Source organism: Ostrinia furnacalis, unplaced genomic scaffold, assembly GCF_004193835.3.
Source record: "Ostrinia furnacalis isolate ACB-3 unplaced genomic scaffold, ASM419383v2 OfSCF7055, whole genome shotgun sequence".
Lineage (NCBI taxonomy): Eukaryota > Metazoa > Arthropoda > Insecta > Lepidoptera > Crambidae > Ostrinia > Ostrinia furnacalis.
This window is the reverse complement of record NW_021137294.1, coordinates 1-116,625: the sequence shown is the minus strand read 5'-3', so window position 1 is coordinate 116,625 and position 116,625 is coordinate 1. Positions and strand designations below refer to the sequence as shown.

The following is a 116,625-nucleotide window of genomic DNA, read 5'->3' as shown; positions in this document are numbered from 1 at the left end:
TGCTGAACACAGGCCTCCCCCAATGATTTCCACATCGCCCGGTTGGTAGCGGCCTGCATCCAGCGCCTTCCTGCTACCTTTATGAGGTCTTTCTGAGATGCTAAGGGACAATAAATATGCGAACATCAGGCCTCCCCAACCCGTCTGGCCAGCGTGGGGAGTGTAGGACAAATCCTACATTTGTGTAAAAGAGGGTCGTGCTCCTGCAGTGGAGACTAAATAACCAGACGATGATAAATTTAGTATAGTAATTATGTTTTTTTTTCTTGTATCTCACCTGATGGAAAGCAATGATCAGGTCAAAGATTGAGTTTCACCCGGAATCCTCAACCACAGAGGAATTGGCTGTCTTACCTCCAACTGCCGGAACACAACAATGCTGTTAACATTCTTGTTATGGCTAAAGACTTAGGTAAGATGGTGGTAGCTAGCCAGGGAACTTAGAATAAACCCTAACCCCAAACAAACCGAGCAGAAACTTTGCCCCCACTGGGAATCGAACCTGGGTCCTCTGGGTCTGAAGGCTCTGAAGCAAGGGCGGTTATAACCATAAAGTTATATGCCTTTCCGAAGGAATATTAACTTTATGGGTAAAAGTAAATACACACTATGCTAGTGATAATCACCTGTCATCCGCTTTGCACTGGAGGGAAGTCGAACCTTAACTTCGAAGTCCTCCTATGTTCTTCTGATTAATTTCGTTGCAGGTCCAATGACAGTTTAACTTTCCCCCGGGACAAACTTGACCTTCACTGGTCGGGTTATTGGCGGTCAAGCTGTAGATCCTGGCTACACAGGAGTTGCAGCGGTGGGAATAGTCCCGTTAAGCTAGTGATCATCTCATTCGTATCTTTCATAATATCCGAATCTGCAACCGTAGTTGTATTGATATTCGACCCAACATGCTCAGGTCATCTTTCATCAGACCATAGCAATTACAAAAACAACTGTCCAAGTCAGAACAAGGTAAATTTTGATGAATTACACAATCCATTGCACATTACACATATTTGACTTTGGGTAATCGCCAAATTAAAGTGTCATTATTTACATTAAGGAAAGTTCCAAAATGATTGGTATTTTAATGATATGGCTCCGGTTAAATTCATCAAGATGTGTCATTATCATTACATAATTAATACCGTCACAATTCACACAATCAACCGATGGAATCATTATTCTTCTAATTGTATCACCAAACTAGCGGCCGCCCCCGACTTCGTACGCGTGGATCCCGTTTTACCGAGGTAAGATAGCCAGTTCCTCCGTGGTTGAGGATTCCGGGTGAAGCTCGCTTCCACCTTCGGCCTGATCGTCACTTACCATCAGATGAGATACAGGCCAAGAGCTTCCTCGTTGTGGTAAAAAAAAACTAAACTTTACCCTCGGTACTATCACTTATTCTGTGACTTTACCAACCAAAGGCATTATTGCCTTGATAATTCTAAGAAAACCGCAATTACGAAATAAGTAAACTCCGATCAGATGTGCATCAAACGGTGGGTTTTTTAACCAGTCATCATTGCGTAGGATCATGTCACCGTTTAGGGTTCTTCACAGAATAATAAAACGGTATGCACATGACTTAAAACTAACTTAACTAACTCCAAAGATCACATGCGTAGAATATGAATAAATTAGAACTTTAATTATTGCTTTTTCTGTATACGGTTTGCAGGTGGTGATAACACCTGTCTAATATAATATAATATAATAATGTCTTTAAAGACATACAATTCGTTACAACAGATTGAGCATGCGATACTAATTTTTAAGGGAGAGTGAATGAAGAAGTCCTATGTAGCCTCAAGACTATTTCTTTAATTGCACAGGTTTTTTTTTTCATAGATGACAGACCGAATCTAGAACGAAAAATTATTAAACCACAAAAAATAACGTTTTTTTTTTTTGTTTAGTAAAAGTAAAGGTGGTGTTCAATGAGGGTTTTCGCGATTGAAAAATCCGCCAGATGGCAATACGTAGACGCGAGGTCCAAATGCTGCATGATTGGTTATTTTTGACATGACATTGACAGATAGGGTAATTGCGCCGGTTTTCCGTCCAGCTCCTGTTTTCGTCCATTTGACCGACTTGCCACAAACAAATACGGAAAATTAGAATACAAACCTAACTTTCCGTGCAAGTTTGGACTTGTTACAATCTATAATATCTAAGTAACAGTTCTGCCTGCATGAAAATGTAATTTGACAAGTAATAACTCCAAAAAAATCTACGGAAGTTGCTGCTGCACACAGGTGAATGGAAAACGTCGTCAAGTTAGAAAAAAAACGTGCCGGTAGGGAACTTTCATGGTATGTTTAATTACTGTTTTAGCTACTTTACGTANATGTACCTTCGTAGAAGTAGGGAAGTTGATGACGTAGTGGCGGTCGTCTCGTTGTTCGTATGCTGGTTGATTTAGTGTGACAGTGATTGGGCTGAAGTTTGGCTTTGGAGACTTCGTGTTTCTTCACATAAGAACCATTTGTTGGTCTTCGGGCATTCAGCCTCTATGTGCTTGAAATCTTTCTCATGGATAGCTAGGAATGGGGATGATGGAACAAGGATTTCGTGATTTCCATTAGGGACAATAGATAATTTGTACCTATATTAGGTCGTATGTATAAGGAGTAAAGATTGGGAACTTGTACACTATTACTATTTCATTATCGACGTAATATGAACTTAACTTAATCAAGTTTAATATAATTAGGATTAGGAAGGTGAGGACTTGAAAGATTCAAGGACTTACAGCATTGCTTTCTTCTGGACGAATCGATGGCTTGATTCACCTCTGGACTGCAGCTCCCGTAGGTTCGGATATTCGAAGCGCGACTTGATAGCCACTCGGAGGGCTCGGTGAACAAAAATCTTCGTACGCGACCCGGGCCTAACCGTGAATATCCTACCGACTGCGCCAATTTCGTTAGCTGCAACCGGAGGTTCCAAGAAAAAGCAAACTTTATTTAATTAAATTTAATTAAAAAAAAAGAAATTACAATTAAACTAAAATTAGCCTAGCCTAGTGATACCGTCTCGAAGTATGAAACGAATATGATTATAAAATAATTAGTAAAATTAATGAAACGTCGCCGCTGTCGTCATGAGAGGCGCATTTTGCTGATGCTGCTCCTCGCGGTCCATAGTGCAGTTGCAATGTTGATTTGGGTAAACTGGGTCAGCGTCGATGCAGCGATCTTCATAGATTAGGCGTACGTAACACCTTTAGAAACAATAGTTTGTTAACAAGAAGAGTTGTCTAACAGCAAACCCATTTGAAATCTTCAACTGGAATTTTGGTCTTCAAATGTAGGTACTGTTCGCAAGTTAGCGCCTTCAAATGCACAACATTTTGAGCGACAGTCACAAGTTCGTTTGATGTTTGTTAAGGGCGTTTTACTACAAATCATAATCATTAATACGCCCATATTCACAAACATTACTTGAGGTCTCACAGTGCGCGTGGACGCACAGGGTGACACACGAACCAATCACAGAGCTCTATTCAACGCTGTGCATTCGATTTGCTGCTTCACGTAAGCAAGAAGGAGCAAGTTCGTGAATAGGGCGAGACATTCATTGACTCGTAGGCACATTATTGCTGTATTTTTTTAACCGACTTTTAAAACAGAACGTCATGCATGGTGCAAACAAAAATGAATGACGAATGTTATAAAAGTAAAAGCTTTTTGTTTAAATAAAATAAACATACTGAAATAATAGTAACCAACGTTATCAGGGGTATCGATATTTACTCAATCTTGATCAAATATTTGATGGATTTGAAAGGTTTTTTCAACGATTTCTAGTTAGGTTAAACTACCTAACTAGAAATTTGATTTTGTTTCCCATAATGTGAATTATGCTTTTTTTAATATTGTATTTAATGTGATAACACCAGGCAGCGATTTTCTTGGATTTTGTAATCTAAATTAATTGCCTGAATAACAGACTTTCAGAATGAAAAATTCTACCACTGGATCGACTCTGCCTAGTTTTTTTAGAGGCAGAATTGATGACGAAGTTTTTTGATTTCATTCCGAAATTACGGAAATAGAACTGACAATATTATCCTCTACAATATTCATAAATTTTAGAGCTGGATCGTTTTAATTCTGCTTCAGCCAGCCCCAAAATAGCCGCCACTCTGGCACGTAGCTAGGGCACTCCAGCTAATGCCCTAGATCGGATGACGAGGCCGAATGCCATTTAGTTCCTTTGATAAACCTATTTTAATATTCTAAGATCGTTCTGCATTTGGAACGGCTCTTTTCATCAAATAATTATTGTCACTTCTTTAGTCGTGTGAGTTTAAGAATAAGAATAAGAATTATTCAGCATAGAAAAATAAAAATACAGTACATATAATATTAAACTGCAAGCTATGCTGAAGAGGCGTCCGCTCAGCTATATTCGCGACATACCAAGTTTCGTCCGCCACTGTTTTTCAGCATCAGCCGGTATGTTGGTTGTCCCGAAGTGGTAGTAGAGAAAACTATATTAGGACATGTGTAAGTGCCTGAAAAGGGCTTACAACTACTAATAAAGAATTTGAATTGTCCATCTGATATGGCTCAATTGACTGACGGCTTATTGCCCAACATAAAATTGACACTAACCAGCCAGTTGAACTCAGAACTGCACTGTACAAACTTCTTAGCATTTCGTATTGGGATTAATTCAGTAATGAAATACATGCTTAGAACTGTACAACATTGCCTTGTATTCTCCATAACCTACTAATGCTTCTCTTACCAACTTGTAAGATTTGTAAGACAAAACTTGACTCTACATGGCAAACTTACCTGCAGAACTCTAAGTTGAAATAATTTCAGGTTACTATAGAAAAGGCTCTTTTCGAGGAACGAAAGGCAGACAAAATAATAGCATCAATTTTAGAATAATGACTATTTAAGACCCTCAGGCTATGTGAACTGACTACCTCTATGTTGTTGTCAAAAACTAAGGCTGGATTGCACCATCTTACTTTAACTTTAACAACCATCTGAAGCCTGTCAAACTCCATACAAAACACACTGGTTATCGTTATAGTTACAATTAAAGTTAGGTGGTGCAACTCAGCCTAAATGTGACAGGTCAAAAACAGGGCAAAATTATGCATAAGGCTGATGATGATAATAAAATGAGGTGTAAAATACTTGTATTTTCAGTTGAAATCTAACCACCATAATTATTTTATGGATGGTTTATCAAGATACTTCTTACTTTACTGCGACTAGAAAACAAGGTAATGCCATATCAAATGGCCTATATACGAAAATTAAATCATGTTTTTAAACATAAGTAATACATTAACAAGTTACCACGAAACTTAGTATTAGTCACTCAACAATGAAAGGTGCTTGTTCAAGATTTGGGCTAGATATGAATCAATAAATCATTTAGTCACCTCATAAATAATAATAGGGTTGGGTGTCGTGATAAAAAAAACCATTAAGTGTAAGGCCAGTGACCCAAAACATTAGTCGGGGTCAAAGGTTTTGGAACTGACGGGGAAATATTGGGTTTGTAGGACAAAAACCATAAAGCAGTTAAACAGTTGCAGCAACAATGCAGCTTGACTTTCAAATCAAATTCAAAAAGTTTCAACACACATAATTAAACATTTTTGAATCTTATTTCTAATAGTCATGACCTCAATTATAATAGATAGACTTAAGGTCGTCAGTCCCCCGAGTAAGGGTCCGAGTAATAGTTGACATTTGCCAAGACAATTTTCGTCGGTCTCTACAGATTTTTACATTTATTTATTTATACTTCAATGCCAACATTTTAACATTAGGCGAACTTAATGCCATAAAGCATTCTCATCCAGCTTACCTTCGTCATCACATTGTGTCCATTTGTTATAGTACACTCAACGCCACAAAAAAACAAACGCATAATATAAACATACTTATGTATTACAGTCTGAAAATAAATTACCAAGGCTTACTAAAGCATCGCTGCATCGTTGCGTACAAGGTACCCAATGAAAACCAGTGTCTTGACACTTGACAGTAACATGTCACTAGTGGGTGACCTCTTTGACAACATTTTTTCTTTTTTGTTTCTCTCTTTTCTCTCCATTGTTTTGATGTGTATTCGTTGTCAAATAAATATTTTTTCTTTGTTTCTTCTTTCATCATTACTTTTATTTTATTTGACCATCCATTAGTAGATTTCGAGTGATATTCTACATTAGTATGACTGTAATAGAAGAATTTGTGCGAAAATATCAGTGTTACATTTTTGTGACGCTAAGTGCATTTTGCTGTATTATATTCTCTGTGCAAATAATATACACTTCTGGACACAGAAAGGGCACAAAATATATAAAACGTTTTATCGGTTCAAAATGTTAGACGTTGCAATTTCATTTTACGTTTTTAGTCTGGTCTGGTTATGTGAGGATAAACCAATAACATAAAACACATATTATATTAGTATTATTGAAGGTTTGCAGACGGCCACTAGACGAGAGGTCATTGGACAATAATATGTTTTGTCTTTCGACAAATAGAGTTTTCTTGAAGTAATTTTTGCTTTTCTAAGTTGCTCTTCATGTTGGCTTGTTAGAAATAAAATATTGAGAAAAATATCTCTATAATTTGGAAAGTAAATCTCTAAACTTTCTACAGACATTATACTTTTATTAGTATGATTTTATTGACATAAACGCGAAAATCCAAGCATAAGTAATTGGCTTATCTTAAAGAAAAAATAAATTTTCACATTTTTATCTTGAAGCTAGAAAATAGTTTTCAAAAACTATTTGTTAAAGTCATGCTCTTTTGTTCAGGTACAGCTTGACAAGAACGGCTAACTCAAAAATAATTACCGGGCCAAACAAAAGTTAAGGGCCAAATTGGGTGTTTCGTTGTGATACTTGTGATGATGCCTTATTTAAACTCCTGCTCTTTTTTCTAGCCTTAGTAATTTGGGTAAACGTATTATCTAAGTCTCAATGAGATAGCGTAGGTTCTCTTTTATTCAATTTCACATGAACTTAATTTTCCAAAATCTTTTTTCTCATGGCGCGTTTAATAAGCGTACCGATATTCAATATCGCGTGTGTTACCTGGTCTGTTCTCCCTGACCTACTGCATAGGTGGTAATAACAATCAACATTGTACTAAACTGAGAATAGTCTTTATTTCATTCGAATTTGATCTCATATGCCAAATTGACAAAATCTATCTAAAGCCCGGTCCGTGAGCACGTAGAATTTTGTCCAATGACCCCTAGCACCCATCCTTATCGCTCGCGCGTAATTATATTGTTGTCGCGACTGTGCGACTGGCACCCGCAGTGAGTGTGCGAGCGCGGTAGCAACACAATTACGCGCGAGCGATAAGGATGGGTAGCTAGGGGTCATTGGACAAAATTCTACGTGCTCACGGACCAGACTATAGGACGGGTAGGAAAAGCAAGCGATATTCAATATTGCGTATATAGTCTGTCTGTTCTCCCTGACCTACAGCACCGGCAATAACAATCGACATTGTACCGGCCTAGGTATTGAGGGCCGACGTCACGGCATCGTGCGTGACTCCACCTTTTTTATTTTTGAAAACAAAATTTTTTCTTTGCCTCTCACAAAGGCTCTATTACAACAGCGACAAGAGCCATTATCGAATGAAAGTTTCTCACATAAGAACCGCAATGCGGTACCTATTACTTCTCGGTATGAGGTAAGACTTTAATGCTTAAGAAAGTATACGAAAAAATTAAAGAAAATCCGTACACTTCGTGGCAATGGAACTGGGAATTCCTACAGTAAATATAACAGCGGTTTCGTTGTTTGAATAGCAAGGACTAATCCAATAATTGTTCATGCATGGCTTGCTAATGCAAACACATTAACACGTAGACATAAAACTGTAGGATTGTAAATGTTGTGTGTACGTCATGTTCTCTGTAACTTTAATCTTTTGAAGTTTGTTAATTTTTTCACGCAAAAACTTCTGAACGAATTTTATAAAACACAGTATTTGTCATTATAACATACATAATATTATAGACTATAATTTGAGTTATATTGAGTTAATTTCCGAATAAAAAAAAAGTTTTTTTGGAGTCGCTCTATCTCACTAGAATTTCACGCGGGCAAAGCCGCAGGCAAAAGCTACTAGATTACATAAATTCTGTACTAAATAGTACAGTCATATTTGTATGCTCATTAGAGGTCAATATAGTGCAAAGAAACTTCTGTATAACTGTTTCGATTCTAAAGTTCATTTAACCCTGTCTAGACGTTTAAATAACCATTAGTCTAGTTAACCCGAAAATATTATACAACTTCATTCTGACTCAAATTGGGCGAACAAACCCACGACTAAATCAATCGGAATATCAAATCGGCCATTGGATAGTGATGTCCATAAGATTATCAATAGTGGAGCTTGAAAAAACGGAAACTGTGAATTATTTTATCAAACTGTCTGAAAATACAAAACGAAATAGCTGACTGCTTCTCAATTACCAGCTTTTACACAAATCAAAACATCTAAAATATGCTTATTTTGACGAAGGGCTTTCCCCATCTTACCAAAGCNTATTAGCATAATAAACACTATTTTAAGGGTTTATTAAAGTTTTTGTACAGAAATCTTAGATAATTAAGTGGACTAATACTAGCATAACAATTTTGCAAGATTTTGGTTTTCGTCCACGTGGACGGAAACCCTGACACCTAGTTAATATTTTTAATAATCATTTTACTTCAATGGACCTACAAAATACAATGTTTTTTCTTCCAATATGATCTTTATTGCTATTACATTAAACATTTTAGTTTACGTCCACTTTTTAACAGTGATAAACCCATAAAAACCGTTAAAAAGATGTGGACGAAAACAAAAAACAGCTTTAAACGTTGTTGTGTTTTCGTCCATGACGTCATGAGCAAGCACTGGGGTGGACGAAAACCAAAATTTGCGATTCCCGTAGGTTAGTTTTCGTCCATTTGTCCTTCGACCTATTGCAATATTTTCCCAAATTTAGGTAAGAAACTTATTTAAATCTTTTTGATATCATTTGAAAGCTAACAAAATTACCTTTCAAATGATATACCACAATCCATAGTTACTGTATTGTAGAATTGGTTTTAATAATTCAACTGCACCCTTTTTTCTACACAGTGGTCGAAAACTAGCGTACACTAGGACGAAAACTGATTTTTTTGGACGAAAACTAGTGAAATCGCCTCTTTTGCATAAAATATTTTTTATAAAAATACCCGTGGTATTTACTTATTGTCACATAATATTAACGTAAAGTAGACTATATAAGGAATAAAACGACATATGATACATAAGAGTAAGGGTATTTTAAGATATTCATTTCGCATCACAAAGTTGGCAACTCCGATAATTGGACGAAAACTAGCGCACTTACCCTATGTCAAAATCCACCAATCGTGCAGCATTTGGACCTCGCGTCTACCTATTGCCATCTGGCGGATTTTTCAATCGCGAAAACCCTCATTATGTGCGATGGTACAGACAGAACCCTTCTGTTGTCCGGCTCACTCTTTGCCGGTTTTTTGTTTACGTCTTTCCGACTTTCAATTTTAAATGTACCTATTTTCACCGCCTATTTTCCATCATAAATAAATGAAGACGTCTTCACAGTAATAATTATAGTTGTTGCAATTCACGAAGGCGAGTGAGCTTTACATGTGTGGTGGCTCGCTACTGTTCGTTGTTCAAAAGTTTTGATAGACATTAGGTACCTACACTATCGTTACGTGCATGTACACGTACACACACAAGTAAAGCTCACTCGCCTTCGAGAGTGAAAATACAGAACCCATCTAACGAGATATCAGCTCAAAATGTCAGTTCAAACTTCAATGTCAGAAGAATATTGCGAAAGCTTGCAAAAATGTTCTGTAGAAAGTACAATATCTTCATGGCCGGATTCTTTGGACATTTGGACAATGTAATGTTTGTAACGTTAGACAAACTTTAAACATTAATATTGACATCGGAATCCACTCCAAGATAGGTGATACTTAGTTGGACAACACTAAAGTGTCTCAGATATGACATTGAAAGAAGGGCGCAACGCTAACTGGGTTCATCAATGGTTCATCATCATCATTATCATCATCATCATCTCAGCCATAGGACGTCCACTGCTGAACATAGGCCTCCCCCAATGCTTTCCATGCTGCCCGGTTGGTAGCTGCCTGCGTCCAGAGTCCAGCGCCTTCCTGCTACCTTTATGATGTCGTCGGTCCACCTTGTGGGTGGGTAACGCTATTTTTTTATTTTGTCACCTGTCTTCCGCTTTGCACTGAAGAGCAATGTAACCTTAACTCCGAACTCCTCTGTTCTTCTAATTAACATCATTGCGGGTCCAATGACAATAACTTTCCCCAGACAAACTGGACCTTCACTGGTTGGGTTTTTGGCGGTGGGAATAGTCCCGTAATACACGCACTGCCTTCTTTACTGCAGTGGGTTGTAGTGTAGAACTACAACCATTATCAACATTGCGAAATAAAAGCAACGAGAGATCGCGTAGACCATTTGCTTGAGCACTATCATTAATTTGATGATAATACCCATACCATGTACTGTCTCAGTTATGTGTTGAAACTCAAACCTTTGCTGACCTAGTAGGGTAAAACTTACTCTAGAAACAAAGAACATTTAATTTTGAAAAAGAATAATCCTCCTTTTGCATAGTCGGGTAAAAAAATACGATTTAAGATTTAGCAATATAATGTGTATAGTGACATCTAGCGTCTAATAGCTGAAGCTTATAATGACAATGAAAAAATAACATAATATTTTTGTCTCAATTAATTTATTATTCATCAAATTGTAAGGTCTGCAATGAAAAAAAATAAACGACGTACTTAATTTATTAAAAACAATTTTAAAACTATAATAATAAATGAAATTTATTTTGCAGCGCCATCTAGCTGGGAGTAGAAGTACTTTTAACAACTGCGTAATTTATATCTTTTATCAACTACCACAGAGGGCGCTATGCTCCCTTTTCAGCAACGCTTTTGCTGAAAAAATAATTATTATTACAAGTTTCGGAAGCTATTTCAATACAAACAAACAATCAATTCTTTCCTCTTTATAATACCTATTTGTGTAGACAAAATTCTTACGGTCTTATTCATAATAAAATGCTAATATAGGTTTAAAACCTACATTAGCTAAAACGTTTGATAGGCTTAAAACACTCTTTTAAACCTCTGATAAAAAACGTTATTCATAATCGTTTATAAACCTTTGATAGCTAAAACAGAGTTTAATATTTTCTTTCCACAGACTATACAAAAAGAATGAACGAAAACAGCTTTTTTGGTGATTTAACTTGATGGACCATGTAAAATCATAGACAAATCGCAGAAAAAAAAAACAAAAAATTGGCAGCTGTGACGTTTTACTTACTGACATTGACATTTGGCACGAAAATTTAATAAAGTTTTCGGTTTTTTCGATCAACTCCCAAGTTTTATCAAACTTTTATAAAACTTGGGATTGTATGTTCTGGATTCTGTACCTCTTACCCTGTACTCTGCAATAAGCTCTTACGACGACCCGGCTAGTTACATCGGATACTAATTATGTCCATGACGAAGGAGAACAGACCGCCTAAAAGGCAACGATCAGAAAACTGGTTGGAGGAAGATAAGGTAGTACTTATTTTTAGCCTGATAAAGTGCCTACTAATTTTTGTAGCATGGTTTTATTTATGTTTGACGCCTAGTGTTTGCTTTTCAGTATTTGCTGAAAGAGTTGGTGAAAGAAAGAGTAAATGCAATCGAAAATAAAAATACAGACACTAACACGAATAAACGGAAGGTTGCGGCTTGGGCTGATTTACAAACAACGTTGGTACATCTTTTGATTTCTGCCTTCAATATAAAATTTTGCCTTTACCTGTAATTCAAAATCCTGTCATTTCTTTTTCAGGTTTAATTCAATGTGCGCTGGTATGAACCGCTCCATTACCCAGTTAAAATCGCAATGGAGCCTCATAAAAATCAGTGCGAAGAAAGACAAGACCATTGCTAGGCAGGCTCAAATTAAAACTGGCGGTGGTCCACCATTATCAGTGCCTGACGATAGGGCTGATGATATAGCATCTTGGTTGCCCAATGAATTTGTAGTCGATGTTAACAGATTTGACTCGGACTCAAATAAAAGTGAATTAATTAACATTCAAGAGGAGGAATCAACTCAAAATACGCAAGATCAGGAATTGATAAATAATGAAGAAATCCAATATGAATTGGTGGTACTTGATGAAGAAATAGAAGATACACATGCTTGTACTACTAGAGGCATATTGGAAGATAAAGAAAATAAAAAAGTAGAGGCAAAAGAAAATAAAGCAAAACCTAATTTTAAAGCACCAGCAATCAAAAAAAAAAGGAAACTGTTAAACAAAGAAGGCTTAATTGATTTAAGCAAAGTTAGGATTTCCGAAATTGCAGAAACAGAATCAAAATGCCGGATTGAACTGCATGAAGTTCAAATGGAAAACGAACGGAAGAAAGGGAGAAACTTGGATCTTGAGCATCAATTATTACAGGAAAAACTTAAATATTACACTCACATTAATAAAGAATAATAAGTCTTTTGATGTTAAAGTTTTTCAAGTACTAACAGATTCTAAATAATAAGTTAGTTCCTCCCTTACTTCTGTTTGTTTTTAATTTGTATTTTATGCAGTTCCAATCCGCATTTTGATTGTGTTTCTGCAATATATTTAGACGGCTATGAATATGTTTACTAGTCATAACTTAATAAGAGTTTGAGATTACTATTAACTAGCTGTTGCCCACGACTCCGCCTGCGTAGACTACTATTTCTGTAACCTACAGGATCTGTGCATTTTTCCAGGATAAAAAGAAGCCTATATGTTATTCGAGACTATATAATCTATCTGTTTTAGCAATTTATTTGTTTATAAGAATTGAACTGTGATTTTTAGTAAGTAAGTTTAATAATTGTACTTAAATTAGTGATATAAAGTAAATACACATATGCCTAGTCACAAACATTCGCCTTTATAATAATAGTGTAAATTATGGTTATTTTGTTTTAAATGTAGAAGGTTGATAACCTCCGAATAGAAACGTTTATACTTAAGCAATTTCTTTGTTTTAAAGAATTGAACTGTGATTTTTAATAAGTAAGTTTGTTGAAACTAATTGTACTTAAATTAGTGATATAAAGTAATTTGTTTTGAATTTTTGCAGAATAATTGCTTTTTTAAAGAGAACTACAGGTTTTGTTTTTGTGATAGTAACAAATTGGACTGAAAATTGAAATACAGGTATTTTTCAATCAAATATTCTTTTTATTTTCATTAAGATGCCAGGAACAGTATCTGAAAAATTAAAATACAACATTTTCATGAACTCAAATGACATTACATAAAAGTAAATCGTTGGAATTTATCAAAATGTATTTTAGTACCATTCAAAAATGTTGATTTATAAAATTTTGTAGTATCAACTGCGACCTACGCCTCAACAATGAAGGTCGGTTGTCGTGAACACTGTTCTCCGTCGAAAGTTGCGGAGTTACAGGGACCTGCTCCATATGTTGTTCTGAAAAATATTATGAATTTGTCAACATTTTGTCATAAAGATTTGTATTCCTTATGTACAGTCAAATTGATAACATTTACCTAACAATGTGTCATTCATATCAATGGCTATATTATGTAATACAGCCAATGCTATGATCACAGCTTTTCCATTTTGGAGGCTTACTGGTAAGCCATGGAGTAGGCATTGGAACCGCTGCTTCCACACCCCAAAACACCTTTCAACAGTGTTCCTAGTTGAGATGTGAGCATTATTGTATGCTTCTTCTTCTGGACGACTAGGCCTTAAAATAGGTGTAAATAGATATGGCAGAAGAGGGTAGCCCGAATCGCCAATAAGGCGTCCTCTAAACTGCCTATCCTCAAATCGTTGTTTTATATTGCTCTCCATAAAAATTCGACTGTCATGTGTACTGCCTCGCCATCTAGCCACTATATCCATTATTTTGAGGTCAGCATCACAGACAACCTAAAATAAAAAAAACAGTATCCTGTAGGTAATCCATCCAATAATATAGTGTTGAATGTTGCTAAAATTTAGATCATACAAAGTAAAAATTATAGACATTATTAAAACAAATCTTTCTCTGTTGTAAACTGTATAAAATCAAAATATATTTTACCTGAACATTCAGGGAATAATAGCCTTTTCTATTAATATAGTACTGGGCCATGTCACCTCCGGTTTTTTTAATTTTAATGTGGGTGCAATCTATGGCTCCTATCACCCCAGGAAAATTTTTAATTGCTCTAAATTTGGCACTAATTCTTTCCTGCTCTCCTATAGTGATAGGCATTTTGATGAAGGAATTTGCCTTATTCGCGATTGCATGCGCGACTCTGGCGCATATCCGGCTCACTGTCGGCTGACTTAGGCCATGGAGGTCACCAGCATCATCTTGTACCTGAAAATGTATGAAAATAATTATAGCAGCCACGACAAAGGGATAAAATAAAACACTTTTTTGTGCTTACCTCACGACGTCCCCAACATCTTATGGCCACTAAAACTTGCAGTTCAGGACACGTGCCACCACCTCTAGCGCTCTGAACCAGATCATCTTCCACCAAATCTATGATGGTGCGCACTGTGTCCTTATTGAACCTATATTTTATTTTAAAATTTAGGTCCCGCAAATCGAATGGGTTGCTTCGTTGGCGGTAGAGCTTTCTACGTCGCGCTGGGTCGGCATTATTGGCTAAATGCACAATTGCATTTATAGCATTCATTTTCACAAGCAAGGATCACAGCAAGGATATTTTGAATAAATAAACCAACGAAGTGACATTCATATGAAATGACATTTATAAAAGTTAGGTTAAAATAGGTTTATTAGAGCTTTAAACAAGGCCCGAGCTCTCGATAACTTATCACACAGTTATAAGAGGATTTTAGCGCTAAATGACGATTATGAATAACAATTTTTATCAAACGTTTTATAAACCTCTAATAAGCATTTGATAAAATGTGAAAAATGATTATGAATAAGACCGTTAATAAATAACTTGAAGTACCATCGTTCAGGCACAGAATAATATCGTGTTTTTCAAATACTAAAGTTATCATGCATAACACAATTTACAAATCGCACAATAGTTATGTTCCTGGTCATAAAATAATATGATTTTTATAGGTATGTTCACGGTGATTTGCTTCAGCAATAATTTTTACTGCATTTCTGAACACATTGTCATGTTTATGTCATTTTGTTCGTTCGTTCGTTTCAGCCAAATGACATCCACTGCTAGACAAAGGCCTCCCCCAAGGATTTTCATAACGACCGGTCCTACGCTGCCCGCATCCACGTTCTTACCGCAACCATCACCACATCGTCGGTCCACCTAGTGGGGGGCCTGCCCACACTACGTCTTCCGGCCCGTGGTCACCACTCAATATTTTTCTGACCCAATGGCCATGTTCCCCGCCCGCTGTCACTTTATTTTAGCAATTCTGCGGGATATGTCGGTCACTTTGGTTTCCTGCGTATCTCTTCATTTCTGATTCGATCACGCAGTTCATTTGATAAGCGATAATAGGGATGTTTCCTGGGTCAAAAAGCAAGAGTTTTAATTAGCCCGTCAGTTAACTTATCAAAAAATACTCTACTCGTATTTTTCACTTTTTCAAACTGATGAAAATTTAAAGAGATAAAGCGCGCCAAAGTTCATAAGAAGAGGCCCGTGACGTCAATGCTTGCATAAAAGTGCCGCACGTTGTGACGTCGTGCGGAACTTCAACGCACCATAACTATGTAATTATTTGTTAGATTGACAATAAAAATATATGTGTCCAATATTTTTTGATATTAAACATGACGGACTAAAAAATTTTTTTTAGGAAACTAGCCTATTGGTTGAGGATTCCGAGTGAACCTCGCTTCCACCTTCGGCCTGATCATCACTTACCATCAGGTGAGATACAGGGCAAGAGCTTCCTCGTTGTGGATAAAAAAAAAATCTGTTTACGCAGTTGATTTTTTTTCTAGTAAAACCTAAGATTTGCTGGTGTATGAGATTTTACAGTAACAATACCTACATAGAAAGGTAAACAGCGACCAAATAAACACGGTGGGAACAAACATTTGTGCTCGAACTAATTGTAGCATTGATTATACTCGTTGTCTGTAATTAAGACAATATTAACCGTTCACGTATAATTAAAATTGAGCCGCTTAAATGAGGGTAAACGTCTTTAATGACAAGTGACCTACACTTATTATCATCAACCTATACTTAAATGATACTATTCCCACCTCTCTCAGGGTCTACAGTAGCACCAGAAAACGCAGCGTCAAGTTGGACCGACGACCTCATAAAGGTAGCAGGAAGGCGCTGGATGCAGGCCGCTACCAACCGGTCATTATGGAAATCATTGGGGGAGGCCTAGAGCCTAATTCAGCAGTGGACGTCCTATGGCTGAAATTTTAATGATGATGATGATGACAGTTCTCCAATGAGACTCAACCAGTGAAGGTTGAGTAGTCCCGGGGGACAGCTTTATCATCATCATCATCATTTCAGCCATAGGACGTCCACTGCTGAACATAGGCCTCCCGCAATGATTTCCACAATGGCCGGTTGGCTTACGCTACGAGTGATAGCATAATATCTGGGAAATCGCGACCAATTTAATCATCGGTATAGCAGTCTGTGATTTGAACAAATAATAACACTAAGCGAACCGAACAGAAAAATCTTTCCCACTGGGAATCGAACCCGCTACCTCTGGATCTAAAGCAAATGGTCTTACCAGTAGACCACAGAGGCAGAGAGAACTATAATTGACTATTATACTAGATCCGTATCCCACATCGACTTGACCTAAGGGCGGCAGGTTATGTTTGCCCAAGTAATGGTCCCGCTAAGGGCGCTAAGCTAACCCATCGTGCTAAGTTATATAATGTTTGTGTTACGACGAGTGGGTCAACACAATAGTCCAAAGGCGGCGACGTTCGAACCTGCGTTCCTCGGATCTCAAATCTGCCAGTCCGATACCTTCACTTTTGGGCTATCCTCAAAATTCATCATCATCATCATTTTCAGCCATGGGACGTCCACTGCTGAACATAGGCCTCTCCCAATGATTTCCACATCGCTCGGTTGGTAGCGGTCTGCATCCAGCGCCTTTCTTATAAGGTCGTCGGTCCACCTTGTCAAAATTACATCGTTATACTAGATCCGCGTCCCACATCCACTTGACCCAAGGGCCACGTAACGTTTGCCCAAGCGCACGGAACAACTGTGCCGTGAACTTTCCTAATCTGCCCGCCGATTGCGCTTGCGTCACACTTAGCGTAACCGAGAACCGGTCGCGGGTAGTGATGTGCTGGTGGGTTGTCGATAAAATACCTATTAAAAGGATACTCAGTTTAAAAATTTTAAAAACCATTTTATTCATTAGTAAAGTACACCGTGAGTGATCCGGGAGAACCGGTTGCTTGTAGTGATGTAGGTATTAGTGAGCTATCGATTAAAGTACTAGATAATGACTTCAAGGTGGAGCGTCATTTTTGACAATTTATTAATATTTTCTGAAATTCGAGTCAGAAAATTCATTTAATATTTACTGGACTAATAAATGGTAAATGTTTAATAGACTATTTTCTTGAAGAACTGCCAAATCATAAATTTAAATTTAAATCCGTATGATAAGAGAGCATGGACTTTATCTGCCTAATTCGCATTGAGAATGCATGGTATTTCCAGTAATAAATTAGAGTCTGACTGAATGTGATGGTAGGGCAAGCTATATTTGGGACGTCTAGTGCCGTTAAAGGGACAATAGGGTCTTCATACTACATCTACATAGTGATAGCTACACTGCCTAGTAGAGTTAGCNAAAAAAAAAAAAAAAAAAAAAAAAAAGGCGCAGACCACCGACTTTTAGTTGGCTGATAGTTGGGCCAATTTTAATTTGTATGAAGAATCGGCTAACACTAAATCGGTGTAATGTGCGCACTTCCATACATGTTCATACTGATTAACAAACAGCCCAATCCAACTATCGGCCAACTAAAAGTAGGTGGTCTGCGCCTAGGCTTAGTGATCTTTATATTTTATCGATATCGACCCATTTCCCATGGCGCGCACATCACTAAAGTAATGAAGCACGACCACTTTCACTGTTCTTCGTGTGTACGCGCTTCCTACATCGCTGCATCGTTATTATTTTCATACGCAATTCGGTTGCGTCAAAAACGTCATAAGTGTGTAGGGTATGCCACAATTTACCTAATTTTACAATGGCCCATTGGTATCGGTAACGGAATGGAAATGAGGATATCCGTAAACGAACTAAAGTAAAAAGAAAGAAATAAACATTTATATACGGAAAAAAACCCGCCAAGTGTCGTGCCACGCGCAGTGTAGGGTTCCGTAGTTGTCCGTCGTTACCATAATATATTTCAGAAGCAAGTAGTTACTTCATCTAGAGTCACTTTTAATATTTTCTTCTAATGAATTGACACCCGACTTGAATGAATTGACAGCCCGACGGATTAGCAAGCTGAAGTGGCAACGGGCAGGGCACATAGTACGCAGGACTGACGGCCGATTGGGCAGCAAGGTTCTGGAGTGGAGGCCGCGTACCGGAAAATGCAGTGGCACATAATAAAGGTAGCAGAATGGTGCTTGACGCAGATCGCTACCAACCGGGCAACATGGAAAGCATTGGCGGAGGCCTATGTTCAGCAGTGGACGTCCTGTGGCTGAAATGATAATAATGATGATAATGATATTGATGATCGGTAACGGACTGCCGATTCCTTGCCAATCGGTATTCCATACCCTCGACTATTAGCTTAAAATAAAATTTAGTATTAGACCCATTTCAGGGCAATTATACACGTCCACTCCAAATATAAGTGTGCGTTGCAGTATGGAGTTTCATAAATAATACTGACTGCTTCGAGTTGGTAAGTGTGCTACGTCCTTAAGTGTCCATAGCACGGCATTAATTTCGTTAGTTCGTTCGTTTCAGCCGAAAGACGTCCACTGCTGGACAAAGGCCTCCCCCAAGGATTTCCACAAAGACCGGTCCTGCGCCGCTTGCATCCAGGTACTTCCCGCGACCTTCACCAGATCGTCGGTCCACCTAGTGGGAGGCCTGCCCACGCTACGTCTTCCAGCTCGTGGTCGCCACTCAAGAACTTTCCTGCCCCAGCGGCCATCAGCTCTTCGAGCTATGTGCCCCGCCCACTGCCACTTGATTTTAGCGATTCTGCGGGCTATGTCAGTCACTCTGGTTCTCCTACGGATCTCCTCATTTCTGATTCGATCACGCAGGGAAACTCCGAGGATAGCACGCTCCATCGCTCTTTGGGTGACCTTGAGCCTTCTTAAGAGGCATTAATTAACCAGAGGCAAATGGAGGATTTGGCCTACACTCCCCACGCTGGCCAGACGGGTTAGGGAGGCCTGATGTTCGCATATGTATTGTCCCTTAGTCGCTTACGACATCCACGGGAAGAGTGGGGTCCTCATACACACACACTCTGCCGGAACCACACGGCTACCATAACCAGTCATTATTAATGATGTAATTATGCGCACGCATATTACTTAAAGTAGGATAACTTGCAATGGTCTGGTCATAGTCTGAATATCTTTAACGCAATGTATGATCGCTATTTTGACTGATATGTTGGCAAATAGGGGGAAAATAATGTAAATGATTTTTTTAAAGGATTTGCCACACTGCATTCGTTCTGCAGTCTGCGGTCAGATCAAAGTAAACGTAGCCCGCACCAAATTCAAATAGTTTATCTATCAGGTGACTGACTGACTGACATAGTTATCTATTAACGCACAGCCCAAACCACTGAACGGATCGGGCTGAAATTTGGCATGGAGGTAGATGTTATGACGTAGTCATCCGCTAAGAAAGGATTTTACGAAGTCGCGGGCGGCCGCACATAGGCCCTTTCCAGGGCACTTATACACGTCCCAAATATAGCTTGCCTTACCACAACTTCGGGACAACATATGGGCTGGTGCTGAGAAGAAGTGGCGGAATAAAACTCAGTCACCTTTGTCAGCCACTTTTTCAATAAAATACAGTAATTTACAGCTTACATGACACGCAATAAGTGCGAGCTAGGCTTCATATATGAACAACTAGCCACCGCCTCCGACTTCGTACGCGTGGACCGCGTTTTACACCCTTAGGGGTGGAGTTTCGTAAAATCCGTTCTTAGCGGATTTCTACATCCTATAAGGAATATATCTCTGCCTTTCAAGTTTGTAAGTTTCTGAGATTTGCGCCCGTATTCACAAACATTATTCTCTCCCAGTGCGCGTGGACGCACGAACCAATCACAGAGCTCTATTCAACGCTGTGCGTTCGATTTGCTGCTTCACTTAAAGCAAGCATCGTTTGTGACGGGCGTTAGACAATCGTTGCATCTGGGTTGCAGTCTAGCTCGGTCAATGTTACACAATTCGGCCTTGGAGCTTTACTTTCTTATGTATTCGGACTTTGCGCGATGAAGCTTTGAAAGCATCTAGGTTTAGCGCCTAAATTAGTTAGTGTCTGTGTTATGGAAGCGGCACGGGAGGGTGATTTTATGAAGTCAAACGTCAGCGAGCCTTCATATTTAAAGTTGATGATTTATATAAAAGATAAAATGTTTGGAATGTTTAACTACCTAGCTCGCATCAATACTTATGACTATAATTTTTATATTTTAAAGACCGTAAACCCTTGAAAAGGAGGCTGACAATAGTGACTGAGTTTCTTGCGCTGCTTCTTCTCAGCACTGGCCCATTTATGGCCCCGAAGCAGTGGTAGGGTTAATACTGGGACGTGTAAAAGTGCTTTTTAAAAGCCTATTTGCAAAAACAAATGAGTTTTATCAAGTTTTATGAGATTTTATCCCTCCCATGCCGCTTGTGTGTCCATTATATTTATTAAGTAAAAGTTTTATTTTCATAAAAACCTTGGTGTTTCTTTTCTTATACCTTCCATTTACTTTTAATTTAATTTAAAGACTTTATTGCACACACAACAATGTTCTGTACAAAAATCAATTTAATAAAAAAAATAAAAATAAAAATAATTAATCATCATCATCATCATCATTTCAGCCATAGGACGTCCTCTGCTGAACATAGGCCTCCCCCAGTGCTTTCCATGTTGATCGATTGGTAGCGGCCTGCGTCCAGCGCTTCCCTGCTACCTTTACGATGTCGTCGCTGCATCCCACGCTGCGTTTTCCGATACGCGGCCTCCATTCCAGAACCTTGCTGCCCCATCGTCCGTCAGTTCTGCGTACTATGTGCCCTGCCCATTGCCTCTTCAGCTTGCTAATCCGTCGGGCTATGTCAGCGACTTTAGTTCGTTTACCCTTATAAAAACCTAATTGTTATAATTATCACATTAGAATACGATGGTTTTATGACTTAAAAAATATAACATTTAGAAATTTTTTTCGAAATTGATAAATAAAATACCTAAATAAATAAAAAGATTTTATTTCCTCAAATTCGAAATAGATATCACAATAATAATATGTATTAAATTAATTTGACTCTCTAATACATATAAAATTCTCGTGTCTACTAGGTGGACCGACGATCTGGTAAAGGTCGCGGGAAGAGCCTGGATGCGGGCAGCGCAGGACCGTTCATTGTGGAAAACCTTGGGGGAGGCCTTTGTCCAGCACAGTGTTTATAACAAAACAATATTACGTGCCTATTATTTATAGGTCCCTCGATTTCCCTAGGATCCCATCATCAGATCCTGTATGGTGGCAATGAGACCACCTCAGAAATTTACTCCATCGAACAAAAAAATAAATTTGAAAATCTGTCCACATACCTACATACAAAAAAGATGGCCTATTCGCAAAAGAAAAGCACTATTTTTTTCACACAAGGTGGACCGACGATCACATAAAAGTATCAGGAAGGCGCTGGATGCAGGCCGCTACCAACCGCCCGATGTGGAAATCATTGGGGGAGGCCTATGTTCAGCAGTGGACGTCCTGTGGCTGAAATGATGAACACCGTCTGCCTGTGTGCATTTACCCGACTGCACCAGAAGGAGGGTTATGTTTTTAACTGCATATATTCCCTCTAGTGAAACTGCGGGCAGAATCTAGTCAATACACTAGTTTTGTATTAGTAGTATTATTATACAGGGTGTCCCAGAACGGGTGAATCAAACTGCTAGGGGAGGTAGCTCTACTAATGTACTATCCCTAAAAATATGAAAAAAAAATAAAGCGCTTATGCGCTAAAAAATAAGGACACAATTTTTTTTTTTAAGTGAAAATAAATCAGCTTTGCCTAAGTATCTGGCTATAATTGCTGCGTTTGGAGTTTATTTGTACTTTTTTCTTACTAATATTAATTAATTAATTTATTTATTTATAGGTACAATTGTAGGTACATGATCGCTTCGTTTTATCTGTAAACAAACTTTTGAAAATAATGACGAGTTTAGAGCACTTTATTTTAAAAAAAATCCGATTTCAATTTTTTTTTTTCATAAGTTTTAGGGATAGTACATATAGTAGAGCTATCTCCCCTAGCAGTTTGATTTGGACACCCTGTATATTCCCTCGAGCGGAACTGCGGGCAGAATCTAGACAATACACTAGTTTTGTATATTATTAGTACTAAAATATTTATTTATTATCAAAAAAATACATGCTAATGGTTACAGCATGTTAATTATGTAGGTATTGCATTCATTTCTAAATATTATGTAAAACGGGACAGGTTATTGACATGTAAAGATAGAATGAGTTTGTGAAAATAAAAATTTATAAATACATTATTTTAAATGTTTTGTTATAAAATCAAAATCAAAAATATTTTATTCAATTTAGACCACTAGTAGCACTTATGAACGTCAAAAAACAGTAAATAAAAAAAAGTTAGTCCTTATGGGGCCACAAGCTGACCGACGACCTCATAAAGGTAGCGGGAAGGTGCTGGATGCAGGCCGCTACCAACCGGCCTTGTGGAAATCATTGGGGGAGGTCTATATTCAGCAGTGGACGTCCTAAGGCGTCCATCATTTCAGATGATGATGGAAGTTGGCTCTCAAGCATTTGGGTTAATAAGGTCTGGTGCTGAGAAGAATATTGGCAGAAGATTTGAATTTAAATTTGAAATTGAAGCCACTTATTATATTTGTCTGCTTTCCCAACACAGCCTAGCCACCCTTACCCCGTTTTCGCAACCTGCTACATCGATTACTCTTTATACTTCTACAAAACGTACGCAATTCTCACCCGTGTGTCATCAAATTAAAATTTCAACCTTCAATACTCAGCATAATATGGATTTGCAATACCCTTACAGGGTCATAAGTTGAGACTAAGTTTAAGATCACCACCTATGTACACTTATGAAGCAATAAATGATTATGATTATTGTGATTATGTTTTAAGACCTCAGAATGCATTTAAAAATTTCAGATTTTTACGCTGAGTTGCACCCTTTTGTACCCTTTGCACCACCGGCCTGCACCTACCTACCTGCTGAACTTGACGCTTCAATTTCCCGCCAAGAATTCCCCTCGAAGTTTCAATGCGTTTATTGCACTGCAATAAATAAATTAAAACTTTCAGTCGATGGTAGCACAGCACTATTTGTTAGTGGTGCAAGAGGGATTTAAAAATACCCTTTGCACCACCAGTGGTGCAGGACGGTGGTGCAAAGGGTACAAAAGGAGTTGCACCGTCTTGCTTTAACTTTAAGAAACGTCAAAAATCTGTCAAACTCCATACAAAAACACCGGTTATTGTTATAGTCACGATTAAAATAAGGTATAATTAAGGCAGCACTTAGATTAAGTTAAATACGTTGTAAATATTGATTGTCTTCCAGTGTATGTCTTGTTGGTTGTCCTATTAAATAAAATAAATAAAGGTGGTGCAACTCAGCCTTAGTTTAAGACCATCCCATGCGCGTACTATCCGTTCGCTTTAAGTTTGCCGCTGGCGATATGACGTCACTCGAAGGGAAGCGTCTATAACTATAACAAAACTATATTTAAAATATTTTTTATTTATTATTATTGATAAAAATTGTTTAATTTAATAGTTAAAACTTTAATCACTAACTAATTGCGTTTAATCGCGGTTGTAGGAGGGGACGCGCATTCCAGTATGGGCACGGGGCACTGGTCATTAGATGATGTACGAGTACCTCGGAAAAAGAAGGTTATTTATTTTTAGTAAGTATGGGTAAGATTAATAAAGGTACCTAATTAATTTCAAAGTTTATTTTTCGTTTGTGGTGTCGAATTGAGAACCTCCTCCTTTTTTGAAGTCGGTTGAAAACACCGACAACTTTTTGCACTGCCTTAGACTGTGCCAAAAGTTGTCGGTGGTTATGGTTGAGTTATGTAACTCTATAAACTTTCTTACGTCAACTCAGTAACTCCCTGCGGCTTATAAAATTAACTCAAAATTGCGTCATGGCAAGGATAGATGACGCCACTCGTCAATTGACATACTTTTTTTGAACTATCAAACGCGATTTTCCCATCCCATGTTCTTCTGATTAATTTCGTTGCGGGTCCAATGACAGTTTACCTTTCCCCGGGACAAACTTGACCATCACTGGTTGGGTTATTGGCGGTCGAGCTGTAGATAGAGATGGGTTTCCACCCGGGTAAAAACCCAAATGAGGGTAAAAACCCAATAAAAACCCGTTTTATTCCACCCGAGGGTGTTTACACCGGGTGAAAACAAATAATTTTATAATTGTTTCAATTGGTATCTTTTCTTTATTTTTATTGAATTTTTCTCATTTAAGTTTATTGATTAATAAGTAATACGTCAAATTTAACACTAATATGCATTTATATCGTGGCCAAATCGTAAAATTGATCACGTTATGATGATGTGACCAATTATTTTATAAAATGGTGTTATTTCAAGAATCATTGAACCGATTTAGAAGAAATTTAGTAGGAACACAATAATTTGTGATCATGGCAAGGACATGGAGGGGGGGATGCCAATGATGCCAAACTCTCTCTTTGATGACATTACGGTATAAAGTTACAAATAACAACACCTTCTACAAAGTACTTCTGCTTAAAAACTTGAAATCGAACCGCCCTTCCGTCACTGTAACGCATTGTAACGTTTTTCAAGTCCTCCTCTCCCCCAGATTGCATTACGTAACACTAGAACGCCCCCTTAGCAACAAATACCACTTCTCACTTTAAAAAAACGCTATTTTTGTTTTCACCCACCAGAATGGGTGATAATGGGTAAAAACCGGGTTTTACCCAAATCACCCAGTTTTAACCCAATCGGGTGAAATGGGTTTTTACCCACTACCCATCTCTAGCTGTAGATCCTGGCTACACCGGAGTTGCGGTGGGAACGAGAGGTTGTTAGTCAAATATCCAATATACTAAGGGCTGATTTTTCAATCGTCAGTTTACCTTTAACTGAAGAATAAACTTATCACTTTGACATAATTATTTCCCATACTGAAACTGTCAATGAATGATCAATCATCATCATTTCAGCCAAAGGACGTCCACTGCTGAACATAGGCCTCCCCCAATGACTTCCACAATGGCCGGTTGGCGCCGCCTGCATCCAGCGCCTTCCCGCTACCTTTATGAGGTCGTCGGTCCACCTTGTGGGTGGACGTCCTACACTGCGCTTTCCGGTACGTGGCTAACTGTAAATGTGCCAAACTTATTCTTCGTTAAAGTTACGTCCAGTCAAAATGACAAGTTTATTCTTTATCTAAAAGAATATGACGATTGAAAAATTAGCCCTAAGTTTAGTATATCACTAACCGCGGCGGGCACGCGTGCAATATCTCCCCGTATATTCCATCGCAGAACGCACCGCAATCCTCGCGCTCTACCAGTTAGAGTCGGCCGCTGGCGCGCACCACACGAAAATGATATAGTGTATATCGCCTTCGAACGTTTCCCTATATTCGAGGTGAGTCCCGTGTGTATTTAAGTGTGTGATTTTGTGCATGTTTTTTTGGGAATTTGCCGTGTTTTTTTATTGATTTTTTGAGGTAAAGTGATGTTGAAGGTAAGTAGATTGTTTAAATTAATGAAATTTTGATTTCGTTTTTAATAGAAACAAAAGAAATTGAGTGAAAAAAGGTTGTAATAAAATTAAACATTTTAAAATAGTAGTTTTTAAAAGTTAGTTTTTTAAAATTGAAAAAAGTGCTAATATGAATTCGAAACATTTTATTCACGTTATTCTAACTTCTAACACTGACAACGTTTTTTAATTAGTTAACTAGGGGGTTACTTTTTTATAAAATTAAGGCACGTTATTCCTAATAAATACCTGTATTTATTTTAAAATATGCACTTAAATATTCACTAGAGGAGTTCCGAACCTGCAACCACAGTCACAGTACTTTCGTACTCAACCACTAACTCTACATTCCTGAACTACAGTTAAAACTACTAAAAAGTATTTTTACGGGAATATTCCCACCTCTCATTCCCACCTCTGGAACTCCTATGTAGCCAGCCAAGCTGTAGAGCTTGACCGATTAAATGTGAAGATTTCTAATTTAAACTCCATATTACAAAACTACACTGTCTCTATAATTTACGAATGTGCATAGTGACTGAGTTTCTTGCGCTGCTTCTTCTTAGCACTGGCCAATTTATTGTCCCGAAGCAGCGGTAGGGTTAATACTGGGACGTGTAAAAGTGATTTTTCAATCAAAAATCAAAATATTTATTACTACTAACTAACTAACGGCCACCCGTGACTTCGTATACGCGTGGATCCCGTTTAACCCCCTAAGGGGTGAAGTTTTGGAATATCTTAGCGGATGCCTTCGTCATAACATCTACCTGCATGCCAAATTTCAGCCCGATCCGTCCAGTGGTTTGGGCTGTGCGTTGATAGATCACTATGTCAGTCAGTCAGTCAGTCAGTCACCTTTGAGTTATTATATTTAGTTAGATGGAGGATAAAGCCTACACAATCTAGACAATATTTTAATCTAAGAATAGAATCACGGAGTTATAACTACTAATAAATAATGATACAATCAATAAAGCCACTTCGAGCTTTCCTACAAGGAAAGGTTTGATAAGTTGCGACAACCGTAGTTACGGCGTGAGTTATGTAAGCTTAAAGCTTTTGTAAGCTCTTTGTAAAGCTATTGACACCATTATCCAATAATTACGAACAAAATTTCATTAAATAATTTCATTTTTAGTTAGTAACCAGACCCGGCTTCGGCTGTTTTATAAAAAACTGACAGACCGACTTACTCACACGTCACGAAATCTCAGAAACTACAAGTGCTAGGAGTCTCAAATTTTGCATGGGGGTTCCTTTTAGAACGTAGGTGCTCACTAAGACGGGGTTTTACAAAATTCAACTCCTAAGGGGGTAAATCGGGATCCACGCGTACGAAGTCGCGGGCGGCTGCTATTAGTACATAATATAAACTTCCTCATGATCACTCTATCTAGTATTGAAAACCATTTTAGAATCCGTTGTGTAGTTCAAAAAGAGCTAACGCCCGTATTTATAAACCATGCTTGCTTAAGTGAAGCAGCAAATCGAATGCACAGCATTGAATAGAGCTCTGTGATTGGTTATTGTGTGTCCACGTGCACTGTGAGACCTCTTAGTAAAGTTTGAGAATACGGACGTAAGCCACCACTTTGTTTAAACTCGTACGTAAAGACTTGAAAAGCTCAGTTTTCAATCAAATATAAAATAAGATGAATTTCCCATAGAGTCGAGACCACTTTTCCCGTGGATGTCTTAAGCGACTGAACATCAGGCCTTTTTTATCGCTGAGGAAATTCTTTGCGCATCGTCACCACTGCCGGGGGATAGGGTGGTTTGTAGGACTCCCGGCGCCCTGAAAAGAGCGCTGCTCCGTCCTGAAAAGAGCGCTGCTCCGTCCTGAAAAGAGCGCTGCTCCGTCCTGAAAAGGACGGGGTATACCCACTAAAACCTCCGCTGCGTTCCGTCATCGCCCGAGTGTCCGGCCTTAGCTTTAGACTTCCGCGACAGCGAACATAAGGCCTCCCTAACCCGTCTGGCCAGCGTGGGGAGTGTAGGCCAGATCCTCCATTTGCTGGTAAATAGAGGGTTGTGTTGTGCTCCTACAGTGGAGACTTAATGACCTGATGACGATGAAGATGAAATTCAGATAAATTACTTTGAGTTGGCTAACAAAAGACGCCATTTATTTAAACTCTTGCTCTACAAAATCTATGGTATAGTTCCAAAATACTGAACTGTCCTATCCATGACATTGACAGTGGGGCGCCACCGTCAATACCGGATCGCTGGTTCAGATTTTTGCCATGTTGGAAACCATATAGTTGAACGATGGTAGCGCCCCCCTGTCATTGAGTTTGGTGGGACAGTTCAGCGTGGGTCATCTATAGAGTTTTGACTGCTCATAAAAGTAATGTCAATGTCACGTCTACCTATTTTTATTTTTTTACTAAAAATACATGTACAAATTACCAATGGTTCTATTAGCCCTCGTGGTAAGCAAAAATGCTTGTGTTATTATTTTTTTTGACATTCTGTCAATTTCATTCAATCTGAATGACATCTGATTGGTTGTTCAAAACATTTCTCCGCTCCGCTCCGCTTTGGCGGAAACCGAGCTTAAGACTCATCATCATCATCATCAACAGCCGTTTACAGTCCACTGCTGGACTATGAGCCTCCTCCACTATAGTGGAGGGTTTTGCCATAATCCCCACGCTTGGCAGGCGGGTTGGAGATCGCAGTTTAAAAGATTGATGTTTTTCAGAGAACGCTGACTGCCCGTTCTCTGTTTGATATGTAGTGCGCTTCCTTTGGCATTTATCATACAGCTGTAACATGACTAAAAAGCTCCCAAGCTACTCCGACAGGTTAAAGCATTTTAAGCTTCAGTCTTTGGAAGATCGAAGAAATCTGATGGATCACTTGTTTCTCCATAAGCTGGTTAATGGTGTCCTTGATGCGCCTAACCTTCTGTCGCAGATCAATATTCGTGCTCCCTCGCGTGGTATTCGTCTAGCTTCTTACATGCCCTTCGTTCAGAGAAATTCATCTTCGCGTCAGGGACTCCAGGCACCACTTAATAGGCTAGTGACTAATTATAATAAAGTACACAAACATGTCACAAACAACATGGGTTCGCTCAGTGACTCATCAAGCGAACTGATTAATGTGGATATATTTTCAAGCAATATATCAAAATTCCGTAAAGGACTAATTTTGCTGCCTTGATTGTCTTTTCTAATTTAGGTATATATTTAACGCACTATAGTATGATCATAATTTAATTTCATAAAAGTATTTTTTTGCAAAATTATTGTAAAATTACTAATTTATTGTTATTTAACTTATTTCAATTTAAAATTTACTAATGTTCTGTGCTACGTTAATTCAATTTCTTTTGTGTAACGCCTATAATTAAGATAGCACTTAACCTATTATATAAGCATGTATAATATTGTCTAAAATGGTGTATGTCTTGTTGGTGTTAATAAATAAATAAATAAATAAATAAATAGTGCTTAAGACTCAACTACCCTGTTTTCGACAAAGATTATAAAATGGCTTCCTTCATATTGGATTAAGCTAAGAAGCTCTATAGAATAGAGCTTCTATGATTGACACTTTGACACTTTAGGCAGCGACGTAAAAAAAGGACTGGCAGAGAAGGCTTTATGGCATTAAGTTCGCCGTATTGTACACATATAGTATTAACTAGCGGCCGCCCGCGACTTTGTACGCGTGGATCCCGTTTTACCCCCTTAGGGGTGGAGTTTCGTAAAATCCTTTCTTAGCGGATGCCTACGTCATAACATCTACCTGCATGCCAAATTTCAGCCCTATCCGTCCAGTGGTATGGGCTGTGCGTTGATAGATCACTATGTCAGTCAGTCAGTCAGTCACCTTTGAGTTAGATTAATGTAGTATTGAAGATTAAATAATAACAAAGCAATACAAATTGTGTGGTTGCATATTATGATTCCGCGTTCAGAATAGATTTATGAGAATGCGTAACGGTTCGTTGGGAAATTACCACAAACATTGTGTACCTGTTTATTCATATCTACATTTAACCGCCTTTGTGGTCTAGTGGTTAGACCACCTGCTTCAGACGCAGAGGTCCCGGGTTCGATTCCCAGTGGAGGCAGAATTTTCTGTTCGGTTTGGTTGGTGGTAGGGCTTGTTCCAGCTAGCTAGCTACCACCATCTTACCTAAATCTGTCGCCATAACAACAAGCAATGTTAACAGCATTGTTGTGTTTCGGCAGTTAGAGGTAAGATAGCCAGTTCCTCTGTGGTTGAGGATTCCGGGTGAAACTCGCTTCCACCTTCGGCCTGATCGCCTGATCATCACTTACCATCAGGTGAGATACTGGCCAAGAGCTTCCTCGGATAAAAAAAACATAATATACTATGACGTATGTATCATTTCTACAACTCGTATTATACTCGTACAGTAGAAAATCATATACATACAACTATAGCTGTGCCCGCGACTTCGTACGCGTGAAAATCTATACTAATATTATAAAGCTGAAGAGTTCGTTTCTTTACTTTAAACGCTCTAATATCAGGAACTACTGATCCGATTTGAAAAATTGTTATTTTGTTGGATAGCTCATTTATTCAGGAAGATTTTAGGCTATATAACATCACCCTATAGCCAATAGGGGCGGAGCAGTAACGAAAAATGGTGCAAAAACGGGAAATATTATTCAAACTATGTATTTTCATGCGTACGAATTCGCGGGCAGAGCTAGTTCAAATACAATGTATCATATCTACTATTAAACAGTAGAAAAACATAATACAATATCACAATAAACGTATTTTGAATTTGAATTTGAATAATGATTGGAATGTTTGAACATAGGATCAATATCTACTTACAAAGGCATAGAATTAAATTGTCGAACTGCCGATGGTCGATAGTTCAATATGTCTTATGTTGGATTATTATGGTGAACCCAGTGTACACACACAGTTTAACTTGAAGAATAAATAAATTAACTTGTATTGTACAATTTTTAATATAACTGGAAGAAACCGAACTGCCTAAGGTGGGAATCGAACCCACGACCTTTCGCTTACCGGGCGACTGCTCTTTCATCTGAGCTACTTAGACACTGGATGAACCAGATATTTTATAAAGATAATTATCAAGTTATTTTAAAAATTTAGATCGAGAGGCGACTCTTGACGCCAGAATAGTTAAATAATTTGGTAGGTATTGGACAAATTCTTCTTTTTCTTTTCCCTAGCCCTTTTCCTTTTATTGGGATCGGCTCTCCTTGTACAAATTACTAATTAGATAATATTTATTTAAAACAATGCGAATTCTTGAAAACGACTCTGAAAATGGTGACAAAGTTTCTTGTGCTGCTTCTTCTTAGCACTGACCCATATTATTATTTCAAACTAGTGATACTAGTTTTACTGCATATTATCATATAGCTAAACGGGACTATTCCCACCTCTCGTTGCCGCCGCTGCAACTCCTGTGTAGCCAGGATCTACAGCTTGACCGCCAATAACCCAACCAGTGAAGGTCAAGTTTGTCCCGGGGGAAAGTTAAACTGTCATTGGATCCGCAACGAAATTAATCAGAAGAACATAGGAGGAGTTCGAAGTTAAGGTTCGACTTCTTCTTCTCCACTGCAAAGCGGAGACAAAACAAAAATTAGGTAACCTATAACAAAAGATATTATACTAGGGTAGACCGGGTACAATAGTACCACGGGTCAATTGTACCATCGGCGATATTTCTTCATACAAGCGACGTTAGGTTGTGTGCATAGCGTCAGAATATGCGCTTTTTGTGTTTCCATCCGCTCACCAGTCGGCGGCGCTTGCGCTGAGTAACGAAGATGTACAGGAAGGATTTTTGTTTTTTGCCCAGCCGCAGTAAGTTTTTACGTCAAATATATGAGCCCATAAGTTGCCTAATATGATATTTGTTACAAGGTATTGTTGTCAATAGTTTATCCAGGCTCTAAACTTTGTATCGACAGCGAATAATTGGCATTCACTTTGAAAATGACTGAATTTTAGGTGAAGTTCTCTTGACTACCTACTTGGAATAATTGTACCAGTCTCCATGGGGTCAATTGTAGCGGTACAATCAACCCCGTGGTACAATTAACCCCCGGAACCTTATTTTATACTTAATACATAATATTTTAAATTGGTTATAATAAAATAAGTTATTATAAAACATTCACGTGCTTATTATTTTTACAATTTTAGGCATACCTACCAGGCATTAAACCCTTCTGAATATGTACATTTTAGCTTAATTCAGTAAGTAACTAAGTATTTGAACGTTTTGTTTTAGATGCCTCGGCGTAGAGTCTAAAGTACGGATCGCGGATCAACGGATCTATTCCTTCATGAACAGGCTTATGAAAAAATCTTGAAAGTTCGAAGCAGTAGTAGATATAAATAATCAGGGTCAATTGTACCAGGGGTCAATTGTAGCCTTATACAAAAATAGATTTTTCAGTTTTGATATTTCTATCATTGTTATTATGCTTATTGTTGTTTCAGAAGCAATTTAGAAAAGAAAAAGAAAGCGAGCCAAATAGATGGCATATTATGTAGAAACAGTTAGTTTTTTCGTTTTTATGGAAGAAAAGTTATTGTTTTGTTTTTAAACTTAAGTGTTGATTTTTCAAACTTGTTCCTAAATATTTTCGATCTCAATTAATAAATACTGATGATTGTAGGAGATTAAGAGTACAGAGTACCAATAAAGGTGATGATTAGATAAACATAACTACTTTTATTGCCTCATATATTATTGGTACAATTGACCCGTTGTAGGGGTCAATTGTAACATATGAGACATCGTTCAGTTCAAATTGGTTTTTCATTAAGTATTCGAAAGAATAGTTCAACTCTGCATGCTTAAATTTGTAGCTTAAGAGTCTAGTTTTTAAAGCATCCTAACAGAATAAGTTATATTTCATTAGATTTCTCAATATTGAACAATTTCCAAAAAATGGTACTATTGTCCCCGGTCTACCCTACATCATATAGTTAAATCTCATCAAACTTTAGACTTAACATCTTTAAACGATTTATTCTAGCACTAAACACCCGTATTCACAAACGATGCTTGCTTAAGTGAAGCGGCAAATCGAACGCACAGCGTTGAATAGAGCTCTGTGATTGGTTCGTGTGTCTATTCTATTCTACATAATTAGGGATGATGNGCCGCTAGTCCGAAATAAAAAAATATCCGTAACCGTAACCAAAACCGGTATAATATTATTTATATATCCGTAACCGTATCCATAACCGAAACTACATATCTATAACTGACTAGAGCATTTACTTGTAACAGAACAATGAGCCGCTCTATGAAATGTCTAGTGTTTCAAGTTTCAACCTGTCACGAACCAAACGTCGTACATTTTACCTGTATTGTACCATTCGCAAGAACGTTGCATTACATCGAAATGCTCTAGTCAATACTCACCTTAAGGCACTGACTGAGTTAAACGCTAGACCTCTATCAGACCGAAATGGAAAGCAAAACGCGTGCCAAACCATTATCATTTTCAACTTTCCCGCGGGACAAACTTGACCTCCACTAAAGCCTGGTCCGTGAGCACGTAGAATCCCGTCCAATGACCTCAAGCTACCCATCCTTATCGCTCGCGCGTAATTATATTGCTGTCGCGACTGTGCGACGGGCGCCCGCAGTGAGTGTGCGAGCGCGACAGCAACATAATTATGTGCGAGCGACAAGGATGGGCAGCTTGGGGTCATTGGACGGGATTCTACGTGCTCACGGACCAGGCTTTAGTTGGGTTATTGGCGGTCAAGCTGTAGATACTGACTACACAGGAGTTGCAGCGGTGGGAACGAGAAGTGGGTAAGAGATGTTAAGGATATGAAGTTTCGGTTATGGATACGGTTACGGATATTAGAATAATTATACCGGTTTCGGTTACGGTTACGGATATGAAATCATTTCGGACTATCCGAAAGTTTCGGATAATTTCGGTGACTGATATTAGAATTTTAAAAATGTAAAATTCAAATAGCAAGATGCTGCGCGACCCACATAGCCACTTTATGAACTATAACGACACCTATGATAATGATGCCAGGGAATGCCGGACAAGTAACAAATCATCATCATCATCATCATCTCAGCCATAGGACGTCCACTGCTGAACATAGGCCTCCCCCAATGCTTTCCATGTTACCCGGTTAGTAGCGGCTTGCGTCCGTAAATATGAAAAAATATAAGATTTAGACTCCACCTTTATCCGAAACTGTGCCGAAACTATCCGAAACTTTTTAATCGGTTTCGGTTACGGTTACGGATATCCATAACATCCCTGGTGGGAATAGTCCCGTAATTGCATATCATCATCTTGTCAACGCATTTTGCTTCAAACATCTAAATATATAAAACTCAAAGGTGACTGACTGACTGACATAGTGATTTATGAACGCACAGCCCAAACCACTGGACGGATCAGGCTGAAATTTGGCATACAGGCAGATGTTATGACGTAGGTATCCGCTAAGAAAGGATTTTACGAAACTCCACCCCTAAGGGGGTAAAACGGGATCCACGCGTACGAAGTCGCGGGCGGCCGCTAGTTAAATAATAAAGTCGGTAAACCCACAAATTGTGAATTGGTGTTATGTAAGAAGTTGCATGCGAGTTGCCCAACAAGTAGGTAGGTATCGGGGTTTGTATGCCGTGCTATCGTGCACGGTAGTGGTGTGAGCCAAGTTGGGTAAAGGAATGGGTGGTAAGATGTGACCAAAAAATTTGAGGCATTCAAAAAATTATAGGATGTGATAATCGGTCGCATGAGACCGCGGTCTAAACTGCATCTCACTTAACACCAGGTGCGATTGCGGTCAAATGATGAAAGGTCCTGCCTTATCATGCATAAAAAAAAAGCTTGTCAACTGTTTTTAAAACAATTTTTTTATGGGTCCACTTTCAAAATCCTCAAAAAACCCTAAAAATTGTTATAAAATTTACCTAAAAACTGCCTATACAATTTTTATTAACTACAGTGGGTAATATTTTTGACTGGGACGTTTTTACGTGTCCCAGTATAATTTTAAGCCTACCACTGCTTCGGGACATTAACGTGGGAAGAAGAAAAGAAGAAGCAGCGCAAGAAACTCAGTATTTTTTGTGAGCAATTTAATCATTATGACATTGGCAAATAAACTCTTTGTGTATGAAATTATGAGTCAAATTCTATTAAATCTACACATTGGCTAACATAATAAATGTAGTTAGTTAATGTTGTAAGACTAAAATAATTTCTTGTATAATCGGTTGGTAAATAATGAGACAGGTTTAGTAACATAATAATAAAAATAAAAAGTTATATACAAAATGAGAAGTAAATCTATCAGTTTGTTTTTAAGACTTTCTCTGCTGAACCAATTTTTATAAATTTTGGTATAGTGATTAGTGAGACGTTCACAAGGTGGACCGACGACCTCAAAAAGGTAGCAGGAAGGCGGCTGAATTCAGGCCGCTTCCAACCGGTCTATAAGGAAATCACTGGGAGAGGCCTATGTTCAGCAGTGGACGTCATATGGTTGAAATGATGATGATGATTGATGAGACCTATAAAAAACATTTTTTTTGGCAAAAAAATTAGTCATTCAAAAATGACACAAAAAAGTTTGCGATAACAAATCTTGTAGAATTATACTAAGACGGCCACTAGCGCCCGCGACTTCGTACGCGTGAATCCCGTTTTACTCCCTTAGGGGTTGAATTTGGCAAAATCCCGTCTTAGTGAGCACCTACGTTATAAAAGGAACCCCCATGCAAAGTTTGAGACTCCTAGCACTTGTAGTTTCTGAGATTTCGTGATGAGTGAGTGAGTCAGTCAGTCAGTCAATCAATGACCTTTCGCTTTTAGATATGGACGATGAGACCTATAAAAAGAACATATTCTAGATTTTATCTAAAAAAAAAAAAGAATGAGTCAGAAAAAAATCGCGATAAAAAATTTAAAATGCAAAACGTTTCCGAAAGGGTACGCATAGAAAATATTAAGAACACGACCTTGTACATTATAAAAAAAGTAAGGCCGGTGACCCAGCGGGTCATAAAGTTACATTAGATAATAACAAACTAACTTAGAATACAAATCAGTTCTTAGTATTCTGTTCAAATTATACTTGAATAGGTAGGTAAAATACCATGTCAAAGACACCGCGAATTAGTTTTCTGTTTTGGAACTTGTGGTGTCTGGACTATTCCCACCTCTCGTTCCCACCGCTGCAACTCCTGTGTAGCCAGGGTCTACAGCTTGACCGCCCATAACCCCAGTGAAGGTCAAGTTTGTCCCGGGGGAAAGTTAAACTGTCATTGGACCCGCAATGAACTGATTTTTTTTTAAATAATTGTTCCGAAACAGTAGCAGGGTTATGTATAGTATAATTGCTATATAAATCTCAATTTGTTTTGACTTACTAAATTCCGCTCTTAACCTTTTAATACTTGCCTCATTTATTTTGCTCTACCATCGCTTCGAGACCAACTTTTAGCAAGTGCTGAGAAGAAGCGCCGTAACAAACTCAGTCCCCACCATCTGCCTTATTCTCAGGAAATAGATAATTCTATTGCGATAGATGCTTACATAAGGAAGCAGCGTCTGTCCTTCGCGAAGTCACAAATTTCGCAAAAATAAAAGTTCACACGGATGTGCTAAAGAAAGCACTTACGAGTAGGCCGGACGTTGTGTAACTCACGGTCAGCTATCTGGGGCAGTGTTTGTAGAACACAAAAACCTGTATTTTGAAGATGATTTGAATATGCCAAAGGCATTATAACATCTTAGATGAATGATATTAGATAATCTATCTAAATATTTAACTCAAAGGTGACTGACATAGTGATCTATCAACGCACAGCCCAAACCACTGGACGGACCGGGCTGAAATTTGGCATGCAGGTAGATGTTATGACGTAGGCATCCGCTAAGAAAGGATTTTACGAAACTCCATCCCTAAGGGGGTAAAACGGGATCCACGCGTACGAAGTCGCGGGCGGCCGCTAGTTAGATAATATGACATAATAATGCTAGCGGACCTGTGCGTCTAGACAAAGTGCACAGTATAATCGCAAACCAGTCGAAAAGTGGTAGAAAGGCCTTTTGTTAAGTTAAAGTTTTGACGGATTCGATTTTCGATTCGAGATTTCGTGATGAGTGAGTGAGTCAGTTAGTGACCTTTTGCTTTTATATAAACCAATTCTTTTGTTCCAGAATTAATATTGTGGAAGCGTACCTCAAATTAAAGACAAAGGTCCTATAGACCTCACCAAAATGGCAGAAAAAGCAGAATTTTACTACCAGTAAGTAAACTAGGTGCCTGAGGTATGGACGAGGCACGAGAGGGTGTTTTTGAAACTTCAAACGTCAGCGAGACTTCAGATCTCCTTCAAATTATTTGCTCTATCACGTCATAATTATGTCAATCTCCCGTGCCGCACCCATGCCTCAAACACTGGCTGAGTTAAGCGCTAAACTTATAACTATAATCTCAAACAACACAAGGCAGGGTTCGAACTCTCAGCTAACCCTCTCTTAGCTCTCCAAAAAGAATTAAGATTATGATATCTACGGTACTTCTCGGCACAGCAGTCCGTTTTGAACAACTACACCAAACGGCCGACAAATTGTATGGAGTTTTAATTTTGGTACATTTAGTTAAAATAAGATCAAGTTAGATGATACTTCTGATTGATCTTTGATTATAATAAAAATCTTCGATCAGACAGTCGAAACTAGTAGTTTTTCCTGGTCTTCAATAAACATTTTCTTCCAGAAACATGGAAAACCTGAATGGAAACGATCCGACCATGCCCAACCTGAACCAAGAAATCCCCCACGAAAGCGTCGAGTCCATAGCAGACTTCTTCAATGGATCCATCGTCCTAGTGACCGGAGGAACCGGCTTCGTAGGCAAGGCTCTCTTGGAGAAACTCCTGAGGAGTTGCCCAGGGATTGACACGTTGTATGTGCTCATGAGACCAAAGAGAGGGCTGACCGTGGAACAGAGGTACAAGGATCTCCTCAAAAATCAGGTATGTTGATGGATGGTTGAGAAACAGGTTTGTATAATTTTATATAAGCCAATGTTTGCTGTGTGGTTCTGGACCATTCTGGAGTGTAATATGACCAACCCACATTTTAAGTGCCCTCCAAAGGACAAGATGATGATTTAAGCCTGCAAATAACTACTTAAATGATTTAACACTATGTTTTGTCCCACCTAAGAATCAAATCAGAATCTTCTAGTCCATAGAGTCTCACTCTCTTAGCCCTGACCGCTATCATAATAACAATTTGTGAATACCCATTACTATTCATTAGCTTAAATCAATATGCTACGAGTATATTCACATGATTTGCTAATATCCTTTTCCTAACTAGAACTTCTAAGATAGTTTAGTACCGTAGGAACTAGGGAGTATGGGCACAGAATAGTTGCTACAACAGATCCTTCATTTGCTTCTGGAAAATTGGAAAGGGTCAAGCTTGGATGATAATGATTAACATCCCGAACTAAGATCACTAGGTTTCATTTATTTATTCTGTAATCCGATCTCAATTACAAGGAACATAAGGAGAACTTAATGCCATAGAAATTATCTCCAGGTTTTCGACCGAATCCGCGCGCGCTGGCCGGACCGACTCAGCAAGCTTACACCCATCACCGGTGACGTCAGCTCCCCACAGTTGGGAGTCAGCCCTGAACAGCGTCTGCTGTTGGCCAACGTGACTGTGCTGTTCCACTCAGCTGCCACAGTGAGGTTCACTGAACCGCTGCACATGGCTACCACACTGAACGTTCAAGGGACAGCGTCGATGCTGAAACTGGCTGAGGATATGCCTAATCTGAAGGTATTTTATTCATTTTAAGCAATTCTCGATTAAGACGCAGAGTACAGAATTTTATATAGTTAGGCCCTTGTAATTTGTATGAAGAATCGGCCAATACCTAATCGGTGTAATGGGCGTACTTTCATAGTAGGAAACTAGGATGATAAATAAATAATATCTTCTCTGTAAGTGCTTATTAACTCCCGCCCGGATTATAGTGTTCGTGTGGTTTTGTTCACCACTCAAAGCATATGATGTCGTGCCCTGCGTGCTTAAATAACTGCACGCAGGAAGACTTAATTAAGGCTACTGACAACACTGTGTAGGTTCGTTGTCGACACGACAAGAAGAAGATAGTGTTCGGGAAAAACAGCAGCAGGCAGCGAATTTCCAGTCCCAAGCCCTAGTCCCAGTCGCATTATAAAAGAGTTATCGAATCGCTTAATGCGAGCTGGTGGAATGTCGACAATGTAGGGATGGTACGCTCTGCGTCTGGTTCCCCGATGAAGGAAGGGGGCTGTTAGGTCGTGTAATTCCTTCGCACATTCTCCGAAGTGTAGCCTGTAGAAAACCGTTAGAGAAACTCAAGAGGATACTATAAAGTAAACAATTATTTTTAAACTAGCGGCCGCCCGCGACTTCGTACGCGTGGATCCCGTTTTACCCCCTTCATCTATCTTACGCGGTTTAGATTTATTCATACAAATATTTTTTCCCGCTAACTCCCGTTCCCACGGGAATTTTGCAATATCCTGTTGTAACTAAGCTTTAAGTTTACTAAGATACCTGCATGCCAAATTTCAAGCGTCTAACTTAAGCGGTTTAGATTTTTCATACAAATATTTTTTCCCGCTAACTCCCGTCCCCGTGGGAATTTTGCAATATCCTGTTGTAACTAAGCTTTATGTTTACTAAGGTACCTGCATGACAAATTTCAAGCGTCTAACTCAAGCGGTTTAGATTTTTCATATAAAAGGATTTACCCGCTAATTCCCGTTCCCGTGGGAATTCCTAAGTATCCTATAACCTGCCCAGGAGTATGAAGAATAATTGTACCAAGTTTCGTTAAAATCCGTCGAGTAGTTTTTGTTTCTATAAGGAACATACAGACAGACAGACAGACAGACAGACAGACAGACAGACAAAAATTTTACTGATTGCATTTTTGGCATCAGTATCGATCACTAATCACCCCCTGATAGTTATTTTGAAAATATATTTCATGTACAGAATTGACCTCTCTACAGATTTATTATAAGTATAGATATAGATAGATGACAAGACTGCGTGGATTTTACCTGCCTAGCTCGCACTTATTGCGTGTCATGTAAGCTATAAATTACTGTATTGGATTGGAAAAGAGGCAGACAAAGGTTTCTTCCGCCACTTCTCAGCACCAGCCTATATGTTGTCCCGAAGTGGTGGTAGGGCAAGCTATAATTGGGACGTGTATAAGTGCCCTGGAAAGGGCCTATGTACTGAATAAACTATTTGAATTTCAATGATCTGATGATGATATTCCTTCCAGGCCTTGGTCCACGTGTCCACGGCGTACAGCAACGCCCCGCGGTCCCATATCGAGGAGATGGTGTACCCCCCGCCTTATGACCCGGATAGCATCATGAGATGCACCAAGATGCTGCCAGCTGAAACCATTGACGTCATTGCACCGAGTTTACAGGTAAATCACAGTTAAAGTCTTACGCCCGTATTCACAAACATTACTATGAGGTCTCACAGTGCGCGTGGACGCACAGGGTCACGAACCAATCACAGTACCTCTAGCATGAACAACTTTCGTCTTCGTATCGTTTGCGTATTCGATAAAATTCGATGCTCCCTTCGAATTCAACGATAACGTGACAATTTTTAATGTCAAAATTAGTTTCGTGCTACCATTTCAAATAATGAGTTCACTTTACGTCACTTTCAGAGGGGCTCTGTTTAAGTTTTCATACTAAATATTTTGATGGCGATTCGAATACGCAAACGATTCAAACTCGAAAGTTTTTCGTGCTAGAAACACTGAGCTCTATTCAAAGCTGTGCGATCAATTTGCTGAAGCATCGTTTGTGAATACGGGCGAAAGTCATATGTCTTTATTTGTGTCACTATAACTGAAGAATGTCTTGACCCATTACCTTGAATCATTATTTTTGGTTGGTTCCATAATTAACCGTCAAGACAAGGAAGGAAAATCTGGAAAAAATACCTGAAAATTTTCAAATTCAAAAGTCCTTTTCGTGTGGAGTTGGAATTAGCTGAGCGTGACTAGGGTTGGAACTTAGATCGTTTCAGCCAAATGATGTCCACTGCTGGACAATGGCCCCAATTCCCCCAAGAATCTCTACACCGACCGGTCCTGCGCTGCCTGCATCCTGGTGCTTCTAGCGATCTTTATGAGATCAACGGTCCACCTAGTGGGAGGCCTATTTATACAGTGTGAGTCACGTTAAAGTGTACATATGAAAATAGATGAAACTAGACCTATTTTTATCGACAAAAAAGAGGTCAATTTTTTTTTTAGATTTTTTTTAAAATTTTTATAGAATTTTTTTTCTTCCAATGACTTATTGTAAAGAAAACGTAATAACTTTTAAACTAAGCGGTATATCCTGATAAAATAAAAACAGTAATAATGCTAAATAACAGGCGATACTAAAAAAATACATAAAATACACAAAAAAGGCCACAAATAATAAAAAAACATACTTTTTGAAAAAAAATTGCTTTTAAATTCGTGTTTTTTTGGTTATTTGATAAATTTCTCCAAAAAATGCCCCAATAATAGGTGGTTTTTATTACTTTTTATTATTCTCTATCGTATTACCTTCGTAAAACCAAAAATCGCATGTCTCTATCCCTATCACAACGTTTGCAATGATCGTTTGAACTAAGCCTCTCCGGGCGCGCCATTCAACGCTTCGTTTACAACGACACTGAAAATGGCTCTAGATTTGTAATTTTGATAAAGTCAAGTTAGATTTCAAATAAAAACAAAAGATTACGAAGTAAAATAAGCATTTTAGTTAAAATTAAAATTGTCTCTACCTGTAGCGGAGAATAATGTTGTGGCAGGCCTTTGTTCAAACGATCATAGCAAATGTTGTGATAGGAATAGAGACATGCGATTTTTGGTTTTACAAAGATAATACGATAGAGAATAATACAAAGTAATAAAAACCATCTGTTATAGGGGCATTTTTTGGAGACATTTATCAAATAACCAAAAAAACACGAATTTGAAAGCAGATTTTTTTCAAAAAGTATAATTTGTTATTATTTGTTGGCCTTTTTTGTGTATTTTATGTATTTTTTTAGTATTGCCTGTTATTTAGCATTATTACTGTTTTTATTTTATCAGGATATACTGCTTAGTTTAAAAGTTATTACGTTTTCTTTACAATAAGTCATTGGAAGAAAAAAAATTCTATAAAAAATTAAAAAAAAATCTCAAAAAAATTTTGACCTCTTTTTTGTCGATAAAAATAGGTCTAGTTTCATCTATTTTCATATGTACACTTTAACGTGACTCACACTGTATATACTACGTATTCATGGTCGCTACTCAAAAAATTTTCAACTTTTAAGAAAAACATGAGAATAATGAAAAAGAAAACACATTTAATTGTGTCGAACAGCTAAAGGTGGACCGAAGTCCTTAAAAGATAGAAGGAAGGCGCTGGATACAGACCGCTACCAACCGGGCGATGTGGAAATCATTGGGTGAGGCCTATGTTCAGCAGTGGATGTCCTTTGGCTGAAACCTTTCTGTTGTTTTCGTCAAAAAAAACTAATTTGGAAAAAGTGCGCCTATTTTATGGGCGAAAAAGATTAATAGAACCTTTTTTTCCAGGGCGAGCATCCTAATCCGTACACTTTGACGAAGGCCCTGGCGGAGTCTATAGTGTACAGCCACACCAACTTGCCTGTCTGCATCGTGCGCCCTTCTATTGGTAAGTCACAATATTTTTAGCAAGACCCCTTCCCGTAGATATCGTAGCGAATATGTCCCATATGGCTACGGAACTATTCCCACCTCTTGTTCCCACCGCTGCAACTCCTGTGTAGCCAGGATCTACAGCTTGACCGCCAATAACCCAACCAGTGAAGGTCAAGTTTGTCCCGGGGGAAAGTTAAACTGTCATTGGACCCGCAACGAAATTAATTAGAAGAACATAGGAGGAGTTCGAAGTTAAGGTTCGACTTGAGTCCCGCAGAATAGAAGGACCGCGGAATCGGTGTAATGTGCGCACTTTCATACATATCCATACTGATTAACAGCCCGATCCATCTTTTGATGGTCTCTTCTTTTATAATAGGCTAGATGACAAAATTTCAGTTATTAGTCCGTCAGACAGATAATTAGAAAATATTAGACTCATATTTTTTATTTTCTTTCATAATTAAATAATAACAGTGCTACATCGAGTTGAAATGGCGCGATACGCCACACTTGAGTAGAATTTTTACTCAAAAGTGACGTCACGCGACATTTCAACTCAATATAATACTGTTATTATTAGATTATGGAAAAAAATAAAAAATATGAGTCTAATATTTTCTAATTATCTGTCTTACGGACTAATAACTGAAATTTTGTCATCTAGCCTATTAACAAAATCGTTAGTTTTGACATATTTCCCATACTGAAACTGTCAATGTGCCAGTTAAGTAGGTATACCAGGAGTTATTCTCGGATTAAAGTTTGGTCGAATCGGGCCTTAGATGAAAAAAATCCACACGATCGTAGTCATGCGCAAAAAATAGTTAGTTATGTACTAGATACTTCATGCAAGTAAACAATGGGAAAAACGTAATTATCTAACATTGAAAGTCGCTGTTAGAACTCCAGTTTATAGTGACTTTCTATGGACATTTCGATGCTATCGTCGGAATCAAAATAAATAAAGGACTGAAACAAATACACTGGAACTGCTATTACTATGGAAATATGTAGAAGAAGGAAAATTGAATTTGTGTCAACAACAGTAATTTCATATTTATCTATATAAAAAGATTCTATCTGTCACAAAAATTGGGGATCTCCAAATATAGGTACATTTAAAACGTCAGTTTAAAATGGTAACTGAGTTTCTTGCGCTGCTTCTTCTCATCACTGGCCCATTTATTGTTCTGAAACAGTGGTAGGGTTGTAGAATACTGGGACGTGTAAAAAGTTTTTAAAAGCCTATTTATTTACAGCAAATAAATTAATCAAAATGAAAAATATTTTATTCAATTTTGACCAATATTTCTGCGTGCTATGTGCCCTGCCCATTACCACTTCAGCTTGCTAAGCCGTCAGGCTATGTAAGCGACTTCAGTTCGTTTATGTTTCTATGTTTAGCAGTGGACGTCCTATGGCTGAAATGATGATGATGACCAATATTTTGGCACTATTATTCTTTAGTACAGACATTTCAAGGGTCTTTCTTTAATCAATACCCCTTAGCTCCTTTACCCCAAACTTGCGTACACACACAAAAGCTGTCCCATACATTCTCATACAAAATGTATGACACGCGTCTGCCGCCATTCCCACGACATTCATCAAATAATCATCGGCTGTATCGATTTCATACACGTGTTCTATTCACAAGCGCTAGTGTTGGGACACAAGTTTCGGCTGCAGCTGTGATTCGTCGCAAAAGGGACGGTAAAAGAAAGGTTTATCCAGAACCTAAATTGCAAAATAACCGGGCTTTCTGTGATCAATTCAAGACATGTATAAAAATGCGTAACAGCGAAGATAATTCCTGCTTTTTTAAGAATCTTTCGGCTGTTTCTACGCAGTACTTTGTTTTAATAATTAATTGGAACAGATTACATGGCAGTGACACACATTTTAGCCGTCTAAAGGTATCAACTTCACCTAATTTGCTTGGTTACTAATAGTTTGCTCCGTATGAAAATATGTAACTAGCGGCCGCCCGCGACTTCCCGTCCCGATCCCGTTTTACCCCCTTAGGTGGAGTGTGGAGGTGGAGTTTCGTAAAATCCTTTCTTAGCGGATGCCTACGTCATAACATCTACATGCATGCCAAATTTCAGCCCGATCCGTCCAGTGGTTTGGGCTGTGCGTTGATAGATTACTATGTACCTTTGAGTTAGGTATATGTATTTAGATAAACCAACAAATTTTAAAGTAGCCGATATTATATCAATCGAAGCCGAACGGCCGAGGTGTCCCATCACTAGCTATCAATAATAAGCCAGTGTCTGTTCCACGGTAAAAAAGGAAAGTTTTAGTGACCTCATTTTATATAAGAAGCCTTTAGCTTCATTCTTATGACGCAATTTTGTTTATAAGTAGACAATTTTGTTTATAAACCAAGTGGCAGTGGGCGGGGCACATAGCTCGTAGAGACGATGGCCGTTGGGGCAGAAAAGTTCTCGAGTGGCGACCACGGGCTGGAAGACGTAGCGTGGGCAGGCCTCCTACTAGGTGGACCGACGATCTCGTAAAGGTCGCGGGAAGAGCCTGGATGCGGGCAGCGCAGGACCGTGCATTGTGGAAAACCTTGGAGGAGGCCTTTGTCCAGCAGTGGACGTCATTTGGCTGAAACGAACGAACGAACGAAGACATAGACCTCCCCAACCCGTCTGGCCAGCGTGGGGAGTGAAGGCCAAGTCCTCCATTTGCCTCTGGTGAATTAGCACGACCCGTGCTCCTGCAGTGGAGACTGAATGACCTGATGATGATTATGTAGACGCAGGACAAGCTAAAAACTGACATCTAAATATATAAAAGGAGAAACTGACTGACTGACTGACAGATCAACGCACAGCCTAAACGGCTAAACGTAGGCACTTGAAATTTGGAAGGGACGTAGCTTAGGTACCGTAGAGGTGCACTAAGAAAGGAATTCCCGAAATTCCCACGGGAACGCGAATTAGCGGGAAAAACGGGATTCACGCGTACGAAGTCGTGGGCGGCCGCTAGTGTTACATAAATGTTTGTAATAGAGCGACTTTTTACTACAAAAAAAAAATAAAAATTAATAAATTCTTAATGTTATTCTTTCTTTCTTTGCATCGACCTTTATTATTACTGACCTTTATTTTTGTTTCTGAAACCAAAACAGCCGAAAGATTCTTAAAAAAAACAGGAATTATCTTCGCCTTTACGCATATTTATATGTCTTGAATTGATCACACAGAAAGCCCGTTTTTTTGCAATTTGGGTTCTGGATAAACCTTCATTGCTGACCTTTATATTCTATTTTGTTTCTAAAACCAAAAGTTGGAAAGTGAGTTGATTTTGCACGAATTTTGATGAAACATCAGAATAGCACATTAGGCTTTAATAAGAAGATAGCTAGCAAGAAGTTACTCAATGAAAAAAGCATGAATTATGATTAGGTACTGCTATGCATAAACCAGCTGAAAATTGATCGACACGCATTTTGAGCACATGGCTCATAAAGCTGATGGCCGTCGGGGCAGAAAAGTTCTCGAGTGGCGACCACACGACGAAAGACGTAGTGTGAGAACCCCCGTGGACCGACGGTCTGGTAAAGGTCGCGGGAATTACCTGGACGCGGGCGGCGCAGGACTGATCGTTATTGAAATCCTTGGGGGTGGCCTTGTCCAGCTGTGGACGTCATTTGGCTAAAACGAACGACGAACATATTTTGAGACACACATTTTTTTATTATCTAACTATCTAATAATTTGTTTTAGTGACCGCGGCCTTCCAGGAACCATTTCCGGGATGGATCGACAACGTTTTTGGAGTCACCGGTAAGTCCTACAAATTAGTACTACCTTCACCAAAGACTTCTTCGTACAGTTAAGAAACTTTTCATACTTTTTGTTACACAATGTATGAAGATTGAAAATTCCAGTTTAGTACTACCTACTGGATGGACAATTCAATACGATATTTCTAATTCGTGCGCGATGGCGCATTGGTTTTCCCAAACCTTAAGAACTAGAAATTGAAAGAAAGAAAGAAAGAAAAATATTTATATTTAGTCCCAAACATCCTTAGACTACTTACAACAATATAATTACTTTCTTATGTAGTTAAATTTGAACTAAAATGGCAGCCACTCAGCATGTGCTATGCCCTAAGTCAAGACCTAGAGTATAACGCTGGTATTCGGTGGCAGCCATATCAAGTGGGTAGACATTAATATTTAAATTTACACATTTTTTCTTAAGGTACAATTGGCTGAACCTTAAGAACTAGAAACGCAAAGCGTGTTTATTTACTTTTTTTTGCTGTTATAATTTATTTTATTCATCTTTTACCTCATGTTCTTCTTCTAAAAGGTATAATAATGGAGATATCTCGCGGGACCTACCGCTCGGGGTACTGCAAGGAGCGGTACGTGGTCGACCTGGTGCCTGTGGACGTGGTGGTCAACTGCTGCATCCTGGCTGCGTGGAGACAGGGCTGCAGGCAGTAAGTGGAATATTACTTCATCATCAGGCTGCCACAATTTCCAGAAAGACCTGTTCTTCCGCTAATGTTTGAGTGTTATCGGTACACGCTAAATTATCCATGAGTGCACACGCACAGTGCACACTACAATAATGACGCACGGATTGCTCGGATCAAACTCCCCGCACCCCGCGCTTGGTGCAAAAATTGGTGGGGTGCGTCTTCGTGGATGAAACGATCTATAACAGTCCACTGCTAGACAAGGCGTCCGCCAAGGATGTCCACAAAGACCCGTTCTGTGTTACTTGACCAGGAGCTTCTTGTGATCTTCACTAGATTGGTTACTTTATCATCACGATTTGGTCAATTACTGCATCCTTTCTGCATGGAGACAGGGGTATAGGCAGTAAGTAGACCTCGTTACTTCATCATCAGGTTTTTAAGTAATTCAAGCGGTGTTTTGACCGTAATCAAACTGACAACGTATTCTACGGTGTTACCTGCTCACTAAATGTATTTTCTGGATCTCGTTTCAATCAAAAGACGAGCAATGGACGCTGGACAAAGGTTTTCTTAAAGGATTTCAACAACTATGGGTCCTGCGCTTCTCGGCTACTTCTCAGCGCCGGCACACATTATCTTCTTCTTCTTGTCGTGTCGCCAACAATCCTATACAGCGTCAGCCCAAAACTCTGCTCCAAGAGTGGCGTTGTCAGTAGCATTCATTAAATCTTCCTGCGTGCAGATGTTTGGGCACGCAGGGCAGGGAGAAATGTAGTAAGCCTTCTCGTAGAGCGACTCCTTTGCTTGGGCTCTCCCCGTGAGTAGCGACAGAAGCTGTGAACGAATTACTAAAGCCCGGTATGTGAGCACGTAGAATTTTGTTCAATGACCCCAAGCTATCCATCCTTATCGCTCGCGCGTAATTATGTTGCTGTTTCGCTCGCACACTCACTGCGGGCGCCCGTCGCATAGTCGCGACGCGACAGCAATATATTTACGCGCGAGCGATAAGGATGGGTAGCTTGGGGTCAATGGACAAAATTCTACGTGCTCGCAGACCAGACTATACACTACGATGGCAAAACAAAGGCCCATATTATTATTCCGAATCATGGTAAAAAGTTACATGTTTTGTATGTTCTTTCCAGGCCTGGTCGCTGCCCGGTCTACAACGTGACTTCAGGAGCCATCAAGCCCCTCCAGTGGGGGCAAATGACGAGACTGTGCGTTAAATGGGCGAGAGAGAACCCTACCAAGTAAGACACCATTTTATTGTCTTTTATAGTTGTTTTATAAAAGAAATAAGGGTGCTCGTAGTCTCCAAGTTCTCCTAAAGAAAATAACTTCCAAACCCACAGGAATATTTTTGGGAAGACTCAAAAGTTCATATGATAATTCCCCTAGTGCTTATTGGTTTATCGTAATGTTATTATCTTTTCTTAAAGGTTAACTTAGTAGCTATTTATTTACCTTTGTCTGTCGTTTGTGATGCACTTTATGCAGAAAAGAAATACCTTAACTTCGAACTCCTTTGTCTTTTTCTCGTAATTTTCTTGCAATTTGATCCTTGTCTTTTCTTTCTTTCTTTAATTAAATAAAATAAAAACTCTTTCAGATACGTGATGTGGTACCCCAACTTTGGATTCACGGAGTCCCGTTTCCTGAACACGTTCTGGGAGGTCTCCTGCCACTTCTTACCAGCTTTCCTGTATGACGTGGTGTTGAGAGCTCAGGGGAGGAAGGCTATGTGAGTAATATTACAGATTTCTTCATCATTATCATCATCATCATCTTCATCTGGTCATTTAGTATCTAATGCAATAGCACGACTCTTAACCAGAGACAAATATTTCGAAATCATAATTATAGTCCCAAAAGTTGATATTATATTTCGAACTCTTATAATATTCTAGTTAAATTCGATGTGGGTTTCAAGACAGTAAGTAAGTTATCCTCGGGACTACTCAACCTTCACTGGTTGGGTTTCATTGGAGGCCAAATTACAGATCCTAGCTGTACAGAAATAGCAATGGTGGAAAAGAGCAGTAGGATTCGTCCCGTTCATAGAGATTTAGAGAGATGCCAACTAATGCGCTGAGTTTGATACACAGTGTCGAATTTGAAATTCACACACACAAAGTAATCAAAATAAAAACAATACGTCGCGAAGAGTGCAATGTAAACTGCTTACATATAATTATAACGTCGCTGCTGTCATCATTGCTGTCGCAATCAATGTGTTCTGTTTTTGGGCATATTGCTGCGATACTGGCCCCGCCCCCTTTTCACATCTCCCTTTATTTTCTGTGATCTGTGCTTACGATATACACGGCATGATTTGGTGATCCCATTCTACTCAGCCGGAACCACATGGCTGGTTGAAAAAATGTCCTAGCCCAGTTTTATAAAAATGACCAAAAATATTATTCACTTAATTGTTTCTTTTCAGCATGATGAAGATCGCCCGCCGCTTCAAGTTAGCTGCCGCTACTGGCGAATACTTTGCCAACCGAGAATGGCAGTTCGGAATCTCCTCTCTGACCGCGCTTCACTCCGAAGCGAACCAGACTAAAGACGCTGCTGTGTTCCCGTACTGGCCTGCACAGTTCAGTTGGGAGACTTATATTGGAGCGTATATGCTGGGGATCAGACGGTTTATACTAAAGGACACGCAGGAGTCGCTGCCGCAAGCCAGGAGTAAATTGAGGAGGTGAGACTTTACAGTGTTCATTTTTGAGCAGTGTTTCAGTTTAGTCAATGAGGGCTACCGTCTTCATCATCATAAGTCATTTAGTTTCCACCACAGGTATACCCACTAATTTGTCACAGGCAAATGGAGGATTTGACCTACATTTTCCATGCTGGCAAAACGGTCATTGTAGAGTAACGGCCGGTTCACACATGTCTCCGTTTTACTGTTCCGTTTTATCGTGTACGTTTTTTTTTCGTCGATGTATGTATTACTGTATACAGAATACTGTGTCATGTGAAGTCGCTCATACAACTACATACGCCATCGACGAAAAAAACGTACACGATAAAACGGAACAGTAAAACGGGGACATGTGTGAACCGGCGGCCGGCCGTTAGATTAGGTTAGTCAAAAAAAATAGGTTAGGGCTAAGACAGAGGCGCCTGTGGCACCAACTGGTGATTGCTGAAGCCATAAGAGGAATATCGTGATTGCACCCACAAGGTGAACCACGACCTCATAAGACGCAGGATGCAGGCCACTGCCAACCGGTCATCATGGAAGTGATAAAGGTAGGCCTATGTTCAGCGATGGACGTCTTACGGCTGAAACGAAGATGATGATGACCAGTGGCGATACAGTGTAAAGTAAGGTCCTGTTACTCGCCAGTGGCGCCAACTGTGTACCTACCATGAGTTCACGTTAGGTGTGCTCGCTAGCGAGTACGTCAAAAATCTCTATGAAGATTTTGTTTCTTGAAAGTAGCCGCTAGGGGCGCTGCACAATATGTCATACAATCAATGTCATTTTTTACGCAGTCGCTAGCGAGCACACCTAACGTAAACTCATGGTAAGCACACTGGTGAGCGAAAAATTTCAATAGCCTCATTAAAACTTTTCAATGAGTTTATCTACCTACTCAATTATTACAAGAAAGCTCGAGAGGTAAAATAACTACTGCTTACTTTACTAGAACTTACTTAAAATTGTATTTAAGCATTTTATCTTTTACATATTGCTATTTTCTTTCCAGGTTGTATTGGGTGCACAAACTGTTCCAATTCGCCACCGGCTACTATGTGTTTAAGTTTCTGTCGGGACGTCTACGGTAAAATAATATGTAAAACTATTTTAAGTCTATAATTTCCTCTTATTTAAATTTAGCATAAATAACACGAATGTAAGGTTTGCGGAATTCACGCGGAGCAAATTTTATGTTACCACTACTCCCCGATAGATGGCACTAGTAGTATGTAACAATATTTTTTCATTACTTTTTCAAACTCAACATGAATTTTATTAATATGTAGTGCCTTTTTCAAATTGGAGTGGCATGTACAAATTCCAAAGGTCTTTACTTAGATTAATTAATAGACGATACTAATTCTTTTTTACTTGTCACAAAGATACTCAAAAGATTATGTTTTTAATAGTGATTTTGAACTTTCTGACATTTGAACACCGATTATGACGATTGTATTATAATTTTACACTAGATGAATAACAATAGCATAATTACTTGCCAATAATTAATTACCTACTATAGTTAAATGAGTGCAGTTTACTTTTGTAGAAGAGTAGATTTTCTTCTAACATTTTTGATACCACTACTCTCCGATAGATGGCGTTGTTTCCAAAAAATAAAGTTGATGTTTGTATAAATAGAAATAAAATAACATCATCAATAAAATAATAGCAAAGGATATTATTTTTTAGTAAAATAATTTGTAATTAAGGTCTTAACACGAAAATTCGTTAATTTTAACTGAAAATTTTCGCAATTTTCCTTTTTAAACCCATGTTGTAGTTGTGTATGTACTTAAAACAAGATTTTATTTAATTGCTGTTCATAATACATTTTGTAAGATTGTTGATGCAAATTTTTGATATCTTTTATTGTTCAATATGGGACTGAATCATACAAAATAGTTTGGGAAAAGCCTTTGAAAAAATTTACACCATAGGTAGGTATCCTTATTTTCAAAATTATGTTATAGTAAATCATGAAGATATGTAAAAATCACGTTTAGCATACATAAACGTAGACATTTCACTGTTTTCACAAATTAAATATTATAATTGTAAGTGTAAATGGAAATAATGCGTATGAAATAAATGTTGTAGTGATAATTTTATTTTACTGTATTAATCCTTTTATGAAATAGCAGGATGGATATTAATACTTGTATTCCGTTTTTAGGGTCCCGTAGTCCTGTACCTCTAGTACGAAAAACTTTCGAGTTCGTTTCGTTGCGTATTCAAAGTGTAATCGAAAAATTTTGTATGAAAAATTAAACAGCGCCCCCTAGGGCGGCTATAATATAGGGGGCGCTGTTTAATTTTTCATACAAAATTTTTCGATTACACTTTGAATACGCAACGAAACGAACTCGAAAGTTTTTCCTACTAGAGGTACTGAAAAGGAACCCTTAAAGTTTCGTCATGTCCATCACGACTGACAACTACGGAACCCTACACTGCGCGTAGCACGAAACGCACTTGGTCGGTTTTTTTACCCGCCTGCGCCAGAAGGAGGGTCATTTTTATGTTTTTAGATTACTTCTAGCATGAACAAAAAGTTGAAAGTTGAAAGACGAAAGGGTCTTCGAATCTTTTGCGTATTCGACAAAATTCGATATCTTCGAATTAAACTATAACGTGATTACGTGACAGTTTTGATTCTCAAAATAAGTTTCGTGCAACCCTTACTCATACTAAGTTCACTTTACGACACGTTCACAAGGGCGCTGTTGCAGTTTTCGTACTAAATCTTTTGATGGCGATTCGAATACGCAAACGATTCGAAGACGAAAGTTGTTCATGATAGAGGTAATAATGTGTAGGACTAGTTAGAGGGTAGGTAGGAGGAAGCAGAAAAAACACAATTCACTCAAACGAAATTAGTCAATTGCTTGCCTATGATTGGCCTGATATGCTTTATACGGTTGAAATAAATAAGTTAAATATTCATAATAATTCATGCAAAGATTACTTACAGTATTACTGCAACTCGCACTAAATTCACTGATATCACAATGTTTGTTCAATTTTCACTAAATACTTCTACTCGCGAATTCGCGATTGTTACGCGCGCGCGTTCGCCCGCGAATCCATTCAGCGAATGACGACGAGCATGCGCGGAAGCGAATGACGTGGTGCGTCAATTCAAATTCAAAATTATTTATTGTGAAACTTATGTGTTTACAATGCAATGTCTTTTTATTTTCGCTCAAGAAAAATGTGAGAAATTTAAAGAAAAGTATCTAGTTTATTTCTTATTTACGAATTTTTGAGATATTGATGAGACAATTTATTTTATTTTATTTTTATGTTTATTTATTATGAAATAAGATATCTTTCCTACATAATGTAATATGGGAAGGTATGTACCTTAATATAAAAAAAGGAAAAACCGTTTAATACAAAAAGTTTTAATGTACAAAAATCACCTTAACAACAACATACTTTAGTAAATGAGTCTAATACATGAAAAATACACAAAAAGGTACAAAACTATACAATTTGCTTAACTTGGGACTCATTGCTAAAATACAATTAATATCTACATTAATAATAATACATCCACAATGCTACGCGAGTCTTCTCTTTGTATAAGACGGAGCGGGGCATTCGTAGTCCTTTCAAATTCCAACGCCCCGCAAACTCCCCGCGAACGCCCGCGAACTCCCCACGAACGCCCCACGCCCCATATAGATATAATTTAAGACGAAAGTCGCCTTTTTGCCTAACGCAGTCTTGACAGAATACAATCTTATACTAAACAGGCACCTACACCGTTATAACACTTACAAATTACATACACATAATCATACGTTTGTTGCAAAACAAATAAAAGCCCTTTCCCATGACAATCCAGTTTTGGGGATCCAGTAATGCAGCACCGCGCAAAACTGGACTGTCGAGTGAACACTCATTAGTGTTTGGAATTCAAATTCCAAATTCAAACCGTCTTTGAACATGTCACTTGTTCATATTAAACAGGATCCTGCAAAAAATCGGATGCTTCCTTGGGAAAGAGCCCTATAATGCCACCGTGTGGCATTATTAATTACAACATTCACAACAAATTATTTCTTAACAACAGAGGGCTTAGTGTGAGTTTACATCAAACCTTGTCACTAGCGAGCGCGTTAAAAAAATATATTTTCCACGGAGATTTCAGTTCTTGAAAGTCTCCGCTAGGGGCGCTGTACAATCCATCATACATGCCACTTTTTACGCATTCGACATCGAATGCGTTTGACGTAAACTCACACTACGCCCCCTGAAAGGCACTTATTCGTTGACACTTCGAATTTCCCACATTAATACCTGTTTCACTTAATATCAATGGAAATTATCAGTTGTTTATTAAAACTGAAGACAACTTCACATTATCATTATTATAATAATAACTTCTACAGTCTTTAAGCACAACACTAACTTTTACAATCTCACACATTTTAGGTTTACGTTTGCACGAAAAGTTTCTTATACCACTTACGTTTTTACAGAATTTTCAGGTTATTCTGTATATTTATAAAAGCGAAAGATCTCTGACTGACTCACTCACTCATCACGAAATCTCAGAAACTACAAGTGCTAGGAGTCTCAAGTTTTGCATGGGGTTTCCTTTTAGAATGTAGGTGCTCACTAAGACGGGATTTAAAAAATCAGCCTTTATAATTTGACGTAATTGGGTTGGTATTTTACACACTTTTAGCACCGTCTGTCTGCCAAAGCAACGATGACCCAAACTTCATGTTTGGCCATGGTTCTTTGCTACGTGCGGAGCATACGCTGACAAACTTTTAGCCTTTATAAAATAACGTAGGTCTGGCGTTCACAAGCTCTTAATTTCATGCAATTTTTCGGGCAAACGTAAGTTATTCTATGAGATTGTCGAGTGTGGACGCCTATGCAGCCATGACAGTCGGCGCAGGATCACTGGTGGCAAATACTGACGTTATGCTCGGAAACCAGCCACTGATCCAGTACAGAATCAGGCCCCAGAACAGGCACTGAGCGATAACGTCTACCCAGTACATTCTGTAAAAAAATATCCATAATTAACATCTTCAACCAATAGACGGCCAATGGGGCAGCAAGGTTCTGGAGTGGAGACCGCATACCGGAGAACGCATCGTGGGAGTTCACCCACAAGGTGGAACGACGACATCATAAAGAGCAGGAAGGCGCTGGATGCAGGCCGCTACCAACCGGTCAACATGGAAATCATTTGGGAAGGCCTATGTTCAGGAATGAACGTCCTGTGACTGAAATGATGAATCATGATGATGAACCAATAGACATCCACTGAAGAAATGTCTCCCACAACGATTTAAACAACGACTGATCCTACGCTGCCCACAGCCAGGCGCCTTGACTAAATCGTCGGTCCAGTAGGAGGCTTGCGTCTCATCTTGGCCATCTGTCGAACTTTTCATATTCTTTTGGTAATTTATTGCGAATTTCAAGGGAGGCAGTTGGGATTATTAGTCAGTCGACCAACTCCGATCCGTGGTCGCTATTCTAGTCCCAGCTATTCAGATATTTACCAATATATCTAAAGCCCGGTCTGTGAGCACGTAGAATTTTAATGACCCCAAGCTACCCATCCTTATCGCTCGCGCGTAATTATATTGCTGTCGCGACTGTGCGACGCGCGCCCGCAGTGAGTGTGCGAGCGCGACAGCAACATAATTACGCGCGAGCGATAAGGATGGGTAGCTTGGGGTCAGTGGACAAAATTCTACGTGCTCGCAGACCAGATTATACCGATATTTTTTAACTTCATCATCGTGGAATTCCTTGGAGCTGACCTTCACCAGTTTCAGGTCCTTTTTAGGAAGAATAAGGGTTCCTTGTCAGGACTACGGAACCCTAAAAAGGGAAGTAATGAAGGATTTAATACTCACATTCTCATATGCCTTCGAGCTGCGGGCAATGTGTCGTCGTACTCCTTCAGGATATAGATACGAGCAGCCTTGATGCAGTCTTCGAAGTACTTCATGATGTCCAGACCTGCACAGACACGAATGAAATAAGTAGTACTCCTTTTTGGTATGAAGAACAGCAATATCGTCTACCAGCGGCAGAGCGGCTTAGATAGAGAGAGACTGACTTGCTTGACACTTATGCTGAGTTGCACCATCTAACTAATCTTACTTTAACTTTGACAAACGTCAAAAATCTGTCAAACTCCATACAAAAAGCACCGGTTATTGTTACGGTTAAAATAAGGTGAGCCTTATTGTGACAACTCACAACAGCAGCTGTGGTCTAGTAGTAAAACCACCTACTTCAGGTTCCAGGTTCCATTCCCAGTAGGTGGGGACAATTTTTTCTGCCGTTTGGATGGTGGTAGGGCTCGTTTTTATCTGCCCTAGCTAGCCGACCAGTCTCTTACCTAAATCTGTCGCCATAATAATGTTAACACCATTGTTGTGTTCCAGCAGTTCAAGGTAAGATAGCCAGTTCCTCTGCGACTTTGACTTTTGACTTTGACTTGACTTTGATATCACTTACCAAAAGCATCAACCTTGCAGTTTCTTCTCTCCCTCGTGTTGAGACAGTCTAGGCGATGTCAGACACTGGTTATTCGATACATAGTCAGACAACAAGCATAGCGTGTCAATTACCAACAGCATCAACCTTTACCAACAGCATCAACCTTATAGTTTTTTTTATCCACAACGAGGAAGTTCTTGGCCTGTATCTCACCTGATGGTAAGTGATGATCAGGCCAAAGGTGGAAGCGAGCTTCACCCGGAATCTTCAACCACGGAGGAACTGGCTATCTTACCTCCAACTGCCGGAACACAACAATGCTGTTAACATTGTTGTTATGGAGACTGTTCTCTTCTAGCGTGTCACTTACCAACAGCATCAACTTTATAGTCTCTTCTCTCCCTCGTGTTCAGACGTAGTCTGACAGTCTGAGCGATGTCAGACTTGACCACTAGCACGAAAAACTTTCGAGTTCAAATCGTTTGCGTACTCAAATCGCCATCAAAAGATTTAGTAAGAAAACTACAACAGCGCCCTTGTGAACGTGTCCTAAAGTGAACTACGAGTAAGTATGAGATGTCGTTGCACTAAACTTATTTTGAGAATCAAAATTGTCATGTTATCGTTTAATTCGAAAATTGAGTATCAAATTTTATCGAATACGCAAACGATTCGAAGACAAAAGTTGTTCATGCTAGAGCAGTCTTTCCCAAAGTGGGCGATAACGCCCCCTTGTGGGCGCTGCAGGCTTAAAGGGGGGCGGTAAGAGACCCAGAAAAAAAAATCGGGACGTTGTGTAGAGGCTTGGGAGGCGTCATCTACTAGGAGGACTCTTAGACACCGACTGAGCTCGACTCTTGACTACAAAAATGGGGGGCGCTAAAAATAATTTATTCTCAAAGTGGGCAGTAGAGTAAATAAGTTTGGGAACCGCTGTGCTAGAGGTATTGAAGTCCCACTGGTATTCGATACATAGAGTCAGACAACAAGCATTATAGCGTGTCACTTACCAACAGCATCGACCTTGTAGTCTCTCCTCTCCCTCGTGTTGAGACGTTGTCTGACAGTCTGGGCGATGTCGGACTTGAAGTCCCACTGGTTATTGGTGTAGTACTCGAACACTTCGAAGCCTTTGCTGATACGGCGGTGGACGCGCATCAGGCTGGAAGAACAGGTTAAATACTCTTTAGATTAGATATTCTTCTAAACCAACTGTGGTTTAAGATCAAACAGATCTGCTGGTAGGGCCCAAAAGATAAGGAGACATGTAAAGTGCCCCATAAGGGCTACCTTTTCTTTTTTTATTATTTTCTATTGACGTTCATAAGTGCCACTTGTGGTCTAAACTGAATAAATATTTTTTGATTTTGATTTTGATTTTTGATTGAACAAAATTGGTGGGGTTGAATAATGAATGGCCGTACCCAGCCTTTGGGCAGAGTAAATACAAATGAGTAGGTCATCTTCATAGAAACGCACGGGCGCGGTTTGTATGTGAGCGCGCCAACACGTATGCGGCGCGCACGCACACACTGACAAAAAGCGGGGATTAGCGGGGAGCCAGTCGTGGCTGCGCCGAATTTTGTCAGTGTGCGCGCATACGTATATTGGCGCGCTCACATACAAACCGCGCTCGGTGCGTTTCTATGAAGATGACCTACTCATTTGTATTTACTCTGCTTTGGGCCAAGGAGAGACAGGCTGACTCAGGGTACCTGGAGTGATCCAGTGCCCCAGTTAGAGATGAGGTCGCATGAAACGTAAGGTTTGTATGGTTAGGGCTTACAATTTCCAAGGGGTAGCTGCTATCCCTTTTTGGTACGCCCATGGATAGAGTTATTTTTGACTCAAATATAGTTCTGCTAGCCAAATGATAAGATAGACAAGTAGAATTGATGCAATCTTATCATTTATTTTATTCATTTTTTCATTACACATCATCATCCTCATCAACAGCCCTTTACAGTCTACGGCTGGACTATGAGCTTCCTCCACTATAGTGGAGGGTTTTGTCATAATCCCCACGCTTGGCAGGCGGGTTGGACATCGCAGCTTAAAAGATTGATGTTTTTCAGAGAGTTTTCTGTTTGATGTGTAATCCCTAAGTCGCCTCTTACGACACCCGCGGGAAGAGTAGGGGTTGGTGACAAATGTATTCTACTCTGCCGTCACCACACGGCTTACATTTTCATTACACATAATTCTTTATTTGTAAACATTTTCATTCCCCAAAAACGAAAGATAATTTCCCTAATTACGGTCAATACTCACATAGGCTTGTACCCGAGGCAGAACAGCAGTATGTCGATCAGGATAGCGGGGATCCAGTGGAAGAATAACGCGCAGATGTTGTGGTACAGCCGGGAGTGCTTCATGGAACCGCCGGGGTACCTGGGGAATAAATAAATAATAAGTAAATCTAAAGTCATAGCCATATATCACAGAAACTAAAGGGAGATGTGAAAAGGGGGCGGCGCCGGTGTCGCAGCAACATGCCCAAAAATGGTGGAGTTTAAAACAAAGAATACTGAAAGCCTCAAATTGTTACGGTTACGATCCCTTTCAGGGTTGATAAGTGTGCTACGTCCTTAAACTCGCCGCAGACGAGACTTTTGATCGGCCGATAGTGTGGTCGTTTTCCAATTTGTATGAGATAATGATTATGCACGTAAATGTTTTCATTGAGCGGGAATCGAACCCGCGACTTCTAGACTAGACAAGAAGTTGCCGACCACGGTTAGCGGCCGACCGCATAATGACAGTGATCTTGGCTGTAATGATAATGAAGGTGACAGAGATTACAACGATGATGACGATGGTAATGATTATGGTGCTGTTAATAGTGATTGTATCGATTAGGGTTTATGATTTCTCGAGCTTTTTAATTTCTCCGGTCTCGAGAATTCCCGGGAATGAACCCTAGTATCGATCAAGATGGTGATGATGATGAAGTTGATGTTATTGATGAAGATAATGATGATAATGATGACTCACCACCTCACACGACACCATTAAGCGGCAGTCTGTTCATGATGATCTCTCGTCCATCATAATCATAATAATCATAATCATTTATTTGCAATTAAACATGGTATATAAAGATGTTAGGTACAGACAGTGAGAACTATACATGTTTAGCTAAAATTATTAGCATGCAAAAGTTAAATTAGAAACACCACAATATTAGCGACGATTCTAAAGAAGAACAAAACTACAGCAAGTCAAAGAACTCTTTTAAATCTTAAAGTGTCAGTGATAGCAACCATTTACTCAAATGTTTCTTAAAATTACAAACGTTTAATGTCCTAAATTCTTTGGGTATTTTATTATAGATTTTAATACACATAATTAAACAGCTATTTTTGTACTGCACTGTTTTTGGGGTGACCTGAAGTACCAACCTGTTTGCGTCTCTACTATTTCTTGGATAGTAATCACATGCCCGTTTAAATAAGTGCTTATTCTGCATAACAAATACACATGTGTCAAATATGTAAAGAGAAGTCAGAGTTAGTAATTGCGTCTGACTAAATAGAGGACGGCAAGACGTACGCGGGGGAACACCATACATTGCTCTAAGGCATTTTTTTTAGCAATAAATGCTCTATTGATATGAGGGCTATTGCCCCATATCAATAGTCCATACCGTAATAAAGACCCCACATAAGCATGGTAGGCCGTGATTGCCGTACCTAGATTAGTAACTGATCTGACACACTTTAGAGCAGTCTTTCCCAAAGTGGGCGATAACGCCCCCTTGTGGGCGCTGCAGGCTTAAAGGGGGGCGGTAAGAGACCCAGAAAAAAAATCGGGACATTGTGTACAGGCTTGGGAGGCGTCATTTACTAGGAGGACTCTTAGACACCGACTGAGCACTCGACACTCGACTACAAATGGGGGCGATAAAAAGAATTTATTCTCAAAGTGGGCAGTAGACAAAATAAGTTTGGGAACCGCTGCTTTAGAGCATATACAAATGAATTGATACGGCTACAAATACTATCTATATGGTTTTTCCAATTAAGATCTTTGTCAATTATTATTCCCAAAAATTTAATTTGATCTACTTTATTAATGTCTATATCTTTATATTTAATTTATTTTATTTTATTTGTTTAACAATGTTTCAACAGCATTAAATTGTACATAAATGTCAAGATTAATATGTTTATATTTATTAAATTGTATATATTTTGTTTTAGTCAGATTAATTTTTAAACTATGCATGTCATTGTGGAAAACCTTGGGGGAGGCCTTTGTCCAGCAGTGGACGTCATTTGGCTGAAACGAACGAATGTCAAGAAATTTAATTATGTCATTAATAGTTGCATTTACGTCATTCTCATGTTCTGTCACTATGTTATTTGAGGTTACTGTAATAGATATGTCATCTGCAAATGCGATACATTGATGATGTCCAGTTGCATTAAAAATGTCATTGATGTATATAATAAATAAAATTGGCCCTAATACGCTACCTTGTGGTACACCACATTGGTTATATTTATATTGTGATGAGCACGATATTATCTCATTTTTATTGTTTAATGTATCTACAACTACACATTGTTTTCTATTACTAGTATATGACATCACATCATCTCCAGTCACGTCACCTTGATCTCAGCACAAGACCATGATGATAGTTATGGTGCCTATACTTATCATGGAAATGATGATGATGATGATGATAATGAATAGTGACGGTGAATAATTAGAGGATAATAATAGTGAATGTGACGACGACGATGATGTTGACGGTAAAATTGGTGATGATGATGATGATGATGACTCACCACACAACACCGTTAAGCGGCACTCTGTTCATGATGATCTCTCGTCCAGCGTCGATCATCTCCAGCCATGTCACCTTGATCTCAGCGCTGGAGGTGAAGTTGACCACTCTTGACTTTTTGTCGCTGTGAATTAAAATATAAAAGTTGTTATAGAGCAGTGGTTCTTAACCTTTAAGTCACGAGGGACCATTTTACCAAATTTCTGTGTTGTCAGGGACCACTTTTTTTTTTCTTCAAAATCCTATGAAAGGGGAGGTCGATTTCTCGCCCATTGTGCGCCGTTTGCGTTGTGTTGCCTCGACTCATCACGTCACGTCACTTGTTTATTACGATGTCTTCGCGGACCACTTGGAATGCCTCCAGGGACCACCAGTGGTCCGCGGACCACCGGTTAAGAACCACTGTTATAGAGCATTTCATCCACGAAGACGCGCCCCACCATTCTTCCGCTAATGTCTGAGTGTTACCGGTACACGCTAAATGATCCATGAGTGCACACGCACACTACAGTAATGCCTTACGGATTGCTCGGACCACACTCCCCGCACCCCGCGCGACCGGGACCAAACATGGGGCGCGGCCGAGTGGATGAAACGATCTATAACTACTCAGATCAAACTATTTTTCAGTCCATAATTATGCCACCATTATCTTTCTTAACAATAAAACCGTTTAAAAACACCAACTTACCCGTATGTGATGTAGTTCCACGCACTAATCATGATTCCGTTTATGAAGACGTCAACTGGCAGGTAGTCGGCGTAGCTGTTGCTCTTGCAATACATAGTGCGGATCACACCCTTGCCCGCGCCTGAAAAAACAAATATAATCATCATTTTAAATCAAATTAATATTTTTTTTCTTTTAATCTTCATCACCATCATCATTTCAGCCATAGGACGTCCACTGCTGAACATAGGCCTCCTTCAAGAATTTCCACAATTACAATTGAACCATAAAACAGCTAAAAACTTAATAATATTAATTGGCGTCCGTTTCCGTTAAAAATACATACAGTCGAACATAGAACCTTTTTTTAAGTCGGTTAAAACGATAAACCCCGGGTTGCACCATCTTACATTAACTTTAACAAACATCAAAAGTTTGTCAAACTCCTTACAAAAACTCAAAACATTATGTTATGGTTATAATTACGCTTAAAGTGAAAGTGGCGCAAATTAGGTTTAATCCATAGTTAAATCCATCATCTGGTACTTTGCTTAGTTTAGAACTGAAGGCGCCGTGTATTTCAAACACCAAATGATTTTTTTAACTTTTAAAATATTCTATGAATGAATTCTTACCAATAAGAAGACCAGTGGGGCCGTTGATGTTGTCGGTCCATCCTGGTAGAGGCTCCTGCCAGATGGGGATGACTGGAAAAATAATACTTTAGTTTAACAAGTTTCTAAGTATTTCGGCATCGGACTATCATCATAGGTCTGGCTCTTATACACTCGGCATTAAATAAATCGCACCTCCAGCAACAAGCACTTCTCAACCGTATGCATCCCCACTTCCCACCAACATTGGTTGCATTTGAAAGCCTAGTTCTAACCTTCATTTCATTAAAGGAAAGGTTTTTTATCCCAAAAATGTGTTTTTAGAAGGATCCAGAGTCACTGCTTAAAAAAATAGGTAGTTACGCTTGAGCCAACTTTTATGGCTATAAAACTGTTAAATGGGGAATAATCGCTATCCATCTGTTAAAAAAGACAGGTAAGATCATTATTTGGTTCTATATCCACAAAAATTGGTCTAATTGATCCCAGAGGTGAGTACATTTTTAATTGTTTATAAAAAAAATAAATGTGTTTTTCTTTAAGTTTATTTATTGGGCTTTCAAATAACACCAATATTGTTGGAGCACCATGAATGTGTCAGAAGAAAATCTTTAAAGGTCGCGTCGCGGAAGGTGCGATTTATTTGATGTTGAGTATATAAGTCAGTGTGTGTGAACTATGTATTAAATGGTTTAATATTAATTCACAATGCTCTATGTATCATAGTAGTTAATACATATTGTAGACACAAAAGATGTGAGACTATTTGGGACGTGTTTCATATTGATTGAAGGATTGAATCCACTCACCGATGGAAGGCCTGAGGATCATGGCAGGGATGAGGTCAGCTTCCATTGCTTCCACCACCACGGCCTCGCCGAGAGCTTTCGTGAACGCATACGAATTCGGTAGTTTGTCCAGTAACCTGAAATATTGAAAAAAATATGGTTAATTATATGTATTATTAAATCTTTCCTCTTCATAATATTACTAGCGGCTGCTCGTACGATCCCGTTTTACCTTAGGGGTTGAATTTTGAAAAAGCCCGTCTTAGTGAGCACCTACGTTCTAAAAGGAACCCCCATGCATTTGAAACTCCTAGCACTTGTAGTTTCTGCGATTTCGTGATGAGTGAGTGGGTCAGTCAATCAGTGACCTTTCGCATTTAAAGATATTCGATTATAGTTTTATTAATCCACCTACGAGGTGGACAGACAGGCTTGAGGGTTCCTTTTAGAACGTAGGTGCTCACTAAGACGGGATTTTGCAAAACTCAACTCCTAAGGGTGTAAAACGTGATCCACACGTACGAAGTCGTGAGCGGTCGCTAGTATTTGTATAAAGAACACTTACATAGGTCCACCTAGTGGGAGGCCTGCCCACGCTACGTCTTCCGGCTCGTGGTCGCCACTCAAGAACTTTCCTGCCCCAGCGGCCGTCAGCTCTACGAGCTATGTGCCCTGCCCACTGCTACTTGATTTTAGCGATTACCACTAGGTGGACCGACGATCTGGTGAAGGTCGCGGGAGGCGCCTGGATGCGAGCGACGCAGGACCGGTCTTTGTGGAAATTCTTGGGGGAGGTCTTTGTCCTTTGTCTTTCGGCTGAAACGAACGAACGAACTTACTTAGGCGTCAACTGTGCGACGGTTTCTTCATCCATCCACTCCATAGCCTGGATGATCTGGTGAGGATCCGCGGGGGGAGGGTAAGGCTTCTCTTCCAGAAGCTTCTCGTGGAGGTGGCAGTAGGCCGTCGAGATGTGGATGAATAACTGAGGAAATTAAATTGTAAGATTACTTAAAGGCATTTTTATTCTTTTTAAAATATTCATAATAGTCTCGTTAACCCCACGTACCAAACTAAATTACTAATAGTAACGTTAACCCCTCGTACCAAAGTTAATTACTAATAGTAACGTTAACATCTCGTACTAAACTAAATTATTAATAGTCCCGTTAACCCCTAGCACTAAACTAAATTACAAATAGTCCGGTTAACCCCTCGTATAGATTGTTTCATCTAAAGCCTGGTCCGTGAGCACGTAGAATTTTGTCCAATGACCTCAAGCTACCCATCCTTATCGCTCGCGCGTAATTATATTGCTGACAAAATTCTACGTGCTCACGGACCAGGCTTTACAAAGACGAACCCCAGCAATGTTTGGTCTCGGTCGTGCGGAGTGCGGGGAGTGTGATCCGAGCCAGTGGCGGGGCAAGACCTAAATTTGATGTGGGCAAGACAGATTTCGCGAGGCCTTGTTCTGTGGCGACCTGAAGACGGATTTTAAAAAAAAAAAACGGGTCAACGGTCTATTCATTGACAGTTTCTGATTTCTTGATTCAGTGATTATTTTTAAAGGAATATTGCGCCAAAGAATAATGTTCGTCACTTAAAACCGTGTTGTTGCTTATTTTTGTGTCTGATTATATTATGGCTGAATTTGTTTGGAAAAAAATATATTTTTTTAACTACATTGTTTAGCTATCAAGAATTTATATTTAATAGTCAAGCATTTATTGTCGTATTGTGATATTGTCATCTCCACCTTGTATACATTTTTTCAAAATTTTTGATGCGCGAGGCCCCTTGTTCCGCGAGGCCGTAGGCGGTGGCCCACGTCGCCTACGCCTTACGCCGCCACTGATCCGAGCAATCCGAGCGGCATTATTGTAGTGTGCGTGTGCAGCATGGATGATTTAGCGTGTACCGATAACACTCAAACATTAGCGGAAGAATGGTGGGGCGCGTCTTCGTGGATTAACTACTTAACTAATAATTAAGCTTATGTCGCGAGTGGATTCACCACAATAGGTAGTCCAGCGGTGTTCGAACCAGCGTTCCTCGGATCTCGAGTCGGCCAGTCCGACCCTTCACCGCTCGGCTTTTGTTGCTTTTTTATTGATGCATTAACGTAACAAAAATTACCTTAAGTTTTTTGCAGGTCTTAGCCAACTCCACGATCAGTTTTGTGCCTCTGACGTTTAGGAGCACTGCTTTCTTTAGTTCTTCGTCAAATCTGAAAAGCATACAAAGGAGTTAAAAGAGTGCGTACCCAACTCAAAACTCAAAGATTTATAGCTATTTAGGCCTCAGCCTCGAACTTAGCGGGCNAGGCCTTATAGCTTCTCTCACTTCTAGCTCTATTCTAATCACTCGTCTATAGCTCCACTTGTTTCTAACTCTTCACAGTCGTAGTCATACTCTACTTAGTCTCTTTTAATAAATCTACCTACTATTTCTTGGCCCTTCTGGCTTCTTACTCCATTTATTTCTACTTCTCCTAGCCTAGTTGTTGTCAGTTTGTATTCTATTAACTTCCAGCTTTGATCGATTCTAGCTCGTCCTTTCTTCACGCTCCTAGCTACACTCACTTTATCAACAGGATTCAGTCACAATTTAGTAACCTGTCACGCTCATCCGGGGCCAGCGTCGATATGTCATCTTCGCTACGTAAAAAACAAATTTCTGAATTGTATACTCCGTCAGTTAGTTAATAATTAGTTGTTGCATCCTGTCACTTTGGCAACTTCATTGTTATCCAACATTCTGTGCATGTCGTGGCAACCTTTAATTAAGGCAACACCTTAGCTTAATTTATTTTTAAGGAAACTGTGAATGTATGGTGTATGTTTTGTTGGTTGTCCTTAAATAAATAAATAAATAAATTTAGCTCCACTTGCTCTAGCCCCTTTCGCTTCTAACTTATTCGCGGTGTGACTGCTTAAAAGCGTCTGAAAGGTAGAATATTGGTATACCTGATAGTGGCAGCAGCGTGTATCATAATATCCACGTTTTCAATCAGCAGCTGTCTGTCCCCCTCGCTCATAGCCAGGTCGGGTTCGCTGACGTCACCAGAGATGAGGGTCACCTTCTCCAAGATCGGTTCCACTCCACCACGAAGGTTGCGGAGTTGCTCGAACAGCTGGAATTATGGACTCTATTAGAATGAAGTAAAGTATAAAATCGTAAATATAAATAAATAATGGATAATAAGTTTTTCATCATCTTCAGATCATTTCCCGTCCTAAATATAGCTTTTTCTTAATATTAACCATTTTTTTCATCATCTTCAGATTATTTCTCGTCCTAAATACAGTTTTTTCTTAATAATAATTTCGTTGCGGGTCTAATGACAGTTTAACTTTTCCCCGGGACAAACTTGGCCTTCATTAATTAGGTTTTTATCCTTCCGCCACTTCTTCTCAGCACCAGTGGGTGGTGGTAGGGCAAGCTATGTATATTTGGCCTATGTACCTACTGAATAAAATATTTGAATTTGAATTGAAAGTATATCCTGGCAACATAGGAGTCGTAGCGCTGGGAACGAGAGGTGGGAATTGTCTCGATTTACCATAAACTCGTATTTATAGAACTAACTAGCAGCCATTTTACCTCCTTAGGGGTTGAATTTGGCAAAATCCCGTCTTAGCGAGCACCTACGTTCTAAAAGGAACCCCCATGCAAAATTTGAGACTCCTAGCACTTGTAGTTTTTGAGATTTCGTGATGAGTGAGTCAGTCAGTCAGTGATCTTTCGCTTTTATAGATATAGATAGATAGATAGAATGTCTTGAAAACAAAACTATTTTCACTCACGACTAAGTAGTAATAAAGGATATGCGAGCAACATGTTGTGGCAACGCTCGTGAGCAAAGTTGTCGCAACCGCCGCCATATTGTGAAACGGTTTTGGTGTAACTACGGATCCATTCTAGTTTCGTCGTTTAAGTCTTGGAGGAATTTTAATAAAATACGTCTTTAGACAGATTCAAGTAAATTCAAATTCAAAATTCAAATTGTTTATTACATGAAACACGGTACATAGGTAAACGAACTATTGTCGCTGACATAGCCCGACGGATTAGCAAGCTAAAGTGGCAATGGGCAGGGCACATAGTACGCAGAACTGACGACCGATGGGGCAGCAAGGTTCTGGAGTGGAGGCCGCGTACCGGAAAACGCAGCGTGGGTCGTCCACCCACAAGGTGGACCGACCGTATTATAAAGGTAGCAGGGAAGCTGGACGCAGGCCGCTACCAGTCGATCAACATGGAAAGCATTGGGGGAGGCCTATGTTCAGCAGTGGACGTCCTATGGCTGAGATGATGATAATGATGAAAAATATTGGCGGCACTAGTTAATGAATTCAATTGATTACCCGACTGCGCCAGAAGGAGGGCTATGTTTTTGACTTTTATTATTTTATTGATTTCAAAGCTACCTACTAAAAATTTAACTTTCCCCCGGGACAAAATTTACCTTCACTGGTTGGGTTATTGGCGGTCAAGCTGTAGATCCTGGCTACACAGGAGTTGCAGCGGTGGGAACGACAGGTGGGAATAGTCACGTTACTAAAAATCTAACTTCACAGAATGTTGAACTGGGTTTTTAGGAGAATAAAGTGTTTTTAAAGAAGCTGTGCCTTGAAATCATTGGTGCCAACTACCCAATTATTTCGGCTATATTTTCTTATGAAAATAGACCTAAAGTCTCTTGAATCAAAATAAATATATTTTATTTAAAAAAACATACATTCATTATTGATTTTTGAGCGAGTTATCTGGTGTTAGAGACAAAAATACTAAGGCTGAGTGCAACTCCACCCACGTAATTTTAACCATAACTTTTTTTTTAACCACAACGAGGAAGCTCTTCGCCTGTATCTCACCTGATGGTAAGTGACGATCAGGCCGAAGGTGGAAGCGAGCTTCACCCGGAATCCTCAACCACGGAGGAACTGGCTATCTTACCTCTAACTGCCGGAACACAACAATGCTGTTAACATTGTTGTTATGGCGACAGACTTAGGTAAGATGGTGGTAGCTAGCCAGGCGGACTTAGAACAAGCCCTACCACCAACCAAACCGAACAGAAAAATCTGCTCCCACTGGGAATCGAACCCGGGACCTCTGCGTCTGAAGTAGAGGTGGGCGCCACGCCGGCGCGCCGCCGCCGCCGCGAATTTTTCCACGCCGCCGCCGCCGACGACCAGCAGTCGGCGCGCCGATACTGATACTGTACCAACTATTTGCAATTTATTCCTCTCCTATACTGTACTAATTTGTGTTTCTAACGCAGAAGAACTATTTTTTTATTGAGTTGAGCGGTTATTCTAGTTCAATAAAGTCCTAGTATCACTGCGACCGGTACCGATCTATTGTGATCGCCGCTATTTTCCTTACAGTTCGCCTCCGAGTCCTGCATCCATTAGGAATTGCAGTATCTTTTTGGGGGCGATATGTTTTACATCTTGTGGGCTTAGGATGTGTTTGCCCAGGTGTAAGCTCAGCTTGCGCATCAAAGGTCCGCAGTCCGTGAGAATGTGTAGTGACGTTTCATGTGCCTCTTGGCACATCCTGCACGTTCTTGATTCGGACAGTCCCATAGCGGACAAGTGCTTGTTTAAGCTGCTGAGTCCAATGAGGGCTCGAACTAAGATGCGCATTTTGATCCTACTCAGTCCTATGATCTGCTTGGAGCATTTTCGGTCATAGGCTTTTATGAAAGCTTTGGAATGAGTTAATCCTGGCGTGTCTGACCATGCCTTAAAGGATTTGTTTTAGAAGGTGATTAAGTTGGAGTTTAAGGCCATCAGCGCGGCCTGACTGAGTTAATGTAAATTATGTGGTTGGCATAATTTTGGTAAATCAAGTATATTATTCAAGTTGCTGCTTGGACTAGTAAATAATTGATCGCGAGAGGCGCGCCGGTCCCTCTGCTGTCAAGAAAAAAATCTCCGCCTTCGTCTGGCAGACAACCCACACTATTGGACTATAAGCGAATCACTCATACAGAGATTGGCAAATATGTCTCGGAATGCAAATGGGAACCACAACCTCTGGAAGGCAACAAAGTACCTCCCTCAAAGTGTTCTCCGCCTATTAGGTCCGGTAATACATGAGTGCGAACTGACAAGAAAAATCTCAGACCTTTGCTACATGACAAACCGGTTTATTTAAACCCATTGACACGGATAATCCAAAAAATGCACAATTCAATCAAAAAATAAGATCAAGCATTGGATTTGATCCGAGACTTGCAGCTATGCCTGCCTTTTGATTCCTACTAATGATGATTTATCCGACCGATTTCAGTCATGGTGACCACTTCGACCTAGCTGTCTTAGCGGCGCTGGTTCGCCCGAAGATGGCTTACATAGCCGATCTTCGCGGCAAACTCCTCGCACATTGAGAGTAATTAGCCACCGCCAATATAATTGGGTGAATTTCAACAAGTGCATATTTTTGCCTAATTTTGGTGGAAATTGTTATTTGTGTATTTTTATTCTTTAATTATAGATCAAATTTATTGGAAACTTATACTGTTTCTAAAATGATTAAGACATTAAATTTTGTCCAGTAGTTTTTTAGATTTTCCTTACACCAAAATTAAGAGAACACCAAAATTTATAATTAAGCACCAAAATTAGAAAATATGCTGTCCNGTGGGATATAGGGCATGTAATATCGGAAGGTTTTCAATTCCGATATTGGATTCTGATATTAGATCTCAATATCGGAATTCCGATATTAATATCGGAATTGAGTTAATGTGCTATAAAATTAATATTTGGTTATATTCGTAAGAATTCTGGATTGTTTACAATAAAAATAATGTTTTTAATCAAAAACTTTAATTTGGTATAAAACAGCACTTCATAAAATTGAAGTTTTTTAAAACCATTTTTACGTCACTTATTGGTATCAATTGCATTTGGTTACTACTGATAATGGGCCTATAGCCGTAGGAGAACCAGACCAAAGGGCGGGGCACATAGCTCGTAGAGCTGATGGCCGCTGGGGCAGGAAAGTTCTTGAGTGGCGACCACAAGCCGGAAGACGTAGCGTGGGAAAGCCTCCCACTAGGTGGACGGACGATCTGGTGAGGGTCGCGGGAGGTGTCTGGATGCGAGCGGCGCAGGACCGGTCTTTGTGGAAATCCTTGGGGAGGCCTATGTCCAGCAGTGGACGTCTTTTGGCTGACACGAACGAATGGACTAGCAAAGAATTTAAATGTTTTTGTAAAATCACAGGTGGGTATCAAACATACTTTTACTCCTTCATGATATTAATATTACCCTTCAACCAATAGGTCAAGTCACATGTTACAAAAATTGTAGAGAGTGGCAAAAAACTTAAATATGCTTGTAATTTGTTCCTTTTGAATTTTATCGATGTACAATAACTCACATATCCACGAATCTTCATCATCATCATGTCAGCCATAGGACGTCCACTGCTGAACATAGGCCTCCCCTACTGATTGCGGCCTGCATCCAGCGCCTTCCTGTTACCTTTATGGGGTAGTCGGTCCACCTTTTGGTGATGAGTCCTACGCTGTGCTTTCCGGTATATGGCCTTCACTTCAGAACCTTACTACCTCATCGTCCGTTAGTTTTGCGTACTAAGGCAGAATCGTTGGAAGACCTTATCACAATGCTCGAAGACCTTAATCAAGTCACCCAATAGGTAGGCCATGTCGAATGTCCATGTTGCCCCTTACCCAGTTTCGGTAAGGAGCTCGATTCTCGAGATTGTTGACAAGTATGTCTATCTCTGACATGACAAACGATTCAGCTATGTATTTAGTTAGATGCAATTTCGAGAAAGAGGTAAATCGTCGAATACTAAGACGAAAGTCTTCAATTAGTGTGTGTTACCAGTGATGATATACGGCTCGGAAACATGGCCTTTCAATATAGGCCTTATTAAAATATTAAGCTCAAAGTTGCACAGCGTGCTATGGAGAGGGATAAGCTTGGTGTTTCTTTACGAGATCTAATCAGATATGAGGATTAGCAAGCTGCAGTGGCAATGGGCAGGGCATATAGTACGCAGAACTGACGGTCCATAATCCAGTAAAATTAATGTTTGAAAGGGAGTTGAGAATATGTCGTTCTTCGTTGACCAAGTACCTATGGCAAATGCTATAATTGATTCAGAATAAGTTAAATTAACCATCAATAGTAAAGATATTAAAATATTTGCAGTGGGACATAAAGTGATGGTGAGAGACATGAGAAAATCATTGGTCTTTGCCAATCATGTACTTTGGGCTTTGTGGCAAGTTGTGGCGCGTTTAAACGCTTTTTTTAACCCTTAACCGCCTACCATACGTCTCACAGACCCTGTCGATATAATAATTGTGAATATTTTTGCGCTGGAGTGGTNATCAGATGATGTAAATCATGAAGATTTACATCATCGCGTTTTGCGTTGAGTTCAGTTGTGCGCTGCTCCTTGAATTCGGGGACTCGCCTCTACACAACACAATCTCCCGCCATTCTAGGTGCTGTGCTGCCAAACCTTCCCATTCTGATTTGAGAGGGCCCATTTTCCATCTTTCGTATGCTGCTTCAGGACATCTTTGTACTTGACTATCTGAGGAGTTGACCGCCATGTTTCCGCTTACCCTCCTCAAGTTCAAAGAAGAAGATTCCTACTACGCTAATTGAGGACGAAAGACGCAGGAGAACAAACGACTGACATAGCCCACAGAATCGCTAAAATCAAGTGGCAGTGGGCGGGGCACATATCTCGAAGAGCTGATGGCCGCTGGGGCAGTAAAGTTCTTGAGTGGCGACCACGAAGCGACGACGAAGACGCCTCCCACTAGGTGGACCGACGATTTGGGGAAGGTCGCAGGAAGTGCCTGGATGCAAGCGGCCCAGGACGTCTTTCGGCTGAAACGAAAGAACTAACGCTAAGAGAGATGGCTAAGCTAAAGAAATAGCCAAAATGGACCCTCGTAAAGCACTTGCATTTGATCTGATCACCATGAAGTCCATGGTCTTGACAATGACCACACTGAGTAAGAACCTCGCAAGTCTCTTAACTTTGAAAATGATCCATAAGGCTGGCAAGTCGCCTAACGAATTCTCCTCCTATCGCTTAATTAATCTGACACTTGTATTGTTAAAATTATGGAAAAGGATCGTTCTTGCTCATTTATTCCCTTGCCTAAGTATGACCCATGTAATATAGTATACCCGACCATAAATTTTGGCAGAAACCATACCAACCATAAATCAGTACAATGTTTGGAAAAGAAAGAATCCTGTACATCTGCTTTCGCTGCGGCTTTAGCTGGGTTTATCATAAAAGACTACTCTATGAAATTAAAAAGTACCTGCTAGCACACTTCTAATACCTGCTGATGGATTCTTATCTCAGGGACAGACAGTTTTAAATAAAACTCGGTGACAAAATCTTATCTTTTTAGCTGCAAAGCTGGAGTACCCCAGGACTCTGTACTTGGTCCGATACTCTATAACATCTACTAGTAAAGTAGCCCAGACACCAGAAAGCTGCGGCCTTCTTAAAATGTAACTGTGATCTTAAAGTGACTAGACTGTTGCAAAGTCAGCTGCTTGGCTGACCAAGTGCCGCATGTAATTAAGCCCCGAAGTCTCACCATATTATCATTTAAGACGTGAAACTTATCCTCCGGCCAATCTAGACCTCGACACATTGCTGCAATCAACCTGCATTAAAATCCAGGACCGTAGGATGACATGGAAAGACCATAAATATAAATAAAACAGAATTGAATATAATATTTCACCGACAGTCAGCTAATCCAACATTAACTATGTGCCTTCAAAGAGCTCAAAAATACATGTTAAGGGTACTTTTATCGGCACATTAGTACGCTCGCCTTTAGGAAATACACGAGAACCTGATCTCAGCCAAACCCGCTATCCAAATATCAAAGTATCTATGATCAAGAGAGCTAATTTACTAGGGTAAACCACTGCTCTAGTGGCTCAAACCCCAACCAACTGCAAATCACCTGATTAGTCTTGACGACAGATACTAAAAAAGCAGATTTAAAAAAAAACCTAATGAACAAAGGTCAAACAAGGTCACGCCGCCGACGCCGCCGCCGCCGAGGTCAAAAAGTCGGCGCGCCGCCGCCGGCCAATTGTATATCGGCGCCCACCTCTAGTCTGAAGCAGGTGGTCTTGCCACTAGACCACAGAGGCGGTTATACTTTAGCGATGACTAGTGTTTTGTATGGAGTTTGACGGACTTTTGATGTTTGTTAAAGTTAAAGTAAGATGGGGCAACCCAGCCTAAGTAGTTTTTACACCAAAATACAGTAAACACCGGAATTTTACCATTTCTTGCTGAACTTTACCTAAAAAATGTCCCCAAAATGTAGGTACGATGTTTAAAAGATGCTCGACAATAACAATCAAGACACCTAATTACTAAAAAATTACTAATTACACAACTCATTGTTTACAGTTTTAATTAATTACATTACACAATGGGTTGAAAAGACGGTCAGAAAAAAACTTTTTGTCAACCTAATTGAAGGCTAAGAACAAAGACTAATTTTTCCCATTAAAATGTACAAAATACTACGCCCGTATTCACAAACGATGCTTGCTTAAGTGAAGCAGCAAATCGAACACACAGCGTCGAATAAAGCTCTGTGTTTGGTTCGTGTCTCACCCTGTGCGTCCACGCGCACTGTGAGGCCTCATAGTAAAGTTTGTAAAACGAAACTCCACCCCTAAGGGGGTAAAACGGGATCCACGCGTACGAAGTCGCGGGCGGTATATGTCACATTTATTATTCAGCTACCACTTTTCGTGACAAAATTACTGCTAAATACGACATTAAGGGTAAAGGTCGAACAACCACAAATACATAAATTTATTATTACGCAAGCTTCTTAATAGTGATGTGCAGGATATCCGTATCCGTATCCGTACTCACTCATCACGAAATCTCAGAAACTACAAGTGCTAGGAGTCTCAAATTTTGCATGGGGGTTCCTTTTAGAACTTAGGTGCTCACTAAGACGGGATTTTGCAAAATTCAACCCCTAAGGGGGTAAAACGGGATCCACGCGTACGAAGTCGCGGGCACAACTAAGTAGTAGACGATAGTAGCAAAAGATAGTCTGTTTACTTTAAAAGTTACAAAGACTGCATAATTAATACTGCTGACATCGATATCTTTGATGAATCGGAGCGCCGCTTCAAGAGGAAGTGTGTGGAATTAATGTTATGTACCTAATATTTATTGTTTCTTTTCTTAATTTTGTCTTTAATTAATGTCCTACTTTAAACTCGAGTCAACGTTCGATAATAGGAAATGATGTATCCACCTGTAAAGGCATATATTTTAATATTGTACCTACTCAACACTGTATTATTGTTATATGTAAAGTTATATGTCGTTGGTGTATCTTTTTCAATAAATAAATAAATAAATTAATTAATCCATTCAGATATGCAAATCTAACCAAATTATTTAATTTACAGTTTCAAAACAATACAATGTATCAATTTACATTCCACGAATACTCAGGTTTTGAATTTAAAATTTTAACAATGCAGTACACCACGTTATAGATCGTTTCATCCACGAAGACGCGCCCCACCATTCTTCCGCTAATGTTTGAGTGTTATCGGTACACGCTAAATGATCCATGAGTGCACACGCACACTACAATAATGCCGCTCGGATTGCTCGGATCAAACTCCCCGCACCCCGCGCGACCGAGACCAAACATTGGTGGGGCGCGTCTTCGTGGATGAAACTAACTACGATATACTAACACATCTAGGTACAACAATAATGTTTTTGTATTGATTTTGACAGATTTTTGACGTCTGTTAAAGTTAATGTAAGATGGTGCTACTCAGCCTAACACTTAAGGATGTATTTGTCGTCTGAAATAAATCCTATTATTATTATTACATCACTACCTATACTCTACAAGGTCTAAAGTACAACTTGGAAGAAATAATTATGTGCATGCTGGCCTTATAAAGACACAATTATAGGATGTTATTATAGGTGTACCAGAATCTCATGGCAAATAGGGAAAATAAACTTTGTTGAGATTGAGAGCAATACTGGGGAAATTTGAATTATATGTTGGTCATAACATTTTGACCATTCCTCTGCACCAATTTGTGAGATATACCTGAAAACCCTGATAAAGCAGCTATTAAGAATAATATAAAACAAACATAACCCTCCTTCTGACGCAGGTGGATAATAAACTAAATGTATCAAAACATTTCAGTCCAACTAACTGTCAACTCGACGACGCGCTTTAGAATCAAAAATTGACTTTGAATTATGCCTTATTTTACAATTCACATTGAAAACAATATGACTTGTTTGAGCTTTTTCGACTTTTTCACAAAAATAACAAATAGTCAAGAAGAGATTACAACATTTTTGCAGCGGCTGACAGATTTCATAATTTTCTTTGACAGGTGACAATTAAACCATAGACAATTGCAATATGAAAAACACACTTTTCCAATATTTTTGTTTGCCATGAGATTCTGGTAGACCTATATCAAGACAAGTGTTGGGTGATTGTTGTTGATGTTTGGGACTTTGCTGTTTGCGGTGTTTTTGACAAACAGCCAGCGTGTGGAAGGCCCTTAAGGTCATAGCAGACTTATCAACTCGGAAAGGGATCAACACCGTATCGCCTTTCGCTCGTTGTCAACCGCGAGGCGAGGCGTTTACGTTACGGTGCGGATAAGTGTGCGTTGCAGTATGGAGTTTCATACAAAGAATACTGACCGCCTCGAGTTGATACGGTTACGATCCCTTTCCGGGTTGATAAGTGTGCTACGTGCTTAATACAGCATGTACAATTCCAAATCCCAACGTATTGTAAGTGGGGGAAAAAACTCAGTCACCTTTGTCAGCCTCTTTTTCAATCAAATACAGCAATTTATAACTTACATAACGTATCATATCGTTTATTGTAATAAAAGTAACTACCACAGGATCACAGATCACAGAAACTAAAGGGAGATATGACAAGGGGGCGTGGCCGGTGTCGCAGCAATATGCCCAAAAACAGAACACCTTGCTCACGACAGCAATGATGACAGCAGCGACGTCATAATGTAAATATACATTGCTTGCGTAGTATTAAAGATTATTCGAACGTTGAGTACTGTACCACTAGCACGAAAAACTTTCGAGTTCGTATCGTTTGCGTATTCAAATCGCCATCGAGAAATTTAGTATGAAAAATTAAACAGCGCCCCTGAAGAGAAATAAACAACTAGCACGAAAAACTTTCGATTTTCTGTCGTATCGAGTACAAATAGTTGACGTGGCGTAAAATGGACTTAGTATGCTGATACCGCAGTGGATAATGAGCACATATTTTGATTACTTTGTGTGTGTGAATTTCTAATGCGACACTGAGTTTCGAACTCAGCGCATTAGTTGGCATCTCTCTACATCTCTATGCGCAGGAACCTTCTCAGTTAAAACTTTCGATTTTCTTTTGTGGTAGACATATTTTATGGTCCTTGTAAATCTTGTAGTTAGCCAATGTTTTAACTAAAGGCAGTATAAACTTACGCCATAGTCAACTAAGGCTTTCATAAGATATCTAGCGAGACAAAGTTTCGATTTAGATGTAACTAGCAATTTACACTATTGTTAAAAGGTTATGTAAGAAGTAAAGTTTATTTATAAAGATAGGTTTTGTAAGACTTTATAATTCAGTGTACGAATAGGCAATTCATAATTTAGGTAGGTACCTAGATATGTCATAGTTTCTATACCACACAAAAAAATAATTAATACACAAAAAGAGACGGCACAATTTAGGCGGTCTTATTTCTATTAAGCGATATCTTCCAGGCGATTGTTGTTATCTTACTAATATTATAAATGCGAAAAACTGGATGTCTGGATGTTTGTTGCTCTTTCACGCAAAAACTACTGAACGGTTTTTTATGTAACGTTACAGTATTATTGTTTATAACCCTGATTCAGTATCTTGTGTATGTACTATCGCCAACAGTGTTAACTGCCCATTGAAAGTCATGTCATCTCGTTCTATTGCAAAGAATCGCCATTTGATTAGAGCGAGAGCAAAAACGGAAATGGATAGTTAACAGTGTGGGCGTGTGTACATTTAAATATATTTTTCTATTTTGTAAATTATGTGATACTGAATTATTTTTAAATACTTACGAGTACTTTTCTCATTTAGGTACTATGCAATAGAAAGAGGCCAATTACGTTATAGGGGCACTATTAAAAATCTAGATACAAAAAAACAGCCAGACTAATACAAGTATTCACAAACGATACTTGCTTAAGTGAAGCAGCAAATCGAACGCACAGCGTTGAATAGAGCTCTGTTATTGTTTCGTGTGTCACCCTGTGCGTCCACGCGCACTGTGAGACCTCATAGTAATGTTTGTGAAGGCGTTAGACTGTCCATTTTGAACCTAACTCTAGTCACCCTCTGCGTCCACGCGCACTGTGAGACCTCATAGTAATGTTTGTAAATGCGTTAGACTATCCATTTTAAACCTGACTCTAGCTCTTATGTAACAACAAGTTAGGTTAGTGGGTCACAAGAAAATGCCTAGAACGGAAAGTTACTAAACACTACTATCTTGTTTAAGGTACGTTTAACGAGTATTACTCAACGACATTTAATTAAGTAAGATTCTCACAATTTTCGCAGTTTAAAGTTTCAAATATGTCTGCCATAGTGACTGAGTTTCTTGCGCTGCTTCTTTTCAGCACTGGCCCACTTGATTGTTCTGAAGCAGTGGTACGGTAAATGAAAAAAACCTGGTCTTATGTAACGTTTGTCTGTGGTCTTAGTGGAGACAACCTGTCTCAAACTCAGAGGTTCTGAAATCGATTCCCAATCGGTTTTGTTAATGGTAGAGCTTGTTCTAAGTCCGCCTGTCTAGCAACAACCAATAATAAATCTGTAGAGAGGTCAATTCTGTACATGAAATATATTTTCAAAATAACTATCAGGGGTGATTAGTGATCGATACTGATGCCAAAAATGCAATCAGTAAAATTTTTGTCTGTCTGTCTGTCTGTTTATCTGTCTGTCTGTCTGTATGTTCCTTATAGAAACAAAAACTACTCGATGGATTTTAACGAAACTTGGTACAATTATTCTTCATACTCCTGGGCAGGTTATAGTATACTTAGGAATTCCCACGGGAACGGGAATTAGCGGGAAAATCCTTTTGTATGAAAAACCTAAACTGCTTAAGTAAGACGCTTGAAATTTGGCATGCAGGTACCTTAGTAAACTTAAAGCTTAGTTACAACAGGATATTGCAAAATTTCCACGGGAACGGGAGTTAGCGGGAAAAAACATTTGTATGAAAAAATCTAAACCGCGTAAAATAGATGAAGAGGGTAAAACGGGATCCACGCGTACGAAGTCGCAGGCGGCCGCTAGTCTTACCTAAGTCTGCTGGCATGACAACTATTTTAATAGCATTGTTATGTTCCGTTATGTTCCGCAATCGTAATCATTTTGACAGTTTATAACGTACCTACGATAAAGTAAGTCAAGTAAACAAAGCGTTTGACCAGGCCTGTTCATCTCCGCGAGTTTACATCGAAAACAAAACACGCACGATGGCCCACCTACAGGATACTATTCGACAAGGCCTCACATACGAGCAAACATTGACTCACGCACGCATATTCTTGTTTATGATGGAAGAAAATAAAGAAAATGGTGTACTAAATCAACTAAATACTGTGCAGTATTTAACTGCCTAAATAATAATAAAAACACAGAATGTAATTTTTTAAGTTGCCTCAATACACTGAGAGGTAAATAAGTAGTTAATATTATTCATGATAAATCATGTATTTCCTCCGCCATTTGGCACCTCACGTCACATCATTTTACCGAAGTCAGCCCTATAGATTCGGCGCAGCGCCGATCACTGACGATTGTCAACAAAATGGTGCTTGACTCTTGAGACAGCCTAAATTACACCATATTGTTAATGACATTGAGCATACATTTTTTTAAATACCTTCGCGAAGTAAAACTTCTGTACGTAGTACTTATTATTATTCTGTGGTTTGACAGAATAATCGTACGTTATGAACTGTCAAATGATAACGATTGCTTTACACAATTCCACCTCAGTAGGCCTAAGATGCGCGCCGTGATAACTTTTATCGACGTCAATTTGTATCCCTTTCAGACCTGAAATTTTTTTTCCACAAAATTTATGTTTTTTCGGATTTTATGTAACATTTGGTCCATAAGGAAGACAAGAAAAATAATATAAAAATTTTCCGACTTTCCAATTTTTCAGAAAAGTACCCGCACTATCGTGCGTGTTAGGACTAAGTGCACTATACGCACGCTCGTGCATAATTAATAAATTAGAGGAAATCCATAAGAAAAGACTCACTTTTTTGGATATGATTGTTAAAAATTAATAATAATCAGCTTTTACTTGAATAAAACCATTCCAACTCATGACCATTGAAGTGTTATGAGCTCCTGGTGAAACAATTGGAGATTGTCATAACAAATGTGTTGTATTTCCATTTCAAGAGACCCAAGTCATCAAACACGAATTATTCTGAANGTCTGAAAGGGGTATGGGAAAAATCGATAAAATAGCGTGAAATACAGGCTATCGCTTTAGAATTAGATTTTAAATCGGAAATAATTCCTACAAAAGGTCTTATTTAATGCAGGATTAAATGGCCTTCAACCGTCAGGAAGACCACTTTTCGATAGGGTAAGTCCTTTACGCGGTATAACCGGAAAACCGAAAAAGCGCCCCTTTCGGGGGCCCCCACCACTTAAGCACAGCTCCGTCGAAGTCGAAAACCTAGGAGAGTCTTAATGGGCAACCAATGAAGCCATTAAAGCACTAAAATCTTTAGTAGGAATTATTTCCGATTTAATTCATTTTTGTGTTTAATTCTACTGGCCTATTTAGTTAAGATTCAGGCCCAGAGTTGGGTACAAAATGGTCAAAAAGTCTTATTTATCAATTCATTAGAATAGAATAACTTAATATTTTTAAAACGTTTAGTTTTAGTCGGCCGTTTGGTGTAGTGGTTCGAAACGGACTACTATTCCGGAGGTAGCGGGTTCGATTCCCGCACAGTACAAACATTTGTGTGCATGAACATATTTGTTTGTATTGGACTGGGTGTTTCTATGTATAAAAAGTATGTATTTACAAAAAAAAAAGTATTTAAGTATGTTTATATCCGTTGTCTAGTACCCATAGTACAAGCTTTGCTTAGTTAGAAGCGCAGGGACATTTTACACTGCGCAGTGTAAAATGACCAAGCATATTTATTTATTTATTTAAAACTCACCTCTCCCTGGAATAACTCTTCCAGCCTCTGTTTCGGGGTCTTCCCTTTCTTCGGTCGCACCAAGAGGTAGATCTGGCGGATTTCTGTGCATTTTCTGTAAGCATCAAAAATAATAAAGTCAATTTAGTAGACAAAACAAAGGTTAAGTTACTAGGAACATTTCTATTCATAGAGATAAAAAATGAGAAGTTAAACTGTCATTGGACCCGCAACGAAATTAATCAGAAGAACATAGGAGTTCGAAGTTGTGTGTGTTGTGTTCGAAAGTTTAGCTAGTCTCACCTTAGTAGCTTCTCTATCAGCACCTTCCCCATGAAGCCAGTGCCTCCAGTGACGTACACTGAGAGGCTTGCGTAGGTGGCCGCTGTCCTGTCACTCTTTCATGCACTGCAATATGTATTCTAACATAAAAGACTCTGGGTCTATTCTTTACCTAATGAGTAAGTCAAATTAGGTAGGGTTAAATATTGGGACGTGTAAAAGTGCTTTTTTAAAGCCTATTTGCAAAAATAAATGAATTTTATGAATTTTTATTTAAAACCTGAGAAGAAACTTCTCTATGAGCACCTAAAAGCCTGAAATACCTAAGGTTCTAGCTTATAATAATCCACTGCAATTTAGATCCTAGCATGAAAGAGCTAGGGTTCATTCTTACCTGACTATTTTCTTTATAGGGCTCACCGAGCGACCTGAAGAGTCAACCATACTGTTCACTGCAATTTAGATCCTAGTCTTAAATACCTAGGGTTCATTCTTACCTCAGCAGCTTCTCTCTAAAGCACCTTTTCATGATCTAGTGATGATCACAGACAGTCCTAAGAAAGAAGTCCTAAGAAGGTGGCAAATACTATCCTATAGCTCTAGCATTCACTGCAATTTAGATTCTAATGTATACTCCTTAAAGTCTATTCTTACCTGAGCAGCTTCTCTATGAGCACCTTTCCCATGAAGCCAGTGCCTCCAGTGACGAACACTGAGAGGCCTGCGTAGGTGGCCGCTATCCGGTCCGTCATCGCGTCCACCTCGCTCGCTGAGTAACCCTCGGACGACATGTCGAAGGTTCTGTGGGCAAAAAGAAAGATTAATTAGTTTTTTATTTAATTAAACCATAACTATATCACCTCGATCTTTTCGCGACAAGGAAAAATGTCCGTGCTTTTAAGCGATTTTGTGAAAAATATTATTGGCAGGTAGTTGCTAAGTACCTGATGTTTAGTGAATAAATTGCGGAAACACATGTCTGTTGTATTGAGTAAGATAGGCCCCCTTAATTGATATTTATTGTCCGTGGTGGGTGCATAATTGTTTGTCACCTGTCATCCGCTTTGAAATGGAGGGAAGTCGAACCAATTTCGAACTCCTCCTAATGAGTAAAAGGTAATTATTTAATTTCGTGTAAATGAATCTTTTATAAACGCCTACTTATTATTTTAACGTAAACTGCTAATTACACCGGTCAACAAAAAAAAATTTTTTTTTTGCGCATGGATTTTACTTATTATATTCTGATTATCTAAGCAAATTTATATAAAAAAGTGCGATTACAAATCGAAAATATTTGCTTTTGAAGAAGTTAGCGATTTGAATTTTCCATCTTCATAGTAGAATGTCTCTAAAGACGCACGTCACATTCTCATTGGGATATATTTATAAATAATTATGGGGGCTTATTCGCAAGAACAAGGGGCACGCTTTCATCAAAATATAGTGGGATTTGAGAGACGACGTTACCAAGGCCAGTAAACTGAAAGCATGATAGGGTTAGATTTTTATGAGAAAAATCTTCTATGGAACATGACAGGAAATTAGAACTTTTCATTTTTAATAAATATTTGGACTCTATTTTAAATTTTCTCTTGTGAGAATGAATCTTAAATGGATGTTTGGTATGTTTTAATAATTAGAAAGAATTAAAGAAAGAAAGAAAAAATAATATTTGGCAACAAATTAAATCATCTCTATGTTCATGTTTCATACATTCATTGATATGAATTTTTCTATTTTTTACACATAAAAGCAAATTCAGAATTTTTTTTGTTGTTATTCTTATTTCTAGTTATCTATATATATAAAAGAAAGTCGTGTTAGTTACTCCACTTATAACTCAAGAACGGCTGAACCGATTTAGCTGAAAATTGTCAGGGTGGTAGTTTAGAGCCAGGAGAAGGACATAGGATACTTTTTATCCCGTTTGAAATTTAAAAAAAAGTCTGCTTATTTATTGCCATTAAGGCGGAACAAAGTTTGCCGGGTCAGCTAGTTAAAGCAATAAAAATAAGCTATGCATAACCCGTGCGCAAAAATGCTGTAGACAGTTGTTATTTATTCATAACTAAATATCTTATTATTAACATCATACTCAATATTATATTCACACAAAAATGTGCCTCTATGAAATGGAATGGAGAAGTTTCAATTTTTTTTTCTATTGATAATATAAGTAAAATCAATAATATTGGTGAAAGAATCATGAAAATATCTCTACAAATAAAGAAATTACAGAGCCCTAAAGAAGCGCAACAAATATTTCGCGCCAATTTTGAAAGATGACTTCACGCTAATAATTTGGAGTACAAACAGTCAATCACCCAGCTATTGACAGATCCAACTTTTTATAAATCTAGTAGTTTTAATTTTCCAGCCAGGGTCACCCAAGATTATTTCTTAGTAAAATTGTGTAACCTTTTTGACATATCCAAGACCTGGTCCTGGCCATAATATAAAAAGAAAAAGAAGACTTTGACATTATAGTGTCATTCTTGACAATACATTAGGGGTGGTATAGTTCCAAAATACTGGACTGTCCTATCGATGACATTGACAGTGGGGCGCCACCGTCAATACCGGATCGCTGGTTCCGATTTTTGCCATGTTGGAAACCATATAGTTGAACGATGGTAGCGCCCCCCTGTCATTGAGTTTGGTGGGACAGTTCAGCGTGGGTCATCTATAAGCATTGTGATTGAAACTTGAACAGTGTGCCTACCATGAGTTTACGTTAGGTGTGCTCGCTAGCGACTGCGTAAAAAATGACATTTAAATGTATGACATATTGTGCAGCGCCTCTAGCGGCTACTTTCAAGAAATAAAATCTTCATAGAATTTTTTGACGTATTCGCTAGCGAGCTCACCTAACGTAAACTCATGGTAGGCACACAGGTGTCCTGACATCACGGCACCGCCTATGTTTAAGTTCCACGCGAAAATAACTAATTACTCAGCCATTTCTTGATGGATTTCAAAAATAACTTCACCAGCTTTTTATTTTTGGTCTATATTTTAATCCCATTCAGTAAAATCTAATGTTTTCAACATCACGAAACTTCTCCATTCTGTTAATTCACAACTACCATACAAAAGACATCAACGCGTTTTGGTATACCTACATTTATGTCCGTAATATTTAAGTGACCCCTATGAAAACAAAATTCCTAATTCCTCATAAGGGTCACTTAAAAATTAGGTATTGATGGTGAAAACGGACATTACCTACCTATATTTAACGTAAATGATTTTGTATTAATTAAAATTTAACTAATCGTCTACTCGCGAAAATTTTGACATAAAAATCTTACAAATAAGAACCTAAAATTGTTCTATTTCCAAATATACCAAAAGTATATTTCCATCGCTTTTTACCCCAATAACTTTGTCATATTCAGCACAACACAATTATTATAAGTACCTAATATTTTTTTTCCAATAAAATAACCTAGTATTTCACCAGTTCCAAGAATACCACCTGTTCCCGCCCTTTGCCCAACACTGTCGGATGTCGGCTCGTTTGCGCAAAAGTAAAAGTCTTAAGGCCAGTGTGCCACGGTCGGGAGGGGAATGAACTCAAGCGCACTACCAGAGTAATACAAATGAGTAGGTCATCTTCATAGAAACGCACCGAGCGCGGTTTGTATGTGAGCGCGCCAACACGTATGCGGCGCGCACGCACACACTGACAAAATTTAGCGGGGATTAGCGGGGAGTTGCAGTATTTACTCTGGTTTAACTACGTCAGTGCCTGAGGTACGAGAGGGTGTTTTAACGTCAAACGTCAGTGAGACTTCAGATTTTCTTCAAATTTGTATACCTACTATAGTTCCAAAATACTGAACTGTCCTATCCATGACATTGACAGTGGGGCGCCACCGTCAATACCGGATCGCTGGTTCTGATTTTTGCCATGTTGGAAACCATATAGTTGAACGATGGTAGCGCCCCCCTGTCATTGAGTTTGGTGGGACAGTTCAGCGTGTGTCATCTATATGTCATAATATGTCAATGTCACCCCTGCTCCCCGCTAATCCCCGCTAAATTTTGTCAGTGTGTGCGTGCGCGCCGCATACGTATTGGCGCGCTCACATACAAACCACGCTCGGGCGTTTCTATGAAGATGACCTACTCATTTGTATTTACTCTGGCACTACGCACTATGCATAGTGCGGGATTAATGAATCCTAGCGCTCGTATTCACAAACTTTACTATGAGGTATCATAGCACGGACGCACAGGGTGACACACGAACCAATCACAGAGCTCTATTCAACGCTGTGCGTTCGATTTGCTGCTTCACTTAAACAAGCAACGTTTGTGAGAGAGAACTGCTCCTGAATTCATAATCTTACTTCTTACTAATATAATAAATGCGAAAGTGTGGATAGGTAGCTACTAATTGTTACTCTTTCATGCAAAATCTAATGAACGAGTTTTAATAAAACTTTATAGTATTGTTGTTTATACATCAGTATATCAGATATAAATTATCTATGGCCGAAGGTGGAAGCGAGCTTCACCCGGAATCCTCAACGACGGAGGAACTGGCTATCTTACCTCTAACTGCCGGAACACAACAATGCTGTTAACATTGTTGTCATGGCGACAGACTTAGGTAAGATGTTGGTACCAACCAAACCAAACAGAAAAATCTGCCCCCACTGGGAATCGAAGCAGGGACCTCTGCGTCTGAAGCAGATGGTCTTACCACTAGACCACAGAGGCGGTTAACGGTTGTTTGATATGTGTAATGTGTATGTTATAATTATTTTAATATAAATATTACAATCTTATATTACAATAATATAATAAAATCTATAGCAATAAAGAAAAGATGATTTGATAGGTTATTTGCTAACATTAAATGTAATTTCAAATTGGCAATGTGAGCGCTTTGGATATAAATCTGTAAGCTCACTTGCATTTAATTAAATAAATAAAGAAATAAATAAATAGGTTATTTAATCTCCACTGCAGGAGTACAATAGATGTTACGTGCACATAAATACCCAAAGGCTTCTTCACTAGATAAAAGCCTTTTCTAAAGCACTTGATTGATTGCAGAACTGTCTAGATTTTACGTAAAAGCATCCTTGACTCAATGAAAAACAGTCATGCTACTCTTATATGACTGTTACATGACCACGAAAATGCTACCTAAATGACTATTACATGTCTCAAATGGTACTTTCGCGTAATGCCAACATTTGTTGAGCCCAATTTTGAAACTGTCAAACAGTCTTTAATGTAAACATTATGAAAGAGTTAAGATCCTTGTTTGAGTGAGAATTGATGTGTAAGACGTATTTTTCCATTATCACACACCTAGGTCACAGCCTAGGTATTGCCTAACACTAAAGCCCAGAACAGACGGTGAAACGCAACTGCAACGAAACTGCAACTTTGTGATGATTCTGATGAATGAAACTGAAACTGAAAGTTTCAAAAACTGGTCGCGTCATGTGTGGTCTCTCAACGGACGCTATGGCAGAAACTTAGATGCAACTCAAAAGTAACTAGCAGTTGCAGTTTCGTTGATTCTTCTCAACACTGGCCCATTTATTGTCCCGAAACAGTGGTAAATTTAAAATAATACTGAGACGTTACTGGACGCTAGCTATCACCATCTTACCTAAATCTGTCGCCATAACAACAATTTTAACAGCATTGTTGTGTTCCGGCAGTTAGAGGTAAGATAGCCAGTTCCTCCGTGGTTGAGGATTCCGGGTGAAGCTCGCTTTCACCTTCGGCCTGATCATCACTTACCATCAGGTGAGATACAGGCCAAGAGCTTCCTCGTTGTGGATAAAAAAGTGCAAAAAATAAGTTTTGTGGGATATGATGCTCAACCACAATAAGGAAGCTAGATGTTAGTGCTTCCTTCCGAGCGGGTGTTATGCTCGGGGACCAAGGTCCAATTTACACCATCTTGGTTTGTCTATATATACTTGGCAGGATATAAAACTCCGTCACCGCGATGCAGGTTTGTATGAGCGACGGAGTGTGCCATAGTGGGTTCTATATTGGCTCACATAAAATTGTAAATCCTATTCTTTGTCTTACTACCGATTTGTGTTCATAATAATCTCTCTTCATAATTTTATTTTTCATACTTTTTTTATTCATACATTTTTATTACTACCATCGGAGCTCATAACAGTTAATAATCATAATTTTTTTATCAATACTGTTACTACCAAGAACCATTTAAAATACATAATTTTTATTTTCAGATTTTTTTTCTTCATAACATTCATTGATCATATTGTTTTAATTAATAATGTTGTTACTAAGAACATACTTCAACTCATAATGTTGTTGTTCCGAATAATTTACTTTATAACAGACATACTCGTATCCTTAAAAAAATCATATATAATTTAATAGAGTAGATAAGCATGCAGAGCATGCAGCATGAAAGCAAGCATGCAGCATGCATTGGTATCTCCTCGTCTCCGGCGCTGCGGGATGTGCAGCCCTTCCGCCCTTGCGTAACGAGGCTCAGGCACCCACGCTTGCTTCCGCAGCTTCGGCTTTTTGGATCGCCATCGGCGCCTTCGGCGCCTCGGCGACCAGCCTCAGCCGCTCCAGCTCGCCCGGGCGCCTGAGCCTCGTTACAGCGGGCGAGGGCTGCCCTCCCTCCGCGCCTCCGGCTTTTAAATTACACTCTAGGGGTAGGGCAGACAAGACTACGTGGAGTCGGTTTTGCAGCGATTCGTTTCTGTCACGTTAGTTTTGTGGCACAAAATATTGCCTGTTTTGGACCATTTCAAATTAATTTAATGTTAAAATACGATTTAATACGAATATAGACATCATGATTTTCAATAATATGGATAAATACACTTATGAGTAATAAATTTATGAAAACAAATATTAGGATACATCACATTTATGAATATTATAGTTATTTATTCGAATGATTATGAGTTTCGATCATTAGTATAGAAAAATATATGAAAACAAATATTAGTAAAAACTAAGTGTATGATTAGTGATATTATGAATATCAATGATTATGTTTTTAAATATGTAGGTTTTAAATTTTTTATGAAGAATGATCATTATGGTATCAAATTGTATGAGAAATATTTTCGGACCTATGTTCTTAGTAACAACATTATTAATTAAAACAATATGATCAATGAATGTTATAAAGAAAAAAGATCTGAAAATAAAAATTATGTATTTTAAATGGTTCTTGGTAGTAACAGTATTGATAAAAAAATTATGATTACTAACTGTTATGAGCTCCGATGGTAGTAATAAAAATGTATGAATAAAAAAAGTATGAAAGATAAAATTATGAAGAGAGATTATTATGAACACAAATCGGTAGTAAGACAAAGAATAGGATTTAGAATTTTATGTGAGCCAATATAGAACCATTTAAAAGAATGAAGCACGCAATTTTGGGCAGTCCACATCTCGTAATAAGACCGGTTATTGCCAAATAATGAAGGACGACCGTCGAAACACGCGTTTGACCTAGTAAGAGTGTCAAGAGCATAGTGAATGAATCCAGCTCCATGGTTCCGGCCATAGACATATAGAGAGATGCCTGATGCGCTGAGTTTGAAACTGAGTGTCAGTTCGATTTCGATTCCCACTGGGAATCGAACCCGGGACCTCTGCGTCTGAAGCAGGTGGTCTTACCACTAGACCACAGAGGCGGTTGTAGGACAAATCCTTCATTTTACTATTATAATATTCTGTATCCTTAACATGTCTTACTGACAGATCGGTCAGTACTTTTTTATGCAAGACAAGGCAGGTATTTGACCGCAATCGCACCTGGTGTTAAGTGAGACGCAGTCTAGGATGGTACATATCTGCCCTGTAAGTGCCTATTCACTCTCGCCTTGAAAACGTCCGGATTATAATGTTCAGGAAATACAGCAGCAGGCAGCGAATTCCAGTCCCTAGCTGTTAGTAGGTATTATAAAAGAGTCGTCGAAACGCTTAGTGCGAGCTGGTGGAATGTCGACTTCCGAACAAGACTTGTACGCTAATCTACTCGTATGTATAGTAGCCAAATTGGCATGAATTATTGTTTGCATAACACACAGTTGTGACCCAGTTTTGTCTTATAAATGGTCAAGGCCATGACGTCTCAGATTGACCTACACTGGACAGGTATTAAGGTACAACTTTGCGTGCTTAATAAGTAATTAGTAATCACACCATATCTTATTTTACTAATATTATAAATGCGAAAGTAACTCTGTCGGTCTTGCTTTCACGCCTAAACCACTGAACCGATTTTGATGAAATTTGGCATAGAGATAGTTTGAGTCCCGGGAAAGGTCAAAGGATAGTTTTTATTCCGGTTTTTGAAACAGGGACGAGCGCGGTAAAGTTTTTCTGTGACAGACAAAATTTAACAGTAGCGGATTTGGCAAGTTGAAAGACGTTCTACACATTTTCAAAAACATGGCACTCAATTTTATAAATTAATTTAAATTTACATAAATTACATATTTTGACCCACGTAAGTAGTTTTTGGAGTAAACAAGTCAATCACATCATGGGTACCGTAACTTCTGGACATTTCTATAGCAAATAATGTAAATAGTAGTGCGTAACGATTCTTTCTCAGAAATGTCACTTCACCCAGCCACTTGTTATGCAAGACTAAGAAAAAAATTGGTAAGAGCAAGACGCGCAAACAATATTTGAGTTCCGTATAAACGAAAAATCTAAAAAGAATGTTTGGCATTTTTGTAGAGTTACTAGATATTTAAATCAGTTATGTATTTTTTGCAATTTAGCTTTTTATAAACACTTCATTTATGCCCGTTTGCCCATTTTTAAGTCACCCCTATGAAAACAAAATTGCTGTTATGTGTTATTATAGGGGTCACTTAAAAATTAAGGATTGATGGTGAAAACGGGCATTAGTCTGTCTCCACTTCAGGAGTATGAAGATCTCCAATTTGCTAGAGGCAAAAGGATTTGGCTTACACTCCCCACGCTGGCCAAATGGGTTGGGAAGACACTTAAACAAGGCTCAGTATTATTCTAACCCTACCACTGCTTTGGGATAAAATACCATAAGTAGCTACTTAATTGTATTATACAGGGTGTGGCGTAAATAGTGATCCAAAGCAAAAGGGTCGATACACACACTGTACCAGTGTACCTCAGTAGGTACCACATACCAGTATTAAAAAAAAATATGTTAAAGGGTGTTCAAAAAGCAAATGTAGATTCAACCGATTTGCAAATAGTGAGTATTAAATTTCGAAACAAATTTGTTTATTAAAAAACATTAAAATACTGGTATGTGGTACCTCAATGTACAGTGTATCGACCCCTTTGCTTTGGACCACTATTTACGAAACATTCTGTATAACAAGAAAACAATACAAATACATAAAATTTTCTGGCATTTCAAAAGTTTTCGTTCATAATATTATCGTAAGATGAACTTTGAACTATGACTATGTTAACAACGTTGTTAAGAGCATTGTGTTTCGGCAGTTGACAGTAAGATAGCTAGTTCCTCTGTGTTTGAGGATTCTAAGTGAAGCTCGCTTCCATCAGGTGAGATGCAGACCAAGAGCTTCTTCGTTGTGAATAAAAGTAGTTGTTAAAATAATGATCATTTAATTTTGGTGAATAAAAAGGTCGATTTTCCTAAGGATCAGTTCCAATGACAGTTTTACTTTCCCCCGGGACCAACTTGACTCCACTGGTTGGGTTATTGGCGGTCAAGCTGTAGATCCTGGCTACACAGGAGTTGCTGCGGTGGAAGGTTATAATTATAATGTTAAGGCATGCAGACCAAGAGCCTCTCCGTTGTTACTGAAAAAATACGTTTTAAAAAAAAATGTTAAAAAAAAAACTGACAAAAGTCAGGGATGCAGGCCAAGAGCCTCTCCGTTGTGGGTAAAAAATACGTTTTTTCTACCACTTAAGGAACCCTAAATCATCATTGCAATGTTTAGAGCAAACTGCTAATAAGACCAACAAAATGGCAGGTCTATAAGTGAACCCGAGCGTCTCGTTGCAACACAAATAACACAATGTTGGGCAACGTCGTGCAACATGACTAGTGCCTTAGGACTGGCTGAGACAGTCCTAGTATTACGAGCAATTCGTATCTATCTATATTTATAAAAGCAAAAGGTCACTGACTTACTGACTGACTCACTCACTCTCTCACTCATTCACTCACTCACTCATCACGAAATCTCAGAAACTACAAGTGCTAGGAGTCTCAAATTTTGCATGGGGGTTCCTTTTAGAACGTAGGTACTCACTAAGACAGGATTTTGCAAAATTCAACCCGTAAGGGGGTAAAACGGGGTCCACGCATTCGAAATCGCGGGCGGCCGCTCGTACTAAAAAGGGGAAGGATTTGTTTGTTAGTACGCGCTAATCTCAGGAACTACTGGTCCGATTTGAAAAATTATTTCTCTGTTGGATAGCCCATTTATAATGGAAGGCTTTAGGCTATGTAACATCAACTTACAGCCAATAGGGGCGGAGCAGTAAAGTTGCAATAACGAGAAATACAGCTAGTTAAATTATAATGCAAAAGTACCTCTTTCTGTCTACCTATTTCCTTTCCAACCACTCACTGACATAATTATAGTATAGTTGAGATAGTTTGGGACACAAGGAAAAACTTAACATACTCGTATTTATTTAATTTCTTTAAGTTGACTTTTTATTAGCTGTACCACTGCTTCGGGACAATAATTATGAACCAGTGCCACTTGTGGTCTAAACTGAATAAAACATTTTTTATTTTGATTTTTGAGTGCTGAGAAGAAGCATCGCAACGAACTCAGTCACTATTGTCACTTACGCCAGTATTCACAAACGATGCTTGCTTAAGTGAAGCAGCAAATTGAACGCACAGCGTTAAATAGCCGCTTTGTGTTCATGTGTGACCCTGTGCGTCCATGCGCACTGTGAGACCTCATAGTAATGTTTGTCGTTTGCGTCGGTCTCGTATTACGTAACGTAACGTAGACTCCCGTGAACTGCCTCACCTCCATTACGACTAAATTGACAACGACATCTGTTTCCAACTTATTAAGTTGTTCGCATTAACATAGAATGGCTCGTCTCGTCAAATGTATTGACAAATGTAGGAATAATTAAGATTTTAGCTGTTGTTTCTGGTAAAAGCGCTTTTTCTATAGCAAAAAATATATTGACGACAAATTTTTTTTTATCCACAACGAGGAAGCTCTTGGCCTGTATCTCACCTGATGGTAAGTGACGATTAGGCCGGAGGTGGAAGCGAGCTTCACCCAGAATCCTCAACCACGGAGGAACTGGCTATATTACCTCTAACTGACGGAACACAACAATGCTGTTAACATTGTTGTTATGGCGACAGACTTAGGTAAGATGGTGGTAGCTAGCCAGGCGGACATAGAACAAGCCCTACCACCAACCAAACCGAACAGAAAAATCTGCCCCCACTGGGAATCGGACCCGGGACCTCTGCGTCTGAAGTAGTTGGTCTTACCACTAGACCACAGAGGCGGTTAAACAAAAACGAACGAACGAACGAATCTACACGAGCTGACACGAGCGCGATTCTGTCTTGTCTATTATACGATAGGCATAGAGGATATGGCATACAGTCCCAACGCTGGCAAAGGCCTGATGATCATCATTATTATTATCATCATTTCAGCCAAATGATGTGGACTGCTGAACAAAGACCTACAATGATTTCCTGACTGGGAAGTTGGCAGTGGACTGTTTCCAGCGCCTTCCTGCAACCTTTATGAGGTCATCTGTCTACCTTGTGGGTGGACGTCACACACTGCCCTGAAGCCTGAAGGCTTGATATCACATACTTTCCCTGAAGTCGCCTTTTACTACATCCACGGGAAGCTTTGGAAAAAACACTCCACTAAATCTTAACTCAACAGGCGAAGCTGTGTACAACAGCTAGTTTTATTGCAATGGACATTATAGAAGCATTTTTAACTTTTGGATAAACCCAAAAATGTTAAATTTGAACGCGAAAGTAGCAAACTGGCACATATTGGACCGGGTTATGGTGCAACCACCAAGGTCAAGTTTTGTACACGCAATGTGGTCACCTTGAATTCTGCTTGGCCATAAAAATCGTATATCTGCTTTCATAACAAAAGTGGCTCAATATAACCACAAAATATGCTCGCAAGCAAGCGGCATATGCTGAGTGGAGTCCCATTGCGATGGACATCGCTGTTGCAACAGGGTGGCACTGCTCAGTTCACTTTTTATTTCCTTGTTATATTTATGTGCTATTTCTGTAATTTTTCCGTATACTTTCTTTGTTCTCTGAGTGATGTTCATCGTAACAAATATTTTTTCTTTCTTTCAAGCGTTTCGCTCTTTTGATGAACAGCTAGGGACTGGAGTTTCTTTCGGAGGACTTTCCCCAACACTATTAATCCAGGCCTCTTCAAGGCGAAGAGCATCAATCAATCAGAAATGATCAGGAGATCCGTAAACGAACTAAAGTCGCTGACATAGCCCGACGGATTAGCAAGCTGAAGTGACAATGGGCAGGGCACAGTGCTCAGAACTGACGACTGAGTAAGGTTCTGGAGTACAGGCCATTTACCGAAACGCAGCGTGGGACATCCACCCACAATGGACACAACCCCATAAAGGTAGCAGGAAGGCGCTGGATGCAGGCCGCTGCCAACCGGTCAATAGGCAATCATTGGGGGAGGCCTATGTTCAATAGTTAAACGTTCTGTGGCTAAAATGATGATGATGATGATAGTCTGGTATCTTCTCTTCAAGACAAAAGTCTTTGACCAGTCAGTGTGTGTTGACAAAAGTCTTTGACCATTCAATCTCCCTTACTGCACTCCCCACGCTGGCCAGACGGGTTGGGGAGGCCTGATGTTCGCATATTTGTTCCTTAGTCGCCTCTTACGACATCCACGGGAAGAGTGGACGCCCGTATTCACAAACATTACCATGAGGTCTCACAGTGTGCGTGGACGCACAGGGTGACAAATTAACCAATCACAGAGCTCTATTCAAAGCTGTGCGTTTGATTTGCTGCTTCACCGTTGGTGAATACGGTTAATATACGCGGACGGAGGCTAGCAATAAAAATAATAAATGTTTATTGTTAATTGTACCCAATGAGATGGTATCATTTACTACATAATAACATGTAGTAGCATGTACTCACTAAGGAAAAACATTGTAAAACTAATTACTCAGGACTGCACAAAGTTACGTGTATGTCTACAATTTATTCACGACGTTTAAATTAACTGACAAGACAAAAACATTTTTGGTGTGTAACTGCTGTTACGTAAATATTATGTTTATTTAAATAATACATACAATGAACGCGTGGACCCCGTTTTACCCCCTTAGGGGTTGAATTTTGCAAAATCCTGTCTTAGTGAGCACCTACGTTCTAAAAGGAACCCCCATGCAAAATTTGAGACTCCTAGCACTTGTAGTTTCTGAGATTTCGTGATGAGTGAGTCAGTCAGTCAGTGACCTTTTCCTGATTAGTTTTAGATTTAGTACAAGTGGGCAGGCCCCCCATTAGGTGGACTGACGATCTGGTGAAGGTCGCGGGAGGTGCCTGGATGCAGGCAGCGTAGGTAAGCTTCGCTGTCGTTTGACGTTACAAAAACAAATACCTCAGGCACTGATTTAGTTTAAACGCTATACCTATAGACAATTTAGATTAAAAAAAAACTGAAAAACGTGACGCTTTCTCCGCCCGCCTAATTCATGATTATTATTGCGTCAAAGCGCCATTACTGACGTCATTGTTAAGTCCAAAACATACGTTATTAATAGTTATTATTACTCTTGTCAAATGTTTGTAAATATTTGGTTGACATTTCTACTAGTTTTCCGCCCGCCGCGGCTTCGCCCCCTGAAATTTTGTCTGTCACAGAAGAACTATATCGCGCGCGTCCATGTTTCAAAAACCGGGATAAAAACTATCCTATGTCCTTTCCGGGGACTCAAACTATCTCTATGCCAAATTTCATCAAAATCAGTTCAGTGGTTTAGGCGTGAAAGCAAGACAGACAGAGTTACTTTCGCATTTATAATAAATACTAGCTGACCCGGCGAACTTCGTACCGCCTTAGCGTAGAGATTTTCTTTATATTTTTTTCCGTAAAAACCTTGTACAGAGTATTAGAAAACTACAAAAAAAAAAATCAGCCAAATCGGTCAACCCGTTTTCATGTTATGTCGTGACAACGGAAAACGGGTTTCATTTTTATATATATAGATAGATAAGTATAGATACGAGTAGTATAGATTACGTACATGCTCTTACACTACGCATTTCTATTATACTAACAGTGCCCGCGACTTCGTACGCGTGAAAATAATGTGAATATTTCATGCAACATTTTTCTTTACTGCTCCGCCCCTAATGGCTGCAGGGTGATGTTATACATATAGCCTAAAGCCTACCTCGATAAATGGGCTGTCCAACACAAAAATATTTTTTCAAATAGGACCAGTAAGTACCTACCTAGTTCCTGAGATTAGCGCGTTCAAGCAAACTCTTCAACTTTAAAATATTAGCGTACTCATAGGTATTTACGAATAGGTAATTATTATAATTAAGGAATTCTTCGAACTGTCATGTCACACCATTAACCTCTATGTCGGTCACAGACATTTCTCTAGATGTGTCTCTACGTCATACACACATGTTTGTACACGAGGAGAACTACACGTCATTGTCAATCTTGCTGCAGTAGATTTCATATTATGTATAAATCACCATTGATTTTAAATTGTACCTACTCGAACAAAAGTAAGATTGTTTGGTCAGTAGCGAGTCTTTCAGTTACTAAAAGCATTACTCAACCAAATCCTTTATGAAGAAAGCTTAGGATATTATGTCCTTGTAAAGTAAATGATTATTTAAATTACAACAGTGCATGAACTTTACCTGCCTACCTCACATATCTTATGACATATCTTGTAAATAGTATTTCCCGTAATAAGTAAGAGGCTTATAAACTTGACTTAAGTATGCCCGTTTTCATCATCAATCCCTAATTTTTAAGTGACCCCTTTGAAAACAAAATTCCTATTATGTGTTACCATAAGGGTCACTTAAAAATTTAGGGACTTCTTCTTCTAAGTGGTAGCAGGGCAAGCGTACTTATATAAGTACCTTAAATACTAATGTAGTGCGAAAAAAAAAAGTGCGAAAGCCTTTCAGGAGCCTTAATTTATATTTGTATCATAATCATTTTGCTCTACCATAGCGCTTGAGAGAAACATTTGGCAAGTGCTGAGAATAAGCGCCGCATAAACTTGGCTTACTTCTGCCAAACTAAGCTTGTATCTGTCATGAATATCACTTTATCTAAAGGGTGATCTTATTTTGCGACAGCAAATTTTTTGCACGTTTTTGAGCAAACTCCCATTTAAAATGGACGATAGGATCAAAATCATGCGCTTATGTATACTTTTATAACAAGAAACGTTTTTACCAAAATAGTAAATTTTAGTCAAGGTAGGTACTTACTAAATCTTGCCTACATCATTTTTATTATTTTGTGTCGTATTAGGGAATATCTTGAAAAAAGTGCTTCTTTTGTATATTTATATGTTCGTGGAAGAAAATATTCCCATTTAAGCTGGTTTCAAGACACCAAAGCAACACACACGACTCGTCACTCGATGCAAGCTCAAATTCAAGTGTTTCAATGTTTTCATATACTTAATTATCACTTCACTACACTTAGAGCACAAAATAACACCAGAATTACAGACTATAGTCCATTAATAAAACGTCAATAATATCCTAATAAGCATCAAAAGAAGTCGACCATGCTTTCCGTTCAACTACCCTTCTGCATCGGCAAATTAAACTATGAGTGGAGTTGCAGCACCAAAAAGGTCCCCGTCTCAGCTTGAACGGGGTACGAACTTAACGGTTAACGCCCATATTCACAACATCACTATGAGGTCTCACAGTGCGCGTGGACGCACAGGGTAACACAAAAACCAATCACAAAGCTCTATTCAATGTTGTGCATTCTATTTGCTGCTTCACGTAAGCAAGCATCGTTTGTGACTACGGTCGTAAAACTGCCACAAATGACACTTTTTCTAGAAGGGCAGGGTTATACAAAGAATTCAGATAAATTACGTCAGAATCAAGTTGCCTTATCACAAAATATTGACAACAATATTGCCAAATGAGTAGTCCGTTAATTCTTGCGCGGATAACCTTGACCCCGTTCGTTTAGGTCTTGTTGTGATTGCCGCGAATGACTTGCACGAAACACTGATTCATTGAGTACTATCTCTTAATAACAAAATAGCAGATGCATAATAAACTAAATATCAGCGTATAGCAAAGTCTAACAACAGGGTTACGGGACTATCCCACCGCTCGTTCCCACCGCTGCAAATCCTGTATAGCCAGGTTCTACAGCTTGACCGCCAATAACCCAACCAGTGAAGGTTGAGTAGTCCCAGGGGATATAACTTCACTTCCCTTCGTTGCAATGCGGGAGACAGTATAACCACAGAATAATAATAAGTAGGCCTACTACGTACAGAAGTTTAACTTCGCGAGGGTATTTAAAAAAATGTATGCTCAATGTCATTAACAATATGGTATAATTTAGCCTGTCTCAAGAGTCATGCACCATTTTGTTGACAAACGTCAGTGATCGGCAATGCGCCGAAGCTATAGGGCTGACTTCGGTAAAATGATGTGACGTGAGGTACCAAACTGCGGAAAATGGCGGAGGAAATACATGATATAGCATGAATTATCATGAATAATATTAACTACTTATTTACCTCTCAGTGTCTTGAGGCAACTTAAAAAGTACATTCTGTGTTTTTATTATTATTTAGGCAGTTAAATACTGCACAGTATTTAGTACACCATTATCTTTATTTTCTTCCATCATACACAAGAATACGCGTGCGTGAGTCAATGTTCGCTCGTATGTGAGGCCTTGTCGAATAGTATCCTGTAGGTGGGCCATCGTGCGTGTTTTGTTTTAGATGTAAACTCGCGGAGATGAACAGGCCTGTTATAACTTTAATTTACTAAAAGACATTATAATAAATCAGACCGACAATGATTTCCATTCAACTTCCCTCCACTCCCAACTACAATTATGAAGATGTTACACAGAGTAGAACTAGAACACCATAGTATGGTAGCGACTTAAAAGTGTCATTCAATAACAATCGTCTTGGTAGTTAAAATATCAAGATGATTAAAAGCTCCAGTTTCCTCTCCCAACCAAATGGAACCCAAAAATGGAACAATCATAATCAAATTTCAGTTTAGTCGAGTTAATTTAATGTCTTTGACACAAAAGATGAAATAATATAAAGACTCTACCTACCTAAACAAATAAATAAATCGTTTCTACACTGACAAAGGAAAAAGCAAATACAAATGTAGTATTTCAAAACATATTTCAACGTTGCCAAAAGTGATGAGCTCAATGTAAACACTGCTTAAAAAAGGGCACGGCACTGATTCAGATCTTGCCAGAAAACGCACGAAACGCACGAGAATTGAATAAACTTCATCCGTTCTTGGTAATTATAATAATACATAACTATTATGTTGGCCCTACCGTGGTGGTAGGGCAGCTTAGATAGCTTCAAGAGTTGAAAAGAAGTAGCAAAAGGCACTCATTAAAGGAGTAGAATTTGAATTATACACAACACAACGTTATTATTACTTGGTTGTTTCAACCAACACATTGTCATGCAAATATTTTAATCTCATTTCTAACTAAATCGAATTTAAATTTAATGTTAGGAACTTTTGAAATCTTTAATATTTGAAATGAAATAATGAATATCCATGAAACCTATTTTATAATTGAATGATATTATGACAATTATTAAAAATAGATACGAGTACATATTTCCAATTTCTTGATTTTCGCATTGTTTTTCCGACATCCACGGAAAGAGTGGCGGTTTTGCCATTCTAGATTACCGGAACCATTATAACCTATTCAAAATAAGTATGGAATTATTATTCTCATGGGTGAATACCTACATAACAATGAATGAGTAGGTACCGTAATTACAAGAGTTCATGGACTATACCTACCTGCGAGTACTTAACTCGCAGTTATTAATATTATTATTTCTTTATTCAAGTTTCTTTCTTATTTTTATTTTTTTCTTTTTACAATGCCTAATTATCAAAAAATAAAAATACATTATAAAAACAAAAATCTTAAAAATAGTTAACCCGCTGGCAGCGGAGCAGGGCCCAGGCTACCGGTGGTCAGGGTCACAGGCTGAGGAACCTCCGGACAATGCGTGCCGTGCTGAGGATCACCGCCTTTTGAATCTGACCCTTGAGCCAACCATCTAGCGAGAGCTTCTTTAGATGTTGGTCGAAGCTCTTCGCTATTAGCCCGTTCGCCGAGACAACTATCGGGACAATGATCGTCGAGTCAACATCCCACATGGCGGTCACCTCGTGGGCCAAGTCAAGGTATTATTAAGTATATCTTGTAAATTGTTTTCTATCTTAGACAGAGGCGGAAGGTGACCGAGTTTCTTTCGCCATTTCTCACCAGACGATATGTTTTCCCGAGGTGGTGGTAGACCAAGGAATATGGTCTACCAAAAGAGCGAATTAGCCCTATAAGCTCTTTAAGCTCTACAATTACTAATTAGTAAGTATTTCTTTTCTTAAAATTTTCGCAAAGTAGCAAATATGCTTGATTTCGCAGAGGAGTTATTTGATTGAATTTTTCGCAAAGTTGCTAGTATGCTTGAATTTTCCGAAGAGTTTGGAAAAGTAGAGTCTAAAAGATATTGTAAGAGCGAATCAGCCCTGTAAGTTACATACAGTTTTTGCAATATTCCTTTGATTGTAACTAATTATCGCGAATAATAAAAATACAATCTAGATAAGACTGTATTAGTGAAACAGCCCTATAAGTTCTACAGTGTGTATTCTCTTGGATTTTTCGCGATATTAATAAAAATAATAAAAATGACACTGTGCAAAGGTGAATCAGCCCTATAGGTTCTATTGTAGGTATATTGTATATTCCTTTGTAGTCCAGTCAATATTGACTTCGAAAATCTATGATTTCTTATATGGTGTTAGGCTCCAAGAAGTTTACACCCAAGTTTGCCTGAAACCCCTGTGCATTTACCATGGTGGTCGAAAAACTGGCATTTTTTGTCACTTTTTGCTCTCATTCTCACAAACTATAATTTTGGCTTCAGTTTTCTGCAAAGTTTTAAAAAAACTAAAAGACTCTAGTATCTTGTACACGCGAACAAACTTTTAAAATTAAAATAATTACTGTGTTTATGTCTTTTCTTGTAATTACGCAAAGTAAAAAAATACAATCTAAAGGATAATACAATTTTTAGAATTTATTCCTTTGCCTGAATTTCCCTTAAAAACACTATAGAAGACATAGAAGCCGTTTCAAAAGGCTCCAAAACATGCACTTGCCTATTTAATAAAAAAAATGGACTCACCGATTTTTGAATTCAGAATCAGAACTGAACGTGTGCACTGAAAGAGGTTTTGTTTGTAACTAGACGACGACTGCGATCGCTAAAGGACGACGGCTCGTTGCGACAGAATTGCGAAGGCTAGAGCCGTGGCTGGAAGGCAGCGGATCGGTGCCTAGACAGTTTGTGACAGGTTTAGTTTGGAAATCACTTCGCGCGACTTAAGTACAAAACGACGGAAAGAGGTAATTTCGGAATTTAATTTGAACGTATTAACTTTGTGTAGGGGGCTAGGGGCTGAATAAACAAAAATTACATTAATGAAAGTTAAAATAACTAAATGTCGCGTTAAGACCCGTGTTTTAAATAAAAGTTTATAATTTAAAGTTTCGAAATTTTCACATATTAATTATTACTTTTCTTTGTCCATGCCTTTGCGCTGTCTCTCTCTTTCTCTCAAAAAATAATTTGCACAAAAAATGACTTTTTAGAAAATAATTTTATGCTATACAATACACGATATTTTATAAGAGTTTTGAGACAACTTTTGTAATGCCAAATTAAAAGTTAAAACCAATTTTATTTATAACTTTATTCTCTCTCATTCCAAGGTCTCACGCTGTAGGTATTTGACTGGACTATACATAAAATTCGTCACATGTCTTTTGGCCATGTGCGATTCGCTGATATATGTAGTAACGCCCGTATTCACAAACATTACTATCTCACAGTGCGCTGTGCGTTCGATTTGTTGCTTCACTTAAGCAAGCATCGTTTGTGAATACGGGCGTTAGTCTCATCATTGTGGCTTGTTTAACATATCCATCTTTGTAACTTTAAGAAAGAGCGGGGCCTCCTAACGCAGGTAGGTATTATACTTAAAAGGAAACCCAGTCACTTACCACAATATGTTAACTTCAAAGATACTGAATAAATGTTTTTCATTTTCATTTTTCATCACTACACGTTACACCTAGATGTAGTCAAACAATCCCCGCCCGCGTTCAAACCGCAGCTCTACCACTAGTCCTTGGTCCTTATACCTCAGATTATAAGCGTCAAAATGGCGTATTTATCTACTGCAACGTTTTGACCTAATAGGGCAAAATGGACAGCACATAATACTATGCATTTTTGTCGGAAAATGGTACTTATTATAAACGACATAAGATGGCAGTGTTTATCTTGGTTTGCTGAGTAACTGAGGCAACAAGCACATCCGAAGTAAATGTTTGCAAAATGAGTAATTTTCTCTTCTCTACGAGTATACTTATGTACTTATACCACAGAATAAGGGGGCGTCCATAAATTACGTGAGACTTTTAGGGGGGGGAGGGGGTCAACGAAAACCTCACTAAATCTCACGTGGGGGAGAGGGGGGGTCTCGGAAAATATCACGTAATTTTTCCCACAAGAAATAGAGTAAAATTGCCAGAAAACTGGGTTATTGAAGTAAAAAAAATGTTTTTTTTATGATGATAATGACAATTTATTCTAAACCGTCTAATTAAATTAAACTAAAAATGCCTCCATCTGCATTTGTGAACACTAAAGATGCAGAATAAATGTGCCACGCGCAGTGTAGGGTTCTGTAGTTGTCTGTCGTTACCACAATATATTAATCAGAAGCAAGCAATTACTTCATCTAAAGTCACTTTTCATATTGTTTTCTTCTAAGAAATTTTTACTGGTTAAAAAATTTTATAATACATGAGTCAAATAACTATTACTCTCTTAAACTAAGTAATGTATCTTAACCGTTATAGTTTTCCTTGAAAAAAATTCATCCCCACTTTACATGCAGGGGAGCTACACTAGAATTATTATTTTTTTCAAAATTTTATTTTACCGTTTTGTCGGCGTTTTTTAACGATTAGTTTACATTTACATTTTTTAAGTACTAGTTTACTTTTTATTAATATTTAACCATTAGTAGCAAAATTTAACAATTAGTTATTTTAACTATGAATCAAAAAACTGGTCCTAGATTGAAGCAATGAGGGCTATCGTTTTTATACTTAACAGTTGGCACCCCTGGCGATTGACAGGACCTTACTCTACAGTGGCGCCATCTTGATGAGAGCAAATGCGATAGGCCTCCTACAACTTTTGTGCTCACCAGTTGGTCCCACTGTCTTTGCTACTAGCAAGTGACAGGATCTTACTCTACAGTGGCGCTAACTAGTGAGCGCTAAAACGATAGCCCTCATTGCTTGTCTTACTAAACGACGGTTAGCAACTGCACTGCGCGTGGCACGACACTGGGTTACTGATTTTTTCATATAAATCTAATAGACTCGAAGCATAGACGTTGCAAAATAGGCATTTTATTAAATATCACGTGAGATTAGGGGGGTGGGGGAGGGGGTCAGGCAAAATCTCACCAAATCTCACCAAGGGGGGCGGGGGGGTTGAAAAATGGCCAAAATTGTCTCACGTAATTTATGGACGCCCCCTAATAATAAGTATGCTTATGCTTATTACCTATATTACTTACTAGCGGCCGCCCGCGATTTCGTACGCGTGGATTCCGTTTTACCCCCTTAGGGGTGGAGTTTCGTAAAATCCTTTCTTAGCGGATGCCTACGTCATAACATCGACCTGCATGCAAAATTTCAGCCCGATCCGTCCAGTGGTTAGAGTTGTGCATTGATAGATCAGTGATCTATCAACGCACATACATATTATGTACTTATACTTATTACTTAGTGATGTCAGTCAACCTTTGAGTTATACAATATTTAAAAGAGAAGATAGATAGATTTACTTATATGAAGCTGAAGAATTAGTTTGGTTGAACGCGCTAACTAGTATTATATTATCTGTGGCGCGAATCTCAGGAACTACTGGTCCGATTTAAAAAAATATTTTTTGTTGTTTGCCCATGAGGAAGGCTTTAGGCCATTGGTTCCTAAAGTGGGGAAGCCTGCCAATCTATCCAAAGTTTGCAGTCTACGGGGATTCCAAATCGTTCGTTCGTTTCAGCCAAAGATGTCCACTGCTGGACAAAGGCCTTCCCCAAGGCTTCTTCACGCGACCATATCGTCGGGCCTAGTAAGAGGCCTGCCCACGCTTCGTCTTCCAGCCCGTGGTCGCCACTCGAGAACTTTTCTGCCCCAACGGCCATCATCTCTACGAGCTATGTGCCCCGCCCACTGCCACTTGATTTTAGCAATTCTGCGAGCTATGTCGGTATGCCGTAAATGTAAAGTCGTATTATATTGCATACGCGAATTGCAAAATTCAACTACACTAAGAAATACTGAAGATGGAGGTACTTGGTGAAAGGACGCAGATTTGATTTACGTTGCAGAAAAGTACTCAAGTGACCACGGACCGAAAAACGTAGGCCCACTCGATGGACCGGCGATCTGGTGAAGATCCGGTCGTCATGAAAATCCTTAGTTAGGGGATGCCTTTGTCCAGAAATGGACATCATTTAACTGACATTAACAAACGTACAAATGACTGCACTGGGGTTTCTTTTATTTATTTATTTAGAACTTACATGCACATAACGCTTTACAGAAGGCGGACTTAATGCCTGTCGGCATTCTCCAGTCAACCTTAGGGTCAAACTGAGAATATCGTAGGCGGTACAAAATTTCAGATATCTAAAATAAGATTATAAATAAATAACATACGAATAGATACAGGGACGTGTAAAAGTGCTTTATAAAGCCTATTTGTAAAAATAAATAAAACAACTTCTTTTGTAGTTATAAAAGAAGCGAATATTCGTCGACAGCATACGTGAAAAAAGGATTTGAAAAATATTTTGTTCAGTACGAAATTTATCTCGAAGCGCCGGTAGAGTCAAATAAACATTTTATTTACATAAAAATTATGTGTAAACATCTTTACATATTGGTGAGTTACATAATATGTAAAGGTCATATTTCAAGAGAGAGCCAGTCTCATTCATGAAGACGTTTCGGTAAACGTGGAGCAGGAAGCCAAAGTTCATGGTTCTTGAATAGAGAGCACTTATCAGCCAACGCAGTGTAGGACACCTTATCTAAATATATAAAAGGAGAAACTGACTGACTGACTGACAGATCAACGCACAGCCTAAACGGCTAAACGTAGGCACTTGAAATTTGGAAGGGACGTAGCTTAGGTACCGTAGAGGTGCACTAAGAAAGAAATTCCCGAAATTCCCACGGGAACGGGAATTACCGGGAAAAATGGGATTCACGCGTACGAAGTCGCGGGCGGCCGCTAGTAGGCTTATAGTATACTAGCGGCCGCCTGCGACTTCGTGCGTGTGGACTCCGTTTACCCCCTTAGGGGTTGAATTTTGCAAAATCCTGTCTTAGTAAACACCTACGTTCTAAAAGGAACCTCCATGCAAAATTTGAGACTCCTAGCACTTGTAGTTTCTGAGATTTCGTGATGAGTGAGTGAGTCAGTGTCTTTCGCTTTTACAATAGATAGATAGATACCCCCTGGTTGATGGACGGATGACCTCAATAAGGCAGTCATCGTCAGGTCATTTAGTCTCCACTGCAGCAGCATGACCCTCTAAGTTACCAGAGGCAAATGGAGGATTTGGCCGGCACTCCCCACGCTGGCCAGACGGGTTGGGGAGTAGGCGGTTTGAAATGAGGAGTTAGTAAATTCTAATGCCAATGATGTTAGTTTGGGACTATCTCAGTGAAAATGGACACAGGACGTCCACTGCTGAACATAGGCCTCCCCCAATGATGTCCCTGCATCCAGCGCCTTCCTGCTACCTTTACTCAATATACTCAATATGTTTATTGCTTCCATAATACATAGTAGGTAATATAGGTGTTACAGGTGATGGACCCTGTTGGGCGCTGCAATTTAAAATATAAAATATAAGAGAGGAGGCTTTTTTAATTATTAGATTAATAGACTCATATTTACTTATGAGGTCATCAGATATTTTACGATGTTCTGTGTGGGATTCTAACCCGCTACCTCGGCTTTGTAGTTTGTTGCGAACCACTACACCAAACCGCCGTCAATGTTTCTAAACATTCAATTACATAAGGTCTAAAGTTGAATTTTTCAAGTTTAATAGGTTTGCTTTACGTCCAAAGTCCACACGAAGTTACTGTTCTGTTAGAACCAATGTCAAAATTACATAATATTTAGTAATACTACTCTTGCCTCCGGCTTTTCTTGTGAATAAAAACGGTCAAGGNGCCCCCCCCCCCCCCCCCCACTCTTCCCGTGGATGTCGTAAGCGACTAAGGGACAAATATGCGACCATCAGGCCTCCCCAACCCGTCTGGCCAGCGTGGGGAGTGTAGGACAAATCCTCCATTTGCCTCTGGTTAGTTGGTATGCTCTTGCAGTTGAGACTGTTTCAACCTATTGTTGACCACTGCTGAACAAAGGCCTCTCCCAATGATTGTCGGTCCACATATTCGGGGGCCTGCCCACACTACGTCTTCCGGCTCGTGGTCGCCTCGACTTGAGAACTTTTCTGCCCCAACTGCCATCAGCTCAACGAGCTATGTGCCAAACCCACTGCACATTTTATAATATTAATGCTTAAATAAAATTCAAAAACATGTTTTTAGAGTCATCTTAGCGTACAGTTATTTATTGCAATGACAATTATTTCCAGTGCAAGACTTACAAAACGTTAAGTAGACCCTACTAATTGCATTACACTTCCATATATATCTGAGTAATAAGTCAGTATTACTATATTTTTCAAAATTCTTAGTAAATAGGTACCTGGCTATAAATAAACAGACAAGCGTGAGTTGGGCTCATACATGAATAGGTTCCGTACAACCGTCATAGATTTCCTTTCCTTTCGCCAAAGTCCTTATTAGGACTCTCATTAGAAAGAAAGAAAGAAATAACAAATGTTTATTAGTACCAAGTAATAATTAAAAACCTAAAAGGCGTAAGTACTTTTGAAAGATTTTTTAAAAAGTGCTTTACGAAGTGACCACAAAAGAAATACCAAATCGTAATGGGTCAATTGAGGCGGTGTTTTCGCTAGCAAGCGATCTTTTCCAGACACAAAAAATCATAAAAACACTCTACCATACTTATTGACCGATTATTGGGAGGTATGTTTTTTAAATTCAATGTGCAAAAAAAAGCTTTTTGTTTTAATAGTAAGTGGGTAGTATTTTAGCATCAAAATAACCTTTCCAGGTCAAATATTTTGTTTTACAAAAGTTTATTTTCTGCAAATACTAACGCTCGTAATCACAAAAATTTATTATGAGGTCTCACAGTGCGCGTGGACGCACAGGATGAGACACGAACCAATCACAGAGCTCTATTCAACGCCGTGCGTTCGATTTGCTGCTTCACTTAAGCAAGCATCCTTTGTGAATACGGGCGATAGGCTTTTAAAAAAAGGTCTATTGCATTTTGTAATAGAAATATATGAATAAAAATCGTTCCATTATTACCATTTAAGCCACAGAACTCTAAATTCGTCGACCGGCCTTGCTCGCGCTCGTTGGTCAATCGTTGCCCAAGCAGTGTGTGTGTTTCGCCATTCATAACTCGGGGGCCCTAATGCGAGACTTAAGCCCGTATTAGGTTTACAATAACTTGATAACTAGAAAATAACACTAAATAGGTTATCTTGGAATTAGCTAAAGGAACGTTAAATACAAAATTTTGTTTTTTGTAATAATCACTCGTTGTTAGTAATTAATCTCTGTTAAGAGCAAAATGTTGTTGTCTGTCCACCTCGTGGATAAGTACCTATCCCTTTCTTTTCTTTGCCAACCGGTAAATCTAGAAATCATTTGGGGAAACTTATGTTCAACAATGAATGTCCTGTGGCTGAAATGATGATGATGATGAAAGAAATTTTGATTTTGAAGCAATGAAAAACTTGAGCTTTCTGTCTTGTATGGTTCGTTCGTTCGTTTCAGCCGAAAGACGTCCACTACTGTACAAAGGCCTCCCTCAAGGAGGCCTCCTTCCTTGTATGGTAAATAAATACAAACCTGGTAAATATACAGGGTGTTAGGTAAAAGGGTATATGAGCCGACACTAGCCCATGTTAACATGGGCATATAAATGGTATGGTGAAGTCAGAAAATTGATATCATCATTTAATTTTTTTTAATTTTCATACAAAATAAATTTTATAAAATCCGATTTGTATGAAAATTAAAATAATTAAATTTAAGATATCAATTTTCTGACTTCACCATACCATTTATATGCCCATGTTAACATGGGCTAGTGTCGGCTCATATACCCGTTTCTGAGAATTCTGAGTGCCTTAATGCCGTCCCCTTTATCTTTTTATTTAGTATTTATTAATTAGTATCTCTTGATGATATTGTTGCAAGTTAAACCTAAAATCATGTTTTCCGTAAATAATTTAAATAAGAAAGCAATTTACGAGTTTGTTGTTTGATTATTATACAGGGTGTTAGGTAAATGGGTATATGAGCCGACACTAGCCCATGTTAACATGGGCATATAAATGGTATGGTGAAGTCAGAAAATTGATATCATCATTTAATTTTTTTTAATTTTCATACAAAATAAATTTTATAAAATCCGATTTGTATGAAAATTAAAATAATTAAATTTAAGATATCAATTTTCTGACTTCACCATACCATTTATATGCCCATGTTAACATGGGCTAGTGTCGGCCCATATACCCATTACCTAACACCCTGTATAGATAGCTACTTACTAGGCTTACTCTCCGAGCAGCTATTATGTATAGGTGTACCAGAATCTCATGGCAAACAAAAATATTGGAAAAGTGTGTTTTTCATATGGCAATTGTCTATGGTTTAACTGTCACCTGTCAAAGAAAATTATGAAATCTGTCAGCCGCTGCAAAATTTTTGTAATCTCTTCTTGACTATTTGTTATTTTTCTGAAAAAGTCGAAAAAGTTCAAGCAAAGCATATTGTTTTCAATGTGAATTGTAAAATAAGGCATAATTCAAAGTCAATCTTTGATTCTAAAGCGCGTCGTCGAGTTGACAGTAAGTTGGACTGAAATGTTTTGATACATTTAGTTTATTACCCAACTGCGTCAGAAGGAGGGTTGGGTTTTTTTATATTATTCTTACTTAATAGCTGCTTTATCGGGGTTTTCAGGTATAATATCTCACAAATTGGTGCAGATGTTATGACCATGTAAAGAAAATTGAAAAGATTTCATCAAAGCAAGATTGAATAATGAAGAAGTTTCCAATTTTTTTCTTTTAAATAAACTTGAAATAAATATAAGTAAAACTAATAATAATTGTAAAATAATCATGAAAATATCTCTACAAATAAATAAGTTACAGGGCCCTAAAGTTGCGCATAACTATTCACGCCATTTTGATCGGTGTATTCACGACAGTCATTCGGAGTACAAACAGTAAATCACCCCTGATCCAGCCAGTGCTGTTGACAGGTTATTTTTTTTAAATCTAGCAGTTTTTAATTTTTCAGCTAGGGTCACTCAAGATTCTTTCTTAGTAAAGAAGCCATATACAAAAAGAACGGCACCGCCTATGTTTCAGTTCCACGCGAAAATATGTAGGTAATATAAATAATTTATTTCTCAGACATTTCTTGATCGATTTAAATAAAAACTTCACCGTCTTTTTAGTTTTGGTATATATTTTAATCCCATTCAGAGAAATATAGTGTTTTAACATCAGGAACTTCTCCATTGAAATGCTGGAAGAGCAATTTATTTACAGTACCTCTTTATCTTGATCATCTGTTTATCGAAAAACAAGAAATGCAAGTGGAGTTTTAAGAATCGTTTTCTAGTTCTGAATGAAGTGATAAGTTAGAAGTATGATGCATAATAAAATTAGTTACTTAAAGTAATATACGATTTATTCAATTTCCAAAACATTTACCTATGTTAAAAATCTGATGTCTAACAACATTCTTCATACACATACCTACCTAAAATGTATATTCGTACTTCATGTTCATTAATATTAAAGTAATAAAAGTAAAAAATTAAATAGTATCAAGATCGTTTATTCCAATTTCCCCAGTATTGCTCTCAACAAAGTTTATTTTCCCTATTTGCCATGAGATTCTGGTACACCTATAATAAATAATCTTGAAGACCTCCCCAAGGCCAAACTTTACATTTTTGTGATTCGAAAGTTTTCTTGATTTCGAAACTCTTGAATTTGAGAGTTGGGCAAAATTTTTCATGTCTTTTATTAATTACTAGAATGAATTATTCATAACTTTTAAAACTTAGCATTATAGTTAATTATAATTATTTTATATTAAAATCACCTATTTTTGAGGGTTGGCCAAAAAGATTATTATTATTATTTGTGTTAAATAGCGCCATCTAGCGGGGAGTAGTCGTATGAAAATTGCCAGTGCATATTTCGTTCGTTCATTGATATAGTGGCATCTAGCGGAGAGTAGCAGCACTAAACACTATCCAACAATTTTTTTCGGTGTTCTAAACCGATTTAAATTATATTTATTAACAAATCTGCCTATTTTGACCCTTACAGAAATCTGCCAACGAAAATAATAACAAATATAATAAGCTACTGTGGCCACTAAGTTCAGTTGTAGTAAGAGTGGTTTTACAAAAGTGTATTTGCAATAATTTTAGGAAGTTGGGTTAAAAATGAAACGAGTAAATAATTTACAAATGACCTTTATATACAAATCAACTTTAAATATATTACCGGAGACTTAATTTCGTTATAGGAATATTGAGTATCATACATTTTTAAGCACATTATAAAACAAAAAGTTATAAATCTTAACTTTTACAAAAGTGACATGGTAAAGTAGAAAAAGATAAGTCCATTTGTTGTCTCTGTCACTCATAACTAGATGCTGATATGAGTGACAGAGACAAAACATTAATAATACTGTTTAACGATGATGTTTTCTTTCCATGTTTGTATTTACAGAATAACACAATTTAGATGATTTTCTTGTAATCTATCTATCTATCTATATAAATAAAAATGAATTGTTGTTCGTTAGTCTGATTAAAACTCGAGAACGGCTGGGCCAATTGAGCTGATTTTGGTTTTAAAATGTTTGTCGTAGTCCAGGGTAGGTCTAAACGGTGAGCAAATAAGGAAAAATTGCGATGGCTTATTTATTGCCTTTAAGGCGGAACAGAGTTCGCGGGGTCAGCTAGTTTACAAATACAAATCTTTTATTCAGCAGTTCTTAAGCCCTTTCCAGGGCACTTATACACGTCCCAAATATAGCTTGCCCTACCACCACTTCGGGACAACATATGGGCTGGTGCTGGGAAGTGTAAAACTCACACTACGATGATGATGATGATGACAATAGTGACTGAGTTTCTTGCGCTTCTTCTCAGCACTGGCCCATTTATTGTCCCGAAGCAGTGGTAGGGTTAATACTGGGACGTGTAAAAGTGCTTTTCAACCGACTTCAAAAAAGGAGGAGGTTCTCAATTCGACCCGTATGTTTTTTTTTTCTATGTTTGTTACGCGATAACTCCGCCAATTATGAACCGATTTGAACAAATCTTTTTTCGGCGTATAGGTAATACCTCAAGGGTGGTCCCATTTAAATTTAACAATAGAAAAAACAACCCCCAAGGGTGGAAAATTGGGGATAAACTTTTTTATACGCAATATCTCCGCCGTTTATGAACCAATTTGAACGATTTGTTGAAGTCGGTTTTTTTAAGTTAATTTTTTAAAGCCTACTTACAGAAATAAATGAGTTTTATGAATTTTTTTATGATGATGTTATGTACAGTTTCACCGCTCGGCGCTCCACACGAACGGTTCCAGTCTCTTCTCTTCTGGGAGCAGTAGGTTCAGTTCTTCTATATCTTGAAGAGTCTGCAAAAGAACGTTAGTATACATTATTTCAAAATAGCATACATTTTAATTGGGACTTCTTGGCGAACAATCGAATTGAGAACCTCCATTTGTTGGAGTTGAAGGAGTAATTAAGTGACCTTGCAGTTGACCTTGTCGTTATAAGTGACCTTGTCACTATCAAGCGACCTAAATTACCACTTTTTGTACACAATTTTGACAATAAAATTGTTACGATTATGATTATATTTCGACCTCTGTCCCACTTAATTACTGTCCCACTGACCTGGTTAAGCAGCGAGTTGCACCGGGACAGTTGGTGAGCCACCTCATGCACGCGGGAAAGGCACTCAAGTGACATTGTCGTTATTAACTGACCTTGCAGGTGACCTTGTCGTTATTAACTGACTTTGTATGTGACCTTGTGTTTATTAAGTGACCTTGCAGGTGACCTTGTCGTTATTAAATGTCCTTGCGGGTGACCTTGTCGCTATAGAGTGACCTTGATATTATGTCCCACTGACCTGATTAAGCAGCGAGTTGCACCGGGACAGCTGATGAGCGACTTCATGCACTCGGGAAAGGCGCTCAAGTGACCTTGTCGTTATTAACTGACCTTGCAGGTGACCTTGTCGTTATTAACTGACCTTGCTGGTGACCTTGTCGTTATTAACTGACCTTGCAGGTGACCTTGTCGTTATTAACTGACCTTGCAGGTGACCTTGTCGTTATTAAGTTACCTTGCTGGTGACCTTGTCTTTATTAAGTTACCTTGCAGGTGACCTTGTCGTTATTAACTGACCAAGCAGGTGACCTTGTCGTTATTAAGTTACCTTGCTGGTGACCTTGTCGTTATTAATTGTCCTTGCGGGTGACCTTGTGACCTTGATATTATGTCCCACTGACCTGGTTAAGCAGCGAGTTGCACCGGGACAGCTGATGGGCCACCTCATGCACGCGGGACAGGCGCTCGGCGTGTCTCGCGTTGGCGCGCTGTTTGTCCACCATCTGGGAGTAAAGACGGGACACTTCGGTATCCGCCTGAGACAGAAAAAATAGGTTTTTTAATATCTAAATATACAGGGTGTTAGGTAAATGGGTATATGAGCCGACACTAGCCCATGTTAACATGGGCATTTAAATGGTATGGCGAAGTCTACTACTACTATTTCTATTTATTTATATTAACCGGCAGACAGTGGTGACTGAGTTTGTTGCGGCGCTTCTTCTCAGCACTTGCCAAATGTTGGTCTCGAAGCGCTGGTAGGGTAAAAAGATTATGAGACATGTAGAGGCTCCTTAAGAGCAAAATGACGATTTGTAAGAACTATTTATTAGTCCAAACAAATAAAGAAATTTTGACTTTGAAATTTTGACTTTGACTTTCCATTAATCTGCCTCAGAATCTTTCACTACTCTTACTACTGACCTCCTTAACTTTACCGGCGAGTGCTATCTGGTCGGCGGCGAGCGGTTGCGCACACGCGGCCAAGTGCGCTTGCAGGCGTGACGTCAGACGCACCCACGGCCGGTAGTCTAGGCCTGAAGAATAGACATGTTGACACCACAGTCAATAGGCTAGTTGCCTAAAAAAATTTTTTTAGTCCGTAATGTTTAATATCAAAAAATATTGGACACATATATTTTTATTTGTCAATCTAACAAATAATTACATAGTTATGGTGCGTTGAAGTTGCGCACGACGTCACAACGTGCGGCATTTTTAAGCAAGCGTTGACGTCACGGGCCTCTTCTTATGAACTTTGGGGCGCTTTATCTCTTTAAATTTTCATTAGTTTGAAAAAGTGAAAAATACGCTAAAAATACTCTACAGTATTTTTTTATAAGTTAACTGACGGACTAATTAAAACTCTTGCTTTTTGACCCAGGCAACATCCCCATTGACGTACTTTTTAAAACTGTCAAAACGAAACTCTCCCATAGATTTTGTATGGCACTACAAGCAAGTGACGTCACTATTTTGTCAACCCAATTAAACCACTTTTTTCAATTACAATTCGAACAAAAATCGAAATTTACAGGTAATTTAAAATAAATTAGGTTTTTAAGACCAGAATGAAGAGTCTTTTTAAGACAGTTGTGGTTTCGAATTATTGGGGTATGGTGTCAAACTGTCTATTGGGATGACTGGGTAATGAAATCGAAATTCTTTTTAGTCCGTCACAGATAATAAAAAAAAATTGGACACTTCTTTTTTTAATTTTTTTAGTAATCGAATCATTACAGTAGGTCTAGACAAAGTGCAAATTATAATCGCAAACCAGTCGAAAAGTGGTTGAAAAGCCCCTTTTTTGTATGGAGTTTTGACGGATTCGATTTTCGATTCGATCAAAAAGTGCGTTTTGTCTAGGGGGGCTGTATTATATTGAGTTGTGTTGCGGCGTTTGAGTAAAAATTCTACTCAAAAGTGACGTCACGGGATATTTCAACTCGTAATTATGAAATAAAATAAAAAATACGAGTAATATTTTTTAAGTATCTGTCTGACGGACAAATTGCAATTTTGTTATCTAGCCTATTGTACTCATGAAAAAACTGCATAAAAACCATTTATTTTGCGACATTAGTGCATTGCATTGCACATTTTATGGGCAAACAAGCTGTGCCCGCGAACGCTATAAAATAGTTTTAATATTTCCCGTTAGCAACGTGTTATATGGCCTGAAGCCTTCCTCGATAAATAGACAAAAAAACTTTTTCAAATCAGACCCGTAGTTCTTGAGATTAGCGCATTCAAGCAAACAAACTCTTCAGCTTTATAATATTGGTATAGATGTATTAATGTTTAACAAATTACCACAAAGCATAAGCTATTGTTGACTTACTAATAAATTCACACATTTCATTTTAAAAATGCCCATGTATTAAGGTAGAACATTTAGGAAAAGAAGCTGAGAATAGTGACAGAGTTTCTTGCGCTGCTTCTTCTCAGCACTGGCTTACATTTAGTTCCGAAATACACCTGAATTTGGAGCGAAAAAGACACACCTTCTAACACTTCAGGGTCCCTTGCGCCGGGCAGTCCCAGCGTTCCCCGCATAATAGGCAGAAATGTTGGGATCTCCTGTAAAACAAATTAATATTAGTTAAAAACGGTTAAAAAGCAAGTCGAAATTATAATTTGAAAAATATTGCTAGCGCTATCTGTTAGTAAGAAACTGAACTAATTTAAGCAACGCCATCTCTTACTGAGTAATTGAACTAATATTGTCAACGCCATCTATTGGTGAGTAGTTGAACTAACATTATAAACGCCATCTATTAGTGAAGAACTTAACTAAAATTAATACAGTGCCATCTGTTAACGAATACCTGAACTAATATTATCAACGCCATCTATCAATGAGTAGCTGAACTAACATTATCAGCGCCATCTACTAATAAGGAATCGAACTAAAATTAATACAATGCCATCTGTTAACAGGTCACTGAACTAATCAACGCCATCTTTTAGAGAATACCTGACCTAACAGTATCAGCGTCATCTATAATTAAAAAACTGAAGTAATAAATGCACACTGCCATCTTTTACCGAGTAACTGAACTAATATGGCCAACGCAATCTATTGGTGAGTTGTCAGCGCCATCTATTAGTAAAGAACCGAACTAAAATTTATACAATGCCATCTGGTAACAAATAACTGAATTAATATGACCAACGCTGAATTAAAATTATCAGCGCCATCTGTTAGCGAAGAACTGCACTAACCTTGTCAGCGCAACCAAAGTAATGTAACCAGCATCATCTGTTAGTGGATAACTGAAGTAATATTTTCCATCTATTTTTACTAGCCTACATTTACCAGCGCCATCTATCAGTGCCGGATTAGCCACGTAGCAAGAGTAGCAAATGCTACGGGCCCCGCGAATTTGGGGGCCCCGCGCTCCAACGCCTGTCTGACCGAAATAAAAAAAGATTAATTTAGATAGGAGCGTAAAATATCTTGCATGCCTTAAACGCGAAGCGCTTAGGCTATGCTTTACTTTCACTTGAAAATCTAAAACTCTATTTCATCACGTTAAATCATAAAAATAAGTAGGTAGGTATTTTACGAACTTTTTAACGTGAATGTTCTAATGTTTAATTATAATCGATAAAACTCATTTATTTCTGTAAATAGGCTTAAAAAAAGCACTTTTACACGTCCCAGTATTAACCCTACCACTGCTTCAGGACAATAAATGGGCCAGTGCTGAGAAGAAGCAGCGCAAGAAACTCAGTCACTATTGTCAGCCTCTTTTTCAAAGGTTTACAGGCTTTAAAATGTACAAAGTTAACTATAAATATTTATGCGAGCTAGGCAGTAACGCATCCCAAACATTTTTATCTTTTAAATAATCATCGACTTTATAGTAGCCCTTTTTCATTAAGGTACTTTTAATATGTGCTTTGAATTTATGAATGGTCAATGGGTAGTTCTACAACAGTTTGTGGTAATTTATTAAAGAATTTAATACAATTTCCCATAAATGAATTACCAATCTTATGCAGTCTGAATAGGCCAGTAGACAATTAAACACAAAAATGAATTAAATCGGAAATAATTCCTACAAAAGATTTTATTGCTTTAATGGCTTCATTGGTTGCCCATAAAGACTCTCCTAGGTTTTCGACTTCGACGGAGTTGTGCTTAAGTGGTGGGGGCCCCAGAAAGGGGCGTTTTTTCGGTTTTCCGGTTATACTGCGTAAAGGACTTACCCTATCGAAAAGTGGTCTTCATGACGGTTGAAGGGTACTTAATCCTGCATTGGTTCGTTTCAGCCAAATGACGTCCACTGCTGGACAAAGGCCCCCCCCAAGGTTTTCCACAATGAACGGTCCTGCGCTGCCCGCATTCAGGCTCTTCCCGCGACCTTTACCAGATCGTCGGTCCACCTAGTAGGAGGCCTGCGAGCTATGTCAGTTACTTTAGTTCTCCTGCGGATCTCCTCATTTCTGATTCGATCACGCAGGGAGACTCCGAGCATAGCCCGCTCCATCGCCCTTTGGGTGACCTTGAGCCTTCTTATGAGGCCCATAGTAAGCGACCACGTCTCAGATCCGTATACCATCACTGGCAACACGCATTGGTCAATGCTGCATTGAATAAGAGCAAATTCATTATGTTTTGGACAAACCGTTCACGTGCCTATCTTCGTCAAAGTAGAAAATTTACGTTTAGTTAATAACCCTCTCTACGTCCAATAGCTCGTCACCCGCAGGCTCCCAAGCCATATAAAGGGCCACCTTAACCAGCGTATCCCTGTCAGGGCTCGCGAGTTGGATTCGCTTATTCTTGTTCGTCCCAGCCGATCCTTAACTGCGGTTGCTGCACCTCTTCCTTGCACTCTAC

The 116,625-nt window shown here is 38.8% G+C and overlaps 5 protein-coding genes and 1 non-coding gene across 7 annotated transcripts; 2 read left to right on the top strand and 4 right to left on the bottom strand.

Annotated features, from left to right (window-relative positions):
* The first annotated feature begins 11,221 nt into the window (after positions 1–11,221).
* LOC114363265 (uncharacterized) lies at positions 11,222–12,995 on the top strand. Of its 2 annotated transcripts, none has more exons than XR_003656765.1 (3): positions 11,222–11,665; positions 11,740–11,863; positions 11,946–12,519. XR_003656765.1 is itself a non-coding variant. In XM_028318942.1 (3 exons), the coding sequence occupies exons 1-3, from the start codon at positions 11,597–11,599 to the stop codon at positions 12,604–12,606; spliced, it is 840 nt and encodes a 279-aa protein (XP_028174743.1). In that variant the 5' UTR covers positions 11,222–11,596; the 3' UTR covers positions 12,607–12,995. The 2 variants fall into 2 exon arrangements, 1 of the variants encoding a protein (XP_028174743.1); XM_028318942.1 differs by having other exon boundaries at positions 11,754–11,863; positions 11,946–12,995.
* Positions 12,996–13,175: 180 nt separating this feature from the next.
* On the bottom strand, positions 13,176–15,065 carry LOC114363264 (putative nuclease HARBI1). Its single transcript, XM_028318941.1, has 5 exons — positions 14,566–15,065; positions 14,214–14,495; positions 13,672–14,059; positions 13,458–13,591; positions 13,176–13,368 (listed from the first exon to the last, which is right to left on the bottom strand). Exons 1-4 carry the CDS (start codon positions 14,818–14,820, stop codon positions 13,461–13,463), a joined length of 1,056 nt encoding a protein of 351 aa, XP_028174742.1. The 5' UTR covers positions 14,821–15,065; the 3' UTR covers positions 13,176–13,368; positions 13,458–13,460.
* Positions 15,066–25,942: 10,877 nt separating this feature from the next.
* Positions 25,943–52,158, top strand: LOC114363280 (putative fatty acyl-CoA reductase CG5065). The gene is made up of 12 exons (XM_028318962.1): positions 25,943–26,018; positions 37,346–37,434; positions 37,908–38,166; positions 38,741–38,986; positions 40,494–40,646; positions 42,822–42,921; positions 46,652–46,711; positions 47,246–47,378; positions 48,509–48,616; positions 48,976–49,107; positions 49,810–50,070; positions 51,086–52,158. Exons 2-12 carry the CDS (start codon positions 37,406–37,408, stop codon positions 51,162–51,164), a joined length of 1,560 nt encoding a protein of 519 aa, XP_028174763.1. The 5' UTR covers positions 25,943–26,018; positions 37,346–37,405; the 3' UTR covers positions 51,165–52,158.
* On the bottom strand, positions 31,131–31,203 carry TRNAT-GGU (transfer RNA threonine (anticodon GGU)). Its single transcript has one exon. It is a non-coding gene; the product is annotated as a tRNA-Thr (tRNA).
* A 2,761-nt stretch (positions 52,159–54,919) lies between the features above and the next one.
* Positions 54,920–81,105, bottom strand: LOC114363279 (fatty acyl-CoA reductase 1). Its single transcript, XM_028318961.1, has 14 exons — positions 81,058–81,105; positions 80,776–80,869; positions 66,399–66,565; positions 65,569–65,659; positions 64,269–64,414; positions 63,451–63,566; positions 62,663–62,734; positions 62,049–62,169; positions 61,359–61,481; positions 58,834–58,953; positions 57,647–57,724; positions 56,933–57,006; positions 55,971–56,076; positions 54,920–55,101 (listed from the first exon to the last, which is right to left on the bottom strand). Exons 1-14 carry the CDS (start codon positions 81,087–81,089, stop codon positions 54,969–54,971), a joined length of 1,473 nt encoding a protein of 490 aa, XP_028174762.1. The 5' UTR covers positions 81,090–81,105; the 3' UTR covers positions 54,920–54,968.
* Positions 81,106–110,909: 29,804 nt separating this feature from the next.
* Positions 110,910–114,356, bottom strand: LOC114363266 (BLOC-1 related complex subunit 5; the record flags this gene model as incomplete). The annotated part of the gene is made up of 4 exons (XM_028318943.1): positions 110,910–111,292; positions 112,178–112,312; positions 112,701–112,813; positions 114,281–114,356. Coding segments are annotated over 4 exons (408 nt in total), but the record flags the coding sequence as incomplete, so codon positions are not given.
* Between the last annotated feature and the right edge of the window lie 2,269 nt (positions 114,357–116,625).

What these genes read in the sequence shown, in the direction of transcription:
- LOC114363265 (XM_028318942.1), top strand. Translation starts at nt 11,597, where the DNA reads ATGTCCATGACGAAGGAGAACAGACCGCCTAAAAGGCAACGATCAGAA. An exon ending in ACTGGTTGGAGGAAGATAAG is followed by an intron (nt 11,666 to 11,753) that starts GTAGTACTTATT and finishes TTTGCTTTTCAG; the next exon opens with TATTTGCTGAAAGAGTTGGT. An exon ending in TGGGCTGATTTACAAACAAC is followed by an intron (nt 11,864 to 11,945) that starts GTTGGTACATCT and finishes TTTCTTTTTCAG; the next exon opens with GTTTAATTCAATGTGCGCTG.
- LOC114363264 (XM_028318941.1), bottom strand. Translation starts at nt 14,820, where the DNA reads ATGAATGCTATAAATGCAATTGTGCATTTAGCCAATAATGCCGACCCA. An exon ending in GATGTTGGGGACGTCGTGAG is followed by an intron (nt 14,496 to 14,565) that starts GTAAGCACAAAA and finishes ATACATTTTCAG; the next exon opens with GTACAAGATGATGCTGGTGA. An exon ending in TATGAATGACACATTGTTAG is followed by an intron (nt 13,592 to 13,671) that starts GTAAATGTTATC and finishes AATATTTTTCAG; the next exon opens with AACAACATATGGAGCAGGTC.
- LOC114363280 (XM_028318962.1), top strand. Translation starts at nt 37,406, where the DNA reads ATGGCAGAAAAAGCAGAATTTTACTACCA. An exon ending in AGGATCTCCTCAAAAATCAG is followed by an intron (nt 38,167 to 38,740) that starts GTATGTTGATGG and finishes AATTATCTCCAG; the next exon opens with GTTTTCGACCGAATCCGCGC. An exon ending in AGGATATGCCTAATCTGAAG is followed by an intron (nt 38,987 to 40,493) that starts GTATTTTATTCA and finishes TATTCCTTCCAG; the next exon opens with GCCTTGGTCCACGTGTCCAC.
- LOC114363279 (XM_028318961.1), bottom strand. Translation starts at nt 81,089, where the DNA reads ATGGGGAAGGTGCTGATAGAGAAGCTACTAAG. An exon ending in CCCCACTGGTCTTCTTATTG is followed by an intron (nt 62,170 to 62,662) that starts GTAAGAATTCAT and finishes TTGTTTTTTCAG; the next exon opens with GCGCGGGCAAGGGTGTGATC. An exon ending in CCGCTTAACGGTGTTGTGTG is followed by an intron (nt 58,954 to 61,358) that starts GTGAGTCATCAT and finishes TTTATTCCCCAG; the next exon opens with GTACCCCGGCGGTTCCATGA.